Below are 144,179 nucleotides of genomic sequence, written 5' to 3'. Positions count from 1 at the left end.
TAACTGAATTCAATCTCATTAAGCTTTTCCTATGTTTCCTTCTAGAAGTTCTACAGTTTTAGGTTGTATACTTAACTTTTTAAAGTATTTTGATTGATTTTTTGTGTATAGTATAAGATGATAAGGACCCAATTCATTCTCCTACATGTAAATATGCAGTTTTTCGAACACCATTTACAGTCAAGTTTATCTGTTTTTATATGTGGCCCTTACTGTGGCTCACAGTCCTTCTGTCCCTAATTTGTTGAGATTTTAATCGTGAAGGTATGTTGAAGATTGTCATCCTTTGCCTATTGAAATGATCATATGCTCTTTTCTTCTTTATATGAGTGCCATCCACTACATTTGCTGATTTGCATAATTCTGAATTATCTCAGGGCTAAATCCCACCTAATCTTGGTATATGTGCTGTTGAATTCAGTTTGGTAGTGTTTAGCTGATAATTTTTGGATCTATGCTCATGAGGAATATTGGGCTACAATTTTCTTTTCTAATAGTGTCTTTTACAGTTTTTGGTGTCAGGGTAATGGTGACCTTATAAAATGAGTTTCCAAGTGTTTACTCATTTTAAAGTTTTTGGAGAACTTGAGAAGGACTGATGTCAATTTTTTGTTATTATAGCTAGTAAAACTTATTTACCCTTGAAGGAATCTGGTCATGAAATTTTTGTGTGGATGAAGATTTGTTTAAAAAACTGGTTCAATTCCTTTATTCATTACTTGTTCATATTTTATATTTGTTCATGATGCATTCTTGGTAAATTGTATATTTCTAGGAATTTGTCCATTTCTTCTAGGTTATACAATTTGTGGCTGTGTATTGGTTTCTAATAGTTTCATATGATCTCTTATATTTTGGATATCACTTATAGTTCTTCTACAGTTTATAAATTTATTTCTTGGAGTCTTCAGTAGTCAATCTAAGTTATCTATTCAAAAATCAAACTCTTCATTTCTTTGATTTTTTTTTTAACTTGTCATGATCTGGCCTCTCTATTTGATTGATTTTTGTTCTAAGCTTTCTGTTCACCTTCTTTGTCTCTTGTGACAGTGTTTGGCTTAAAGTATTTCGTTTGATATAAGTATAGATGTCCCTGCTCTCTTGTGGTTACCATTTCAATAGAGTTTCTTTTTCTATCCTTTTATTTTCAGCCCATGTGTATCCTTAAAGCTAAAGTGAGTCTTTTGTAGGTCTTGTCAGATTTATTAGCCATTCAGTCAATCTATACCTTTCATTTGGGGAATTTAATACATTTACATTTGAAGTAAATTAAATGTAAATTTAAAGTAAAGTAATTTTAAATTAATAGGGAAGGACTTATTACTACCATTATCCTAGTTTTTTTTTTTATTCTGATTGTTTTGTAATCCATTTGTTTTTGTTTTTTATTGCTGTCTTAATGTGTTCCTTTTTTGGGGAGAGGTTTTTTTTTTTGTCTTTTCTTTTTTGGTGCTGGGATTGAATCCAGGGCCTCACGCATGCTAGGCAAGCGCTGTACCACCGAGCTACATCCCAGCCAATGTGTCCCTTTTTTATTGATATTTTTCCATAGTGGTATGTTTTTATTATTTTATTTTTCTTTTTTCTATTGCTTTCTTGTGGTGCTGGGGTTTTAACTCAGGGCCTCACATTTGTTTGGTAGGCCCTGTACCACTTAAATCATACCCTCAGCTCTTTTTGCTTTGGTTATTTTTGAGATAGGGTCTTATATTTTTGTTCAGGCCAGTCTGTAGTACAGTTTTCCTATTTTTTATGTGTAATTCCCACATAGCTGGAATTACTGGTTTGAACCACCACACTCAGCCTTTTTTTTTTTTTTTTTTTTGGTATGGTGGTCTTGCTAACTTTTTGTCTCCACTGGTCTCAAACTGGGATGCTCTTGATGTCTGCCTCCTAAGTAGCTGGGATTACAAGTGTAATATTGTGCTTATCCTTTCCTTTTTCTTTTTGTACCAGCCAGAAGTTTTAAATTTTTTAAATTTAAAAGCTCACATAAAGCATCTTATGGTTATAAGATGTGTAGGAGAATTCACTTCCACCTTTCTTCTTTAAACATTTTGAATACGGCATCTCATCCTTGTAGCTGTCAAGGGTTTTTGCTGTTAATTTCTTTATGCTGCATTGTAGTAAAGACCACTTTCTATTTTACATATCTGGAGTTCTTTGGATTCATGAACCTGATTGTGCTTTTCCCTCTGCCAAGTTGAGTCATTTCTTTCCATCCATTCTTTAAATAATACTATTATACCATCTCCTTTTCTATTATTTTTTGAGACTCTCATAATGCATATCTATGTTCACTTGATCTTGTCTCATACGTCCTTCAGATTATCTTTTCTTTTTTCTTCTTTCGCTTATTTTTCTTTGTGTTCCTCTTACTGGGTAATTTCAAATGTGCTTTCTGTGAGTTTGTACATTCTTGTCATGCTTTATTGAGTCTGATGTTGAAACTATGGGATCTTTTTGTTCACTTATTTGTTGTTCTACTCCAGAATGTCTGTCTGCTTCTATTTGTTTCCATCATTGTTAAACTTTTCATTTTGTTGTTTCCTGATAGCATCTAATTTTCCATCTGTCTTCTTTTTTTGCTCATTCTTTAAGAAAATTATTTTTAATAAATTTCTGCTGTCAAGCAGTTCCTAGACCTCCATTTCTTTATGGGCCATTACTGTTATTTTGTCCCTTGGATAGTATCATGTTTCACTGATTATTCATGACCTTGTGGCTTTGCATTTGTTTCTGCGTTAGTCATCTTCTCCAATCTACACAGACTAAATTTGAGCAGGAAAGCCCTCCACCAGTCAGTTCATCCACAGCTTGTGGGACAGCCATCTGGTAAGGTCCACAGAGGACTTCTTGGAATCCTTGAGCAAGCTACGCTAGTGCTGGTATCATCAGGTAGGTGGGCCTGGTGCCTGGATCTACCTGGGAAGGCCTATACTCAAGGTTTCCTGGAATGGTCCCAGGAATTCAATACAGTGTGGAACAGTGGGTGGCATTGAGCATGGGTTTTTGCAGAAAGCTAGTTTTGAGTTGACCTTGAGCCTGGAGATGTAGGGCTGGTCTGGATCATTGGAGCTTTGGTGTTGGTCTGGTATCTGAGGCCACAGGGACCAGTCTGGTACTGGGACTATGGCAGAAAGCCTGTCCTTGAGGCTCTCTGGAGGGTCCATTTGGGACAATCTGCCCCTTGGGTGATCTTGGAGCCTGGATGTATAGGGGACATCCTGTAGTTGGAATCCACAGGGGCTGGTGAGATGGCAGAGAACCCTCAGTCAAGCTGGATGCTGGGGTTCATTGTCAAATCAGATATTCACTTTTCTCCCCTTCCTCATATGGAGGTAACATTTTATGCACTCTGCTGCCAGGCTTGGTGGACAGGTGATGCAGGTGAAGTGAGACTGTACTTTCTGCTTTTTTCAATGCATCTTATTTATATGCTCCATCTAGGCACTGTCATCTCATCCCAGGATTCTTACCTCTTGTGAAGATATTTTTGCTTGTGGATAACTTTTGGAATTGATATTTCTGTGAGGGGAAAACCACTAGAAAGTACTATTTTGTTGCTTTGCTGACTTTATCCTTAGAGCTGAGATTTTATAATTGTGTGCTGTTTCTATTACATTACTGTATTTCTTTTAAAATATAGTCATAGAGTAACAGTTTAAAATGTTTAAATTTTCAAGAAGCCTTTCAAATGCACCAATTTTAATAAGGATTATTAAAAGATCTTTTAGATCTTCTGGACCTTTTAAATTGTTTCTGGTTCAAATCCTAGGAAGTCCCTGATTTCCTAGGCAGAGACCGAAAAGAGAAATCAATGAGGCATGAAATGGTATCCCTTATACTTCCCATTAGGCTAACAAATGAGGTGAATGTAAAATAGCACCTTACAAATTGCCACTTTTTTATTTGTGTATCTGTATTGGATAGGCAGGTAAAGATATATAGATGGACCATGTTTTATGATGTAGACATGAAAATGACCATTTCCTTTTGTTTTAGGGGTTAATCATCACTTTGACATCCTAGTGAAGGAGTCCCAGTAGACTCCAGGAAGCAGAGGTGGTACTCTACGGTGTCTCCTCACTCAGTGTTTGAGAAATAAGGAGCATTCTATCAACACTTAACTGAGTGGAACCATGTGATCTGAAAGCTAAAAGCATTACAATATTTTTTTCATATTAGGCACTTCTTTTTTACTGCTGATTATTTTCCCAAAGAAAATGTATTCTTGTGAAGGGACTAAGAGTCAAGATTTTATTCCCATCTCTGACACAGACTCAGTTGATCATATAAAAGTGGTATCATATATAAAAGCAAAATATGGATATACAATTCCTTTGAAAATTATTGTGGCATGACACCAACATGAACAACTGTATTACAGCATCAGAATTGTATATTTCCTGTGATTACACCAGAGATACTCTAAAATGTATGTTCCAAATACTCAAAACTATAAAACTAAAAGAAGTTTGTTCATTCAATGCCAAGAATATTCTTTATTATCCAGAAACCTTAAATATCAAGTAAAGAAGTTAGTTATAAGTTAGTTAAATAACAAAGGGGGTAGCTATGTAAATGACTCTTCTAATTATGAGATACAATCACTAAAGAACCATTGGATCCCCACACATCCATACATGAAAGAAAGAAATCCTTCTTTTGGCTTAGAATTAATAAAATACTTCAAAATACTTCCCTTGGACAATAAGAGTGGAAAGGTTAGGGACCAATATAAAAAAAGAGGTCAACTACAAAGTCAAAAATAATTTTTAAAAGCTTAAAAATTTTTTCATTCTGAGTTATAAATATGTTGATCACTAAAAGCTTTTGATGGCAGGCAATTCTCATACCAAAGCTGGAACTAAGTCATCTGAAAATAATGGAATAAAATAAAGTGAAAATGATTGTCTCATCTCTCAGAAAAATACAATAAGCAATATTGGAAGTTAAGGATTGGTGAGGAAGTAAATTATATGCAGGTGCTTTCATTTGACATCCTGAATTATATTTACCAAGTATAGAATCACCTAAAGTGCTAATAAATAATTTAAATTTTTAAATTTAATATGGAACTATTTTCATACAAAACTCTAAATTACAAGCATGTAAAGTGTATTATTTACAATGGTTGTATAAATGTTTTGTAATATTGTCACAATCATAAATGTTTTAACTAGAAGTAGTTATTCAAATAGTAAACACTAAGCATCCAAAAGAATTTTTTAAAAACACAGTGGAAGATATAAAGGCAAACATATGGACAAGTAGCAAAATATGAAAACAATCTATTTATTCTTTGAATCCAGGTTTATCTACATTGTATTTAAGTAGGAAACCTTTACTAAGGGCACATTTTATTGATATAGCCAAGTCAACTAGTCGCTCCCAGTTCTACTTCTTGTCACTCTGTTACTGACCTTTGATGCCTCCTGACTCAGATTAGGATACATTTCTAGAAAGAATTACAAAGAAATACCTGGAGTAATGCTACTTCTACAAAGCTCCCAGTTAGTTTCTCATCCTTTAAGGAGAAATAGACCACTTGGCACATGAGATGCATGTGCCTCATTAATGTTAACTTTCAAGAAAGCATTTCATCTCATTCCCCTAAAAAGTGAGAGTAGTAACCATGTCAACAACGAGCCTCTTGCTTCCTTTCCTTCCTTATACTTTATCTCCTCAGTTCTGAAGTTGAAACACTCTAGTACCTGCATTCTTGAGGAGGAGAATACTGTATGTCAAGGGGTGAAATTATTTCTTTAGTGGGGAAGGATCTTTAAAAGGAGCCACAGTACATAAATAGATACATCAGTGGTATTAAAATTACATAGAAGTGGAATAATAAAGGAAAAAACTGTCTAAAAGGCACTTTTTTTTCCCAAATAATGAATAAAAGGTTGAGAAACACTGCTGCAGTATAATAGGGAAAAACTGACCAAACATTTATTCATCTTGTTCCAATTTTAAAATTAAATAAAATGCAATTTAAAAATATAAATGGCTAATGTAGTCTGAAGGTCACTAGGTAGGTAATAAATGGGAAAAATTATGTGCTGGAGGAAAAATAATTGCCATTTGTTAAAAACGATGGAAAACTGACTATTCATCAGAACCTACAAATTGCTTAAAATTGGGCACATTCAGGGGTGGAGTATGCATAGGGACTATGGAACTCTTTCTCAAAAACCCAAAGGGAAGATTGTTGTGCCTAATATGGCCAATGACTAAGTTGGTGTTTGAATCTTTCAGGAGATGGATCAGGATAGAAGAAACTAGAGCTGTCTTCGACGCACAAATTCTGCTTACTCAATGTCTCATAGAGAGGAACAGTAAGGGCATTCCCTTTAGAATGTCCCATGGCCTTGCTTCAACTTGTAATGGAATTAGAACTGTTAAATGAAAGCATAAATCCAGACATCTATTTGGCTTCACTTTCTTACTCAGCAAATCATAACCTTTGCAAGTGAAGCTTGAAAGATAAAAATCATTGCACTAACGTATGGACTGTGATATAATACTAAAATCGTAAAGCTAATACAACACAGAACTAAAAGTAGCCTTTGAAATTCCACCTCAATAAACAGCCATTTCAAGAAAGTATGAGCATTTCTGTGCCCTAAGCATTTCATTACCTTCTACCACGTTGCAAGTTGTTGTCCTGCACTGATTAAGAGCCATTCATAATGACAAAAACTTGGAAGAGATGGAACTTCTGATCCTACTTCATGTTTTCCTTTCCCTTTGAAAGGGTATGAGTAAAACTATTAAAACTAGAGGACTGTGATACCCAAATGCCTACTCGACTTGACTGTTTGGATCTTGAGTGAACATGAAACTGAGCTCCTAGTGTCTGCTTCCTATATTTAATTGTTTTTCCATCTTTCACTGACCTATTAAAAATTCTTAGCTGATTAGGTCAAAATCCTGTCTGTTAGTCTTGACTTTTTTCATATTGTGTATTAAGTTTATTATAAAACTCATAGGTTTTACCTTCAAAATATATCTGGGATTTACCTCTTGCTAACAACCCACTGTCACTCTCTGGTCCAAGCCACCATCAACTCCCACCTGGGTTCAAGTATTAGTCTCCTGTCCAGTCTCCTTGTTTCTACCTTTGCTCCCTAAAATCTATTTTCAACAGATGACCTGTTAAAATATGTCAGATTATGCTTTTTTTCTCTGCTCAAAACTCATGGATGGCTCTCATTTGAGAGTAAAAATGAAAGCCCTTACTATGCCCTTAAACACAACATAATCCCTGCCCCCCCCAAAAAAAACTCATCGTAATTCTCTACCTTCAGCCCACTGTACTCTACCCCCCCCACCCTCCCCCACCCCGGCTTCCTTGCTGCTTCTCAAACCTTCCCAGGAAGGGTTCTGCCTCAGCACCTTTGCATTCACTGTTGCTGCTTCCTGGAATGATCTATCCTCACATACCTTTATGGTTAGATCCCTTGCTTCTTCATGCTTTTACTGAAAAGTCACCTTCCTGTCTATGCTACTTAACATTTTATACCAACACCATCCCTAGCACCACTGTACTCAGAATTTTCTACCCTTTTCTGTACTTTAATCTCTAACAGCTATATGTTTTACCTACTTGTCTTGTTTTTGCCAGTTTTCTACCATTAATTTAAGGAACAGAGATTTAATCTTTTTTATTCACTTTTATATTCCTATCATCTACAACTGTGCCTGACACATAAGAGACACTCTCTCAATAATTGTTAAATAAATGAATAGATTTATAAGGATATTCCTTATTGGACCTGATTTCAAAGCTTTCCCTGTTGATCTAGCAGAGAAAAGTACAGCATTTGGAGTCAATTTTGAAAACAGTCTTATGATCTTTGATCTTCCTTATGTATGTTCTATCTCTCTGTAGGGAGACCTCAATATGCATTAATTTAGGACTTCTTCCAGTCAGGCATCTACTGTATTTTAATCAGAGTGGGCTCTGACTCCTTCCTGATCTGAATTGTCTTGCTCAATCAGATTCTACTTCACCTGCATGATTCAGAAAAACTGGGGTCATTTCTGTCTTCTTACACAAATTTCCCCCAAAGCATCAGTAAAGGAGTCCCCCTGGTCTTAGAAGAGGACTAAGATCAATTGTGGTGCCCAGCTTTCCAAGGCCACACAGCTTAGCTTCATTAGCAGATACCTTCATTTCCGAATGCTCTTTGTCTTTAGCTGGGGAGAAATTATGCCTTTGGGTTTTGAAAATGGCTGACATAGCTAAAGTTTTCTACCTGATCTCTCATCTCCATCAACTACTGCATGTACAAGACATAGAATCATCAGGCAAGTAAGCCCCTGGCTTAAAGAGCTCCCTCTGTGTGTGGTGATGAGAGCATATGAACACTGCATTTGGATGCTAGAAGAAACAGGAAGAAGGAGCAAGAAGAATAGAATGCGGACGTTATGGAGAAATAAAACTGGTAGCTATGTTGGTTTTGAAAGGGGGAAGAAAACTACTGAGCTAAGAAAGTCAGGATGTGAGTCACATTAAGCTGACTGTTTATTTAGAATTACCTGGGATGACATAGCAAGGTATTTAAATCTGAATTGTGATCACAGAGAACAGCTATTACCACAGCTAGGAAAACACTGCTAAATTTTAATTCTTTTGAGTTAGGTTAAAAATGGAAACCCAAGGAGGAGTCAAATAGGGAATGGTGCACAGAAAAGATAGAGCAAGCAGCTCATCGTTGACAACATAAATGATGAGTAGGTGCTTGGGACCTCTTTTTACAAATACCAAGATCAGGAGACTTATTTGCCCTTTTAATAATGACAGAGATAACAGTAATGTCTTCCTGTAGAAGATGCCACTATTTCTAAAAACAAACAACAACAAATATAACCCTTCATGCCAATAATGACAGCAAAGCAGTTGACATCCAGCAGCCACAGGAAGTACAAATCCACTCCAATTTTGGTAGAAAGCCTTTTGAAGAAGATGCATGATTTCATATGAGGAAAGACATACATGTCTTCTATACCAGGGAGGTTAACAAAAGGTCCCATAATTCTGCTTCCTAAAAACCAGGCAACTTGATTGACCAAAGTAGTTTGTACATGTAAAGCAAGGGATGTACCATGAAAGATAGCAGAAGCGTATGTATGGCAGGAATTAGAGCAACACGATGAGATTTTCACCCTATGCCTCACAGTCAGTCGTGTGATCCATGCTTTCAGTTGACCGGAGTGTCTTTGCCTAGGATTTCAGTAGTCAAGTGTAAGAATTAGAGCACTTCTTGGCATTTTGGGTTTGGCAAAAAGAAACTCTAGGATCCAAAGCAGAATAGGTAATGTGATTTGAATGCATGTTGGCCATAGGATAACATACATAGCACTCAAGTACAGAGTCAACATCACAGTAGCGGGCAATGGTCAACAGAGCAAGTCTGGCTCAGATGATGTGCTTCAAACTCCAGCTCTGCCATTCAGTCACTACTTGACCATAGTTAAGTCACCGTTATTATTGTTGTTGTTGTTGCTGCTGCTCTTGCTACTGTTGTTATAAAACAGACTTCAAGCATCAAATATGAATTTCACATGTAAATTAGGAAAACTAGGAACATGTTCAGAAGCCAAAGAGTGAACATGTGGGAGACGTTTGAGGTAGGGTACAAGGTTAAATAGCACACATGTGAGATTAAAGGTGTTATTTCTATACCACTAGGAAAGTTATGGCAGCTTCTTTCCTTCCTTCCTCTTTCCTTTCTCCTTCCTTCTTCCTCTCTCTCTCTTTCTCTCTTTTTCTTTCTTACAGCTCAGTGTCTCCTGCTTGTTAGGTAGATGCTCTACCACTTGAGCCATATCTCCCTCCCTTTTATGCTTTTTAGTTATATTTTCTGATATATCTCACATTTTTTGCTGGAATCTGATATCAGAATGTGATCCTCCTACCTATGTCTCTGTGGAGCTGGGAACACAAGCAGGTACCACTTAACCTGGCCAGTTTGTTGAGATGGAGTCTCTAACTTTTGCCAAGTCTTACCTCAAACTGCTATATTCCTGATCTCTGCCTCCCAAGGAACTGAGATTACAGGCAGAAGCCATTGTGCCTGGACTAATATATAGCAGTTTAATGAGTCCAGAAAGAATTTGGAGTTAAGTATGTAAAACTGGTAATACATTCTAACATCCATGGAGCATTGACATAAGTATCAGCACCTATGCTAAACTACACCAATTCTATGAGATAAATGCTATTATTCTCATTCTATGAATAATTGATGTTTAAAATGTTAAGTAATTTGCCTAAGGCCTGCAAATAGCTGTGAAAGAACAAGGGAAAACATGAGCCTTTCTGTCTCAAAAGCCCATATCCATTGTCTAAAACATGCCATATTGCCACATGACACAGAAGTCAAGCCACTATTGTTAGGCATTGTTAGGCAGAAATACCTCTTATGCTTTTAGCTGAGAAAGAGTGATTATGACATGAGCTTTGTGTCCCAAATGTCTATTGATTTCTTCCTATAAGCCAATCAGAAACCAGGGCATTATTTGTCAGATAGGTAATGAAAGTAACCTCATTACATCTTCTGCATTTCTCATCTGCAAATGAATACAAAAACTCATTTTTAGTAATTGTTATTCCTTCTAATATTTCTTTTAAACAAGAGTTTAGGCAGGTATTATAATACAGAAACCAAGAATATAGAGTAAAAAAGTTAAAAGCTTTCTGAAAGGGCAGAAACATAAAGAAGATTCCCTAGGAAAAGTAACAAAAACAAAGATCTAGAGGTCTTGTCCCAGTGCAGGAAAAAAGATGTTCTGCCCAAGTGTACATCCTTCAATGGGAGGAGAAAATGAGAGAAGAAAACTGAACAGCCAGGCTGAATCCTTGAAAAGCAATTATTTCAATTACCTGAATATTATAGTGACTAAGAACATGATCTTTGATGTCAGATATACTTCTTCATATTTCTTGCTGAATTGCTCCTAAGGCTACAAATGTTCCTAAATAATTTTATTATGACATGTAAGATTTTATGCTCACTGAGGAAAGATTATAACATTATTTTCCTACAATATATGCATTCACTAAATCATAAATATCTTTGTAATAACTGTCAATATCAACATTTTAGTCATGCAAGTTGTTGATTTCTTTTTAGTTATAACTAAAAATGTGTTTTTAGTTAATCTGGTGAACTTATAAAGGTGATATTCATCTTTATCCATACAGTCGAGCATTTCAACAAATACTTGTCTTTTTAAAAGTGAGGCAAACATAAATTAACTCTTATCCCACTCAGCTGTCTGTCAGAAAGAGCTCTGGCTGTGCTGGAGAAGCAAGTGTTACCCCACTGCCAGACATTGTTTCCAACACTGCCAACCCTCCTACGTATACTCATCATGTCTCCAATCCAGGAACTTGCCCTTCCCACAACTCTGCGTTCATCCTAAATGTTCTTTCTTCCTTTTGTTCTCATCCACCCTCAGTACTGGGTATTGAACTCAGGGCTTCACCTGAACTTTCAGCTCTTATACATGGATTAAATTCTTAACTTCATTGCTTATTCTTTTACATTTACTTCCTGATAGCAACCAGTTTTCTACGTAATGCCTAGCCTTCTCTTCCCACATTTATCTTAGTAATTGCTTCACTCATTTTTTATTCAAATCAAGGTCTATGCTAGGCTCTCCTTCATCCCAGTATCCATTCATTTGATTCTGTATTGATTTCTATAAGCTCTTTCATTTCCACCCCGTTCATACTCTCAGCTTTATCACTAGGCTGCATGTTTTCACTGCCTGCTATCACTTTAAGGAAAATATCTATAATATAATATAATATAAAGTATGGATATATGCATATATACTTCTCCAATTGCTATCAATACATGTACTTGTGATAAAGGAAATATTAGAATGTATCAGTCCACCTAAAGAATTTTATATTTGAGTAGTTGATCATATATTCTACATCTCTGAGAAACCACTTTCTTCATCTTATCAAGCCTCTATTAGCAGCAGCAATATATCATTCGTTGCATTTGCTCAGTAAACATTGTGAAGTACCTTCTATGAGCCCAATCTTTTGAGAGGTTGCTGTGTGCCTAGTAGAATGAGCAACCTTTCTCCTTCTGTCAGAGAAGCATGACATACTATTGTAGAAGAAATCAAGAAGCAATACAAACATTGCAGAAAGATTCCAATTTGAATGGCTTATCCTCCATAAATATTACTGTGATTTCTGAGATTCTTCTAAGTAGGATTGTTTTCTCCTGAGAGCAGAATTCACTTTACACACTAGCTATTTATTTTGGGTTCCCTTCATTAGGATAACTATGGTAGATGATTTAAAATATTGAAGATCTTCTGTCTGTTGTGATGCAGTTTGATAGACAAGTCATGGATCACATTTTTTTGTTTTTAGTCAAAACTTACATGATAGATGTTAAATTATACATTCTAGAGTCAAGTGCATTGACTCAAATGGTGATCAGCTCCCCGTTTGTTATTTGTGTGACTTTATGTGCCTTAATGTCCTTAGTGGGCAACACTAGACAAATCATAATGCTTACCAGTAGGTTGTCATGAGAAATAGGCGAGTTAACATATGTACAGTGTCTTGTACATTGTCTTGCACATAGCAGATGCTAATCTGTTTGCTGTAGAGTAACCTACTGAAGAGTACATTTCACGATGTAAATCCCTTAGTGACCTCTATTAGCAAATTAGAAGTATGTTTTTTCATGAAAAACCATAATCCTGGAGATATGACAAAAAGACATTTTAAAATTCAGCAATCTTTTAAAAATTGCATGTGTAAAGGAGAAAGAGAATGATATTTTTCTGATGAAATATTAAAACAATACTCAAATCAAATCATTGAATATGAATGTGAAAGTAGCCGGGATTGTTTTTAATGTTTGACAAACAAATAAGACTAGATGGGAAAAAAATAGCAAAACCCATCACAGCTCTATGTACTGAGAAGTAACTCATTATACGTCCTTCCCAACATCTCTCTGCAGAATGACAACAGAGAACTCAGATTCTGCATCTTGCCAATGTCTAGAAAAACAAAGTGGTCTGGGTTGAAGGAAAAACATTGAAGCAGAAATACTACTGAGGTAAAGAATTAATAGCAAGATAGCAAAGGGACACAATTGCAATAAAGAGCAAGTTAATTCTTACAAGGCTTTCCCAGTGTTTTGGCAGCATCCATAGCCTTTGATGAGAATGACAACAGATTTATCTATCTCTAACATATCATTCACCTGGTTTCCTGCATTGCAGTTGCTCCTTTGTGTTAGTACATAGATTCTGCTAAAACATGCTTACTAAAATGTGCCTTTCCTGCAGGAGCAAGAATGCCAGGTTCCCCTTTAAGTCCTGCTACTGCTGAAAACCACTTGGGTTTTCCTGACAACATGAACTCTAAGATGGGGGCTCTACCTTTTTATCCATTCCATACCTGCTTATTCTCACCATTATTTTCCTTAATTAGTAATCACAAAGTCTCAAGAACAGGTGATTAACTGACTTATTTCCTTCCTAATAGATATTTTGTCTCAGAGAATAAAAGGATGTGGGAGCCCCAATGAGTGTGAGGCATACTTGGGGAGGACAAGCTGTCATGGAGGGAGGATACTGCAAAGGGGCAGAGGCTGCTAAGGAAACAGAGACTACACTCCAGTACTGACCCTGCCAGTGGTGCCATGAAGTTGGTTCCTACCAGCCCTCAGGAACCAACTGGGAACATCTCTTCCCACTGCATGTTATTTACATCCTGGAGATAGTCTGAAGTTATACAGATTTATAGCATGGAAATTGGCAATTGCTATGAATCAGGACTTCTTTTTTCTTCAAGAGAGCCAAGGATGATACAACCTCAGAGCTGCAGTACAGCAGGATATCATGTGATTGCTCAGGGTAAATCTTTACAAGTACAAAACTTGTTATAATAAATTACAAATAATATTCTTAGAAACAATCACAAACACCCTAAACTGCGTTAGTGTATTTTGAGAAAATGGAAATCATAAATATTGAATTAGCCGCAGATTATTTAGAAATGACAATATTTGCTATTTTTTGAAGGGAAATTTCTGTTTTATATTTTTTAAATCCTTATACTTGTCTCTATTGAGCACTCTATCATGTATTATAGTCTTTTCACCTATGTCTATCTTGTTCTTTCAGGTAGGACCATAAATTCATCTTTATTTATCGAGTGTTTAAGTGGTTTAATAGACTTCTAAAGTTTTCCAGACTTGAAACTTGCTTATCTCTTTACTCCTAACATCATGGAAATGTTATCTGTCCCAAGAGTGTCTTGAAGTTATTATAAGAATCGTACCACAGAAAGAAATGCCAGTCACTGTCCTAAGTAAGAACCTCAGATATGATTTTTAAGTGTGTTATGAAACACGTTTATTAGTTGTTCTTAGGAACAGACAGACAGTATAAAGAATCAGGAGGATCTTGGTCAAAACAATGATTTGTGACTTCCTTATTGTATAACCATTAGGAAAATCACTGAACCATTTTGAGCCTATTTCTGTATTTTACAAACATGATAAATAAAATGTAGTTGACAGGATGAACATGAAAATTACAATGAAATATTTATAACCAACAGTTGCTGGCATACAGTTGATATTTGACAAATGTTCATTCCTTTTCCTATTCCTGTTTGTAAAAGAACATTTACACAGCATATGCAAAACTGTCTGGTGATGGTTATCCCAGTAAACTCAATGATACTGATCACATTTGTCATCAAAACTGCATCATCTATGGGCAACAAGCTTTCCAATGTATTTATCAACCAGTCTATCAAAATTAATCTTTTAGGGAAGGTCCAAATCCAGACCACCTTAAATGTATTTCTGTTCTGTAAAGAAGAAACAAAATTCCAGTCAATCAGTTACCACTGTCAACACTCCCACAGATGGATGTCTTGCAGCAAAAGCCTTTGGGGAGTTTTAGGCTGAGCAGAACTTACTTAGTGGTACTGCTGTTCAAAGTCCCCCAGCTATCCTCTTTCACAACATTTAGTAGAATGTGATGCCCATGGAATTAAAGGTTGTTGCCTTTAAGTTTGCATAATGCAGAAAAGATGCCTTTTGAAGTGGGTTCGGGTAAGAGATAGATTGGTTTTCTTCTTTTACATCTAATGTGTGTATGGAGCCAAGTAAGCCAAAGCTGTCCTCTTTTCAAAACAAGTATATGAGAGTGAGGCTGTAGCAGAGGAAGAGAAGCTTTGCCAGACATCTCTATCTGCATTATTTTTTGGCTTTGCTTTACTTGTGGAGTTATTCACTATATTCGCTATATTCACTCTAAATCGTCAAACTGCACCACTATTAAACTGTGCATGTGGAATTAGGTCTGATGACTCCTTTTTGGTGAACATTTTCTAGACCCTAAAATTCAGTGGAAACTTGCTTTGAATAAACTTCTGAATTAGGAAAAAAATCTAATATACCATAAGCTATGTGAGAAGAGAGCTTCATTAAATTTCACAATAAGGTGCTAGTAGAGTCACTCAGATTAAATGTTTGTAAACAAACTTTTGGAGTTTGAAAGCAAGCACAAACTTCTCTGAAAGAAAAGAGGCTATGTTCATTAGCCCATTCCTTGAGTAGCAACCAGAGTTTATCAGTCATTTATTTATTTGTATTTTATTTTCTTATTTAGTTCTTATTAGTATTTTAATTCTTGCGTTAATATGCTTGGATGCATCTTGGCTGCTCTGGGCTCCTAAACTGCTCGTGCACACAACAATGTGTTTGCGTACCTGTTTCCTTCACCAATCTGTACTTCTTCTAGTATAGGAGGTATAGTGGTCTCACTTCCCTACTGACTACACCTAGCGTGGTGACTGGTACACGGTAGATGCTCAAAAATTGCATTAGTTTGCTCTTCCTTTTAAACCCAAATCCAAAAGGAAGGTCCTGGAGAAAAGGCGATGCTCAACAATAATTGTGTACAAATCTTATTCGGTAGGTGAGTGAAGATGTGATCACTTGTATCTGTAATTTCTCCTAGTCGATAGTCACCTCCCAGGGCACCTCTGGACTAATTAGATTAACTGTTACTGTCAGGACTATCTAATTGCTTGTACTGAAGAAAGCAAATTGCAGACAGTAGATATCAGTGTAAAATCAAACAGAAAACAGGTGTTTGCTAATTAAAACTGAGATTTTAATGAATGACCTGTGCAGTTTTGGTGAATAAATACTACTCCAGCATCTGTTGTATAATTACCTTCTCTGTCTCTCATCTCTGTGTGTATGTCTCTCTATCCTTCTCTCTTTCTTCTTGTCTCTCTGTCTCTTTCTCTGTCTCTGTCTGTCTCTCTCAAAATAACCTAATAATCTTTACTATTTGCAAAGGGGGCAAAGGCAGATGTTTCTGTCCAAGTAACCATAAGCAAATCAATCAAAAGAACTGAAAAAGCACTGCCAATTCATATATATATATATATATATATATATATATATATATATATATATATACATATATGCATTTATCTAATAGCTCATAGATTAAAGACAATAATATATTGGTAAAAGAGGTGATAGAATTGAAAAGGATGGGAAAAATCACATTAAAACATTTTAATGCACAAGGCAGTCACAGTACCCTGGGGAGGCTTATTATGAGTTCTGGTCCATCTACCATTTGAGACTTTGAGTTAATTGGGCTTCCTGCTGAGCTGACCTCATCTGATGGATGCTGCTTTTTGTTTTTTGATCCATTTGAAAGTGAAAGAGGAGAAGCTAATTTTAAAATATAATAATAAGTCTGCAGAATGTGCCTGATAAGCAGGTTTTACTATATAGAAATGTTTCATTTTTAGGAAAGTCGAAATGAGAGAACTAAGAATGGCTTAGCAGAAAGGACACAAACAAATGTCAGGGTATTTTGTTGAAATCATCATCGCAGAAACATTTTCTCACCATTAGTCTTTGTGTGTTTGAGTGCTGTAGTGAGTGGGTTTCTACTTGTAGCTATTTTCTACAATTAAACTGGATTGCAGTATGTCAGTTGCAAGAGCTGTGAGGACTTTGGCAAAGCTGTGGAGTGCTGTGTTGACTAATAAATAGTTGAATGTGTTGAAATCTAAAAAAACCTAATTGACTTCTAGAAAAGTCTCCTAATTCTCAGGTACTAGATCAGAAGCCTATAGGTTAAGATCATAGTAAGTTTGCCTTGCAGGTCAGCAGCTATGGAGCAGGGCACCATTTTCAATCAGCAATGGAACCTGGGTGGGAATATGGTTCAATAGTAGAGCACATGCCTAACATATGCAAAGCACTGGGTTCCATCCACTGTTTGCGATACCTCTGTGGGAGGTTCACACTGGTGGGGACACTGACAGTGTCCCCAAGAAGGAGCAAGTGTCTAAGCCAGTATACCCACTGTCCCCAGCCTTCTAGGATGTCAGAAGGAAGCCATGCTGGAAACCAAATATGGGAGAATGGTTCTTTCCATTTCTGGGACTTACACTGTCACCTGGGACCTGAAGCAGTGTATTTTCTTATGCTTAAAAGTTGCCTAAAATCCTTTATGCAAACAATTCAGCAGTAATGATCCTCAAATTCCTGACTCTAGGAGCTATAATCCAGTGGCTATGATGGGTGGAAGGGGCTCTGTGTTCCCTCTTTACCCCTCAGAACTTCCCTTCTACTCTCTTTACCTGGCAGCACTCCACCTAGTCAAGCTCATTTCACTCTTATGCACCTGTATTTCAATTTTGAAAATATCATTTGTATACAAAAGGTCATTTACACTGATATGTAAGTTACAAAGTACAACAACAACTGAAAGATGTGGTGATATGTAGCACTAATCTTAAGAAAGAGCATATTAACAATCCTTTTGAAGCTGCTCATTTTAGAAAAAACCATTTCCCTGAATTTTGTTCTTATCATCTCCTTGCTTGCATCTTAATAGTTTAAATACATATGCATATAGCCTTTAAGTGCATATGTATATATACCTTAAAAAGTACACTTATTAATTTGTATATTTCAAACTATATATCAATGTCTTATTACAAAAGCTCTTCTATGACTTTATTTTATTTATCATTTTGTTTTGAAATCCATCACTTGATTTCAGTGTTGAATTTTGTTATTACCAAATGGTGAACTGACTTCGCATACCTGGGAAAACTAACATAGTCACTGCATATTATCCTTCTTATATATTGTTGAATTTGATTTGCCAACATATTTTTAAAGATCTATTCATCTATATTCTTAAGTGACATTGTGGTTTGGTTTTCATACTACATAGCTTTTGTTTTGTTTTGGAATCAGTCTCCTTTTCACTCCTAAAGTTTCCTCTTTCTGATTTTAGCTTATTTTTACTAACAAATGATATTACAAAAATACAATGTACCATTTTTTATTTACCCATTTTAGTCTATTGGAGGTGATCTTGATGTTTCTAAGTTTGAGCAGTTATGAAGCCGTTATAAACATCCATGCAAAGGTTTTTGTGAGGAAATAAATTCTCAACTCCTTTGGGCAAATATCAGGGGACAGAACTCCTGGACTTTATGGTAAGAGTATGTTCAGTGATGTAAGAAACTACCAACTATCTTCTGAAGTGGTTGTGCCATTTTGTATCCCCCCCATACATACACAATGAAGGATAGCTCTCATGTCCCTATATCCTTGTCAGCATTTGGTGTGGTCAGTGTTCTGAATTTTGACAATGCTAATAGGTGTGTACTCTGTAGTTCCTTATACTTATAAAAAGAAGATTCCTTCTCCCAGTCCTCATGGATAATAATAATAGCTATGAACAGATATTGTGGTAGAGAGGAGAGTGATGTTGCGTTACTAGCAATGTTTCAGCTTCAACCAAGTCATTCAAACTGTGTTCCTACCTATACACAAATCCATATTTGTCATTTTATCCTTAGAACTGTGGAGTGGATTAATACGATGATAACTCTGCCTGGTGTTCCTGTGAGTAAATTGTGGCATGCCATGAAAGCAGAAAGTGCTCCAGAAATGTTGAAAGATTATAATGATCTTACTTACATCATTGGGCTGAATAAGGTGATGATGAAATCTTGTTGAAAAATGTAACAAATGGTGTAAATACAAATGTCTGTGTGTGGAGATGATTCATGCTTGAAAAGATACTCAAGGAGCAATACCAGTTACTGCCTTACTCAAAAATATTCAAGCCTAATGGGAGCAATAAAATAATTTAAAATGTACTTTAAACATTATTTATAACCCACTTTGCTCCAAAATGTATTTTAGTTGGGACGCTCATAATTTTTCCCTTACCTAGAGATGGTCTGGCTAAATGGGTCCAGATAAAAGCCTCAGAGCTGTAAGGCCAAATCAAAATATCAAATGCTGTGATTTTTCATTGCTCAAAAAGCACATTTGCTTCTGTTGGCTTTTTAGCCCAAAACACAATCTGCTTATTTCACAAAGGTGGAAGTCTGTCCCTATTCTGACAATGTCCACTTTCAAAAAGACTTTCCTGATATTCTTGACCTTACTTAGTGAGTTACTGTCATAAAAGATTCAGACTCATTAAGCCACCATAAGAGATTCTGATTAGTTTTAAGGAAATAACTCCCTTTGATGATGATGCTTACATGCACGTGGGAATCACTCTGGACGATTGCTCATCAAGCCACAATCTTGCTTTGTTTTGCTCATGTAATATGCAGAAGACATACCACATGTAATGAGCAGATCTAATCTTAAGAAGTGTGCTAACAGGCTTGCATACTAACAATAAGATTTATCTCCGGGCTGACAGCTTCCAGGTAGTCTTTTATTTTCCAAGGCAAGTGTGAAAATTAGCAAATTAAATCATAACGTTTACACAGTACAGAAGTACCTAGTTTGGGGTGTTGTTCTTTTTCCTTTTATACATAAGAATATTTTAATACCTAGAAGAGGACAAAAACCTGCTATTTCTCTGCTTCTGGCAGCTCGCCAGCTCTTCCATCTAAAGTGATCAAAGACTGTAAACACCATGGGATGGAGTGTGAGATTTTTTTTTAAGTAGAAGGGCTTGATTGTAGTTTTATAAAGCAGTAAAACTCTGCAGGCTTCATAGGTGAGATTTCGGGAGTACAGGGGTCATTTTTATCTTTCAGGTTCTAAATGACAGGATCAAAAAGGAGTTACATCATACAAATTCCAATTTCCTTTCCCTGAGCACACCAGTATCATAGGAGGATTTAGCCATCCTAATGGTGAGATTCTCACCATGAACCCTTTCTACTCATCATTCAGCTGGGAAAGGTCCTTGTTATTACAAAATCTGGCCTTCTGGAGGTTAAAATAACATGTTCATTATTGCCAAAAATGGACTTACATGAGCCTTACAGGAGGTTACTGTGTTGTGAAAGATCTCAAGTAAAGGGAGATAGGTGTAAACCACGAAAATAATTAATATGTTATATTCACTTTTCATGCTGTGTTTATGGAACTCAAAATATCTTCACTGACTATGCTTCATATACAGTAAATTAGCTCTATTTCACACATTTTGTTTTTGGCACTGGGGTTTGAACTCCAGGCCTTGCAATTTCTCAGCAGGCACTCTACCACTTGAAGCGTATCTTCAGTCTTTCATTTTCTTCTCAATATATTTTTAAATACACAGGTTCAAGCTTAGAAAGATTTTCACTATAGTCAGAAAATATCTCTGGGGTATTAAAAGATTAGTTAATCTGTAGTGAGAATAGAAATAAAAATTATAATAAAGGAAGGTATTTAGGTACATCTATAACTTATAGTTTAATAGTTCTTTCTATTTCTTCTAGCTAATGAATTTGGTATCTTGATTCATGATTTACCTTAGAATTTATATCGCAAATTGTTTATGCCAATAGGCTGAAACAAAAATCATATAGACCTTGTCAGTTTTGGCTGCTATAAAAAAATATCATTAACTGTGTGGCTGAATATTAAGAAACCCAAGATTAAGATACAGGCAAATCCGGTGACCCACTTCTTGGTTTGCATCTGCTGTCTTTTCCTTATAGCCTCACATGGTAGAAATGAGAGATGACAGAGAAGGGAGGGGTGGGGAAAGAAGAGTCCCAAAGACTCCACTGCCAAGTATTAATTAGGAATTAGGTTCCAACATATTAATTATCAATTTTGGGAGAACACAGTCAGTTCATTGCACATATCACATCTTTTTAACAGATCCTATTAACAGGATGTGGTTAACACATCCTATTAACCAATTAACAAATTGGTTTGTATTTGTAATTATGTGTTCCAAAAATTCTGAAGAGCTGTGGAAAATAAGGTTTTGGTTTAAATTCCAATTCCCCACTTCTCATGATTCAGAATTTCTACCTACAGAGTAAGTTCGTATGATCTTATACACTTTCCACACTCATGTGCTCCCACTCTCACTTGCAACCTGTAGAAGATTTGCCAGTCTCCCTAATAGCCCCATTCAGCATGCCTTCAACACTTTACATTTGCTCAAAATTTAACCCTCTAATACTCTACCTAATTGCTTTCTCTACCTTCATGTGTACATACTTCACAATTTTCTCTAGTCCTTCAAAATAAGATCATCCTACCCATTTCACATGGGAACCCGAAAATAAGCCTATCCTATACATCTACTCTTACCCCATCTACTGCCATCCTAGAAAAAAAAAATCAATAGCCCATTTCTCACATTCAGCTACCTGAGGGAGAAAATAAAATACATGTTTATTGATATAGCTTCAATTAAATACTACTTCAGTCACCCAGGGCCACTAATGCTGATCATCAATCTAACTAAACGTCTTATACTCTGTTTAATACACTAATTATTAAAGGTGAGTATTTAGCTCCTCTTCACTTTTTCAAAATCTCACTCCATCCCCCTGTTCTCCTCATGTTTAGTAGTTTTCCTCAACTTGGTTTTCCTCAGTTTTCTTCTACTTCAGCACTCTTTGATTTCTGCATCTTGAACTTATTCTTTCCTAGTTTCTTTTCTTAAACTTGAGAAAGAAGTTACATACTGTTCTTAAGCTAAGCATAACTGGTGCTCTTATCAATTATTACTTTTGTTTATTAAATCTCCGGTTATAAAATTGTAAACGTGGCTACCACTCATTACCTATGCACATATGCAAGAGTATTTTATTTAAATAAATTTCTTTCTTGAATTTCTGTCTCTATAGGCTTACCTTTCCGTCACCTAGTCCCTTCACTTCTAAACTCCTGGTTCAACTACTTCAAACAAGTATTGTGTCATTCTTTCACAATCGTGTTCACATACTATTTACTCATACTCTCTGACTTTTCTCAAAATAAAAAAAGAATCCATGCTCCTAGCTCATGTGACCTCTTCTATATTTTTTCCGGAACTCTACTCTCCTACCAAAGACCAAAATTCAAAAATTATTATCTTTTGCAGCATTAACATTGTACCTGTCAACTGGATTATTCTCCAAAGCACAGAATCATGAATACATAACCCATATTGAGTACACAATGATTTCCCTTTCCCATATAACCTGTCCGGCTATCAGTCAATTTCTCTGCACCTCTACCTAGCAAAATTAGGAAGAATTATCTAATCTGTGTCATCATTAGTTTACCACCTCCTCTTTCTTCTGCCTATTCTAATCAGAATCCTGTCCTTTGTACTTGTACTGGTCTACTGGGGCTGCCGTAATGAAATGCCACAGACTGGGTGTCTTAAATAACTGACATTTATTCAGTTATTTACTCAGAGTACTAGAAGTTCATGTTCAAGGGCCCAGCAAATTCAGCTTGTAGTCCTTACATGGCCACTTTTTTGTATGTGCAAGGAGAGAGAGAAAGGGAGAGGGAGCAAAGGAGAGAGAGAGAGAAAACATACTTTCTAGCTCTGGTGTCCATTCTTCCTTTTATAAGGACACCAGCTCTACCAGATAGGGCTCCACCTTTATTTAACCTTAAATAAATCTTAAATATCTCTATAGAGACCTTATCTCTAAATACAGTCACAATGCTGGTTGCAGTCGCAATCTATGAATTTGGAGTTGGGTTGGGCACAATTCTATCCTTAGCACTTCACTGGAACAGCTCTTCTAGCAATTACTTACACCTTCCATTTTTATGTTCCCGTGTTTGGTTCTCTGTCTTTTCCTTATTCCCCGTGTTTACATCACTTCATATAGTTGATTACTTTGTCCTTCCTGACACACTTTATTGTCTTGTATTTAATTTTACTAAGATGTTTTATTTATAAGATCTCACCTGTGACTCTATCATTATAGTAAGCCAAATTGAGTCAAAGTTACCTAATAATTACTTGGCAACATTTTTGCATTGTTTTCACATTTGAGCAATTTGTTTTATTGGTAGCATTGATCCTCTTGTTCAGAAGTTGACTAAGTAGGAAGCTGAATGGTACTTATCATGACCCATGGGTGTAAGGAGAATACAGAAAACTTTGATTTACATTGATATTATATAGAAATTAACCATTAAAAATCAATTATATAAGCTGGACATGTTGCACACCTATATAATAGAAGCTTCTCTGAAGACAGAGGCAGGAAGATCACAAGTTCAAGGCCAGCCTGGGCAAAAACAGCAAGACCCTGTCTTGAAAACAAAAGGGCTGGGGGCACAGTTCAAGTGATAGAGTGCTTGCTAGTACCTCAAAAAAAATTTAAAAATCAATTACATGGAAATACCAGGCATACCAGACATACCAGAGCCCCACTCATGAACTTTTGGTTTGTCTGTACAATGATGTAGTTACTTTATAAAACACTGTGGTAGTTCCTCACAGTGTTAATCATGGAGTTACTACGTGATCCACAGAAAGAGGCATACATGTATACTCTAGAGAAAAGAAACATTTGCACACATGAAAACTTGTACACAAAATTTCACAGCAATACTACTCGTGTGAGTTAAACAGTAGCCGGACCTCAGTGGTGCACATCTATAATTCTAGCTACTTGGGAAGCTGAGGTCGAGATCATAGTTCAAGGCCAGTCTGAGCAGATAGTTTGTAAGACTCCATCTCCAAAATAACCAGAGCAAAAATGGACTGGGGTGTGGCTCAAGGAGTGTCTGCTTTGCAGACTCAAAGCCTTGAGTTCAAATGTCAGTCCCACCAAAACAGACAAATAAAAAAACACTAAAAGTAGAAGCAATCTAAATGTCTGCAAACTGATTAAATAATGAATAAAATATAGGATAAGCATCAAATGGAATATTATTGGACAATAAAAAGGTATGAACTACCGATATTTGCTTCACATGCTTGAAACTTAAATGCTTAGAATAGACAAATCTACAGAGACAAAAAAGTAGATTAATGTTTGTCTCAGGAGCGTTGGTGAAGCAAAGGGGATTTCTTTTAGGGAGAGAAGGAATATTCTAACTTTCAGTTGTGGTGATGATTGTACAACCATGCGAATATACTACAAGTCACGGAGTTGTTCCCCCTATGTGATTATTTCATAACTTCTGAATTAAAGCTCAATGAGTTGTTTTTGAAAAAAACTAGAATCAAACTTTAAAATTAGATATTTTAAATGTATCAAATTATTGTAGTCAAAAATTGTCATATAAAAATGAGCACATATTTTCATTACTAAACAACATAAAATTAACAACTAAATTATATCTATTTTATGCTTATCTCACCATTTTTGAAGCTCTTTTAAACTGAAGAATTGAATAACAAACAAAGCATGTTAAACATTAAGACACATGCTCAAGTTTTCTTGAATAAAAAAATTTGTAAAATAGTGTTCAAGACTATTATCTCTTGTTAAATGTCTTATTTTCTTGATTATTAGAAAGGACATTTCTATTCTGATTCATTCATTCATTCATTCTCCATTCTCCATATTTCACCAATATGCTTACTCTCTTACCCTACCTCTGCACTCTGCATTTTACCAGGGAAGAGAAGAAAATTATCTTCTAGGAAAGTCTGGAGAAGGACTGATAGGCATGACCAAATTTCTACTGAATGCCTCCTCCAGGTTTTCTTATCTGTGGAGGAAGAGTGAATTCTGGTTTGCTCTCTGTCAAACGATTTGGTGCTGATACAAGAGCTGCGGGAAATTAGGTTAAGTTCACAAAATACTGGGAAATATGCTGGAGTGAACTACTAGAAAGCACTTTGTGAGCATGTATGGAAAATACATTTGCCAATCTAGTTTTTATCTATTCCAAGGCATTTTTAACTCTTAGATCTATATTTACATTTTTTCTGACATTGATGGGGAATAGGAGGTATTATTTTTCATCAAAATTCAATAGCAATCAACAAATGTTTTGTTTTTGCTGCAGAAAAAGCATAATTTCTTCAAAGAATGAATTAGAATAGCTCATTTTGGACCTGGCTTTGTCATAGGAGAATGGTAGTGTGAAGGGCAGTCAATTGTTGGCAGAAGAAGAAAACTGAAACTACTAGTGTTAAGACTGAAGAGGGGCATGGGAGGATAGGTGGGAGACAGCTGAACATCAGCACAGGCTTTATTTGGGAAAGAGAGCCTTCAGAGGTGGGTCTGTAGCAGAAGCTAGAGCCTAGATGCATGAGAGACTGAGGGCATGTATGTAAGACTGAGGGTTTGGGTCTGTAACACCATGATCATGTGGTGTCTTGGTCAGGAGAGCAGATGGACCTGCCCAGGGTCACCTCCTACAGCAATCTGGATATGATCTGTTCCCTCTCCTGGTCTTGACATGTTTGCAATAGGAAAATGGCCCATCTTGAAACCAATACTCAAAAAGAAAACTGTAAGTAGAGTGTTTAGGCAGATTTATTTATAGGCTTAGTATTAGGTGGGGAAAATACCCCAGGAGGTGGGGGCAGAGAAGTAACTCCAATCCTCAGCCACACGTCATTTATATTTTTAATTGATTTTATGTTTGTAATCCTGGAACTGTGTGAATCACTCAAGAGGCTGAGAAAACTGACAATGCAACTTGGGTTTCTCCCTTTTTTCCCCCTCTTTCTCTCTGTTTTTCCTCCTTGGCCATCTCTGTCTCTGTTGTCCTCATTCAGATGGCCAGTCTGAGAAGAGAAAAGACCAGGCTATGGAGTAGGAGGAATGAAAGAAATCTCTGTCATGGCTGAGAGATTTAGAGAGAATAATTTTAAAGTTAAATCTTTTCCACTTAGGAAATGAGATGAGAAATGAGGAAAGGATGACATAGAGCTGGGTTGAAGTCAGAGGAGGAAGGGTTGTTTTTTTTTTTTTTTCTTTTTTTTTTTCCTTTTTCTTTTATTATTCATATGTGCATACAAGGCTTGGTTCATTTCTCCCCCCTGCCCCCACCCCCTCCCTTACCACCCACTCTACCCCTCCCTCTCCCTCCCCTCCCCAATACACAGCAGAAACTATTTTGCCCTTATCTCTAATTTTGTTGAAGAGAGAGTATAAGCAATAATAGGAAGGAACAAGAGTTTTTGCTGGTTGAGATAAGGATAGCTATACAGGGCATTGACTCACATTGATTTCCTGTGCGTGTGTGTTACCTTCTAGGTTAATTCTTTTTGATCTGACCTTTTCTCTAGTCCCTGGTCCCCTTTTCCTATTGGCCTCAGTTGCTTTTAAGGTATCTGCATTGTTGCCCTTAACGCAGAGAAACTAAAAAAGGAAGAGGGTTTTTAAGGGAAGACAGAGAAACCTGAGGGAGATTTTTCTTTAGGAGAAGAATATGATAAGGCAAACAATATTAACAGAAAGTCTAGAACAGAGATAAGCAAAGACCTAGATATAAGAGGACCTCACTCCATGTCCCGTAGCATTGGAAAAAGTTTTTTTTTTGGATTACCCTGAATTTAGAAATCAAAAATGTCCTGTTCTTGTCAGTGATTATTATTGTCCAATTCATATTGGGCCAGACTGTTGTAGTTCAAAATCAGCTGTCTAGTCTTAGTGGTTTTTGTGAGACCCAGGGTCTGGAGGTTTTGGAGGAGACATCCCAGTAGACCGTCCCTCCAGAGTTTCTGGCCCACTTTTGTGGAAAATGTGGTGAGTAATCCCGACAGTGGTCCTACCTGGTAGGACAGACATATCAGAAGGTCAGAGCATCCTCCTAACTAACTGATAGTCTATGATATACCCATAAGGCAGTGCACCTGAATTTTCTAAATGTTCCCAAAAACTAACATATGAATCCACCCAGTTGGTGGATGAGGGGAGTCTCTTGCCTGATGCTGGGCTTCTGTGATAGAGTCCTTGTCTCATCAGTCCGTGTGAGAGAAACTGGGAAAACTTACCAAAACTGAAGACTGGTGTTGGATGGGGGTCCAGTGACAGGGTGTGGTCCTCATGGAGCTGCCAAGAGGAAGAAAAGGGTGAGAGAAATCAAGTGGTGCAAAGGAGGGCAAGGCAGCAGGGGATGGGGGAGGATGACTATTGCCTCTGCTCAGGGTCTGGGAGTTAGCCTGGGACAAGCTACTGCTGCCACTGCCCACTGCTTCCCAGGTTGCAAGAGTGGAGACCTGAGAGTGGAACATATAAACAGTGTCCTGGTTTTGGCACCAAATGTTATATTGAAGAGAGGCAGGAAATGGCTCAACACCAGCACAGGCTTTATTCAAGAAAGAGAGCCAGTGGAGGGGGTCTCCAGCAAGAGTGCTAGATAGTCCAATGCCACATACAAGTTTGGGGTAGATACAGGGGGAGCTGTTGGAAAAGTAACAAGAAGGTTGCTGGGTTGGAAAAAATTTTTGTGGGTCACAAAGGAATTCTGTTGCTGGGCAACCAAGAAAGATAAACTGTGATTAGGTCACTTGCTTGTTCAACTGTCTTTGGTGCCCAGAGAAAGGTTAACAACTATCCCTTTGTCTTTCTTTGAGGTCAGATAGGGAGTTTCCAGTAAGCTGCCTGTGACGGGGAGGGATCTGGTCCTAATATGGCTGCCCTTATTGTTAACCCTAACAACTAGTATTACTAAATATTAGCTGCAGGCATCCAACCGGGAAAAGAGAAGGGAAATGAACACTTAGGAGGACAACTATGGGTTTGAGTGGGGACATATGACAAAAAGCAATATCTTTGCCTCTTTTTGAAACAGGTAGGAAACATGTTATCTTAGTAGGTATATTTTCTGTAAGATGAAAAAGTGTTTTATTTTGGCAGATTGGCTTTGTGGGTAAGAGCTGCAGATAAGATTGATAAAAATTGGCACATGTATTCTTTGGATGGAGTCAGTAATATCAGACTTCCAGTACAGTTGGAGATAAATAAGGCTAACTCCACAGAAATTTAAAGGTGGAGAGTTTCTTTGACTCATGTGATAAGAGCACCTTGGGAGACATTTGTGAAATTCTCCAAGACAGTATTGTTTGGTGCATGAATTTGAGAAACTACTAGAGACCAAGAAAAGAGCCACAGGAAATGATTTGAGGAAACAATCTGTCAGGCTCCATTAGGGGCAGAATATAGACTAGTTCTTGTTCTCACCAGCCAGTCTGAAAAAGCCCATAATTCACAAGCATTCAGGAAATAGAGGACTCTGGCCTCCTAAGGATGAGACATCAACCCTAGACAAAATGCTTTTCTGATCTTGTTACTGGAGGATGGATGAAAGGGCTTCCATAGCTTTCCAGTTTACATGCAAAATCATAGGTCTTTGAGATCCACAGAAATGTAAAGCATTTCAAGATGTCTCACAACAAGGATTATCACAAGGTGGAAGCTTTAGCAAGGATTTATTTTAGTATAATAGAATAAAGTATGGATAAGGTAGGGGGCAGGGAGAAAGAGAGAGAAACATTTCCTCTTCCCCATGCAATCAGTGGGAGCAAAGACTCAAAATGGTACTTCACTATCTGTGGTCTTAAATTTTCCTGGGATGGAAGAATCCTTTCCACCAGAATTCTAGCAACCTTAACCATTAGATAATGGTTCTGAATATCCAAGATGGGTACTGTCTATTATTGCAATATATGGAATTGTTGTTACCAAAACCTACCCAAAACACAGGGACAACAGGGGTGAGCTTTAGGACTTCCTTCTACCAGAGAAGTCTTTTTTTCTACCCATTCAAGGATCCTTGCAGCTTGTTAACATCTCAAAAAGGAAAGCAGAAGCAGATAGCTGCTCCTTTATGTCTCCCTGTTCCCATATAACTTGGCATCTAAAAGGAGATGGGAGGGGCTAGCTGTTCTGGCTCTCCAGCCTTTATTTTCTTGTTCCAATGTCTGAGTCCGGTCCTTTAAATATTTAGTAAAATAATATAATTTCCCTGTCTCCTTATCTATTCCTCCTGCCTCAATATCACCTTACAAACCTTAAAACCAAGATGTGACAGGATCTACCTTGTCTAAGAGAAAAATAGGCTATATATAATTAAGAACAAATTAGGCATTGCAGAAGAAAATATTAAAGAATTTAAAAATATAACAGAAATAGTCAAATGCGAAGTGAAGAGAAGAACACAATAAGAAAAGCATTTGAGTTTTTACCATTTTCATAAATTAACTCAAGAGCAATTATTGTCCTAAAGGCAAACCAAAAACTAAAATTTCTAAAAGAAAAAAAAAGGTGCAAACATTTTTGTCCTTGGATTAAGCATATATTTCTTATAAGGTTCTATCAACAAAAGCATGCTCCTCAAAAGAAAAACTTGATACATACACGAGAATACATGCACATATGTATATGCAGTGTAATAAATGTATATTTACATGATCTGTGCACTCATGCATTAAATATGTCAAATGTACACATGTATTTGTATGTCAAACTCCATGTACTTTATGGGCAGTTTGTGTCAATTATATTTCATTAAAGGTATACTTAAAAAATCCCACAGGATTTTGCAATGGCAGCATCAACAAAAGATTTGATACCACTGTGAAGATTAAAGCTTGACTGGAGTAATTTCAAAATAGAATAAGAAGAGAGACACTAGACAGAGACAGTACCTGTGAATGATTAAATAATACCAGGCTTTCCTCTCTTCTGGGCACAAAAGAAGACTGTGACTCTTTGCCCCCTTAGACATACCTCTGTGACACGATTTGTTAAAGGAACCGTGTGCCGTTATCAGGCATCATTTCTTAGGAAAGACACTCTATGCTGATTCTTGAACTTCTTTCTGCTCATTCTTCTCCCTCCTCGATGAAAGTGGAAGCACAAACTGTATAAAGGTATAAAAGATCAAAATATCTTTGCTTACTTGGTCAGCATTCAGAGCCTCTTTGTAGTCTTGCCCAGACCTATCTACAGCAGATTTTTTCTGAATCATTGCATAAAAGTTCTTGGGTAGGTGAAAAATTATCAAATTTAGGTATTGTTATTAATATACCCTATAGCAATGATTCAGAAAAAAATACTGCTCTTTGGGCTTTCAGTTCCCATTTCCCCTCACCCAGCACTTCTGTGCAATGAACGAATTATGTAACCATACATGGTGCCCTGTATGGAGATCAGAAAAATGAAAGTTGGCTTTAGACAGGACAAAAAAACAGTTTATCCATTGAAATAGAAAGGATCATCCAGTACCTTAGTACAATTATGGGAAGATTGTTAGATACATTGGTGGAATCATTCTTTATTTCACTCTATCAAAGGTTGGGCTGTTTCTACGAGCTGGGGTGTAGATGTGGGCAAAACACAGGAAAGAACTGCCTTCAGTGAGTTTGAATTCTAGTGAAGTGAAGGGGAGGTTGATAAAAGTCAAAGCAAAGTAAAAATTTGATTTTGTGGTGTATTAGAAATTAGAAGTACTATGAAAGAAATGAGAAAAACAGGAAATGTGAAGAAGAGACTTATCCTTCTGGGGATGTCCCTTTTCTCAGTGAAGTTAGAAGCAAGAACATCAACAGAGATTAAGAAGATATATTAAAAGTTGAAATAGGGAAGACATAAAAAAGTGATGTGGGGTGTGGATGAGTGAATTGATGAGGGGAATGCAGTGAGATTTCCAGGCAGCACTGAGAGAACACTTGCAACTCAAGGTAATAATAAAATTGAAATAAATCCAAGCAATATGATACATGCTTTTCTCCAGGCATCTTCAGCTGAATGGCTACAGACAGTGAACATGTAGAGAATAGGTTGGATTTGATCTGTATTTATTGTCAGGCAAATATTCTCCCAATCACCTAGACTATAAACCTCAAAAACATTTAACCCCAGTTTTTCTCATTTTTTCTTTTCTGCTTTAATAGTCAATGACTCGCTAAGTTATTCAATTATTTATTCATTCATTTAACTAATGCATAATTGTCCCTAAATATCTATGAGGGATTAGTTCTAGGAACACTGCAAATACCAAACATCCACAGTTGCCCAATCAATTCTTTTATAGAAAATGATGTAGAATTGCAAAAGAAAAACCCTATATACATTCTTCCTATATATTTTAAATTATTTCTAGAATAGTTATAATCTCCAATAAAACATAAATTCTATGTAAATTTTTGTCACACTTTTTTAGGAAGTAATGATAAGAAAAATCCTGTACATGTTCGTCACAGATTATTTTTTCAAATATTTTCATTCCACAATTGCTCAAACCCTTGAATGAGGAACCCATGGACACAGAAGGTGACTGGATGAAGATCACTCATATTGTTCATGATAATGAAGGCAAATATGCAAATAATTTTTTCATTTCTGAAATATATAACATCATAAATATAATATGATATGATACATCTAATGTAATATAACTCAGCACAATATAATATCACAGCTTAACAAAACATAATATTGAACACTGTTGTAGAAGTCCTTATGCACCATGCTGTTTAAGCAATGTGATAGAGGAACACACAGAAAAGACCAAAAAGGGTTGGTGTTGGAGAGTTAAGTGTAAAAGAGTTAAGTGGTAAAAGAAAACCTCCCAAGAAGAGATTCTTAAGATGCATCATGTAGGAATTTAGTGTATTAGCTCAGAGGGAGCATTAAAGGCAAAGTTAGGTGCCTGTAAAAGCAAATATCAGATAGAAGGAAAAGAATATAGCATGTTTATGGAATGAATATAGTTTCTACTTTAAAAGATTAAGATTTCTGTGTAGGGGATAGCAACCAATATGGCAAGAAGAGTTACAATTGACTTGGTCATTACTTTAAGTTTTTCAAGAGCTTGTCTTTTATTTACAGACTAGTTCCCAACCTCTCAGCTTGATCTACACATCCCACAATGTTTTTGCTTTCTAGTTTATACCCTCGAACTTAGGCATTTTTTATTGTTTGTTTTGCTGTATCAGTATTGACTCCTCGGTTTTAATGTATACTTCATTTTATGGTTATATTCTTTATTCTCATGTTCTGCACGAGGTTGTCCTAGAAACCTGAACTAGGGGCAATGGGAGATGCCAGAAAAGACAGACAGAAGACCAAACATACATGAAGCTGGGGCCAGGTACACTGGGTGCTCTGATGGAGACACACCAGTCATCTCTACCTCCAGTGAATTCATTATATACAGTAGCAACACAAGGCGGAGAGGCATTTCTTGGGGGAGCAGAGTATGGCATTGTAATCCTTGGGAACAGAAGAAACCTATGACAGCTTCTCTCTGAATGTAAACATCTTAGGAAAAACAGCTGTACTGCATCTTGCCCACTTCTGCTGCTGAGGCTGTGCCAATTCAAGCATGCATTTACTGGGCATAACTATACTTGCTCCCTTCTGCAGTTTGGGGCTGTGCCAAACTCAAACACACAGTTTATTCTATACACCTGTTGGCTCCCAACACTTTATTCTGAGTTTAATTTGCTTTTCCATCTTGTAATACATCCTTGAACTTACTCATATAGTGCCTCTTCTAGACCAACCTGGGGCTTTCTCCTTTTGGAGCTTATATCATAGATGAGACTGAACTAAAAACAAAAAGAATGATAACAAAAATTAAGTTAAAGGTCATCTTTCTGTAATTTTAAGAGACATAATTATTATTAATTATACAAGATATGGAATTATTATCTGGTATATCATGATACCAGATTATCATGAGAAAACAGAATAAAGACTATTTTCAAAATTCAGTTTCAGTAAGTAAATGTATAATAACACTAGCATCGACATGTGGAATATCAAGAGGCAGGAGAAAGTTTTCAGAGGGAGATGATTGCCAGTAAATATCTTTCTCACAGTATGCTTAGTAAATAGATGAAGGCAAGTTAAGCTCAGGAGGAAAATATGACTGCAAAACAAAAATGTATGTGCTACATGTGTTCCTCGATGTTTCTTGTTTCCATTCCTATTATCTCCCACTTTATTAACTCAACTGATTGCGATTATTTCTCCCTCAACTTGTAAGTGCTTTCCTATTTGTAGTTACCAGAGCTATCACCTGAACTAATCAGTTCATGTTGTGATTCTTCCTACCCTAATACCTAAAACCTCAATCATGCTCTAGCTCTTAGCCAAGTGTTTTAAGTTCCTTGTGTGATTGTCCCAACCAACCTTTCTAACCTCATTTTCCCTAGAATCTTCTTTAATCCTTTTGCTCTATTCACAGTGGACCACTACCACACATGAACTGGACAGGCATTTTCATGCTTCTCTAACGTTTCACATAACTTGGAATTACCTTCATCCTAGTATTTCTAAAATTTCCCTTATGCCCCTCCAGAATTCCTTCTTTCATTCAAGTTCTAACACAAATGTTCACTCCTTATAATACTCTGAGCCTATTGCTTATAAATAATTATTTTCATGGAATGTGTACATCTTGTGTATGTATATCCATGCTTATTTTATTCCATTTTCTTTATAGAAAGTTTCACACACATTTTTTAAAATTAGTGATCCCATCTTTCATATCCTGAAATTTTCTACCCCAATAGACACGAACTTCCAAATATTTGAGTTCCTCTATCTATTTAAATAGTTAATTCTTGAGCTGTCATTGAACAGAAGAGTTTTCTCTCAGTGTGTTTGTATGTATGCATGTTTGTGTGTATGCTCACACATGCTTACAAGAGAATACAGATCAATAACACCTTTCTCATCTCCCCCCAAAATTACTTGTAAATTTTAAGCAATTTATCTTACAGAATCAAGAGGGTTTCAAATGTTAAATATAACATTTGATACTCAATATTGAGAACACAGATGCTAACTGAAATTCTTCTTCTACTAAAGAAAAGCTGAGACCCAAAGAGATGCAATAATTTACCCCTGACAATACAAATTCCAGCTGTGCATGCTGGAAACTTTCCAAATAAGTCAGTACTGTTTCTGATTTGATTCAGTTAAGCAGAGTTTTGCATTTGTGGCTTTAAAGAATGTCAGAGCATGGAGATGCTTAAAGACAATCTAATAAAAATAACTACCTTTATAGAGTTTCCACTTGACACCATGTTAGGCACTTAAGGAATACTATGGTTAATACTCACAGTGACTTTGTGAAGTAGATGTTCTTATTCCCACTTTCTGAGAAATTTAATCTTGCAAGATTAAGTAACTTGTCTGCAATCATTGCTAGCAAATTGCAGGGCTAAATTTTTAGTGTCAGTTTGTCTGGCTTCACATACCATAAAAAATCTTATATCTGTATAATAGTTGACTCTTTTGTAGAAGATGGAAAGAGTGATATTAAAATTTTCAAAAATTGTAGAAATTTCATCAGAAATGGGTAAAACAAGTTTTAAAAATTAACCTATCAGAATGACGTTTAACCTTAGTCTCTTTTATCTAACCAAGTATTTAGTCAGTTTTGTTATCAATTTCCCACTTATTTACTCACAAAATTTATGAGTCAGCCACTATTCTAGGCACCTCTGAGATACTTTTGTGCACAAGACAAGAAAGAGCCCCTCTTTTAGAGTAAAGGTAAGACAAATTAAACACTAATCATGAGATTATTGAAGAGTATTTTAGACAATGATAAGTACTTGGAAGCTTATTAAAAATAGAAAGTAGATAATAATGGGGGAATGGAAGAGGATGTGTGCTAGAAATCTGAATGATGAATTCAGTGGAAGAGTACTCCTGGCAAAAGAAGCAGCAGGTGCAAAAGTATGGCTGCATATTGAAGGAACACAGGAGCAGGGTGCTTAGGTAGAGTATGTGAGAAGAAAACTTGGAGAGAGGAAATCTGAGGGACAGCGAGGGGGAGATTCTGAATCTCTGCTGGACAAGGACGCATGTTGTGTATGTATCCTGTACTCCTCTTTTGTCATAGATGAGCACCCTTTGTTTTTGCCCTTTCACAACATTGGCTCAGGAAATATCATTTTATATCATGTTTTTATTACTTGTAAGTAAAAACTTCACTTTTACAAATATTAATTATTAAAGTGAAATTCAAGTAAAATGTAAATTCTGCCTCTCCAAGGTGTCAGGACCAAAACATAAGAGGAAATTGCTATGCTCAAATTAGACCTTGGAGTCCCTTTTTCTTGGTATATCACTAGACTTTGCATCTTCTTTGGGGTGGTGTTAAATCCCAAAGGGCCGAGTTTCTCTAGTGACGCTTATGGCTCTTTATCTCAGAAACCAATGAAAATCCTGAGCCCCATAGTTACTCCATTTTCTAAAATTTCTCCCGAATTATTATAGAACCCACTCTACCCATGATCTAAACAGCAGTCAAATACTTGGCAATTTAGTAATTTACAGTAAAATCTTGAAACTTAAGTTCTTAAATTCTAAGTTTAAAGCTTATAAACCCTTAGTCTTGAAGGGGATAAAGACCTGTTGCTCTGCCCTTGAGTTTTCACTCCAATTAAGCAATGCTTTTGCAAAAAGTGCATCTTTACTACATATGAGGATTCATTTTTAAATTTTTTTCTTTATTTTTCCCTTTAACAAAAAGCATGATGATTTCTCCCTTGTGAAAGTTGCCAATCAGAGTCTCAAATGTACTCTATTGATTAGCATCTCCAAGTAAAAAAGAGATTTTAAATCCTGGCTAAGCTTTCCTCCTGATTATCTCTGGGCAAAAGAAAACACTAAACACCCAGAGGAAAGATTTTTAAGTTCATTCTCTCTTTTTGTATTTATAATAAAGACCTTTCATTCCAAGCCAATCAGCAGCCTATTGGCCAGAACCCAGGGCTGGCTCATAAGAAATTCAAGCTTCAAATGGACAGCGGGAAGCTGTCTTTTTTGTGCAATATCTCGAGAAAAATAAAACAAATTTGATCATTATGAAGCTTGTGTACTATGTCAGTACAGTGCACTTCTTGACATCTGTGCCATTTTATGAAAAGCTAGAGTTCTTAGCATCGATGGCCCGCCTTGTCCTAACTTGCCATTAGCTTCAGTCACTCTAGATAAATGCTTAGAAATTTTGAAAGTACTCTATTTTTTTCTGGAAAGAGAACAGGAAAGCATTTGGTTTTAACTAACATATTCTTGGTCCTCATTCTGTGCCATATTCCATGCTGGATACTTTTAGGCCAAATATTGAAGATGGGGCAGAACAAAAAGCTACCCAGAATATAGCCAGAGCAGAATGAATTTTCCCTAGTGAAAAAAAATGCAATTAGAAATCAAGACCTTCAAAATATTGCACACATTTATGCTGACAAAATATTCAAAGAGCCAGCATGAACATTTGCTGTAGTGGAAGGGACAAAAATAAAACTTAATAAAATCCGTTTCAAATATCTGATTAAGCTAAAATGGGAGATGAAGTTGATTGTTTTATTTGGCATCTAGTGTGTGGATTTTTTTTTCTTCTTTGCCAAGTAGTATGCGTGGCAGGACCATGAGGAGTATCTGGTAGATGAGCATTTCACCACTAACTTGATTTGAGGGGTGACAGACAAACAAAAGACAGAGGTGGGATTATGTAGGGGACCTAAATAGCATCAGATACCAGCAGAATAATTAAGCTTTGGCTAATGATATTTAAGTGAAGGATTTCTAAGGCAGGCATCTGAAGTCAGTAGAAAGATTTACCCCAAGTGTAGCAGTAGTCTTTAATTGCATACTTTTACCCCCTTTATCCTTTCATAGGAGGCATTCCTAAAGGATCTAGGCATCCAACATACCATGCTGAATGGGGAGCATAAAGCCTGGGGCTTTGGAAACAGCAGCAGGTGGACACAATCTACATTTGGGGGCCAATTTTTATATCCATCAAAGCATTTCATTTACTCCATGTGTGCCCTGCATGCTGCAGGTCAAACATTTTACATGGCATGACAAAGTGAATTCTGTAACTGGGTCTAGAGAATGCCATTAAAAACACTCCAGCAATTTCTATGGTTATTAGAATAACATCTAAATCTAAAAACATGACCTATTTACCTCACCTTCCATTCTGTGTAGTCCTGAATTTCACTTCCTTGAATCTCTCTCTCTCTCCAAGCTTCCAAGCTGCTTTCACCCCTTTGTTGTACCAGACAAGAAAAGACAGAGCAGGGTTAAAGAACTGTTAATTCACACTCAGCTCACACCGTGGCTTAAGTTTTCCCTTATCCCCATCCCACCATCAACCCTCGCCTCAGCTATTCTAACACAGCTCACTGAACTTAATTGCCTTTTTCCTTCCTTTCTTGCTCACTTTGGCCTAGTGCCTAGTGCAGCACCTGGCTCAATGAAATCACTAATTCACCAGGTATTTGTTTAATTGAATTGAATTGACAGGGAAACAGGAGAACTTCATGCTAATGTCAACTCTGGCATTATAACTCAAATTAATTTTTCTGAGCCTCAATATCATAAACTATAACTGAGAAATTCAAGTATGATTCATCTAATGGGATACTTTAGTTACTAAAAATATTTTTTCAAAAATGAAGTAGCATCCATAGAAAAGAGTGTAGACATTTCCTTAATACTAATATCCAGAAATTATAGACTTTGGTCCCATTACAGCATTAACAAGAACTGAAAGAGAATATGAATTGATACCTCAAGAAATGGTCATATAATTTTGTCTCCTGATTTTTAGAAAATGCCCACATTATCATAATAATGACTAAATTCTCATTTTCATGATGACTCTGTTCACATTTCACAGTCTTGCTGCATAACTCCATCAATCCTCGTACAACACACAATTTATTGTATGCTTGCATTAGCTGTAGGAGGACTGTCTTTTTTGTCAATTTGAAAGTTGATTTGGTAAATCCTCCTCAGATGACTTCTGAGTCGAACTAGTGGGAAGAAAAATGAGAGGAAGAAAAAGTAGACATTTTTATTGTTAAAAGAGAGAATAAATCTATCCTACATGGAGATGCTATTAATATTCTGAACCACATGGTCAAACAAAGTTATGTTTCCTGTACAGGATAAGAAACTGTAGGGTAATAAACAAGACTTTCTGTGGCTTCATTTCTCCAGCTGTTTGTAGAAATACTTGACATTTAACAACATGCACTCGGCTGCTCGACAAAAAATGGAATTATCACATGTTTTCAGCAACTGTCCACAAGGCAAATCTCTCTCCACACTGCTGCCAGATGTCTTCTTGAGCCTAGAGTAGAATTCCCTGCAGAGGAAATTTCAAATGCAGTGAAAATAAAGGAGGGTGGGGAGAGGGGACATTTAAAGCAATGACAAGAAATAACTCTTAAGTGCAGCAGTTTTCTAGGCTGTGTCTTATTTTCCTGATGAGAATGAACAACAACAAAAAGATCAATGTGTAATCTGACACCTCTGTCATCTCTCCTACCCTCAGTCTCACAAAAAGAACAGTCTTTAAAAAACAAGGATGGTATTGTGTCACTGTCATCTTTGTGAACCCCTGCACTCTCCTCATGTTAGGGAGATTAGAAATGTTCAATTAGAGGAAGCCAAAAAAAAATGAGATGTGGGGACTGTATTTAGAAATTGAACCCCCTCTTTTTTTTCTCCACTGAAATTCCAAGACTACTGAACAATGCCATTGCTAAGCAACAGATCAGATATTTCTGTTCAAGATACGGGTGGAGAGGAAGGAATAATGTGTATTCAATCAGAACCCTCAAGAATGCATCCACTCTCTGCACATCTGGAGATGAGGTATGGAAGGTTCTTTACTTGTGCTCTGCACTCTTCATGGTAACGTGAAGGGGTACAGAAGATGTCCTTCAGAATTCACTGTGCATCTTAAAATGTGAGTAGCATTGTATTATAGTAAGTAACTATAGTGCTAAAGGCCTCTGCTTTTATATATAGCCTTTTTTTTGTCAACTTGCAAGGCTTTTTTGTTTTTGTTTTTGTTTTCTTACCTCTGATCTGTCTGCTGAAGCCATTTTCTACAAGTGACGTTGAGCATAACTTTAGTGACTATAAGAACACAAATTTACTACCAACTTGCAAATGTTTGACATTACATTTTAAGTTCCAGAAATTAACAAACCCTATACCCTCTGCTTGCATTGTATCTAAAAGAACTCATTGCTGGTCATCTCTTGGCCAAGCTCTCCTAAAAGCAGTCAAGATATTATAGAGTACTGTTCCCTGTACATAAATCTAAATCTACTTTTCCCTACATCTTTGAAGATCTTATTAGAATTCACATTTGCTAGGATATCCTAATTCAAACAAAGCAAAATTGATTTCAAAGCATTTCTAACTCCTCAGAGGCTATTTTTCAAGTGTGATCATAGATGTGTTTGAATACATTTGTGAAAAGTCTCACACATAGGTAATACTCAGAATTGTAGATAGGAAAGCAACTTTTAATTCTGGTCTTATCTAGTTGAATGTGATACCATAAGAGCGATCTGGTGTCAAGTGTACTCCACAAAATGTTGAAAACACAATTCTTATAGAAATAAGTAGTGATCATGTGTCACATTTTTATTTAACTCATTAATGAGAGAGCCAAATGATTTGAGAAAACTAATTCAAAAAGATATAAAAGAAACATAAACAAATTGTGCATATGTAGTGAATAGCATAGCTTGCATAGTGTCCCATTAATATATATAATTTTTATGTTTTTGTGTATTACATTAAAAAATAAATTTAGTCTAAAAACTAAAAATAAATGGAATTAAAAATAATTAATGAAATTGAAGGAATGCTAATGTCAAATTCTCACATTAAATTTAAAATAAACTGGTTCATATCTTAAATTGCAATAATATAAATGTAAGTTATCTTTCTCAGTTACAAGAAATATAGTCATTTTACTTTGTTGTTTTTAAAAGCTAATCTATAGTTTTATGAGTTGTAAAATATCTGTGCCTTATCGATTGTCCATACTATGTTGAGCATATTTAGAATCCCCAAGAGATCATTTGGCCCTTAAGTAAAATGACAGAAAATGCTCCATCACAGTATTAAACTTTTACATAGTCAATACTTTGCTTTATTTTTAATTTTTGAATTATTTGAGTATATTCTTATTTCGTGAATCCTTTGCGCATTCAGGAGATCAACTCATTTGAGTAGACCACAGTTATTTTTAGTGGTAGAGTCAGAGTAATGGGACAGACCTTTCCTCCAGGAAAAATCATTGTACATCAGGTGAGATTACATCAGAGCAGGTGAGACTGAAGCCCATGAGGCTATGAGGGAAGCTACTGTAATATTTCCAAGAGTAAATGTTAGGCCAGGAAATGCTAAGTGTTCATCTAGCATTTATTTCCTGGTTTGTTCTTAAGTCCATAATAATGTAAGTCCACAAGAAGTTCTTAAATGAGGAAAGGCAGTACTGGTACATAGGAGTTGGTGCATAACTATTAATTGAGTAAATATGTCTAAAGATAATGTTAAACAATTGACCCCAACAGTGAGCTAATCTGGTCTAAATTCGTGTCCCCTTAAAATCAGTATGTTGAAATCTAATCACTACTGTGATGGTGTCAGGAATTGGGAACTTTTGGGAGATTATTACGTCATGAAGGTAGAATCCTCATGAATGAGAATAGTGCTCTCATAGAAGAGGCCCCATTAGCCAACCTCCATCTATAAAATTATCAAAATCTAGTTAAAAAGGAGTAATAAGTTCTAGCATTCCACAGCATAGCAGGGCAGCTAGAGTTGGCAACCGTTTTTTCAGTATTTTATAAAGACATAGAAAAGAGGCATTAGTAGGTTGCCAACACAATAAAATGACAAGTCCGTAAAGAGGTAAAAATACTAACTACACTGATTTCATCATTTAAGATTATCATATGTATATGTATGAAATTATCAAACTTTCCCCCATAAATATGTCCAATTACTATATTAATTACATTTTTTCAGAAAGAGGGAAGACACTTTAAGCCACCTTCATTTTCCCACTGTGTGAGCACAGAAGGAGAAGCCACCCTAATCAGACACCACTCTACCAGTGCCTTGATCTTGGTCTTCCTGTCCTGCAGAACTGTGAGAAATAAATGTTGGCTCTTTCAAAGCATCCAGTTTATGGCATTTTTTAATAGCAGCCTGAATGGACTAGCAAAATGCTAATCCAAATGGATTAGCAAAAGTAAACAAATACATGAATAAAAGATTGACTGAATGTTTTAAAAATATTCCGTGCTTTGGGAACATGTTTTGTGACATGTTTAATTACCTGTCATTATCACATCTACTGTTCTGTTAGTGACATTAAATCAAAGTCTAATAATTCCTTTACCATTTTTTTGGCTTTATCATACTTGCTGTTCCCTCTGCCTGGAATATTCTTCCACTAGTATCCACACCTCTCACTGTCCCTCTGCTTATATAGCATCCCCTCTTAGGTAGTTTCCTGACCACCTTCTCTGAAATAGCAAACTCATACTAGGTCTTCTTTACCTTGCTTTGCTTTTCTTCATAGTAATTTACACATGATATCAGCATCTACTTTTTTTTTTTAACAAACTTTATTTTCTAGCATTTTAGTCACAACAAATTGTATATGAAGTATTATCTTCAGCTCTCTGCTCCCATGCACACACATAGATTTCACCACTATCAACATCCCCCATCAAAGCAGCATTTTTATTAAAATCATTGATATGTCTCTGTTATCACCCAAAGACCGTGTTTGACATTAGAGCTCACTCTTGGTATTGTATTGTGAGTGTTAACAAATGTATCATGACATGTATCTATCACTCTAGTATTCAGAATCGTGTATGCAGAATAGTTTAACTATCTTAAAAATCTTCTGTGGTCTACCTAGATATCCTTCACTTCTGCATAACCCCTAGATCAGATGCCACTGATCTTTTCATTGTTGTGGGAATCAAAAGAAGATTGCAACGGCCTATATGTCTCTCTCAATGGATAAAAAAATCTTTAGGGTATAGGAACTGTATCGCATACATGCCTTTAACCTCCAGACACCTAATTTAAAAAATGCTCTTATCGTAGAATTACAAGACCTTCTGACCAATCAATTGATTGACTTTGGGAAGTGGAAAAAGAAAAGGAGCTGGTACACAGTAGTTGGGAATAGCATAGAAAAGGGCAGTGGATTTCTGACCAGTAATTGTTTGTTTTCTTATTCGTAAGTGTTTTATTTACTTCATCCAACCCTTGCTGTTTTTGAATGAAATGAAACTAAATCTGTATTATGACTGACAGGCTATGTGTTCAGAGGATTCATAGTACAATGTTCTCTAATGTCAGGAAATAACTTAAGAGTCCAATCTGTACGATCAGTACACACCTGCAGAGGCAAGCCTGTCTGAGTTGTTTCTGCTAATGTTTCCAGGAAACTAACTACCATGTCATGTACATGACTTGTTGCCTGGCAACCTCAGGAACCAAGCTTCAGCTCAGTTCTACAAGCACTTCTTTGATGCATCCATGCTTATTTTGGGAACTTACCTCAGAACACTATGACCTGGTGTCTACAGTCAAAGCAAAGTCAAAGAAGATGACAAATTTTCAGAAAATTCATTAAATAATCCTATTTCTCTAATTAGTCCCAAGTCATTAAACTTTTAAAATAGAAATCCTCAGATTTTGATTCATTCCATAATCATCAAAGTCATGATTACTAAATGGGTGTGAAGAATGTACTTCTCTTTTCATGCCAACCTAGAGTACTAATATTTAAGGTATGGTTCTGAGACAACAACAATTTTTAGGAATAAAAAGCTTGCCTCTTTCAATAGCTGGGGTTACTTACCCTCAACTGTATGCAAAATCTAATTGTAGCAACAATTTTTGCAACGTGTAGGTGAGCTGGCAGTATGGTAAGCTTTTCACATAGAATAATTCATTTAATCATCACCAAGATCAGATGAAGTGGGTACTATTGTTTCACTGCATAAATGAGGAAACTGAGCTATAGAGAGATTAAGTAATGTTAAGAAATTTCAAAAGGTCACAATTAGTGGTTAGATATTATGTGGGCCTTTTTTATGCTGACTCCAGTTTTTGTTTCTCTACAGCCCTGGAGCCAATTCTGACTTCATGAGGGATTTAAGAAATTCTAAACTAACACATCAATGACTTCAACAACTTTACTTGTGTTTAGCTAACCTCTAACCTGAAGGCCTAACTCTGACAATTGGATTTTGCATTATTCTCAAGGCCAAACCCTACCTCCTAGGAACATTTTATTTCCCAAATCCTGACTCTTCCTCAGTCTGAAGGATGCATTTCCGCCAGCAACCTCACAAGTAAGGAAAGAAACATTATTTCGAAGGTTTGGTTCACTTATTTGCTTATTCATCAACTATTATGAACCAGCAATACAATTTTGCTAAAACTACCAAAAAATTCCATGAGGCATGATTTCCAATAATTAAAAACATGGTCTAAGTGTCATAGGTCATAGTGTCTTGTCTTTAACCCAGTTTTTTTTTCATATAATTTTAGCAACAATAACAGAGCTGCTAGTTAAATGGGTTGTTCTGAGGATTAAATGAGATAATGAAGGCAACATTCACAATTCCTAGCAAAGAGTGTTTACTTACTAGAGACACATGGGTTTCCACACTTAAAATACAAAGATATCTTGGAGCAGTAAGCACACAGAATATCATACTCCTCTGTGTTGAAGGTTATGTCAAAGATGAACACAAACATAAAGAGAAGTAGTTGGTGGTCACCAAACTATATTCTCTTAGGACCAGAGAAGGCAATATTTGAGCTTCTAATTAAAAGGTAATAAACGAGGTAGCTATTAGAGGGAAGGAAGTCAGGAAAGGTTACTGTACCAGCAACAGTAACTGGTGTTTATTGAGTGTCTATGCTGTGCTGGGCATTGTATTAGGTGCAGGGTATTATTCTAGGTCATCAAAACAAAGTCCCTGCGGCCATGGAATTCATACTCCAGCAAAGGAAGAACTGATCTTGACATTATATGTCACAGGACAGGGCAGATATGTCATGTGAAAGTTCAAAAAGTGTCATGGAACAAAATAAATAAGGGTAAAGAGAACAACAATAATAAAAGGTTAATAATTTAATTAAGGTCAGGAACGTCTTCCTAAGGAGATAAACTTTGAACCGAAAATAGAAAGCCAGACAAAATGGCCATGCAAATAGCCCAGGAGTGAGCATTGTGTGGAAGGGAAGAGCAGCTGGACAAGCCCTGAGACAGAAGCTAGCTAGTCACAAGGAAGTGACTGTTTGAAGAGAGGGACTTAGCATGAAAGTAGTAGAAGATGAAGCTAGAAAGATACGAGGGCATGAATTGCACAGAAATGTGAAAGTCATGTAAAAATTTGGTGAGGCTATATTAAAAATGGGACATGCTGAAAATGTAGCTCTGTGATAGAGTGATTGCCTAGCAAGCACAAGGCCCTGGGTTCAATCACCAGCACTGCAAAAAGAGTGGGACACAGATTGTTGACTTTACTGTTGTTATTTTAAGGTTCATAAATTAGAACATTTGAGTATTATCAAAATCTCATTTATTCTTACAAAATCACAGAATACTAAAGATGGAAATGATACTCACATTATCCATTGGCCATAAATCTTATACTTGATTCTCTTATATAATGTCAAAACAATAGGAATGATAATGATTTAAGTGTTTTTTTGAGCTTACATGTTACTCTGTGCAAAAGACTTTCTGTACTTTTTTTTTCATTTCAGTTTCAGAAAGAGACGATAAAAATAGTGTTATGGATTAAAGTGACATCATTATAGGGTACTACCTAGTTCTGCTTTAATAATACCAGGGAGAAGGAACTCACCACATTAGGATAGGGAGAACATGCTTTGTGATGATACGGGCCATTATGCCTTTATCTTTCCTTGGCACTTGGCCTTGCATTTTTCTTGATTGTAAAGTTTTAAGAGCGTGTGTGTGTGTGTGTGTGTGTGTTCCCAAAATAGATGTAACTGATGTGGCCATTTGTGTAATTTGAATAGAAAAGATGAATGTGACATGTGCCACAATGAAGTTAGAGAGACTGGCAGTATCCAAAGAGCCCTCATGGGGCCAACTAAAAACTTTCGAAGGTCAAGTGTAAATTGCTTAGTTTTATAAGATCAGAAACCTTAGGATACATTGTTCAATCAAAGGCAGATTCACATCAACTGAGGTCACAGACACTGAAGTACACTGGCATCAGAAAATCCATTTATTATTATGCAATAGAAATTACAAATACTACAAGGACTGGAAACTTTAGGTCTTCATCCAATGTATTATTTTTCTTTGGGCATGCAACATGAAAAAGTGGAATATAATGAGAAGACTGCATGGAACCAGAACAAAATCGATTGTTTAAATTTCCGCTAACACCAAGCTATTTTTTTTTCTTTTCAGTGCTGGGGATCAAACCAAGGGCTTCACTCTGAGAAGTTCTCTACCACTAAACTACACTTCCAGCTCAGGCTCAGATTCTTAATATCAATAATACAGGTAGCTTGAGTCTTTAGGCTGGCCAGTCTACCAGACAAGAGTCAGAGAAACACTGTAAATACTCTCCATAGTATTTTCCCATTGTCCATGGCTTTATGGTTGAATTACTTTCCCCATTTTTTAAAAATGTAGTGCAATGACAAACAGGGGTCCCACATGGCCCTTTTGTACATAGTAACACTTTAAAGATAACAAGAGTGATTAAAAAACAATTCTCTCACCTTTACTTGTAGCTTTCAATGAACATTAATGAGGATTCAGTTCTTAACCCACAGCAGGAACCCACAAGAAGAATTCCTTTTCTCCTCCACAATTCATTCACAAACTGCAGGTGACTTGAGCCTCCCATTAGGTAATTATTTTTCAGCTCTTCCCCTGAAACACCTCGAGAATTCTACCTGTGTGGAATCCTGGCTTTCCTCCTTCCTTGATGTCCTGCCCAAGAGTGGCTGTTAAAATTGCAAGTTGTGCTCAACAGCTGTGCCAAGTTGCTTTCTGGGGCCTAGAGGAGCCAGCAACCCCTCCACCCATACCACCCCCATGCCTCAGTTGTGCCTTGGGAATTGCATTTCTTTTTATTGTCAACCTGATTGTCTCAGGAGAAATTTTAATAAACAGTCTCCAGGATGAATCCAAGTAAATAAAATTCTTCCCTTTATCATTTAACACTTTCAATAAAGTAACTCACTGAGGATCAAGTCAAGGTCACTTCAAGATGACCTTTCTATCTCCAGTTTGAGCCACTATCAGCAGACACTATCTAAGGAAGGATACTGTTTTCTTCATGTTCCATCCAGCTCTTGAGTGGCATCTCACTGTAGCCCCTGGACCTTGGAACTCCCTAATTATCCAAAAGATCAGTTAATATTTTCACAACATTCATGTCCACATCTAACCCAGACTCCACTTACATTGCATCTCCATTAAAACAACAAAGAGAGTATCTTTAATCATAGCTGCTTGATTTTTTTTTTTTTGGCAGTATTGGGGTTTGAACTCAAGGCTTCCCACTAGCTAGGCAAGCATTCTTCCACTTGAGCCACACCAGCACCTCTTTTCTCCCCAAGTTATTTTGCAGGCCTGGCCTGGACCACGATTCTCCTAGTTAGGCTTCCTGCCATAACTGGGACTAGAGGCTCTTGCCATCATGCCCAACTTTTTCTGTTGAAATGGGGACTCAGGAACTTTCTTGCCCAAGGTTAGCCTGGAACCACAGTCCTCCTGATCTCAGCCTCCCAGTGTAGCTTGAGATGAGATGGGCATATGCCACTCTGCCCAATTATTGATTAACACAGGAGTTTTTCAAACTATTGGCCTGGGCTGGCTTCAAAATGCCATCCTCCTGATACCAACTTCCTAAGTAACTGGAATTGTAGTCATGAGTCACCTGCACCTAGCTCTGAAATCTTTCTTGAAAGAACTGAAATGGCATATAAATGAACTACATAAACTTTTGTTTAGCTTCTATTCCTATCTAAACATGTATCATCATGCTTGTGGCCAAAATGGGAATTATACCAGTTTGGAATCATGAAACTGGATATGAAGAGACCACAATCTTACAGGCAACAGGTCATGAACTGGGACCATTTCTGTGGACGATATTTAAGTATTGAGGTTTTTGTAGAAATTAAGTCTAACAGTGGCATTTCAATCACTCAAAAACACGTTGTTTCACCTCATGGTTGAGGAGCTCACCAAGAAAACTTCATTTACATAAATAAGAACATTTTATCATACATTGTGCAAGCAAATAGACATTTAGACTGATTATAAGAAAGAAAGGAATTACTATTGAAACAAGTACAGTAAGATAGAAAACATGCCTGTTACATTTAGGTGAAAGCTTTAGAACCTAATTAATTGGCTTTAATTTCTATGGAACTTCAAAATGTGTAAGGTCGTTAGACATCATCTTGTCAAATGTTTTGCTTATGCATAAAGTTCCACATATAAATTCCCAACAAATATCTCCTTTTTTCTGAATTCTTCTCAATGGCTTTTAGCTATGAAGAAGCAATTTTGCACTCAAAAAAATTATAGTCATATTAATAAAGATATTAACTTGAACGAATGATTGCTAGGGAAATGGTGGTTTTCATCACACATGATTCCCATTTAACTAGTAAACATTACTCTCTTTGGACAATGCAGGCACCAGAGGGGGTGGACAGTTATTTTAGAATTACGGACATGAAATATGATATTTAGGAGCTTTCAGATAGCATTCATTATTAAAAACCAATAGCCTCAGCAGGTAAACACACATAATAACCAAACTCCCTTTTACCTGGATAGCTTAAAATGCTGGTTCATATGAATAATCATTGTTTTAGCCATTAACATTGCTATCCAAATTGTCCTATCATTTCTAAACCCTCAATTGCTATTCAATCATTATAAAATTCTTTGCAATTTAGAAATAACCAGAGAGGAATATTATTTTTCCCTAACAGAAGTGGATTAAATGAAGCAGTAATAGATTCAAGCTAGAAAGACAGAGCACTACTCCCCAAAACAGATTAAGCAATGCAATGATGATCCAGAGAGTCCTACACACAAACACACACACACACACACACACATTATTTTTCCACATCTAAACAGCTTTTCAGTTACTTAAAGAAGTCTGAAAAGTGTATGTATAGATGAAAAGCTGAACTTTACTGACTGCTTTAAAAGTCTAGACCTGCTTCCTAAATTTCTTCATCCTCATTGAAATAGGGCTATGATTAAAGATTTGAGTTCTCTTCCTTGTTGGAGGGAGTGCTCCCCAACTTCAAAATTGTTAAAAGGAACCTAGGATACAGGTACAGAGGCCCATGAACCAGCTGTTGAGTAGTCTCTGGGCTGTCTTTTAGAGAAATTATGACCCACAACATCAGAAGAATGATGGGAGCTCAACTGAAGGTTTGCAAAATGGAACATTAGCACGATTTAATACTTAAAGCAGGATAACTAAGGAAAAATTCTCTCCAAGCTGTGTGACAGCATTACGCATATGCAGACAAGAAACCAAAGACTTCCAGTGATCTGTAGAAAATACATCCACAGAAATGTGCAGCCAAAGCAGAGGATTTAAGTCCACACACTGTTCTTTTCTAAGTACAACACTTAGAGGGAACGTTTTATTATAAGGCAATGAATCCACTGAGCACTCAAATCAGTTGATAGCACTTTTAAATCACAGTTATTTTGGCATTTCTTATTGAAAGCAATAGAAGAACAACAGGAAGTAACAAATTTGTCTGTGAAAAGCAGGCTTGCTCATGATGGTTGTACATTGTAGTAACTAGGACAAAATTATGCAATAAGTTTACAGATGTATTGCCTTTATTGTCAGCAATGACCAGCTTTTCCCTGTTTTTTAAGCATGTTTATACATGGAATTGCTCATATTTTAATCCTCACTGCACAGGAATATACTTTAGCTACTTTAGCCAAACTATATCTACTACAGGACAAGGCTTAGACTATTTGATGAATGGCACACTTATAAGTATTCTAGATTTTCAACAGATACTTAGTTCAATGTTTTAACAAACAACTTTCAGGAAACTGTTAATTTAAAATTCTAATCTCTGAATAACTCCCTCAATTACTCTGGAATCTCTAAATAGCACCAGGAGGGAAGAAGGCAGGGAAGTGTTGTCTCAGTTATTACTGACAAATAAGGTTAGATATTTATCTTAAATTTCTTTTTTATTTGTTGAGAGGGAAGGAAGGTTTCTGTCTTAGGATTGGATTTAATGGGTTTGACTAACACATTCATAACCATCTTGCTGTTCAGGAGGCATTTGATTCCCTATCTTCTTACCAAATTATATGTTGTATATTCTGTCACTTGTATAACCCATACAGAATGATCATTTCTATATCTTTAAACATGAAATACATTTGAAGATTTTATGAAATGAAAGAAAAAAACCACCTATTTTTAAGGAGACAAAAACAAGAATAGAGGTTTATGTATTTGAATTTGCAGGAAAAAGGAATTGGTTGGGCAGTTTATCACTTTGTTTAGGCAAGGAAAAAGAAACAGAATGAAGTGAATAGATGACTGAAGCCCTGAAGATGTATTTGGTTATTGAGGCAGAAGATGTCTTGAATTTATAGAGGTCTTTTGGGCTTGCATTGCTGAAACATGTTGTAAGACATCATTTAACACTGATTCAATTCCTGGACAGAAGATACTATAGAACACAGCCAGAAAATAGAACTTTAAAACAAAGACTAGACATTTCTTTGAAGAAAATTGAAAAAAAAAAATATCCTCTCACATTCAACAAACTTTCATGTCAGTATCTATTTCCTCACGATGATGCAGCAGTTTTGAAATCCAGTTAATCAAACAAGTGACAGAACAGTAGCTCAGTGTGGGCTAGAAAAAGTAAAAGACCAGAAAGGACATCTTTTCCCCAACCATGTAGTCCAACTTCTCCTTATTGCTTGAGAAATAAAGTTTGATTTGCCTCCAAGACTACAGAATTCCCAACTGTACTTAGTACCCACTTCTGCTGCCACAGGAGCCATGTTTGTGCCAAGCTAGTTAATCACCTGTCTTCATCAGGTACTGGGCACCTATCAGCAGCTCCCCTCTACCCAATTCTCTCTTCAGGTCATCTCCAGTATTTTCCATCTTCATTAATGGCTTCTGTTATGGATTGTACATGACATGTCCCCCACAGTCTCATTGTAGATTTGGTCACCAGCTGGTGGTACACTTTCGGAAGTTTTCTGGAAACTTTAGAATATGGAGCCTAGCTTGAGGAAGTAGATCACTGGAGGCATGTGTGTGAAGGGGTGTGTCTTTGTCCTGGGCTCTGTTCTTCCTCTTTTTGTCTCTCTCTACTTCCTCTCCACTACAAGTTGAGTATCCCTTTGCCAAATGCTACTGTTGCTATGATGTTATGTCTCACCATGGACCTAGAATCAACAGAGCAAAGGATTATGAAACAATGGACCAAAAGAAATAATTCCTTTGTTTTTCTCAGGTAGGTATTTGTCACAGTGACAAAAAAAAGTGACTAACAAAAAAATGGTACTAAAAGTGGGATCTTTGCTTATTATTCATGATGATGTGATTAAGAAGCCATTGGAATTGTCTTGTGGGAGGAATTTGGGGAAGTTTGTGGGCATGGGCTGACAGAAGCTTATAAGTAGAGCATACTGGGTAGGAAATTCTGGTAGGAGCTCAGAAGACCAGACGCTGATAGGAATGCAGAGAGTAATGACTGCTTATGAGGTCTCAGATGGGAATGAAGACTCTTGAGAATTAGACTAAAAATCATGTGTGTTACAGTCCAACAAAGAGCTTGTCCACATTTTGTTTACATTTCATCTCTGGACATTGGTTCAGAGATTCTGCATAAAGCTGAATTTGAAGGTGACAGACTAACAAAGATGGTGAAAGAAATTTCAGCATTTAAGCTGTGGCATGGTCACTGCTAGCTGCTTTTAGCCAGATTTACAGTGAAAACTGTGAGAAAAAAGATGAACCAAAAGGTTTTAAGAACTTGCAGTTTGGTAAGAAAATTATGTGTAAAATTGAGGCCAAGGAATTTATGACCTGTATGAGATTAGGGCCATTTAGAAGAAACTAAGTACTTTGAATTGAGACATATGAAGGATGCTAGGACATGTCAGGAATTGGATGGCATAGGCAAGCCTCAAGCCTGTAGTGATTGTAAATCACTTGAAACAATTTGCTTTAAGAAGAGAACTCTGGGTACCCTGCTCATACAGGACTGCTTAAGAAAGTGTTTCCTCAGTTTGGCCACTCAGGCACTCAGAGATAGCTACAGCCAAGATCCAAACTACTGCTTGAGCTGGTGGTAGACTTTAGCATTGTAAATATGGTATTAGCTTTGCAGGCCTACAGAAATCACGAAGACTTCCACCCAGTTTTCAAAAGGAAACCTTGGAAGGCAGGCAACGTGTGGCAGAGTCAGAATTCCTACAGGCAGCTCTGAGTGGGTGATACGTGAAAGTGTGAGAGTGAAACTGAAGATGAAAAGGAAACTCCAAAAAGGTAGAGATCACAGGAATGTGGAATATCTGCCAAGGAAAAGCATAGGTAATGAGTGGTACCAATCCAAGAAAAAAGCTGTGTAAGCTTCAGCTAGCAAGGTCATAGGCGCAGGGCTTCCCAAGCCCTTTGGAATATTCATCATAACACTGCATGCTCTGGATGCTGGAAAGTTCCAAAGGTATAACATAGTTTGCCCTGCTTGATTTCAGTCTTGCTTTGATCCCATTCCTCCTATGCCACAGCTCCCTCCTACTGGAATGGTAATGTTTATGTCCTTGTATATCAGAAGTATGTAACTTTTTGATTCTCCAGAGGCTCACAGCTAAAAATTTTCCTTGACCCTCAGAAGACTTGAACTTTTGAGCAATGCTGGAACTGTTAAACTATGGGAACTCTTGGATATGACCTGAATCCATTCTGCATTGAGATGGACACAAGCCTTTTGGGGATACATGTTTGAATGTATGGTTTAAGGTGTGTTTAGGTGCCAGTTTAACAAAGGGTGGACTTCTGATGGCTAATTTGTCAATTTGATTGAATTGAGAGGGGACTGGGAGATTTGTAAGGCACAATTCTGTGTTATGAGGGTATTTCTAGCAAGAAGTAACTAAGTGGGAAGACCTGTACCAAGTGTGGGAAGTACCATTCCATAGGTGGGGGGCCCAGATGAAGTAAAAAGGAGAAAAGGAGACAGCCAGTGAAAGGAAACTTTTACTCCCGCTCCAGCTCTCACTGACTTGCTCTCTCCTTCTGGCCACCAGGAAGTAAGCTGCTCTACTCCGCCACTCCCCCACCTGCCATGATGGACTGAATACTCTGAAACTATGAGCCAAATCAAATCTTTCCTCTCTTATGTTGTTTTCTAGGCTGTTTATCACACCAATGAAAAGCTGGCTAACAGTTTCATTACCTCATCCTGCCATACAAGCTTGAAATCCGGAGTCTTCTTTGTCCTTGCCCAATAATACAACTAGGAGAAAAGTCTATACTAATAAAAAATTTTAGTATAGACTTTTCTTCAGGGATGTGAATCCAGTCTAGGAATATGATCCTACACTTTGACAATGCTCCTATATGGGAAAATATAGTCACCTTTACGCAAAATAGAAATTGTTAGTGATGAAAACTTCAAAATAATTTCCATTGATGATATACAATCTAGAAACCATCCTCAAAAGTTTGCATAGCTAACTAAGCCTGTTTGCTCCATTCTTATTGTTATAAGAATCACTTTGGACGATGTTGACCTCCCCATGGTTCTTAGAGTGTAGCTCTGTGTAGCATCTGAGCACCCTGTTCTCTTCTGCAATGATGATGATTAGGTTGGCGTTCCTTCCATGATACTGACTTCTCTCTGGTGTCTAAGGCACAATTCTGTGTGTTCTTCTGAGTACTTGCTCTCTTGGGTGGTGATGATGATAAATAAGTTCATTTTTTTCTGGTGATATTGACTCACCCCCCCCCCCCCCCCGGTGTCTAGGGGAAAAACTCTGTATGTTCTTCTGAAAACTTTGTTCTTCTGGGTACTGATGACAATTAAGTTCATGCTTTGCCTGCCCCTGGTGTCTAGGGGTCAATTCTGTGTATTCTTCTGAGCACCTTGATCTCTTAGGAATTAATTATGAGTAAGTTAATTTACTACCGGTGACTTTGGTCTCTTCCTGGGGACTGGGGAACCACTTTCGTGGTTGTCATAGCACCCTGTTCTTTTGGGTGCTAACAACGATTAAATGCATGTTTTCCTTGTAATTTTGATCGCCTTCTGGTGCCTTGTGGACTGCTCTGTCTGATTTTCTGAGCATTCTGTTCTTTTTGGCACTGTTGGCAATTAATTTCATCTTCTACCTCTGATCTTGGCCTTCCCAGGAATAAGGTTTGATAGAGAGGATCCTTCTTCAACTCCTGGTTCAGCTTTTTATAGTGACTTCTTTTATACTCCACTTTGTGGAAGTCCTTAGTTAATTTATTTAATTTCTTTCTTAATTGCTCATTCTCCATGGTAACACTAGGGCGTGACTGAAGATGGGCAGCCCTGATAGACAGCTCAGAAGGCTGAGCCCTGTCCCTCAGCTGCAGAGTTTTGCTGTCAAGTTGGTCCAGCTCATTCATTTTTGTCTCTAGTAATGTCTTTTGTTGCACGAACTGGCAATGTGCCTTCCAGTCCTTGGCAACTTTATCCTTCTTCTGTAGTAGCTCCAGTTTAGTCTCATGCCTCTCTTTTAATACTACAGTGTGCTTTGTTGATGGCTTCACTTCCTGGGAGATTTTCTTACCTTGCAAGAACTGTGTTGTAAGGTCTTCAGCTTGGGGTTTGATGTATCTGGCCGTTAATAGTATTTGTCTCTTTTGTTCTTTCTCTCTACGGTCTTGGATGTTCTCCTTTGGCGGGTCCTTGGGTTTCTTCTTACACTGCTCATTTTTTTTCTTGAGATATTCCAAGAAGGATTTATTCTCACCCTTAATATACAAGGACTGTTCCTGTAGCCTCCTGATGTTCAGCAGGTATTCTTGCCGGATTTGAGCTTCGTGTGTAAGCTTGTTTACCTTCTCTTGCTTCCCAGTTAACATGCTCTCCAACTGCGCTAGCTTGCCTGGGTCAGAGCACTGGCGTTCAACACTAAGATATGGTGACGTTGGAGTGTTACTTCTGAGGTGCTCGAAAAACACATCCCCTGAAGCCAAGTACTCAATGGGGCATGAATGGAGTTCACTGAATGCAACTGCAGCGGAGAAGGGGCAGCGGTGAAATATCTGCAGCTCGGGGATGCCGCGCTCAAGTGGAGGCGATTCCCCATGTTTCTCCATGTGGCGGTCAAAGTAGAGCGGATCCACCTTCCTAACCGACAGGTCGTAGAGAGTCTTGGCCTTGGTCGAGGCACCAGTGTGCAGCAGGACCGCATCACTTGACGAAGTGCTCTTAACAGCTGGCTGTCTAACACATCGGCGCCCCACGATGTGGGGGCTCAAAGTGAGGTTCACTACCCTGGTCTTTAAAATTCGGGAATTCTGACCTGGAGACCCCACGTCGCCTCTCCTCCTGGGGACAGGGCTCTGCGCCCCTCCCCCAGGGCCTGCGCTCCTCCGATAGCCACGCCCTCTTTGGCTATGACACTCTGCTGCCTTTAGCTAAAATCAAAATGGCTCTCCTTTTTAGTCAGTCTTCCTAGTTTTCCTCGGCCCCAGGCTCTGCCCGCCGCCTTCGCACTAGGGTTTGAGACTGAATGCCAAATGGATTCTTTGCACAATCGGAGCCCAGAACCAGAACGTCCAGGACGCCTCTCGGGCGCCGCTCTCTATGGTGCGCTGGGCGGGGCTGGAGAAGAAATGGCGGCACCCAGGGCGCTGACGGATCGCCGGCTCCTACTGGACTTCCGTCACTGTGTGTCTGCTGCTGTTGGAATGGGGCATCCAGGAAAGCCACCTATGCGCACATGACTACTGGCATGGAGAAGCAGGGCACATGAGCGGTTGCCCGTGGTGGGAGGAAGGCCGAGAAAACGGAGGGAGGGCTCTGGGGAGTTGGATGTCCTGTGCTAGGCCTGTGGGCTATTGGCTCAACTCCATTGGGATCCGTTAAGGCCATCTCCTGCACCCTCTCTGCACACGTGGTACAGCTGACCACGGGGTCCTGAAATTGGCTACAATAGGCCGAGGCATAGGACCGGCAGCACAAGCACACAGGCTTTCTGTGAAGAGCTGCCCAAGAACTATTTCTTCCTGTGCACCCACAATGTTCTCAGCACTGGGAACATAGTTGACAAGGTACCTGTTTTCATAGAGTAAATGTTTTAGTGAAGGAGATAAAGAAAAAAACCCATACATGTACATACAAAGTGAGCAAAGTGATCTTGAGAAAAGGGGAGGTTCTTATAGATGGGCAATTGTGTTAGCTTTCTCAAGACTATGGAGAGAGAAAGAGAGCGAGGAAGAGAAAGAAAGAGAACCTGTGCTATGACAGCTCTTTCCTTTTTTTAGGACCCAAGTTTAAACTGATACCACTTAAGGAAGTGCAGAACTAGAGTAATTGGCTCCATAGACTGGACTCTCATTAAGTCATGTTGTAATGCAACTTTGACCTCTCTTTCCTTTAGTTTCCTTCTCTTTAAAATAGAGATAATAATACTGAGGCAGAATAGATAGATGACGAGACAGGGAAATTATATTATTTTAATAAAATTTAAAGGGTCAGACTCTGACATTGGAACAAGGAAATAAATGCTGGAGAGCCAGAGCAGGTAGACTCCTCCCATCTCCTTTTAGATGCTAAGTTAGACAAACAGGGAGATAGAGATGAGCTACCTGCTTTTGTTTTCCTTTTTGAGATGTTACCAAGCTGCAGGATCCTTGGATGAATAAAGAGTAAAGCACACCCATTGTCTCTGTAATTTGGGTGGACCAGGATGGACTCCTCCTTGTTTTAACAGCCATCTCAGCCACCCAGACCCATTATCTTTGACCACAGGTATTTCCCCCAGCTCTTGAGAGTAAGATTAAGAAATGGGAGTCACCATTTTGAGTTTTTGCTCTCATTTGCTTGATAAGGGCAGGAAATGTTTTTCTCTCTCTCTCCATCCATCCCCCCTTGTCTATAATTTACCCTGTTATTCTAAAATAAATCCTTGCTAAAACTTCCACCTTGTGAGACTCCTTGTTTGAGACACCTTGAAATAGTTTCATATTTGTGGATCTCAAGGACCTGAGATTTTGTATGGGAACTGGGAAGCTGTGAGAGTCCTTTCATCCATCCTCTGGTGACATAAATTGGTGAGCTTGAGCCAGGAGTTGAATTTCACAAGGTGTGGAAAGTGTTTAGCTTTGTAACTTTTCTCTCTAATCTGTTTTAGCCATCGTAGAGGTTTCTATCACCTCTCCTACTCCTCTCCTGGATTGGCCACCTGAATGAGAACAGCAGAAGCAAAGATGGAGGACAAGAAAAGGGAAGGGAGAGAAGTCTTGCTCAAGTCCCACTGTCAGTTTTCTCAGACTCCTGAATGACTCACAGGGCCCCAGGGGTAAAAACTTAAAATAATTTGGGAACCTAAATGGCATGTGGCTGAGATTTGGTGCTTCTCTCCTGGATTTTTTTCTAAGTTTCTAAATCTGCCTAAACTCTCTACTAACACTTAACCCCTTTAAGTCCTGCTTTCAAGATGGGATGTTTTATCCGTCACAGACATGTCAAGACCAGGGGAGGGAACAGATCATGTCCAGATCAAAGCAGGCAGCAACCCATCTGCTCTTCTGGCCAAGGCACGTTGTGGTTAGGGTTACATGCCCATGCTCTCATCTGCCTCATGTGTGCATAGGTTTGAGAGATCAAAGAGGGAATTTAAATTTTCTGTCTAGACTTTTCTTTATAGATGTCCCATGAATTTAAAATTGAGACTTTAGTATTTCAGGTTAGTACATTAACTAAAGGGGAACAAAACACCCCCCTTCTTGGGTTCTGTTGTGGATTCAATAGACATTTGGGTTTTTTATAATTTTGAGGGGCTCCTTCCCTAAAAATTAAATTTTGAGGGGCTAATTCATTTTATCTTTTCCATACTTAACTACAACAGCCAGATAACACCAGTTTCATTGCAGATGTAATCCTTTTTTCCTTGTCTGACATGTAAATTCTGATATTAAAAACTAATTTTTGGCATAAATTAAGAGGGTGGACTCGTGCATCCTGTATTCTTTTGCTGGAGGAGGATATAGGATGTTAGCTCTGTACCCAAAACCAGGCTCCCAAACCTGTTAAAAGGTTTGGCTAATAACAAAATTGCTGTAGCCCAAGGTCTATTTTTAGAGATTACTTAAAAAGCACCCTCTAGGGGTAAATCTGAAGTTTTTTGGTATTAAAAGAGGCCATTATAAATTAAGATCCTGCTCCTTGATCCAATTGTGTGTCTCAATATGCCTAGTAAAGGGACTTCCTAATGGATGGGGAAGTCCAGGACCCAGCAGTTAAGGACTGGGAAGGTGCAATGATTAGGATGGTATGCTTCCATAAAAAAATCATTGCAGGCTTATTAATAATACTCATTAAGGTGTAAAGAGATATCCGTCCTTAAGGGTGTAGATTAATTGTTTTGAGAGAACAGGATACATAAGAAGCTGGTGAGGGGAAGGGGAGTTTGCCAATCCCCTGGCAAATTATTCCAAATAAAGGGATAGGGTATTTCAGAAGTGGGTGGGGGGCAGGGGGATCTTTCCCAATCCCACAGCTAATGATACAGGTATGCACGGCTACATTTCTTTCTTTTCTTCTTTTTACCACAAATTGAGATTGTATAGGAGAAAGCATAGTCCTGGCGATTCTCCCTTAAGATATGAGCGCTGCTTACTACACTAAGGGTATTACTAAATGTGTAAAATTTTAAAGGAGGGATTAAGAAAAATGTGGTCAAACCTAACATTAAGATGCCTTAAAATTGGGCCTGAAAAGACTCCAACTGCAACTTTCTTATTTTGAGCCATTTGTGTTACTATAAACTGATTTTGAGTTTCTGTATTTTGTCTAACAGGGAAATTTGGGTTCTATTTTGGTCTTCAGCAGGGAAGGGATGGTACATATTAAAACAGGAGGTTTAAAAAGCTCTGTTGTGAATTGCATAAAAATTAAAGACCCTGAGCTTAACTTGTTGCTGCCCTGAACCTGTCTTGTTACTATCCTAAGGAAAATTCTAACTTACACCTATGGTTTAAAAGGTTCTTCTTATTTTTATGTGTCTTTTTCTGTATGTCTAACTTGTGTTTATGATTAACTTAATGGAGGCTAAGATTCTAAAGGTTGTAACAACAGTCTTGTTAGAGATTTTCTTTTGCTTCAGCCACCAGGATAAACATTTAACAAAGTGAGTTCTAAAACAGCATTGAACACAACTTAATTTGCTTCTGGAATTCCAGCTCATCTTATGCATGCTTAAATTGACATTTTTTTAGGCATGCCTAATTTATAAAGCTTGTTTATGTATGTGTGTGCTTGTTGTGTAAACATCTTAAATGGTTCTTAAACTGCTGTTATAAGGTTTATGTGATATTCAAGGTTAACAAATACAGTTATTCAAGAGGTAACTTTTAAGTATTTGGGATTAAAGTAATTATTTTTAAAGGAAGCTATATAAAACTGCTAAAATATATGTGAACAAGTGATCTTAATGTGTTTCATTCTATTGAAATTATAATTATAATTCAGGTCTTACTCAATATTTTCATCAACTAACAAATGTATTTTTATAAATTGTCATTTAAAGAAACGAGTGCTTTTTAACAGATCTTTATTACATTATAAGATTAAAAATACTTTATTTTATTGGAAAGCAATAATTTTATTTAAATTTTTAAACATTTAATAGAACTTAAGATTTCTGCAAGTAAAAAAAAAATTAAACCTTTGGGTGTGTTTGAAAAAAAATGGTTAAAGGTGGAAGAAAATGACTTTCAAATAAAATATTTTATAGGATAAGGTTTTTCCTAAAGGCTTGTTACAAAATAAAAATAAAGTCTCAATGTTCAAAAGGTAGCCAAATATATGATATAATTAATATAGCTATAATTTAAAGGGTTATTTAAATGATTTCCTGAAATCAAAATTTAGTAAACTAATATAAAGCTAGCATCTAATTTTATCTTAAAAATAGTCTGCTCTTAGTAATATTTGCTAAAAACTGGCTTATAGGAGAGATTTAATATTTTTGTCAAGATAATTAATTGCTTATAGAATTTGTCAGGCTTTTGACTCTTGAGGAAACTGAGTCTTAACTAAATCAGCTTATTTAAGTATCTCTCTTTTCAGAGATTTTAATACATTAACACCCTAAGTCTGTGGGCTATATGTTTAGACTTCATTTAAATGCTATATAAAAGTCTACAGGGTTAAAGTCATGTAAGTTTAATACAAAGGGACTGTCAATTTTTTCAATTGAAGACAAGTCTATTTGGGGGTATTGGCACTGCCCCCGTAAGCTCGTAAGAGGTCTAAAAGCTTCACTAAATCCTGCTCTAAAGATAAAAATTTAACATATATATAACATCTGAGAAGCTGTGATGCTAGTTATTACTGTCTTTAAATGTTAAATGTAAGTTTAATTTAAGTTTTCTAAGTATATGTTTCCTAAAACTAAAAGCAGTACAATTTAACTGAGGAATGGACATTGGTCACTCATAAAGTACATCTGTAGTAGAAAAACATATGTAATTTATTTAAAATTCATTGACTGTAAAGGCATAATTGAAAGGAGGACTTACTCTATTAGTAAGGTGTATTGTACATCATTTTTAACAATAAAATAGGAGTTTTAAACATATACATAAGAGATAGGAGAGCTTAATGGTACTAATTAATGCTATCCAGCAACATTTAGCATAATGCTAAAATGTTATAGCAATAAAAAGTACTTTATCAATTGCTAAACATTTTTAAACATTCTAACAATAATTCTTTAAGTTTTTGTCATCTACAGTTTGAATCATTCTCTAAGACATTTAGAACCAAACTCGAAAACATCTCTAGCAAGTATCTCTCAAACATTTGTCTATTTAAATATTTCTTCTCATTTATTTCATTTTCTATTTTCCTTGTGAAACTTTAACTGTTCTCTGTTGACATTTTGCAAAAGTAGTATTTAAAAAACAACAACCACATATTACCTAAAGAGCCAAATAATTTAACTTAAAAATGGGTACCCTGTAAGCTGCACCTAAGGCTCACTTCTAAATTTCTCAGTTTGCTTAAATTGGTTGCAATAAAGGTTTTATCTGCACTGATTCTCAAACCTCTCTGACACTTGTCCCCCAACGTGATCACTTCCAGAACATCCAGGGCATCTCATCCCAGCAATGAGAGACAATTAAAACCAGACCAGAGTGATTGGTCAATGAATACCTCCAAGAAGAAACTGTTCAGAAACACGGGGAAAGTTGTCAAAACAAAAGTAAAGATATGCTGGGCATGGTGGTGCATACCTGTAATCCCAGTGGCTGGGAGGCTAAAACAGGAGGATCCTGAGTTAAGGCCAGCCTGGACTACATAGTGAGTTCCCAGCAAACCTAAACTATCTGAGACCAACAGCAAAACACACTCAGCCCACTAGCCCTTCCAAAGTAAAGCCAAAAGTTTAAAAAGAATGGGTCCTTATGTGGGGGTATTTTAAATAGGCAATTAAAGGTTTTATTCTTAGCAATTACATCTATTCCATCATGATATTTATCATTATTTTGGTTTTATTTATTTATTTTGCAAGGGGTAACATTAACTCTAATGCTGAAGAATAGTATGTCAGATTCTAAATTTGTTTAAGGTTATTTTCAAACTGTGGAACCTTACTACAGTATTCAAAGGATCTGAAATTCTTGGCATTTGCCGAGTACTGGGCCTCTCCACAAAAGGGCATAGATCTCCCAAATAAAGATAAATTATCTAGCCACATTATAACTTTGGGGAACTAACTCTTGCTCCTAGGAAGATAGGCCTTAAAATTAGAGCCACCTGAATTAACAATGATAATTAGCTTAACTTATCTGTAATGGCTGGGTTCTGTAGGATTTGGATTCCTGGCTTTCTGGGTAATAACAAAGTCCCTTTATGAGGCAACCCAGAATCTGATTATAAATATCTGGAGTAGAGTGGACAACAACAAAAAGGCCCTCAAAGGTTTACTGGTATCTAGTTTTACTCTAGTAGTCCTAAATTTAAATACGCCTTTGAAACTAAAAGACAGGATAATATATTCAAAGAGGGGGAAGTTGTGTAGCCTATGGCTTATTTTTCAAAGCTATCAAATGATGTCACATCCAAAGAGACTAACAAAACATTTTGTCTCCTACAGCCTACAGGGTATCAGCTTTTAAACTTACTGCTTTAAAGAAAAGGCTAACTGGAAATCCTATTAAATGTTGGGACCATTGCTATGATGAACCCCACCAAAATTATTTCCCTATGACCATGGGGGAGCAAATGTGATGTGTTATAGGATAGAAGGCACTGTGGCTGTGGAGGCACTCCTTTGACCCCTGAAGACCTACAAGTTTATCCCAACTGTAAGACAGAAAAAATATTTAGGGAAGCCTTAATTCAAGGAGCATCATTTGTTTTCAGTAAAGATAGAAGTTTCTTTATATTGGATCATGAGGCTAATAACTATAACTTTACAATATAACTTTTGTTTATGGGCAGATTATAACTGTGGCAGGCACTGTAAACAACTTTACCCTTGTACAGGAACACCAAGTGACTCTACAGGTAATTTAAATATGACCTAGGGTCTAATGTAAATTACTCAATCCAGAACCACTCCCTAACAAAAATCATATTAAGATTTTTCATAACAACCTACTTATTGACTTAACCATTACCATCTAACATAAACAACAGGTGGATAGAAAGTCATTGAGCTAATATACTGATTCTGTGGATGGCAGGTGTTTTCAGTATGTTAAAGCTATACATTTTATACATTTCCTTAATGTTTTTATGATTCTTCTTAAAAATCCTATTAGCTTTATCCACATAAACAGCAGTTTTTTAAAGAATGGTTTTCACTAATTTCTCTTTTAGTAAAACAATAATTTGATGTCTCCCAGTCCTGGTCCTGACAGCCTTTCAACTAAATTTTCTGCCAACTAAATTTCCCTTTTCACCTTCTAAATTATAAGATAGGAAAACGACTTTTTGTTTCCCTCTCTAGGCAGGGCCAACGCCCAAACTCAGCTGGAAGTAGCTACAGAACATTTGGACTGTCGCCCCTCTGCACCCCTGTTAAGATTAACAGGGACCAAAGTCGTTTAGGGGAGAAATGAGGCAGGAATAGATAGATGAGGAGACGGGGAACTAATTTTAATAAATATTTAAAGGGTCGGACTCTGACCTTGGAAGGAAATACAGGCTGGAGAGCCAAAGCAGGTGGCTCTATTCCATCTCCCTTTAGATGCTAAATTACAGAAACAGGGAGACGGAGACAAAGAAGAGATATCTGCTTCTGCTTTCCTCTTTGAGATGTAAACAAGCTGTAAGGATTCTTGGATGGGTGGAGAGTAATGAACAGGAAGTTCTAAAGCACACCTATTTTCTCTAAGATTTGTGTGGGCCAGAATGGACTCCTCCTTAACAGCCATGTCGGCCACCCAGACCCATTATTTTTGACCATGTGTATTTCCCCAACTCTTGAGAAAAAGATTAAGAGACGAGGGCTACCATTTTGGGTCTTCGCTCCCATGTCTTGCATTAGGGCAGGAAATATTTCTCTCCTCTCTTTCTCTCTCAATTCTTGTTTTACTTTGCCCTGTTATTCTAAAATAAATCCTTTCTAAAACTTCCACCTTGTGAGACTCCTTGTTGTGAGGCACCTTGACATGCTTTTTGTGTTTGTGGATCTCAAGGACCTGAGATTTTGCATGGAAACTGGGAAGCTGTGGGAGCCCCCTCATCTGTTCTCCACTGACAATACCACATCATTGAATTGTTATGAATGTCAAATACTTTGGTGCCTTTCTACTCCATTAGTGATCCCCAGACCAGTACATGGTGGCATCAACCGGAAGTTAATGAAAACACAGAATGATGGATCTACCCCTATGTTTACTGCATCAGAATCTGCCTTGAAACAAACTTCTCAAGTTATTAATATACATTTTAATGTTCAAATAGCAAATTAATAAATGTGAGAAATTTAGAGCTGACTGTGATGTAATTTAATGTAAATTGTCACCATTATCATCATCATTGTTTTTATTCCCAATCCTTAACATATCCAGTGTTTCCTCTTGTATACTCTCATCAGCCCTGTATGTCCAGTTTTATTATGTGCCTGACATTCTGAGTAAATGTTTATTTAAAATATGTATCTGCTATCAGGTTATATGCTGTGTCTTAGAGATCACATTTCCACTGCCATATTTCTAAGACCTGGGGTTGTACCTAGTAAATAGTAAGTGCTCACTAAATCTCAAATGAGTAACTCCCACATTTGACTCATTTGTCATCACTGACAGAATGTTGATCTAAGCTAGCACCTTTTTTATTTGAATACCTCCCTAGCCAAGTTTTCTGCTTTTGGTCTCAATCTATTCTATTTCAGTTCAAGCATTTCCCTCTTGGTTAGACAATTAAACGGCAGTCCCATCAACATGAGCAACACTGAAACACAGGGAAATATCTTACATGGAAGTGACATAGTTGTTCTGCTGTATGGGCAGAGCTAAATCTACCCCTTGCCTTTCTCTCAGTAACAACATGGCTGATAACTGCATTAGTAAAGTCCTATAAGCTCTGAATTAGAGTTCCAGAGAGCAAATGACAATGGAATTATGTATACTAGTCAGGGACTGCTGCCTTGTAAGACAAAAGAACTTAGTCCACTTGCATAAAGTATGAATGATAAAGTCATCTCACTGTCAAGCAGAAGCTCTGCTCTAAATTTTCACAGGATTCTGGGAACCTACAGGGATGCATAGGTGTACCTGCTCTGGATGGTTCTTCATGCTCTTTGACTGCTCATGCAAAGTCTGATGGGCTTTTCAAGAGTGATGACCAAGAATTTGGTGGACCACAAACTATTATCTCCAAGTATGATCAGTCTTGTAAGATGGCAACTCCACCTCCCACCAGAGTTAAAACATGAAGAAAAAGTAAGGCACACATCCATTTTCCAAGCAGGGTCTTGCTGCTGGTTTGTAGCTGGTCTTTATTAGTTCCCAGCATTGACAGTGATGAAGGTTAATAAGATGGAAATGGAATTGAATATTTTTACCCTTAAATTAAGTGGCATTAAACACATTGCTCTACAAATCACTGGATTTGACTAAATATCTTAGAGGGTACAAACATTAATAATGGGGAATTTTAACAGTCATTTCTATTGTTTCTTCCCTCTATCCCATCTCCTGTGCCCTAGAGTTTGGAAGTGTAGGGAAGTGACAGAACTACATTGATGACAATTTGTTTATTGAGTCACAATCTTACCATGTTGCTCAGGCTGTCCTTGAAACTCCAGGGCACAAGCAGTCATCCTGCCTCATCCTCCCAAGTAGCTGAGACTATAGGCATGTACCACCAGGCCTGTCTTGAAAGTTAGTGTTTTTTAAATTAGAAAGCATTGTGTTTGTACATTACTGTGGTGAGGGTCTTCAATCAAATCAATAATAGAATTGTGAAAGAAAGGGTATGGAAGATGAGTTCTTTTTCCTAAATTAATCTAATAACTTCTTATTTCATTCTTTCTCCTGAATATGAATTGGATTTTCATAATATATGCCATTTAGAGACATTCTAAAGAAGGATTTTTGATATTCCTCTTTACTATCTTTACCAGAAAGTGATTTGATTCTTCATAAGTCTGATACATTCTTTAATATCTACTTTCCTTTCCCCACAAAAATTGATGAACTGGTATTATGCATTAATAGAAATCCATTATATTAATAACTCTTTTAACTTAAGCACTTCACTACCCATCATTATATTTGAGTCTTACAACTTCCCTTTAGGATCATTATTTCACTTCCACTTTCTTATGGGAAATTGGGATTCAGTAAGTTCTACAATGTTTGCCCAGTTAATCCATGGAACAAAGAAAGCTAGAAGTCAATTTTAGGCACACAGGAGATAGTGGCATGTACATAATGATGAAAAATGAAATGCAGTTGTGGCTGAAACACTACAACAGCCACCACCATACAAGAAAACACTTTCTCTAGACCCTCTGCACCAATTAGTTGCCACCAATGGATGTGGAGAAAGGATGATGCCACTTGAGATCCTCCACTTATTTGCTCATAGCCGATCAGATACGTAGAGGATAAATGCAGGGAGGGTTTTCAAAGCTTTGGAGAATTGTGTCAGCATAAAATGGAAAGCAGTCTGGATTGTAGTTTCCACCTTAGAGAAGAGCTTCTTGGAGATTGTCTTGACGGCAAGCATCTCCACTGGACTTAGTGTCAAAACATATTTTTATTCATCCACTGAGCTTATAAGGTTGTTTATTAGAGATGTTAGCAAATGCATGGCTAATAGAGATATCAAACCAAAAGTAATGACATCTATGAATTTCTAGTAAGGACAGAATTCTAGTTTCCTCCCACATTCACATTATTATTTTCTGATTTATTGAAGTACCTTTCCTATGATACGCAGTGAGGTAATGAACTCTGAACAATAATACATCGAGATCCAAGTAGTGCTTATGGCTTGCTTGGGTTCCTTTTTTTTAGTTCTTTTCTCTTTGTTTTTGTTCAAAAAACCTATCTGAGAAAAGAGTAACAGGAAAACCCTCCCTTGGTTGCAGACAGCAGTATATAATTTATTGCACAGAAAGAGGAAGGTGAATCTAGGGTTCTTTCTAAGCCTGTTAGAACAGAAATTAATAGTACATATGGCACAGATACATGAGGTATAAATACCAAAGGCAGGGATTAATTACGTCTGAGAGATATTCCTGGAAAGCTGTTAATCCACTGTTGTTCACTTGTTGTCAGAGAAACCACTAGAGATGAGTGGCTTGCCAATAATAATCAGAGGAGAGTCGAGTTGGGTCATGAACTCCTACAATTGACAAATGTAAAACCTCCTAAAGGGAAGAAAAAAAGTTCATTGGTGCTGAGACCAGCAAGGGGCTTAAGTGAGGAGAGCAGGTCTCATTGACAGAAAGCAGCTGGCAAGATGTCATCAAATGCAAGACCTGGTCACTTCTCTTTTCTCAGGAGCTGTGCTGGATAATCACATTATTGTAAATGTTATTGTTTCAGAAGCCACAGAAATTGCTTTGTGATCTTGTGATAATAAAAATGATCATTTAATAGTCTGATTAAAAGTAAATGTGTAGCCAGATGCTGGTGGCTCACGCCTGTAATCCTAGCTAATCAGGAGGCAGAGATCAGGAGGGTCACAGTTTGAAGCCAGCCCCAGGCAAATAGTACTTGAGACCCTATCTCGAAAAAGTCAAACACAAAAGTGCTGGTGAAGTGTCTGGAGCAGTAAGAAAGGGGGCCTAGCAAATGTGAGGCTCTGAGATCAAGGCCCAGTAGAAAAAGCAAAAAGTCAATGTGTATAACTGGACACTAATTATTAAGTATCTATTTAATTGTGATTTAAAAAAAAATAATGGACTTCTGTAGACCAATATATAAGAAGCAATGCCAGGAACACAGATGGTGTATGGGAGACTGGGTGCAGCACAGCCCTTAGGAGAAAGTGTATGTTGGGATCTCTCGCAACAATTGGAAGCCAATGTCAAAGCAAAGTAACAAAGAGGGCAGTATTGCTAAAACAGATAAAATAGGTAGAAACAGACTTATGAAAATGATCTATCAGAGAGGAAAGTCCATGGAAGAGAATGAACAGATAGGTGAATTATCTCAGCTATAACTGTGAAAGGCCAAGGGTTTTCTTGTTATAGTTGGTTAATATGAGTGGAAGTCAGGAAGCAGAACCAAAGGGCACATGCAGACGTGCATCCATACATTCACACATGCACGGAAAAGACTGAATCAAACAAATGGTTCGCAACTATTGAATGTAGTTCAAAACTATATTCAATCTTTAGCTATTTTCTTCTTTAAAAATACCACTCAATAACAAAGCATGTAAAAAGAGGGCTCTTACTACTATTGTTTTAAATTTATAGAGAAATACATGCATTAAAAATGTTCACAGTGTTATCTAACATAATTTGATGTTTAGACTCATAAAAGACTACAAGACCATAAAAATAATGTATTCTAAGTGTTATATAATTAAAAATTACATGTACTCATCTGTAATCCCAGCTACTTGGGAGGTGGAGATGAAGAGGATCACCACTCAAGGCCAGCCTGGGGAAAATGTTATCAATACCCCATCTCAACAAAGAAGCCAGATGTGGTGGTTCATGCCTGTAATCCTAGCTACACAGAAAGCATAGATAAGTAGATCATGGTCCAAAGCTAGCCCAGGCAAAAACATAAGACACTATCTGAAAAATAACCTAAACAGCAAAAAGGACCAGAGCTATGGCTCAAATGATACAGTGCTTGCCTAGCAAGTGCTATTCAGATCCCAGCATCAATGAAAAACACCCCCATGTATTATGTATTATACAGTATTTGTTACATATAATGTGTCAAGACTATAAGTTATCTATAATATATAATATTTGTAATATATTTTCCATAACAACTATAGCATACTTATAATTTCTCATGTAATATGTGTGACTTGCATAAATTTAATGCATAATGTGTACTATTTATTATATAATGTATTTCTTATATACAATAATACATTTATAATGAATTACAATTAAATATATAATATATTTATAACATTTACACATGATATATAATTTATATATGTAAAGAATATATTAAATGCATTATATTCTACATAATATAGTTATATATAAATACATCTAAATGGTTATGTAGAAGACGTAATATTTGTCTTTTATACACTATGTATCATAAGGAATGTATATATAAAATTCATAATACCTATTCTATACATAGATATTATATATATGATGTGAATTGTCTAGATTTAGAGAGTTTAATGCCCTGTCAAGTTCTCACAGTAACCTGTGGAATTTGGATGAAATTTAGACATCTAATTCTAACTTGATGCTGTTTCTACCATAGCATTCTAAGAAGATGGTTGTCAGGGTTTTCTTTCTGTTGTTCAATTGTAAAAATTCCTTTGCTCATTAACTTTCCATTAGGGAAGTGAGACTAATAACACCAAACTCAGGAATGCCCATCTTCACTATCATAAATACAGAGTTGCTCAGCCCCCCAAAGTAAGCAGGGAAGAAAGTTCTCGTTGCTGGATTCCATGTTTTGAAGTTTGCTCAGCACTGCTCACCTGAGAACCTGGCACTGTTAATGTAGTCCCCGTGGAAGGGACCTGAGAAGTGTCTATTAAACACCCAGGGTCATTTTTATGATCATGGAAGTTTTAGAAATGCTAATTAAACCCTTGCCTTTTCAGAGAATCTACAAATGTTCAGAACAATGAAAAGATGTGATTTATAATGATCCTAGAATTTTTACCCTGAAATGATTAGAGAGTATAACATTTTTGACTTCATGACTGGAATGAGAAATGAGAGCTCATTATAAATATATAAAATCCAGATATGCCTACACAATTTTCCATATTAAGAATGTTTCATGATGCTTTCTTTCAAAAGCTTTTTTTCCCTATTGACATCTCTAACATCTTTACTTATATCTGAATCTCATTTCTCCTTTCTTGTGTTATCTTCAAAGGAAACAGAATCACAGTGAGATCTTAGATTAAGTTCACTTTATGTGAATAAAATTTTACCTATCTCGACTGCTCACTTGATAGAAGAGATTCTCTTTTAGGAAAATTAATATTACCTTTTAATAAAGTGCACCAAAAGAAATCTCTCCCTTTGCTGTAGGAGGAATTCAAACTCATTGTCATGATTGCTGTATTGCATGTGACCCGACAACTTTGAGGTCACCATGGTGGTACTGGACCTCCACTAATAAAACATTTGCTTGTCATCTCCAGCAATCTGACACTATCAAGTCCCTCAAAGTCTGCACTATTCTTCCTCTGTTCTGTGGGTAAGGGAAACAGCAGCATGACTTGGATTCTTTTTTGTTTTCTTTTTACTACTTGATGGAAGTCCAACTGAAGTATAATAATAACAATAATTGTAATCGCACACATGAATGTATATAATTCAATGATCTTTGAATATATCTATTCATAAAACTATCACCACAATCAAGATTACACATTTTCATTGCCTGCAGAAGTTTCTTCATGCCCTTTGTAATCTTGCCTTCTCACCGCCTCCATTTCTAAGGAAGCACAGACCTGCTGTCTTTCACTGCAGATGTGTTTTCAGTTGCTAGAATTAATTATACATTACATTTTGCTCCTGTTTTCTGTTGTCTTGACCCTTTCACTCACAATAATAATTTAGGAGTTAATTGTAATGTTGTGTATGGCAATTGTCAAGCAATAGACAAGTATGTGATATTTGGATTATTTCCAGTTAGGGTTTATAAAAAATAAAGCTGCAATATGCATTTGTGAACATATCCATATGGGGAAATGTGCTTTTATTTATCATGGGTTACCACCTAGGGATAGAAGGACCTGCTCATTTATTACGCATTTTTTAATTTACTAAGAAATGGGCAAACTGTCTTCTACACTAACTGACATTTCCACTGGAGCATTAGTTAAGGACTCCCACATCCCCCAGTATCCTAAGCATGATGCGTGAACATAAACAACTGCACAGGAGGTTTGTCACTTGCCTCAAGCTGTTTGCCCAGACTAACTTTGAGCCAGTCTTTGATCCTCCTGATTTCTGCCTCCTGAGTAGCTAGGATTACAGGCATGAGCCACTGGCTCCAAGAGTATACTTTTTATGATTTAACACTTTAAAATTTATAGAGACATCTCTGTTTTACATTTTTATTAGCATATATTAGTTGGACAGAGGAGTTCATTTTGACATTTATATATGTGCTGACACTATATCATGATTAGATTCACAAGCTCCATCATTCTCTCCCATCCCCATCCCTGTTTTCAGAATAATTTCAGCAGGTTTCATTGTCTTAGGCACATATACAAAATACATTCGTCATATTCACCCTCTTTCACCCTCTCCATTACCCTCCCCTCCCACTGGTACCCACTCCTGACAGAACCTGTTTCATCTTCCTGTCTTTCATTTTTAAAGTATATGTTGATTGTCCAAGGCGGGGGTTACCATGGTATTTCACATATGTATGTATTGTATGTTAATCAGATTAACCCCCTCTATTACTTACTCTTCCTCTATCACCCTACTCACCTATTAGTGAACAACTTTCAGTGCATTTTTTATACTCTCTTTGTACACAGATGCAATGTATCTTGACATTATTCACTGTAATGTTCTCTTTTCCTCTCCTGCCTCCCCCTAGTGATCTCTCGGTAGATGAGAGATAGATAGATAGATAGATAGATAGATAGATAGATAGATAGATATGTATATACATATATAAGATAATATATGTTTATGTACACATTTATCTTTCAGGTCTAGCTTCCACATATAAAAGAAAACAAGTGACCTTTGTCCTTCTGAGCCTGGTTTAGCTCACTTAACATGATGCTCTCCAGGTCTACACATTTATCTGCAAACAACAAATTTCATTCTTCTTCATGGCTGATTAATAATTCATTATGTATGTATACCACATTTTCTTAATCCATTTATCTGTTTTAGGGCACCTGGGTGCTTTCAAACCTTGGCTATTGTGAATAGTGCTGCAGTAAATATGGGTGTGCCAGTGGCTTTATTGTATCCTGGCTTACATTCCTTCAGAAATATGCCCAGGAGTGTTTGGTTCTATTTTTAGTCTTTTGAGGAACCTCCATACTGTTTTCCATAGTGGTTATACTACATTCCCACTGTCAGTGGATAAGGGTTCCTTTCCCCCCATCATCCCCAGAATTTGTCATTATTTGTGTTATTGATAGTAGCCATTCTGACTGGAGTGAGGTGAAATCTCAATGTTGTTTTGATTTGTATTTCTTTTATGGCTGATGATGTCAAGCATTTCTTCATGAACTTATTGGCCGTTTGTTGATTCTTTGCAAGGCTAGTTTTTTGAGCTAATTGCATATTTTGGTAATTAATCTCTTGTCAGATGTATAGCTGGCAAAGATTTTCTCCCATTCTGTGGGCTGATAGGGACATGTTTTATGTCTTCATATATGATTTACTTTGGTAAATTTGCAAAATAAAAGTGCATTCTGCTGAGGTTCGATAAATTATTCAATAAATGTCAATTAGGTTAAGTTGGTTTGGAGTATTTTATCAATTACTGAGAAAGGGGTGTGGCTCTTCATCTATTTTCCTTCATATCCTATCAGACATTGCACCGCATATCCTGAAATCATGTTAGCAAAAGCAGAAACATTTATGATTAAATGTTATTGATGAATTAATCCCAGGATTATTTAATGACTCAGTATTCCCATTAAGATTCCTTATGGTAAAGTGTAGTTTTTCTAATATTAATAAATACACCCAAATTTTCTTTGATAATTATAAGCATAATATATCTTCTTACAATCTTTCCTTTTCCATCTGTCTGTGACTTTATAATTAAAGTTGCCTTCTTGTTGACAGTGCATACTTGAGTGTTGTTTTACATTCAATCTGATAATTTTGTCTTTTAATTGATATACAAAGTTAACTTATTTTTAATGTTTACATCTCCTAAATTTTCCTTTTATTAGTAACAGGTGTTTTTTGTTTCCTTTACTGTTTTTCTTTTTCTTGTTTTGGAATGATGTTATTTTTTCCATTGCATCATTACTATTTAATTATAATCTCTACTGTATTTTTCCTTAGTGATTGGTCTAAATGGTTAGAGTATAAAGCTTAACTATATTGCTATCTATCTTCAAATTCTGTTATACCACTATACCTATGGATTGAAGATTTTGTAGTAGTGTATTTCCATTCCCCCTTCCCAATTATTGTTATTATTTTATTTCTCTATATGTTATTATGTAATAGTATTATTTTTCCCAAAAATGCTAAATTACTTCTTTCAAAACATTTACATATTAAGAAAATATTTTAGCTGAGTGCTGGTGCTCATGCCTAGCTACTCAGGAGGCAGAGATTAGGATGATCATGGTTCAAAGTCAGCCCTGAGCAAAGAGTTCAAGGGACCTTCTCTTGAAAAACCCATCACAAAAAAAGGGCTGGTGGACTACTGACGCGAGTGGTAAGAGCTTCTGCTTAGCAAGTATGCCAGGACCTAAGTTCAAATCCTAGTGTCCCCAAAACACAAAATGTATATATATATACACATTATATACATATATATAACTACATGTTAATATATATATATAGCTACATATATGTATATATACATCTATCATTTGACATGTCATTCAGTTTATATTTCCTGGAACTCAGATCTTGGCTTTTAGAATATCACACTGTCTTATTTCCATGATTTTACTGGCAGGTCATTCTTAATCTTATTTGACTAACCTCCTCTTTATCTTTACCTCAGTGTTTGAGAGTCCCAAGTTTCAGTCTTCAGTTTTCTTCATTTCTCTTTCTAAGTAATCTCATTCAACCTGATATTCATAAATATCAGCTGTCTGAGTATGGTGTGCATATATATATCCCTCCTCACTTCTCCAAACTCTGTACTATTCTGTCAACTCTCTGGTCAGCAACTTCACTTGAAGACCAAATAAACAAATCCAGGTTTTCAGGTCATGAAAGGAACTCCTGATTTTGCTAACATGTACATACTCCTCTCTCACCTTATTTCTATTACAATGTTTTGTTTATTCCCTGATATGCTCAGACCACAAGCTCTTGACTTGTCAATTTCTGAGAGCCCTTGAGGTGTGAGTTTCCCAGGTCAAGAAGGAGGCATTAGCTACTGTACTTATTACTAAGTGCTTTTCCATTCTTCAGTCTTCTATAAGTCATGTCTCTTCTCCCAGTTGATTCTCATCATGGTGTAGATTAGTCTTCTTTCTTTTTTTTTTTTTTTTGTCAGTACTGGGGCTTGAACTCAGGGCTTCATGTTTGCCAGGCAGGCACATTACCACCTGAGCCACTCTGCCAGCCTTTTTTTGTCTGCATATGTGTTGGACATTTTTGAGATAGGGTCTCACAATCTACTTGCCTAGCCTGGCTTCAAACTGCAGTCTTCCTCCCAAGTAGCTAGATTAGTCTTCTCAAGCCACCAAGTATCTTCGGAAATTTAATGGTTCTCTGTTACATGTAGGAGAAAATTCCAAATCATTGAAGATCTTACACCATCTCACTCTGATCTTCTCTATGAAGTTCATTTCCTACTAGTATGTTTTAGAAGATTAGTATTCCTACCAAATATTAATACATGAATGCTTTTAGCTTTTCTGATATTCTGCCCTATCCACTTCCTTTTCTTCCTAACAATACCATCTTTCAAAATCTCTCCAATTATTCTCTGAATTTCCCTTTTAAATATACCTTTAAGTCTGAACTACTATTATTTATTCTTCATTAAAATTCTTCAGATGTTTCATTTCTAAAGAAAATAATTTCCTTCCTCTGAGTTTCCTTAAAATTTACTCTGTATAGTACTAATAAAAAATTAATGTTATAGCAATTACATACATGCCTAAATACTTACAGATGAAGTTATAGGTAATACTTCTCTGAGTTTCTTGCAGTGCTTAGCACAATGCATTCACATTTAGTAGATACAAAATTAATATTTTGAAAAATATGTACTAGCATTAAATAGCAATTCAATCTCTAAATGAGAAGGTTTTACTCCATAAGTGGTGCAATTGTTCTGTTTGGAAATAAAGTACATAAACTACAGTATAGTCAGAGTAAGAAAACACACCAGTTATTTTAGCAGTGATCATTTAATAAATAAAGAATTTTTCACCAGATACTAAAATTGAAAATTCAAAAGAGACATTAAGGTATCACACATTTGACAACTACAGGAAGCAGCTATAATCCTTTATATTACAAGTAAAAGGAAAGTGTTGGAATTATTAAAGTGTAGGACATTGGCAGAGAATTTCTTACCCTAATAGATCTGTTGGGAGGAGGCACTGGGAGTTCAGATAGGAGCCACATGGGGCTAAGAATTGACCTCTGAAGAGGGACCATGAGCTGGCTGGCACTAATTTCCTGGAGGGGTCATGATGAAGCTGGCTCTACAAATATTATTTTTAAAAATATACAAACACACATATAAGCTATAATTCATTATTGCTATTGAACAAATCGTCCCTGTTGGAGATAAGAAGTATTATTGGAATGCACTAGAAAAAAACTGGGAGCTTCCAAAGGAAGAAAAAGTAGTGAATGGAAAAAAGTATATCTTCCCTTCTCTTACTTTTGAGCCTATTTCTAGTGTCTTTATTGGCAGTGTCTAAAACACAGCAGCTGGAAAAACTGATACATGGTTGACAGAATCGTAACCCCAGCATTATAAAGAAGAATATAGAAGAATGAGTTTGGAACAGAAAAAATAGCTCAATTACTCATATACAGAGACATCCTTTTAGCTCCAAAAGCTGACTACTCTCATCAACTATAGAGTGAGGAATATAAACTGAGCAAAGGTAAATCCTTAAAATACGTAGATATCTTGTGGCATTGAGTGACATTTTAAAGAAACAACTATTACTTTGTAATACCAAAAGTACAGATAAGGAAAATCTTGGTTTCTTAGAGAACTCTTTTAAATAAAATTAATAGCCAATGTATAGACTCAACCTAAATGTCTATGGACTTATGAGTGGACTTAGAAAAGGCAGTGCTTATACACAATAGAGCACTAGTCACACATGAAAAGGAGCTCCTGTCATTGCAGCCCACAGATGAGCCTGGATGACATTCATTTTAAATTTTATTTTGGCTATTTTCAGTTCTTTTTTTTAATATGAATTTTAGAATGGTCATATCAATTTATGCTAATAATTCTGCTGAGATTTTGATTAAGATTGTATCAAATGTATAGATAAATTTAGAGAGACGTGGTATTATAATAATATGGCTTATTTTGGTCCATGAAGACAAAGTGCAGGTTGGATTTTTTTATTGCACATTTATAAATTATTTCACAAACATTTTGAAACAGTTTTGGTGTATAAGTTTTACACATATTTATACCTATGTATTTCATATATTTCCTAGTGTATTTGGTGTTTTTAATTTTGATCTCAAACTGCTTATTGTAAGTATATAGTGATAGAATTGAGTTTTGTGCATTTATTTTGTATCTTACAAACTTGTTACACTCACTAGTTTCATGAGCTTATTTATATATTCCATACTATTGCCACATAGTCAATTATGTCACCTGTGAATAAAGATGGTTTTACAACTTTCTTTCCAACTGGGATGCTTTCATTTATTTTACTTGCCTTTATTTACTGAGGAGAACTCAGTAAAGTAATGAATAGAATTTGCAAAATAAAGCATCCCTGCCATATTGCTGGTCTTAGGGGGGACATATCACCTTTCATCATTAAGTTTAATGTTCTCCGTAAGCTTTCTGCAGATGTTCTTTATCAGATTGAGATACCTTTCTATTCTTAGTTGGCTAAGGGTTTGTTTTTCTTTTTAATGAGAAATAAATGTGGGACTTTGTCACATGCATTCTCAATGTGTACTAACATGGTCACATGGTTTAGGTTTTCAAATTGGTAATATGAAACAATGTTACACTGGATGATTTTCAAATATTAAACTATTACACTCTGAAATAAATTTCACTTTATTAGTTTCCTATTGTTGCTATAACAATTACAAAATACTTGACAACACAAATAAAATATTTTGTAGTGTGTAAGTCACAAGTCCTAGAATCAGTGTCCTGCAGGACTGCATTTCTTCTTGATGACCTAGGAAAATATCAACGTTCTTCTCCTTTCCAAATTTGAGACTGCCTTGGCTCATGCCAATTCCTTTGTCTTCAAATTCAGCAACATAGCACCTTTATGTCTCTTCTTGTTCTGCCTGAAGGATGACCTTTCATATTTATTGTAGTGCACATCTGCCACTGAATTATTTTGTCTTCTATATGCTTGAAGAAGTCTTCCTTTTCACTTAATTTTTCCAAAATGTTTCTTCTGAGTATAGTAGTAATTATAGGCTAATTATTGCTTTTGTTTTTAGTACTTTAAAAATATTGTATTGCTGTCTTCTGACCTTTTTTTTGATGAGAAATCTTCAGTCATCTTTGTCTTTCATTGGGTGTCATTATGTCCTTTTACCTATAGATGTCTTTCAGATTTTATTTGTCATAGTCCTGAGTAATAATTGACGTGCGTTGGTATAGATTTTCTCACGTTTCTTGTGCCAGGGTATCTTTGAGCTCCTTGAATCTACTGATTGATACTTTTAATAAAATTTGGAAAACAGTTGACAATTATTTCTCAAACATTTTTGTGTTTTTTATGTGGAATCCCAACAGTGATCCTAATTACATATATATCAATGGTTGAAGTTGCCCCACATTAACTGATAACCTTTGCATTTTCTTAAGTTCTTCTCTTATTCTGTGTTTCATTAGCCATTTTATATTAAATTGTCTTCAATTTCATTAATCATTTAATCTATACTAATCATTTAAAATTCCATTTAGTGTATTTTTCATCTCTCAAGTTCAATTTGGGTCATTTCAAATTATCTTCTATGCCTTTAGTTAAATAGAATAAAATTGTTTTAATGTCTTCTATACTTATTCTACCATCAGCAAGAGTTCTGGATTAGTTTGATTGACTGATTTTTCTCTTACTTGTAAGTTGTAGTTTCTTCTCTTGTTTTGGATTTCTTATAATTTTTATTGAGGCAAACTGTATGGATTTTATCTGCTTAGATATTTCTTTTGTATTGTTTTTTGGAGGTCCTGAGAATTGATCTCAGTGCCTTTGCACTTGCTAGAGAAGTACTCTATCATTTGACCCAAACCTTCAGTCCAGATCTTTTATATTTTTTTAATAATTCTTTAATTTTGTACTTAAATTACTTGGAGTTTGATTCATTCATAACTGAGAAACTAGGCATTACTTCTGCTCAAATTTTGCCTCAGTACTAAAGTAATATCCTGAGTGTTCTACCCAGTGCTCCATAAATGTTGATGTTTCTCATTTTGGCTGGTAGGAACAGCCAGAATTCCTTATTTAGTGTGAGCACCAAGATCTGATTCCTTCTAATCATTTTGATGATTCTTTCCCTGACCTGGAATAATTTTCTCATTTATATACATAAATTCTGGTTAATATTTTGCTGCATACCCAAATGGGACCTTAAGCATGCCTCCAGAGTTTTCTATGTAGCCTTTAGTTCATAAGTACGTTATCCTGGAAACTAAGTATTTTTTTCTCAGTAGGTTTTCACTTTGTCTCTACTTAATAAATGGACTAGGCTCTACCTGACTTGCCCTTCTTTGGGCTACAATCTGGCAACTGTATGAAATCAGTAAGATGGGATCATTACAGTGTACACTTAATTTCTTTCTTCTTTTCTACTCTCTTTTTCTCTCTCCCTCTTTGTCTCTCACTCTTTCTCTGTCTCATTCCTCTCTCTTCTATTCTCTTTCTTCTCTCTGCTCCTCTGTCCTCTCATCTGTCTCTTACCTCCCACTCTCCTCTCCCTTCTTTCCTGTCTTTTCCCCTCTCCCCCACCCCGTCTTCCTTCTCTCCTCTCCCTTCCCCAACTCCTCCCTCTCCTTCTCTTCCTCCTCTTCTCTTCTTCCTCTTTCCTCTTCTCCCCCTCTCTCTCCACCTCCCCCTCTCACTCCCTCCCCCTCTCCCCCTTACCTTCTCTCCCTCTCTCCCCAGTCCTCATAAAATCTCATGTTTTAGGAATGTCATTTTACATAGGGAGTAACCTAAACTCAGAATAATTTATTTCTCTCTTATTATCCAATTTTACCTTACAGAATATATGTGACAGAATTGTCCCTAACCCTAACTAATTTTCCTATCTCAGGAACTATTAAGATAGTTCCTCTTTGAACTAGTGTGGTAGAACAAGATCTATTTCTAGTTTTATATATGCAATTCTAATCTGCAAGTTCATACCAATTAGTAGCATAAAAATTTTCCAAACTTTCACCTCATAATATTTTATGTTTAACAGTGCTTTGTAATTATAAATATGGAATCTTGTTTCATGGTTCACTACATGTATGCATTGTATATTGATCAAATTTGAGTAACGAGCATATCCATCACTTCCTAGATCTATCATTTCTTTATGATGAGTACATTCAAAAACATCTCTTTTACTTATTTTGAAGTATACATTATCTTACAGTTAACTAATCATCACACTATGCAATAGAACACCAGAAAGTATAAGAATTTGCTGTTGTAGTTGAAAAGAAAACTTATGTTACAGTCTCTAAAGCTTGATATACAATCTTGTAACCTATTATCTAAAACAAACACAAGAACAATAATGCAGAAACATGCCACTCACTTTTCTAGCCAACTGTACTCAACCTCCAAAATTTCTGGGTCTTAGAAAGATACTGTTGAGGCATTAGTCCATGTGAACCTATATAACAGCATGCCTCTCCAAGTAATTGTAATTAGTTTCAGCTAACAACTCTAGAAAAGATCAAGAAACAAACCTAGAATTTTCCTTATACTTTTAAATTTAAAATAATTGTTATAGAATCTAAGAGGAAAACATGCATAGTGGACACTAATAAATCCAAGTACCCAGATGAGCATACCAGAGCCCAGGTCCACTGCAACTCCAGGAAATTAACATTTCATGAAGGATCTGGGGCAGTGTACAATTTCTGAAGGTCAGGTACCATTTGGAATGTGTAAACAGTGAAGTGCAAACTTTAGCTTCATTAGTTCTTCATTGAGGATCTTTATTTCCAATCCCCAAAGAAAATGTACTTTTTAATAATTGTAATATTACTGACCTTTTCCAGCAGTCTGTTGATTGATTGTATAACCTTTCAGTCTTCTGTAGCATTGTGTGCTGTCAGCCTGTGTCCTGGACACCAATTTAACACAATGAGAGGAAAGCATAGAGGTTGACCTATGCAATAAGAATTATAAAACATTTTGGCTAGAGGGAATGCCTGTGCTCCAGAAATGATAAAAAAATAATTAACTATTGATCAAGGAGAAGAATAAAGAACATAGAGGCAAAAGAATAGGTTTTACTTTCCCTGTGGAACTTTAGTTATCCCAGGAACCATGTCCTGATTTTGACTTATAGATTCCCAGATCTGAGTTTGGAAAATTGAGAAATTTTCTTTTTAAAAAAATCTATTTTTTTTATTTGTAAGGAAATTATCACTGAACACAGAAATCATTTGGAGGACAGAAAAGAATCAAGTATAAAACACATAGTAGCTGCATAATGCAAAAGGTTTCCTAGAATGACAATTGTTGCTACAGAAAAGGACTGATTAGAATAATTGTAAGAAATGTTTAAGTCACACTATGAAAAGTTAGAAGAGCCATTTCCACCAAGGCATTTAGAGTATGATATTCTCTAATATTGAAAAACAACAACGAGATGAACAAGATAAGGAAAGCAGTATTTTATTCTATACCTTAAAAGCTTTTAAAATTCTTTCTCTTATATTTTCCTTATCTTCTAGAAATCATTGAAGAAACTGATTACTTCTGTCCTTGCAGAGATAATTTTGAATATGAATATCAAACATACGCATCATTTTATTAGTAGGACAGAGTTTTTCTCTTGCACCTATGCTACCCTAAAGAGCACCTCTGCCCCTCAGTCATAGCAATTGGGATTATAGGAAGAAATTTTTAGGGAAAGTGTAGGGAGAACAAGCAGTTATATGTGTTTTTGGTGAACCACATCTTTCTCTAACGTCTGAAGTCATTCCATGTTTCAGAATCAATACTTTTATTTGAAATGAAGCATTTAAAGAATTCAGGAGAATTTATAGCATTAATCTGATGATCTGTTTCAGCATTTCTTATGACGTTTGTATAATTTTCCTCACCCCAATTCTGAGAATAACCAATTGGGAAATCAGGAAGTGGGGAAATATAATCTTTCTATGAGAATTAAAACTAGACTATCAATAGCAATTTTAAGGCTTTGAAAGCATCCACTCATGTTAAATTGAAACCAGAGAGGAAAATGGTGACAGGTGAAGCAGCTTATAGTCAACATTTGTAGAAACAAGGATGGGAGCATGTAGGAGAAAAGAGATCACAATGTTATCAGCCAGTCTCTTTTTGTATCCATTATTATATATTATAGTTATTTCTGCTATAAAACTGTGACTCATTCACTCTTGCAAATAAAATATTTATGGTGTAACTTTATACTAATTCTATAAATGGTGTTCCAATAATTAATAAATTTGAAAGCAAAATAAGTTCTTAAATTGACAGATGACTATGGGTAATGCTGTTACCTTTGCAAAGAATTACTAAGGTCATATTAGTAATCCCACCCAAAATTGTTCACTGGAATTTTTCAGTTTGAAGCTTTGCTATAGGCTATTGATTGGTTGATGTTTATTTTGTGGGGTTGTTTCATTGTTGCTGTTTTGTTATGTTTTGTAGGTTTGAGAATATGGTTCTTTTTGAATATATTAACAGAAGAAATAACAAAGAACACATGTGGACATGATTGATACAAAATCTGTATTAGCAAAAACTAACACTGATATGAAGGTAAAACTAAAACCTAGACATTCAAAATATTTTAATAATTAAGTTACAACTTCTACTAACATCCAACATGAAGGTACTTTTGGGTAACTCAGTAACTCAACCAATTCCATTATAAAATGGAAGACCATTTTCTACATCTAGAATTCTTGTCAATCTCAAAGCTATAAGATAGATCATCAATGTCTTAAATGTTTTAAAATTTCATTTTTAAGAATGATCATTTTGTGACATTACCTTTTGATTTTTAAAATTATTTTTAGTTGGCACTTTAAAATCATGTTCCTTTCAACAATTTCTTCTATAAATATCAATCTCAGGACAGATATGGGGGGGGAGTTGTGAAGTTTCCATTTATTCATGTTATACCGCAGTTTGGTTCATCCCCTCTATTATTCACCATTTTCTCCCAATCCCCTTCTCAAAATGACTTTGACAGGTTTTAATGTTCCATATTCATACATGTATAGAAGAACATCAGCCATGTTCACCCTACTTTGTCCTCTTCATTTACCTTTTCCCTCCCACTATTACCCTCTCCTTAACATGACCTGTTTTACATTCCTGTCCTTCATTGTTTAAGTGTGTTCAGTGAGATTCGCCTTGGTATTTTACCTGTAAATATGTTGTACTTTAATCAGTCTAACCCCCTCTATTGCTCTTCGTTATCCTTTTTTTCCCCTACCCTGTACTCTTCAACAGATTTCAGTGTATTTCATTGTGTCATGTTCCTATACAGATGTGAGGTATTTCAATATTATTCACTCTCTATCATTATCTTCTTCTTTCCCTCCTCCTTTAGTGTCCTCTAACAGTCTCACTTTTGGAAACATGTTCTGTACGTATTTATTTGTATATATGATACTGCTTGTATTTGTATTGGATCTATCTTTCGCATAGATGCAAGACATGTTATCTTTTTCTGAACCTGGCTTATTTCACATAAGATAATGTTCTCCAATTACATTCACTTACCTGCAAATGACAAAATTTCATTTTTTTTATGGCTGAATAAAATTCCATTGTACATAAATACCACATTTTCTTAATCCATTCATTAATTGTAGGACATCTGGGCTATTCCCATAGCTTGGCTAGTTTGAAGACTCTTATAATAAACACAGACGTGCAAGTGTCTTTATTGCAACCTGACTTACATTCCTTCAGCTGGTATTGCCTGAGAGTGGTATTGCTGGATCACATGGTAGTCCTAGTTTTAGCTTTGAGCAGCCTCCATTCTGTTTTCCATAGTGGTTGTACTGATTTACATTCCCACCCACAAGGCATGAGGATTCCTTTTTCTCCACATTCTTGCCAACATTTGTTGTTGTTTGTATTCTTAATGCTAGCCATTCTAACAGGAATGAGGTGAACCTTAATATGGTTTGCTTTGCCTTTCCATTATGGCAAGGAATGTTGAGCTGCTCTTCTTGTGTTTTCTGGCCATTATACTTCTTGCTTTGAAAAAAGCTCTGTTCAGTTAATTTGCCCCATTTCTCGATTAAGTTATTGATTTTGCAGGAGTTTAGTTTATTGACCTCCCTGTAGATTCTAGTTATTAATCCTTTGTCAGATATTGTCTGACAGATTTTCTCTGTGAGCTGCTTCTTCAGTCTGGTAGACCATTTCCTTTACTGTGTAGAAACTTTTTGGTTCCATGTAATCCCATTTGTCAATTCTTTTTCTTAGTTATTGAGCCATTAGAGTTGTATTTAGGAACTTATGGCCTATGCTTTGTTCCAGTATATTCCTTCCATTCCTAGTTTCATCAGAGCTTTTATTAAGAAAAGATGTTATATTTTGTCAAAAGAGTTTTCTGTATCTATTGACATAATCGTGTGGCTTTTGTCCTAGCTTATGCTACATTACATTTAATGATTTGCATATGTTGAACTGTTCCTGCATCCCTGGAGTGAAACTGACTTGATAATGGTATATAATATGTTGTTCAATTCAGTTTGCCAGTATTTTATTAATTTATTTATTTATGCTCTGTGCTTATTATTTTAACTATAATATGCCATGGAGAAGTTATATTTTGGCCATGTCTGTTTGGCGTCCTAGAGGCTTCCTACACACAGATGGGCATCACTTTCTTGAAGTTTAGGAAGTTGGATTGGTTATTAGCAAGGTTTTTGTATCATCTCTGTTCACTGATCTAGGGGTATAATTTAGCAATGAGAAATTCATGAATTCAAAGCCAAACCAGTCATTTACATAAAATATAAAATTCTTGGCTGTGTTATCTATAAATAGAGGTGTGTTGGGGAAATAAAAGTTGTTTGCATAGAGATTAAAATTTAGGGAAAAAAAAGAATGGGATCGGAAAAGCAGATTAGGAAGGAGGATAGGGGACAGGGAGAAGAGCTGTGAGGTGTGGAAAGAGGGTAATAATCCCTAATGTGTAGAGAGGTGTAGGTCAGTCATTGTGGAGGAGCGTACTATTGTCAGGGATTGCAGAATAGAGAAGGTGGTAGGACAAACCACTTGTTGAGTGATTTGTAAAGAAGAGATAGGGAGAGTGGGGGGGAAGGAGGAGAAAAAGGAAAAGAAATTAAGGAAAAAGAAAGAAAGGAAAGAAGGAAGGGAAGGAAGAAAAAAGAGGAGAAGGAGAAGGAGGAGGAGGAGGCAAAGGAAGAGGAAGAGGAGGAGGAGGAGGAGGAGGAGGAGGAGGAGGAGGAGGAGGAGGAAGAAGAAGAAAGAAGAAGAAGAAGAAGAAGAAGAAGAAGAAGAAGAAGAAGAAGAAGAAGAAGAAGAAGAAGAAGAAGAAGAAGAAAGAAAAAGAAGACCTGAAATAAAAGGACAGACAAATTGAAACTTCAACAAAATGGAAAAGGGGGAAAAAAGGATAAAAAATAATTTTTAAGTCTGAATTTCTTCCTTCTTGTGGAGAGAAACTGTTTCCTCTATGTTCAGCATGTATACTGATGCACCCCTCCAATTTCTGGTCTTCAGGTTTCAGCCTGCAGTTCTAACATGTCCCCTTATGGTACTGTCCCTCTCCTGCCATGCAAACCTGTGTGTGTGTGTGCGCGCGAGTGTGTGTGTGCGTGCGTGCGTGTGTGTGTGTGTGTGTGCGTGTGCGTGTGTGTGTGTGTGTGTGTGTGTGTGTCCCGCTTCCTCCCCACCTCCAGTCAGTCTGTTTAGCCACAGGCTTCCCTTACAGGAGGCAATTAGGTTCAACTTGCTTGATTAAGAGGGTTCTCTGAGGTGGTTGCAGGGGGTCTGGACTATGAGGTATCCCCAAGGACTGAAAGCAGAAGCTCACCAGAATGGATTGTAGGCACCTTTCTCTGGTATCAGGGGACTCAATTTGGCAGGTGAAGATTATTCCCTTTATCTGTAAGCTCTTGGAGGGTTCACAGCCCTGTGTGCCAGTTATTAGTGCTGTGGGTGGTCTTTCAGTGGACTGGCGGCTACTCTGGTTCAGCAGAAAAAAAAATTGTAGAAATAAAAACCGCACTCAAGCGATGCGGGCGGCATGGTGTGTTGCTGGTGATACCTGGGGCCATATTGCACTTTTAAAGGCTTATTTAGAGGTTGATCATTGTAGATACGGTCTGCCTATGTATCTGTGACCTCTTATTTAACAAACTAGCCAGATCACCTATCCTTGCTGTCGGGAACCCAAGGTTATCTTTCAGGCTTTGAGAGTTCGGTGTTCTGGGGTCCATAATGTTGGCAATATAGGAAACGCCGCTTTTATTGCGAAATTTTGTTCAGATTTTAATTGAACAAAATCAACACTGATTTTGGGTATTGGACAGAAAAAAATTGACATATTCTATAATTACACGTGTTTGGTGCATAGCACTCTGTTGTACATGCACTGTATTTGACATGTCCAATCTCCTGATGACAGCTAGATTTCCTTACAAAGGCTAACCACTACACTTGTAACACTTTTATGAACATTCTCAAATTTTTCCCTGTATAGGTCTATGAGAAACTTTTTGGATGATTTATATTCAGGAACACATGGCTGATTTCTGGTTCCATGTAGCTAGCTCAAGAATGTACCCAGGCTGTCTGATAGATGCTGCCCCAAATCACACATCACTGTCAACACTATCAAAATAAATATATTTGTTTCTGAGATTTCCATTTTCCTACTTATCCATTTATTTCCTAGAATTACAGTGACTTCATTACTAATGCATTTCAGTGAATACTAATATTTTCATGGCCATTTACTCTTCCTTATTATTCTTTTTCAGGGATAATTTGGTTAATTATGAATCCTTTATTCTTTGATATTTATTTTAGAGTAAGTTTACCATGTTCTTAAAAAAAAGTTTTATTGGAATTCTAATTTGCGGTACATTCATATTTTTAGATTAAGTTGAGAAAAATCATCATCTCCAAATATTCTTCTCACATAAGAACATGTACATTATTTATATCATTTTCTATGTCTTTTGTCAATGTTTTAAGATTATATATATAAGAGACTTTTTAAAGCTTTCTTAGACATTTTGTAGGATTTGCTACTATTACAAATGATATTTTATATTTTGTGGTCTATCTGTTGAGGTAAAATTCTGTAAGTTGTGTCATTTTTTGATGCTTCATCTTATTGTCCTAATATTTTCTGGTCTTTCTCTTCATTTTCAATATATACACTTATTGTTTCTTTTTATTTGATGATGATGTTTGTCACTCCACCTGTGTTTCAGAATCAAACTTTCTATTTGAGATGAGTTCTGTCAGGACTTCCAGAGCTGTGTTAAACAGTTGTGAAGAATTATTGCACATATATTTTCCCCTGGTTTAAAGGAAATGCATCAAGATTTTGTGTAAGTATAAATTTTGGAATGTAGCTTTAATATGGAGAGCAAGAACTTCTTATTCTTCCTCACTGAAAGTTATTTCAGAAACCTTTAGACATGTAATAGTGTCATTTTTTTCACAAAAATTAGACTTTTTAAAATTTCTTTTATTCATATGTGCATACAATGTTTGGGTCATTTGTCCCCCCTTTCCCCCACCCCCTCCCTTTCCTTCCACCCCCTCTCTCTCCCCCACCCCCTCCCTTTCCCACCACCCCCTCCTTCTCCCCCCTACCCCCTCGCTACCAGCAGAAACTATTTTGTCCTTATCTCTAATTTTGTTGAAGAGAGAGTATAAGCAATAATAGGAAGGACCAAGGCTTTTTGCTAGTTGAGATAAGGATAGCTATACAGGGAGTTTACTCGCGTTGCTTTCCTGTACATATGTGTTACATTCTAGATTAATTCTTCTCGAATTAAAGTTTTATCTAGTTCCTGGTCCTCTTCTCCTATTGGCCTCTGTCACTTTAAAGTTTTTGCATTAGTTCCTTTGCATTGAGGACGTCAAATGCTATCTTGTTTTTTTGGGGGTTTCTTGCCTATCCTCATACCTCCCTTGTGTGCTCTTGCCTAATCATGTGACCAAAGTCCAATCCCCTTGTTGTGCTTGCCCTTGATCTAAATTCTGCATATGAGGGAGAACATACGATTTTTGGTCTTCTGGGCCTGGCTAACCTCGCTCAAGATGATGTTCTCCAGTTTCATTCATTTACCAGCAAATGATAAGATTTCATTCTTCTTCATAGCTGAGTAGTATTCAATTGTGTATAAATACCACATTTACTTAATCCATTCATCAATGGTGGGGCATCTTGGTTGTTTCCATAACTTGGCTATTGTGAATAGTGCTGCAATAAACATGGGTGTGCAAGTGCCCTTGGAGTAACCTGTGTCGCATTCCTTTGGGTATATCCCCAAGAATGGTATTACTGGATCTTATGGCAGATCTATGTTTAGATTTTTAAGAAGCCTCCATTATGTTTCCAGAGTGGTTGTACTAGTTTGCATTCCCACCAGCAGTGTACAAGTGTTCCTTTTTCCCCACATCATTGCCAACACCTGCTGTTGGTGGTGTTTTTGATGACAGCTATTCTAACAGGGGTGAGGTGGAATCTTAGTGTGGATTTGATTTGCATTTCCTTCATGGCTAGAGATGGTCAGCATTTTTTCAGGTGTTTTTTGGCCATTTGAATTTCTTCTTTTGAGAAAGTTCTGTTTAGTTTGCTTGCCCATTTCTTTATTGGTTCATTGATTTGGGGGGTATTTTAATTTTTTGAGCTCCCTTTATATTCTGGTTATCAGTCCTTTGTCTGATGTATAGCTGGCAAATATTTTCTCCCACTCTGTGGGTGGTCTCTTCAGTTTAGAGACCATTTCTTTTGTTAAGCAGAAGCTTTTTAGTTTTATGAAGCCCCATTTATCTATTCTATCTCTTAGTGGCTGAGCTGCTGGTGTTCTACTGACAAAATCTTTGCCTATACCTATTAGTTCCAAAGTATTTGTATTTCCTACTCTTTCCTGTACCAACTTTAGAGTTTGGGGTCTGATATTAAGTTCCTTGATCCGTTTTGAGTTAATACTGGTATAGGGTGATAAACATGGATTTAGTTTCAGTTTTTTGCAGACTGCTAACCAGTTTTCCCAGCAGTTTTTGTTGAAGAGGCTGTCTTTTCTACATCGTTTATATTTAGCACCTTTGTCAAAGATAAGTTGGTTATAGTTGTATGGCTTCATATCCGGGTCCTCTATTCTGTTCCACTGGTCTTCATGTCTGTTTTTGTGCTACTAACATGCTGTTTTTATTGTTATTGCTTTGTAATATAGTTTGAAGTCAGGTATTATGATACCTCCAGCATTGTTCTTTTTGCTGTGTCTTGCCTTGGCTATTCTTGGTCTCTTGTGTTTCCAAATAAATTTAACGGTAGATTTTTCAATCTCTTTGATGAATGTCATAGGGATTTTGATGGGAATTGCATTAAACATGTAGATTACTTTTGGAAGTATAGACATTTTTACTAGGTTGATTCTACCAATCCATGAGCATGGGAGATCTCTCCACTTTCTATAATTTTCCTCAATCCCTTTGTTCAGGAGTTTATAGTTTTCCTTGTAGAGGTCGTTCACATCCTTTGTCAAATTTATTCCTAGGTATTTGATTTTTTTTGAGGCTATTGTAAATGGAATTGTTTTCATATATTCTTCCTCAGTTTGTTCATTATTAGTGTATAGAAATGCTAATGATTTTTCTATGTTGATTTTATATCCTGCTACCTTGCTACAGCTATTGATGGTGTCTAGGAGCTTTTGAGTAGAGTTTTTTAGGTCTTTAAGGTACAGGATCATATCATCTGCAAATAGGGATATTTTGACAGTTTCTTTACTTATTTGTATTCCTTTTATTCCTTCTTCTTGCCTAATTGCTCTGGCTAGGAATTCCAGTACTATGTTGAATAGGAGTGGAGATAGTGGGCATCCTTGTCTGGTTCCTGATTTTAGAGGGAATGGTTTCAGTTTTTCTCCATTAAGTATAATGCTGGCTGTAGGTTTGTCATATATAGTTTTTATAATGTTGAGGTACTTTCCTTCTATTCCTAGTTTTCTTAGAGTTTTTATCATGAAATGGTGTTGGATCTTATCAAAGGCTTTTTCTGCATCTATTGAGATGATCAAGTGATTTTTGTCTTTGCTTCTGTTAATGTGATGTATTACATTTATAGATTTTCGTATGTTGAACCACCCCTGCATTCCTGGGATTAAGCCTGCTTGGTCGTAGTGAGTGATCTTTTTGATGTATTGTTGAATTCAGTTTGCCATTATTTTACTGAGGATTTTTGCATAAATGTTCATTGAGGAGATTGACCTATAGTTCTTTTTTGGAGATGTCTTTGCCTGGTTTTGGGATAAGTGTAATCCTGGCTTCATAAAATGTGTTAGGCAGTTTTCCTTCTCTTTCTATTTTGTGGAACAGTTTAAGGAGGGTTGGTATTAGGTGTTCTTTAAAGGTCTGATAGAGTTCAGGAGAGAATCAATCAGGTCAAGGACTTTTCTTTTTTGGGAGACTCTTGATTACTGCTTCAATTTCATTTTGAGTTATAGATCTATTCAGGTGATTAATGTCCTCTTGGTTCAGTTTCAGATGATCATAAATATCTAGAATTCTGTCCATTTCTTCAAGATTTTCAAATTTTTTGAATATAGGTTCTCAAAGTAGTCTCTGACGATTTCCTGGACTTCCATGATGTTTGTTGTTATATTTGCATTCCTGATTTTACTGATTTGGGTTTTTTCTCACCTAATTTTAGTCAGGTTTGCCAGGAGTGTATCGATCTTGTTTATTTTTTCAAAGAACCAACTTTTTGTTTCATTAATTCTTTGTATGGTTTTTTGGTTTCTATTTCATTGATTTCAGCTCTTATTTTTATTATTTCTCTCCTATTTGTTTTGGGATTTGCTTGTTCTTATTTTTCTAGGAATTTGAGATGTATCATTAGGTCACTGATTTGAGATCTTTCAGTCTTTTTTATTATATGCACTCATGGCTATAAACTTTCCTCTCAGGACTGCCTTTGCTGTGTCCCATAGGTTCAGTAGGTTGTGTTTTCATTTTCATTGACTTCCAGGAAACTTTTAATTTCTCTTTTATTTCATCAATGACCCAATGTTCATTAAGCAATGAGTTATTCAGTTTCCAGCTGTTTGCATGTTTTTTGTCTTTACTTTTGTTGTTGAGTTCTAGTTTTAATGCATTGTGATCAGACAGAATGCATGGTATGATTTCTATTTTCGTATATTTGCTGAGGCTTGCTTTGTGCCCAAGGACATGATCTATTTTGGAGAAGGTTCTGTGGGCTGCTGAGAAAAATGTATATTGTGTAGAAGTTGGATGAAATGTTCTGCAGACATCAACTAGGTCCATTTTATCTATGATATATTTTAGATCTAGGATTTCTTTATTGAATTTTTGTTTGGATAACCTATCTATTAATGATAGTGGGGTGTTAAAGTCTCCCACTACCACTGTGTTGGAGATAATATATGCTTTTATGTCCTTAGGGTATGTTTGATGAAATTGGTTGCATTGACATTGGGAGCATATAGGTTGATTATTGTTATTTCTTTTTGGTCTATTTCCCATTTTATTAGTATGGAATGTCCTTCTCTGTCTTGTTTGATCAATGTAGATTTGAAGTCTAGTTTGTCAGAGATAAGTATTGCTACTCCTGCCTGTTTTCAGGGGCCATTGGCTTGGTAAATCTTCTTCCAACCTTTCATCCTAAGCCTATGCTAATTTCTATCAATGAGATGGGTCTCCTGTAATCAATAAATTGTTGGATCTTCCTTTTTTAATCCAGTTTGTCAAATGGTGTCTTTTGATCAGGGAGTTAAGTCCATTAACATTAAGTGTTAGTATTGATAGGTATGAGGTGATTCCTGTCATTTAGTTGTCTTAGTTGTTTGAGGGTTTGATTGTGTGTAGCTAAATCGATGTTACTCTCTACTTTCTTGCTTTTTCTTTTCCTGTAGTTTGGTACTGCCTGTCCTTTCCTGGTTATGTTGGGTTTCACTTTCTGTGTGCAGAATCCCTTGAAGAATCTTTTGCAGTGGTAGCTTTGTGGTCATATATTGTTTTAGTTTCTGCTGATCATGGAAGACTTTTATTGCTCCATATATTTTGAATGATAGTTTTGCTGGGTAGAGTATCTTAGGGTTGAAGTTAATTTCATTCAGTGCCTGGAAGACCTTACCCCAAGCTCTTGTTGCTTTTAATGTTTCTGTTTAGAAGTTTGTTGTGATTTTGATGGGTTTACCTTTGTATGTTATTTGTTTTTTCTCTCTTACAGCCTTCAATATTCTTTCTCTAGTTTCTGTACTTGTTTATGATAATATGTCATGGGGTAGTTCTATTTTGGTCCAGTCTATTTGGTGCTCTGGAGGCTTCCTTTACGTGTATGGGCATAGTTTTCTCTAGATTTGGGAAATTTTCCATTATTACTTTGTTGAATATATTACGTATTCCTTTTGTTTGCACCTATTCTCCTTCTTCAATGCCCATGATTCTCAGGTTTGGTCTTTTGATGGAGTTAGTAAGTTCTTGTATTTTCTTTTCACAGGTCTTGAGTTGTTTAACTAGTAGTTATTTGGCTTTTCTTTTAATTACCATTTCTTCTTCGAGATCTGAGATTCTGTCACCTGCTTGTTCTAGTCTGCTGGACTGGCCTTCCATTTTGTTTTGCATTTCTGTTTCATTCTTTTTTCTGAGATTTTCCATATCCTGAGTCCCTTCCTCTTTAATATTGTCTATTTTCATCTTGAGTTCATTTATCTCTTTATTTATCATGTTCTTTTTTCCATTTGTGTTTATACAGTGCTTCTATTATTTCCTTTTTTTGTGTGTGTTTTCTCAAATTCTCTATTTTTCGTTGTCTTGGTATTTCTTGAGTGTCTCCTGTACATTTTGCTTGATTATATCCAGTATCATCTCTATAAAATTCTCATTGATTACTTGCAGGATTTCTTCTTTCAGATTATTTTTGTGGGCTTCATTGGGTTTTTGGCACAGTTTGTCTTTGTTTTGTTGGAGTCTACATCTGGGCATCTGCTTTCTTCATTTCCCTCTGGTTTCTGTACTAATTCATTATTGGGGGAAAAATGGTTTCCCTCTTTTTTCTGTCTTCCCATCGTTCCCCTTGCTTCTGTTACTATCCCTGTACTGTGTGTAATTCAGTATTGTCTAGCTTGTAATAGTAACAATGATAATATCTAGAATGGAAGGGTGAGAGGAGAGGGAAAGCAAGGAAAAAAAAGGAAAAGGGAAAAAACAAAACAAAACAAAAAACAGAGCCAAGAAATAAACAGAGAGAGATAGTGTACTAATCTACAGTGTGTTAAACAGGCATTAGAGAGACAGAGAGAGGATAAAAAATAAATAAATAAAATTTAAAAATAAAAATAAAAAAAAGATAAACTTTCCCAAGTTCAAATGCAATAAAGTTTCAGTCTTAATAGATTGGGTGTTAGTCCTTCAGCATCCAGTCCTGGTGTTGTTGTCTGAGTAGTAGTTCTGCTAGTCTCCCAAGCAGGTTAGGAGCTAGCATCTGGTGGCATAGGAGCCCTCCTGGTTTCTCCATTTAACGTGGTGTGGGAATACTATGCATGGGCTGAGGGTGTGGAGGTGTTGGAGTTTTGCCTCTTCTTTGTGGTTTTTCCTGCCTGGTGTATCTCCAGCATCTCTCCAAGAGTTTACTTTAGGAAGCACGCTTTCTGTTTCCTCCCTCTACTCGCCATCTTGGATCCCTCCTAGACTTTCTTTAATATGGTTAATTATGATGATTGCTTTTCTGATCTATCCTTGTATTTTACATAATTGGATAAGTCAATAATGATTTTTTTTTGGCAGTACTGAGGTTTTAACTCAGGACTTCATGCTTGCTAGCAGGCAGTCTGCCACTTTAGCCATGCTCTTGTTATTTTGGAGATAAGGGTTTGTTTTTCACCCAGGCCAGCCTGGACCTGTTTCACAGGTAGATTGAAAGGCTCTTGCCAACACACTGAGATTTATTCCACTGATAAGGAAAAACTGGCCTGGCCTGGCCTGGATCTGCAATCCTCCCGATCTTATCATCTCCAGCTGTTAGGATTATAGATGAGTGACCAGGGTCCATATGATTTTTTATAAATACTGTTTTAAAAATACAATTATAGTTTTGTGTAATGGTTTTGTATCTACTTCAAAATGCAATTAACTCTCAATATTTCATTGTCCTACATATTTTTGTAATCTACATCATACTAGTCTCATAGAATGAGCTAAGAAATCTATATTCTTTTCCTGTAGAATATTTTTGGAAAATGTGTGTTAATGAACTGTGTTCTTTGAAATTTATTTACATCAGTACTATTTTGTGTATATTGTTGCACATACTGTTGTAGCTTTGGAAATTGAGGAACTTTTCATTTGGTGTCTATGGTTTTGACATACCTCATTTTAAAAACATGTGTGTGTTGAGTATTCCTATATATTCCAGCACTTAGAAGAGGTCCATACTAATATTATATAATCTCTGCCTGAGTCCTGGAATCAACCATTTCTCAAAAAAGACCTTGATTTGTTTTTAACATAGAACAGTATTAGAAATCAAGATAGAATGTGCCCATTTTGATTGGAATATTGTTCCTTCCAGGTCCTCTCAGCTGAGCAAACAAGAAATAATATTTTGTACATTAATGTATACACATGTGCATACATAGTTCTACATGTAGTCATCTGAATCCATAATAAACAGGTTATATTGATTTCTCTGACTCCAAATGGACTATTTCACCCTTCTTGCCTATTAAAAATTATTAGAATATGCTAATTGTACAAAGGGGCTACATTATGCTATTGTATATATGTATATAATGTGTTTTGATCAAATACACTCTATATGTATTACACTTTCTCAACCCTCATCCCTTGCCCTTCTTTTTAACAGGTTCTAGTGGGTTTCATTATACTATTCTTAAGTATACTTAAAATGTACTTCTATCTCATTAACTCTGTCACCCTCTCCTTTCTCCCTTCCCCTTGAGTGATACCCTCAACAGTTACCCTTTTACAACCATGTCATATTACAATTTTTAATGTTCTGCATATGCTTAAAAACATGCCATATTTGTCTTTCTGAGCTTAACTTACCTTGCTTAACATGATGATCTCCAGTTCCATCCATTTTCCTACAAACAACATAGTTTTATTCTTTCTTATTTCTAAATAATACTCTCTTGTATATGTGTACCATATTTTGTTCATCCAGTCATCAGTTGTTGGGCACCGAGGCTGATTCCATGGCTTGGTTTTTATAAATAGTACTGCTATAAGCATGGGTGTGCAGGTATATGTATTGTATGTTGATTTACATTCCCTTGGATATACACCCAAGAGTGGTTTAGCAGGATATGATAGTTCTATCTTTAGCTTCTTGAGGAAACACCATACTAATTTCCACAGGGGAGGGACTAATATGCATTCTCAAAACAGTTTATAAGGATTCTTTTTACTCCACATCCTTGCCAGCATTTATTGTTGTTTTCTTGATGATAGTTCTTCTGAATGGGGTTTGATGGAATCTCAGATGTTGTTTTGATTTGCGTTTCCTTTAAGCCTAAGGATGTTGAAGATTTCTTCATGTATGCAAATTTGCCATTTGCATTTCATCATTTGAGAACTGTTCAATTTATTCACCTATTTATTAATTCAATTATTTGTTCTTTTGAGTTCATTATATATTTTGGATATTAATCCTTTGTCCAATGAATACCTAGCAAAGATTTTCTCCCATTCTGTGGGTTCTATCTTAATTCTAATAATTGTTTCCTTTGACATTAAGTGCTTTTAAATTTGATGCAAATCCCAAAGAATTTGCAAATTCTTACTCTTATTTCCTGAGTAATTGGAGTCCTATTCAGAAAGCAGTTACCTATGACTATATCTTCACATGTTTTCATTTTGCTTCCCTGTTGTAGTTTCAAAGTTTCTGGTCTTATATTAAGACCTTTGATTCATTTGGAATTGATTTTTGTGCAGGGTGAGAGATAGGGATCTAATTTCAGTCTTCTATATGTGGCTATCCAGTTTGCCTAGCATCATTTGTATGATTTTGGCTCATTTGTCTACAATCAGGTGACTGTAGCTATGTGGCTTTATTTATCAATCTTTTCTATTCCATTGGTATGTGTGTCTGTTTTTGTGGCAGTACCATACTGTCTTTGTTACTATGGTTCTATAGTATTATTTGAGGTCAAGTATTGCAATGTTGACAGCATTGCTCTTTTTTCTGAAAATTGCCTTGACTCTTCAGGGTCTTTTATGCTTCTGTATGAATTCTTCAGATTTATTTTTCTGTTTCTATGAAAAATGACATTAAAATTTTGATGAGGATTGCACTGAATCTATACATTACTTTCAGTAGTATAGCCATTTTTACAATATTAATTCTGCTAATCCATGAAACCTGGTATTGTGATACCACCAGCATTGCTCTTTTTTATTCAGGATTATTTTTGCTATTTGTCATCATTTAGTCTTGATTTTTCTACTTCTGCAAAGAATGACATTGGAATTTTGATGGGCATTGCACTGAATCTCTAGATTGCTTTTGAAGTATAGCCACTTTCACAATATTCTGCCAATCCATGAGCATGGGAGGTCTTTACATCTTCTGGTGTCATCTTCATCTTTTTTCTTCAAGGTCTTGTAGTTTTCATTTCTAGATGTCTTTAACCTCCTTGATTAGATGTACACCTAGGTATTTTGTTTTGAAGCTTTTGTGAATAGAATTGTTTTCCTGATTTCTTTCTTGGCCTGCTCATTGTTGGTATATAGAAAAGCTACTAATTTTTGTTTATCTCTATCCTGCTACATTTCCAAAAATGTTTATCATATTTAGAAGGGTTTTTTATGGAGTCTTCAGGGACTTTTAAGTATAGAATCATATCATCTGCAAGTAGGGATAATTTGACTTTTTCCCTGTTTGAATCCCATTTATTTGTTTCTTTTGCCTTACTGCTCTGGCAAGGAATTCTAGTACTGTATCGAATAAGAGTGGGCAGAGTAAACACCCTTATCTCATTCCTGACTAGAGGAAATTATTTCAGTTATTACCCATTTAGTATGATGTTGGCTATAGGTTTGAAATATACAGCCTTTATCATGTTGAGCTACTTTTTCTTCTGTCCCTAGTTTCTTCAGAACTTTTATCATAAAAGCATGTTTTGTTTTGTCAAAGCCTTTTTTGTATCAATTGAAATGATTTTTTCCCTTGATTTACTCTCTTTTTTTTGTTGATGTGTCCTTGTCCAGTTTTGAAATGAGTATAATACTGACTTCATAGAATGTGTTTGATAGTGTTCCCTCTTTGTGTTTCATGAAAAAGTTTGAGAAGTATCATTACCAGTTCTTCTTTAAAGATCTGGTAGAACTCAGCAGTGAATACATTGGATCTTGGGTTCTTTTTTGATGGTAGGATTATTACTGTTTCTGTCTCATTGCTTGTTATAGAGCTATTAAAGTGTTTTATATATTCTCTTGGTTCAATTTTGGTTGGTCAAATCCATCTAGAAATATATCCATTTCTTCTAGATTTTCCAGTTTGTTTAAGTATGGTTTTCAAAGTATTCTCGTGATCCTCTGAATTTCATTAGTATTTGTTATTTCATTTGGCTTATTTTTGTCTCTCATTTTATTAACTTTGGGTGTTTTCCCTCCTGCCAGATTCCTGGTCAGATTCACTAAGAGTTTATCAATCTTACTTCCAAGTTTTTTTTAAAAATCAGCTTTTTGTTTCATTGATTCTTTGTATAGTTTTTTTTATCTCTAGTTCATGAATGTCTATTTTTTTTTACTTCTGCTAAGTTTGAATTTAGCTTATTTTTGCTTTTCTAGAACTTGAGATGAAGGATTAGGATATTTATTTGAGATCTGGGGTTTTCTTTTTTAATGTAGACATCCTTAATTATAAACTTTCCCCTTAGTATTACCTTTGCCATGTTTCATAGGTTCTGGTAGATTATGTTTTCATTTTCATTATATTCTAGAAAATTTTGGATTTCCTTCCTTATTTCTTCAGTGAGTCATTGAGCAATATGTTGTTCAGTCTCCATGTGTTTGAATATTTTCTGTAGTTTCTCTTGGTGTTTATTTCTAGTTTAATTTCATTGTGGTCCTACAGAATACAGGGAATTATTTTAGCTTTCTTATATCTCCTAAGATTTGCTTTGTGTCCTAAAATATGATCTATATTGGAGAAAGTTCCATGCACTGTTGAGAAGAATGTGTAAGTCCACTTGCTCTGTAGTGTCATTTGATTCTATGGGGGTTTTATTGTGGTTTTTTTGGTCTGAATTATGACACCTAATCATATGAATTATGAATTATTATGATTTGTCTGAATTATGACACTATGATCACCTATATGATCACGATAGGTGATCATAGTGTATTGAAGTCTCCCACTATCATTTTACTGGGGTCTACCTGGGTTTTAAGTCTAGTTTGTTTAATTATGTTGGGTGTACCAACATTTGGCATATATGTGTTAACAATTGTTATTTCCACTTGCTGTATTTTTACCTTTGTTAATATGAAGTGACCTTCTTTGTCTTTTCTGACTAATTTTCGTTTGAAGTCTATTTCATGAAGTATAAGTATAGCTACTCCTGTCTGTCTGTAGGGTCCTTGAAAAGTCTTTATCCACCCTTTCATGCTAAGTCAATATTGGTTTGTCACTAAGATGTGTTTCTTTTAGGGAAGAAATCATTGGATCATGCTTTTGTAATTCAATTCACCATTCTGTGTCCTGATTAGGAAATTTGAGACCATTAGCATTCAGGGTTAATATTGAATGGTATGTAGCAATTCCTGCCTTTTTTTTGTTTTGTTTTCTTTTTTAGTATTTGATTCTTTCCTTGCCTTCATTTGCTTATCTACTTTTTTGGTGAGATTTAATTAGCCCCATTTTTCCTGGCTACATTTGACTTTCTTCTTGAGTGGTGGTTTAGTTGGTCATAAATTGCTTTAGTTTTTGATTATTATGGAATATTTTTGTTTCTCCTTAAGTATGAATGACAGCTTTTCTGGGTAGAGTATTCTAGATTTGCAATTATTTTCTTCAGCACTTGAAATACCTCATTCCATGCTTCTTGCTTTTAACGTTTCTCTGTTGAAAAATCTTGTGTTATTCCAATGGGTTTGTCTTTTTAGATAACTTGGTGCTTCTTTCAATATTACTTCCTTGTTTTCTGTAGTTGATGTTTTAACTTTAATATGATGTGGGAGGTTCTATTTTGATCTTATCTGTTTGGAATCCTAGATGTTTGGTTTTTTAATGGAGTCACAGAGTTCTTGCATATTACATTCATATTTCTTTATTCTCTTTTCTATGTATTCATTTGATTTTTCCATTATGTCCTCTGTATTTCCAAGCCCTGATATTCTGTCTTCAACAGGATTCAGTCTTCTAGAGAGGCTTTCAACTGAATTTTTTATTTGACTTAAGGAGCTTTTCATTTTGAGAGCTTCAATTTGATTTTTTTTTCCCAAGCTTTCTACATTTTTGTTGAATTCCTCTTTCATGTCTTGCATTTTCTCCTTTATTTCCTTTAGCTGTTTATTTGTATCCTTCTTGACTTCATTCAGCTGTTTATTTTTATCCTTTTTTCAATTAATTTAGTTACTTATTTGTATTCACTTTGAATTCATTTAGCTGTTTATTTGTATTCTCTTTGATTTCATTGATGTGTATGTCTCCTTTCATCTCATTAATCATTCTTATTATCCACTTAAGCTCAAAAATTGAGATTTTATCCACTTCCTATCAATCAGATACTTTGTGTGTGTATTGTTGACCTTTTGAAGTGTCTTTTTTTTTTTTTGCTTTTTCATATTTCTTGTGCTTCTGTTTTGAGATTTGCTGATCTATTTTAATTGGTTGGGAGTTTTACTCTTAAAGCTTTTCCCTTGAATTAGTCTGTTGTTTTGAAGGGTGGATTATTGGTAAGATTTATGTCCCCTTTCTGACCACTGGCCTGGAGGTATAACTCATTAATAACAAATTCACCAATTCAATATCTAACCAGACATTTACATAAATAAAATACCATTGGAAGCATTATTTATATTATCAGTCATATTATATATGAAGGGTACTAGCATTCTTATATGGTACACTATGGAAAAAAAATAAAACTTGTTTGCATATGAGTTAAAATTTAAGTAGAAAAAATAAGGGGGGTGAAGGAGGAAACAAGGAAGAAGGAAGATGAGAAGGGGAATGAAGCATCAGGGAAGCAGGTAAGCAAAGTAGTAGTGTGTTGGGGTTTACTTCAGTTATTGTGGAGAAGGGTGTTATTGTCAGGGATTTCAAAAAGACAGGAAGGCTAAGAATAGTAAAAGGAGGTGGAATAAACCACCAGTAGAACCATTTGTAAGCAAGAGATAGGAAAAATGAAAAAGTGAGAAGAAAAAGATGACAATATAAAAGAAAGAAATTAAAAATGTTCTTAAACAATCAAAAAGTAGGTATTTCTTCCTTGTTCAGAAGAGTGAATATGTGCTGGGCTTTATTGGTACACTGGATGCTTTTATCCAATCTCATCCTTAGTTTTTTGTTTGCAATTCTCCTGTTGTGTTTATTCACACATCCCCTCAGAGCCATGGATTGACCTAGTAGTGGGAGAGGCTCTTGATTAGAGCAGCTTCTGGAATGAGGCAGGACATTTTCAGGTATATAACTTAACAATTGAGGATGTGTGGTATGATCTCCAGGCACAGCTATTGGATCAGAAAGCACTGTCCCACTCATGAAACCCACACTTTTCCTGTTCAGGGAGTCTAGTGGCTGCTCTGGCTTGTCCACAAGGAGTTTTGCCTCTCTTTTCCACCTAGATCTCCAATTTAAAATTTTGTCTGGGAAGTTAGAGGTAAATAGCTTCTGTCACTTGTGTATGTGCATGCATTGGTGGTTTGGGCAGTGGGTTAAGACCTCTAGTTAACTGGTTAGCTCAATTCTGCATCTCCTTGTTTTGAGGTAGAGATTCAGATGTTGAGCTCTAGCCATCTATTCTCTCTTTCATGCCCTTCCTTTGGATAAAGACCCTGAGTCAAGTGACTTCATCCCTCACAATTGGTACTGGGCCATGTGTAGGAGCCTTTAATCAATGTGATTAGTCAAAATTTTTCTCCAGGACCAGATGTGTTTGCATCTGCATGCTAAACTGACTTGTGTAGTAGTCCACAGACTGAAACAAGTTTTCTCCACTGGCTCATTTCTATGTTGGCCTTTCTGACATAGGTGGTGGGGGAGTGGATGCCAGTTGGCTTCTGTCCAGTGGCTGGGGCAGGGCTTGTCAATCTGCTCTTAGCCCTCAGTGTAGTTGTTTTGTTTTGTTCACAGGGCATCCCTCACAAGTGGCTCTTGAAGCAAACAATTCAAGTTGGGACAGGAAAACAACAAAAACCTGGACTAGGAGAGACACATGATGGAGAAAGTCCTGGTCCACACTTGTTGCAGATTTATACTTTTGGAGGTTTTATTAGCTATCAATAACTTCAGTTACTCCCTGCCTTACACCAGGACCATCCTTTGCCTTGACAACTTGCCCACCTCTCCTTGTTGGGATGTACCTGAGGAGATCCATGGAGACATGGGAAACTGGTGCCTGTCACCAACCTGCCACCTTGGAACTCTTCTAGTGTAGATCTTTTGTCTTTCAATAACAACTTTAGAATCCATTTGTCAAAATCTGAAAAATAAATGAAATTTTTATTGAGATTGCATTTAATACATATATATCAGTTTTATTATAGCATCTAACCAATATTGAGTCTTCCAGTCCATGAAAACACAATACTACTCCACTTATATAGATCTTTGATTTATTTCACTGGAGTTTTATAATTTTCACATATGAAATATACATATATGTATATGTCACACTTTTATTTCTTACTTTTCAATATATATATACATTTTATTTTCTTTTTATACTAGTTAAGATGTACTAAATTGTGGTAAGAGAGAACATCTTTGTTCACAACCTTAAAGGAAAAGCATTCCATTTCTCACTATTAAGTTTAATGTTAGCTGTTGGCGTTTTGTAGTTATTCTCCATCAAGTTGAAGAATTTCTCCTCTATTCCTAGTTTGATGAAAGTTTTCATCATGAATGAGTATCAGGTTCCTTCAGTTTTATTTGAGCATCTATTAATATGACCATTATTTATCTTTATTTGGCCAGTAGATGCCAAAGAAATCCACATAATTGTGGTTCACCCAATATAAAAAAAAATCAGGGTATATTATATTGATTTTCTAGTGCTGACCTAGCCTTGCATGCTTGCCACCTATTCCATTTTGATTGTGGTGCTTAATTCTTTTTATATATTGTTGGACTCCTTTTACTAATTTTTTGCAGATTTTTTAATGAATGTTCATGAATATAATATTCCATAGTTTTCCTTTCTTGTATCAACTTTATATCAGGTTTGTATCAGGACAATGTTTGCTTTGTAGTATGATTTAGAAAGTCTTTCCTCTTCTGTTTTCTGGGAAAGACAGTGAAGAACTGGTGTCATAGCTAGTGTGAATATTTGGAAGAATTTAGCAGTGAAACCATCTTGGCTAGGTCATTTTATTTTGGGGAGGATATTAATTATTGATTCAATTTCTTTCAGTGATATTAGACTTAATTATATTCTATTTGTCCTGGTTGAGTTTTGGTTTGGTTTTCTTTTTGTGTGTCTTACATGAAATTGTCTATTTCTTTTAAATTATCACATTTGGAAATATGGAATTGTTAATAATATTCTTTACTATCTTTTTAATGTCCATAAAATCAGTAGTATTTACCTTTCTTTCATTTATAATATTGGTAATTCATATCTTAACTCTTTTTTTCTGGTTAGTCTAATTTTTTCAGTGATAGTGATCTTTTCAGAGAAGTGCAAGGGTCATATCTCTGAGACACAGGTCCAACGTTTTGTTTTTATTGATTTCTCTCTATTATTTTCTTGTTTTCAGTTTCATTGATTTCTGCCTTAAGTTTTAATATTTCTTTCCTCCTATTCACTTTGGTTTAAATAGTTCTTCTTTCTATAGATTCTAAAATGGGAGCTTAGGGTATTGATTTTTAGATATTTCTTTTTATTCTGATATACACATTTAATTCTATGAAACCTCACAGAATATGTGTTTTCATTGCACTCCACAAATCATAAAGTTTATTTTTATTTTAATTAAAAAAATGAGAACTCTTGCCCCATGTACTATTTAGAAGTATTTTGCCTAGTTTCCAATTATTTGTGCTTATTTTTTCTGTTTCTCTAGTTGAACTCCATTATGATCTGGATACATTTAATATGATATCTGTGATGGTTAATTTTTGCGTGTCAATTTGGATGAAGGAATGTCCAGATATTGGGTTAAATGCCACTTCTTGGCATATCTGTGAAGATGATACTTGAAAAGAGTAGCATTTGAATTGGTTGTTTGAGTCAAGCAGATGTCCCTCACCAATGTAGGTACATAACATCCAATCCACTGAGGGCTTGAATAGAATGAAAACACAAAGGAAGGTTACATTTGATGACTGATTGACATCAGTTTTCTTCTGTCCTCCGAACTTCAAATTCAAACTGGAGGGGCTCTTCAGGTCTCAAGTCTTTGAACTACACTACCAGGTTTCCTATGTCTCCAGCTTCTAGTTGTCAGATCAGTGCTCATAAATCACATGAACCAACACCTTATCATAAATCTAATAAATGCCTCTCTATATTGATAGAAAAATAGATTGAGATAGACAGATAATAGATAGACAGGTAGATTTTCTGTTGGTTCTGTTCCTCTAGAGAATATTGATTAGTACAAATTTTAGTATGAATAATATCTTTAGAGGATCAGAATTTTAGGAATGAATTGAATTAGTAATAGAAGTTTCTGGAATTGGCTCTTTATCTGATTAGTTTTAAAGACACTAATAAATCTATTCTGGTACTAAAGAAAGCACTGATATTTCATAGCAATAGAGATATGCAAAATATCAGCATTAGAGACTCCTTTCTAATCAACCATTTACTAGAAGCAAGGACTGGGTAACTGTGTATATTTTTTTGAACATTTTTAGTACACTAACAAATACTATAAAGTGGGTTAGTTGCTCCAATTGTAGCAAAGAGGTGAATAGCTTTAGGAGATATTCAGATTCCTCCAAGACTGCAGACCCAAAGGAGTTTCTCATTGTTTTGAAAGTCTATGCCTTACCCCCAGCAATTTATCAATTTATCATTGAAGTGTACCTACCACTTATGACTTCAGTAGCTTTTGCTCCAGGTGCACTGATCCCAGCTATAACTTTAGATTTACATAGCTCTTGAGATTTTGTGGTAATTCATCCCCTAGACTCCATTCTCTGAAGAGTCTGAGAAAAGTCATTGACTTTTAGTTTGTTCTACTTTTTCATGTTATAAGAATGGGAATGACAGCTTTCATACTGTTTACAGGTGGGAGCTGAAACTAGAAGTCTCTTCTATACTTCCCACTTTCATTCTTCTTGTTCTACTGGCATCTTGGAAATATATATTAATGTTTTACACTAAAAATGCGAATCTATAAATTTTCTGTAGTATCATTCAATATATTTTGAAACTGCATCTGAGATTATATTTAAAGTATTAGACTTTTTAGCAATATATTACAACAGTCATTGCCTCTTATTATATTTTTGGTTCTTGATTTTATATATTTTGGCAGAATATATGATTTCTAACACTTTGTATCCCTCCCCCCATATTGGTCTGGTTCATCATTTTATCTTTCACATTTTTGTTGCTTCTTAAATACCTCCCTTTCAAAGAGAACATATTAATTGCATTTTTAGCTTAATGTGAGAAATGTTACTTTTAATTGATTCCACTTGCCTTGTTTCTAATTTCTGTATTAGGACATATTCCTGCCATCATTTTTTCATAATTTCTATTTACTTTCTTCATTTCCATTAGCAGATACAGTTTATTTGTCCTGGAAGATAGTTTCAAAATTGTTTCTTTGGAAGCAGCTTTATTGAGACATAATTCTTATGCCATACAATTCACCAATTTATTGTGCTGGGTGGGGGTACATTGAAGTATTTACAAAAGTTCTTACAATATATCAAATATATTGTACTTGAATTTACTCCCCTCTTCCCCCACCTTTCTCCTTTACCTCCCCTGCTCGCATTCCTGGAACAGTTTCAACAGGTACCATTTTTTTTGTGGTTTATATGTATGTGTACAGTATTTGCACCATATTGACCCTCCTACACCCTTTCCCCACCTCCTCCTCCTTCCCATTGGTACCAACCCACCCCCAAGGCAGGGAAAGTTCTGCCATCCTGTTCTCTGATTTTGTAAAAGAAAATAAATGACATTTTTGTTTGTTTAAAATAGCTACACAGGGAGTTTCCTTGTGGCACTTCCATGTATATATGTATTATAGCCTGAATTACTTATCTCCTCTATTTTTCTTCTTTCTGCCTTAGTGCTTTTCTTATGGTGGTTTCAACCAGTTAAAAAATTCTACGATCATTCTTGCATAGAGAGTACATCAACCATGTTTCCCTTTTTAGCTTTCCACGTTTACCCTCTTGCTTTCTTGTGACCTGTATTTCATAATATTTCTGTATTTGTATTAAGTGTTATATTCCATATATGGGAGAAAACATGTGGCTTTTGGTCTTCTGAACCTGGAAAATTTCACTTAAGATGATGTTCTTCTGTTCCATCCATTTACCAACAAACAACAAAATTTCATTCTTCTTTGTGGCAAAATAAAATTCCATTGTGTGGCATCTTTACTGTTTCCATAGCTTAGCTATTGGCTACAATAAACATGGGTGTGCAGATGTCTTTATTGTAACCTGACTTTTACATTCCTTCAGGTATATCCCTAGGAAAGGAATTGCTGGATTATATGGCAGCTCTATTTTTAGTTTTTTGAGGAGCCTCCATACTGCTTTTCATAATGGTTGTACTAATTTACATTCCCACCAGCAGTGTAGGAGGGTTCATTTTTCCCCACATCCTTACCAATATTTGTCATTTTTTGTGTTCTTGATGGTAGCCACTCTAACAGGAGTGACATAGAATCTTAACATGGTTTTTATTTGCATTTCCTTTATGGCCAGAAATGTTGACTGGTTTTCATGTGACTTTTTTAGCCATTTGGACTTCTTCCTTTGAAAAAGTTGTGTTCAGTTCATTTGCCCATTTCATCATTGGGTCATTGGTTTTTGGGGAGTTTAGTTTTTTGAGCTGTCTTTATATTCCGGTTATCGTTCCCTTGTCTGATGTATAACTAATGAAGATTTTCTCCCATTCTGTGGGCTGCCTCTTCAATTTAGATACCATGTCTTTTGTAGTGCAGAAGCTTTTTAATTTTATGTAGTCCCATTTGTCAATCCTTTCTCTTAGTTTCTGAACCATTTAAGTTCTACTGAGGAAGCCATTGCCTATGTCTATTAATTCCAGTGTATTCTCTGCTCTTTCATGCACTAGCTTAAAAGTTTCAGGTCTTTTATTAAGGTTCTTAATTCACATTGAGTTGAAAGACATGGATCAAGTTTTAGCTTTCTGCATATCCAGTTTTTATTGCTATGGCTCTGTAGTATAATTTGAAGTCAGGTATTGTGATACCTCCACAATTGTTCTTCTTGGTCAGCATTGCCTTAGCTATTCATGGTCTTTTGTGCTTCCAAATGAACTTTAGGGTTGATTTTTCAATCTCTGTGATGAATATCATTGGATTTTTTAATGGGAATTGCATTTATCATTTAGATTGCTGTTGGTAATACAGTCATTTTTTACTACATTGATTCTACCAATCCATGAGAATGGGCGATCTTTCCATCTTCTGTAGTCCTCTTTGATTTCTTTCTTCAATGGTTTATAGTGTTCCTTGTAGAGGTATTTCACATCCTTTGCTAAGTTTATTCCTGGGTATTTTTTTTTTTGAGGCTATGTAAATAAAATTATTTTCCTGTAGTCTTTCTCCATCTGTCAATATTGGTATATAGAAAGGCTACTGATTTTTCTAAATTGATTTTGTATCCTGATACTTTGCTGAAGCTGTTTATGATTCCTAGGAGTTTTTTGGTAGCATTTTTCAAGTCTTTTAGGTGTAAGATCATGTCATCTGCAAATAGGGATAGTTTGACTACGTCCTTTCCAATTTGCATTCCTTTTATTTTTTCTTCCTGTCTTATTGCTCTGGTATTCCCATTGCTTTTTAGGAATTCCAAGACTGTTGAAAAAGAGTGGAGAAAATGGACATCTTTGTCTCATTCCTGACTTTACAGGAAATGGTTTTAGTTTTTCCCCATTGTCCATTTCTTTTAGATTTCCCAATTTGTTTGAATATACATTTTCAAAGTAGTTCTTGATGAGTCCCTGGATGTCCTTAGTGTTTGTTGTTATCTCCTCTTTTTCATTTCTAATTTTATTAATTTGGGTCTTTTCCCTTCTCATTTTAGACAAATTTGCCAGGGGTTAGGACACATTTTCATCATTGCATGGTGGCATTTGACCTAAGTATCATTAATAATTTCAAAATCCATGAAAAGTTGTTATACCCCATCAGCAGAATATTATGTTTTTCATGCTGTCCTGCCACCAATATTTTAAGTAAGTTTTTGCTAATAATAAAGATGACAAGTAATAAATTTGTAATTGTAGTAATTATTACTCTAATTTATAGTAAATTAGAAAATTTAAGATATTTCATCTTTTTAGAATTGACTATTAAATTTTCCTGATTTATCCTTTGCTGATTCTATATTTTTGTTATTCAATTTGACTTTTTAAAAATTAAGTATTTTTAATTTTTGTTTTATGTGTATGAAATATTTCTTTACATTTTGTTAATTTCTTATTTTGATTTTTGTGTAACTGAAAAATTTTAACCAAATTAATTTTTTGGTTTTTTCTCATTTTGTTTCAACTGCCATATGTGCATAACAAACAATGCAAAAAATGTATGAAGACAACACATATTTTTTTTCTGTTAACATCTTCTTGTGTCTTATTTTTTGCATGGTTTTCTTTCTGCTGACATACAGACAGACAAGCATGTACACACATGCAGGGCATTAGCTTGAGTGATTTAAACAAAATTGAATAGGGCTATTTGCCCCTACTTCTGTTTTTCCCAACATCAAATACTTCTTTTTTTTTTTTTATTCATATGTGCATACAAGGCTTGGGTCATTTCTCCCCCCTGCCCCCACCCCCTCCCTTACCACCCACTTCGCCCCCTCCCGCTCCCCCCCAATACCCAGCAGAAACTATTTTGCCCTTATTTCTAATTTTGTTGTAGAGAGAGTATAAGCAATAACAGGAAGGGACAAGGGTTTTTGCTGGTTGAGATAAGGATAGCTATACAGGGCATTGACTCACATTGATTTCCTGTGCGTGGGTGTTACCTTCTAGGTTAATTCTTTTTGATCTAACCTTTTCTCTAGTACCTGTTCCCCTTTTCCCTATTGGCCTCAGTTGCTTTAAGGTATCTGCTTTAGTTTCTCTGCATTAAGGGCAACAAATGCTAGCTAGTTTTTTAGGTGTCTTACCTATCCTCACCCCTTCCTTGTGTGCTCTCGCTTTTATCATGTGCTCATGGTCCAATCCCCTTCTTGTGTTTGCCCTTGATCTAATATCCACATATGAGGGAGAACATACGATTTTTGGTCTTTTGGGCCAGGCTAACCTCACTCAGAATGATGTTCTCCAATTCCATCCATTTACCAGCGAATGATAACATTTCGTTCTTCTTCATGGCTGCATAAAATTCCATTGTGTATAGATACCACATTTTCTTAATCCATTCGTCAGTGCTGGGGCATCTTGGCTGTTTCAATACCTTGGCTATTGTGAATAGTGCCACAATAACATGGATGTGCAGGTGCCTCTGGAGTAACAGTCTTTTGGGTATATCCCCAAGAGTGGTATTGCTGGATCAAATGGTAGATCGATGTCCAGCTTTTTAAGTAGCCTCCAAATTTTTTTCCAGAGTGTTTGTACTAGTCTACATTCCCACCAACAGTGTAAGAGGGTTCCTTTTTCCCCGCATCCTCGCCAACACCTGTTGTTGGTGGTGTTGCTGATGATGGCTATTCTAACAGGGGTGAGGTGGAATCTTAGCGTGGTTTTAATTTGCATTTCCTTTATTGCTAGAGATGGTGAGCATTTTTTCATGTGTTTTCTGGCCATTTGAATTTCTTCTTTTGAGAAAGTTCTGTTTAGTTCACGTGCCCATTTCTTTATTGGTTCATTAGTTTTGGGAGAATTTAGTTTTTTAAGTTCTCTGTATATTCTAGTTATCAGTCCTTTGTCTGATGTATAGTTGGCAAATATTTTCTCCCACTCTGTGGGTGTTCTCTTCAGTTTAGAGACCATTTCTTTTGATGAACAGAATCTTTGTAGTTTTATGAGGTCCCATTTATCTATGCTATTTCTTAGTTGCTGTGCTGCTGGGGTTTCATTGAGAAAGTTCTTACCTATACCTACTAACTCCAGAGTAGCTCCTACTCTTTCTTGTATCCACTTAAGAGTTTGGGGTCTGATATTAAGATCCTTGATCCATTTTGACTTAATATTGGTATGGGGTGATATACATGGATCTAGTTTCAGTTTTTTGCAGACTGCTATCCAGTTTTCCCAGCAGTTTTTGTTGAAGAGGCTGCTATTTCTCCATTGTATATTTTTAGCTCCTTTGTCAAAGATAAGTTGCTTATAGTTGTGTGGCTTCATATCTGGGTCCTCTGTTCTGTTCCACTGGTCTTCATGTCTGTTTTTGTGCCAGTACCATGCTGTTTTTATTGTTATTGCTTTGTAATATAGTTTGAAGTCAGGTATTGTGATACCTCCTGCATTGTTCTTTTGACTGAGTATTGCCTTGGCTATTCGTGGCCTCTTGTGTTTCCATATAAATTTAACAGTAGATTTTTCCATCTCTTTAATGAATGTCATTGGAATTTTGATGGGAATTGCATTAAACATGTAGATTGCTTTTGGGAGTATCGACATTTTTACTATGTTGATTCTACCAATCCATGAGCATGGGAGATCTCTCCACTTTGTATAGTTTTCCTCAATCTCTTTCTTAAGTGTATAGTTTTCCTTGTAGAGGTCTTTCACATCTTTTGTTAGGTTTACACCTAGGTATTTGATTTTGTTTGAGGCTATTGTAAATGGAATTGTTTTCATACATTCTTTTTCCATTTGCTCATTGTTAGTGCATAGAAATGCTAATGATTTTTCTATGTTGATTTTATATCCTGCTACCTTGCTATAGCTATTGATGATGTCTAGAAGCTTCTGAGTAGAGTTTTTTGGGTCTTTAAGGTATAGGATCATGTCATCTGCAAATAGGGTTATTTTGACAGTTTCTTTACCTATTTGTATTCCTTTTATTCCTTCTTCTTGCCTAATTGCTCTGGCTAGGAATTCCAGTACTATGTTGAATAGGAGTGGAGATAGTGGGCATCCTTGTCTGGTTCCTGATTTTAGAGGGAATGGTTTCAGTTTTTCTCCATTAAGTATAATGCTGGCTGTAGGTTTGTCATATATAGCTTTTATAATGTTGAGGAACTTTCCTTCTATTCCTAGTTTTCTTAGAGCTTTTATCATGAAATGATGTTGGATCTTATCAAAGGCTTTTTCTGCATCTATTGAGATGATCAAGTGGTTTTTGTCTTTGCTTCTGTTAATATGGTTTATTACGTTTATTGATTTTCGTATGTTGAACCACCCCTGCATCCCTGGGATGAAGCCTACTTGGTCGTGGTGAATAATCTTTTTGATGTGTTGCTGAATTCGGTTTGCCATTATTTTGTTGAGGATTTTTGCATCAATGTTCATTAAGGAGATTGGCCTATAGTTCTCCTTTTTGGAGGTGTCTTTGCCTGGTTTTGGGATAAGTGTAATACTGGCTTCATAAAATGTGTTTGGCAGTTTTCCTTCCCTTTCTATTTCGTGGAACAGTTTAAGGAGGGTTGGTATCAGGTCTTCTTTAAAGGTCTGATAGAATTCAGCAGAGAATCCATCAGGTCCTGGACTTTTCTTTTTGGGGAGATTCTTGATTGCTGCTTCAATTTCATTTTGTGTTATAGGTCTATTCAGGTGATTAATTTCCTCTTGGTTCAGTTTTGGATGATCATATGTATCTAGAAATCTGTCCATTTCTTTTAGATTTTCAAATTTAGTTGAATATAGGTTCTCAAAGTAGTCTCTGATGATTTCCTGGACTTCCATGGTGTTTGTTGTTATCTCCCCTTTTGCATTTCTAATTCTACTAATTTGAGTTTTTTCTCTCCTCATTTTAGTCAGGTTTGCCAGGGGTCTATCGATCTTGTTTATTTTTTCAAAGAACCAACTTTTTGTTTCATTAATTCTTTGTATGGTTTTTTTGGTTTCTATTTTGTTGATTTCAGCTCTTATTTTTCTTCTTTTTCTCCTTCTATTTGTTTTGGGATTTGCTTGTTCTTGTTTTTCTAGGAGTTTGAGATGTATCATTAGGTCATTGATTTGGGATCTTTCAATCTTTTTAATATATGCACTCATGGCTATAAACTTTCCTCTCAAGACTGCCTTAGCTGTGTCCCATAGGTTCCGGTAGGTTGTGTTTTCATTTTCATTGACTTCCAGGAACTTTTTAATTTCCTCTTTTATTGCATCGATGATCCATTCTTCATTAAGTAATGAGTTATTTAGTTTCCAGCTGTTTGCATGTGTTTTGTCTTTACTTTTGTTGTTGAGTTCTACTTTTACTGCAAGGTGCTCATATAGTATGCACGGTATTATTTCTATTTTCTTATATTTGCTGAGGCTTGCTTTGTGCCCTAGGATATGATCTATTTTGGAGAAGGTTCTATGGGCTGTTGAAAAGAATGTATATTGTGTAGAGGTTGGATGAAATGTTCTGTAGACATCTACTAGGTCCATTCGTCAAATACTTCTTAAATGGCTCCTTAAACCACTATTACATTTCCCTGTCTCTCAAATAGTAATGTGTAAGTACAATTTCTAAAAAGATGGTGGCAATGTATTATGTAAAATCACTTCATTCCATCATCAAGATCCATTATATTTGATAAAAATGACTGCATAGCTATATGTAATAGAAATATTTCACAATTTATTAAATCACCTTCCCTATGTGAATGAACATTGACAATTCCAGTGTTTGTTGTTTTAAAAAATGGTTGAATGAAATATCTTTTCATATACAAGAGATTTTATGTCTAGGAGATACATTAAAAAAAGTGTTATTTCTGAGTCAAGAATACATGTCTATTTTTTTCTTTTAAAAAAAATTTTTTTCTAGGTGGGTAGTTTCAGTGAGTCAATTGCACTTCCCCCTTTCTCTATTTAAAAATCTTGTTAACTTTCAAATATCTTCTTCCCAAGTATTGCTCATTTCTCTGTTAGATTATTTTGTTTCAGTAATATGAAGTTCCTTGTGTATCTATTGTAGTATATATATATATATTACAAATATTAACATTTTTATCAACCATGAGCTGAGCAAATATTGTCTTTCTAAATATTTATTTTCTGACTTATTTCAAGGGTTTCTTGCTGAACCAAAGTTTTTGTTTGTTTATATTAAATTTTCACATCCTCAAATATGTCAATATTGTCTTTGGTACTGTTATTATTGTCATGTATCTTTCAAGATCTTTGATTTTAAAATGGACTGCACAATTTCCTTATTTTAGGAATTTTAAAACTGTTCCAATCTTTATTATATCTATGTTTAATTTTTGAAATAGGTTTGATAAGGAGTCTTAATTTTATTTTCTCCAGATCAGAGTCTGCTGAGCCAGTAATTTACCTTTCATCTCTGAGTCCAATTTGGACTTGGCCATATATTAATTTTTTATATATTCTGGATCTATTTCAGATTGATGTACTATAAAAATGACCTATGTCATAATGACAATTATTTTGCATTGATTTAATGACAACTACTTTATAATACTTAAGAGCTGATAAAGTATATGCTTTTTCATACTACTTTTTCACAACTCTATTCTTGGGAATTTATTTCATTTTCACATAAGATTTAAGACCATTTTTTACTTCATAAATTACCACAGATTTGGTGGCTTAAAACAATAGAAATTTATTCTCTTATGCTTTTGGAGGCCAGAATTCTAAAATCCACTTGTTTTCAAGGTTGTTTCCTTTGTAAATTCTAAGAGAAAATCCATTCCATACTTTTCTCCTAGCTTTTGGTGGCTCCAGCAATCTTTGGCTGGGTTTGTAGAAATGTCACGCCAGTCTCTTCTCTGTCTTCAGTTGACTTTTTCTCTGTTGTTTCTTTATGTCTGTGTTAGTCAAATTTCTCTGTTCTTATATAAGAACACAACTCAGCTTTATGACCATTCAAAATCCAGGATAATCTCATCTTGAGATTTTTATTTTAATTACATCTGTAGAGACTTTATATACAAATGAGGTCACATTCATAGGTAGCAATGATTAGGACCAGAGCATATATTTTTGGTGGACACAATTCAACACACTACAATTATACTTATTTAAATTCCAATTTTGGATGATTTGAAGTTAATTCATCTAGAATATAGTACAGATTTCTACTAGTTTAAATAATTTTATACCTTGATGAGTTTTTGTTATTTTCTTTAAATAGGATATCTGTCTTGCTAATTTTGTCTTGAATATTTTATAAAATGTTTTATTGTGGTAAAACATAGTATAATCACATTGTTACATATGTTCTTACTTTTAAAGAGAGAATTTTTCCATATATATGTGATTGTTATTCCCAAAATAAAAATAAATTTTTGTTTTCATATCAATTTTTTTATAGACTGAATTATATCACTCCTAAATTCATGTGATGAAATGTGTTGGATCAGAACAGAGATATTAGTATAAGTTCTTGTTTTTATTAATATACAGACAGAAAACTCCATATGTTTTCAGCAGTTTGCATACATATTCCATACATATACATATGTATTCATTTCTATCTCTGTTTTCTGAGATGTCCTAAAAGCAGTGACACCCCGTAGCCATGAGCATTTTCAGTGCCCTGAGTTTTTTGGAGAAACTGATATACTCCAGGCTTGGGACAAGAAAAATTCAAGATAAGCCAATAGCATTGTGTAGTGCCAGAAAGTAAGTGCTAACAGTTAATGTGGAGGTCATGTCAAGAGGGTAACAAGTTGAGTAGGAAGGGCCATCAATGGCCAAAGCAAGAATGATTTGAACAACAAAATGAAGCTAGTATTGGCTAAAACTCAAAGAATAAAATAAATGTCCATGAGTACATACCTAAATAAGTAAATGACTATACAGATAAGCAAGTGGAGGAGAAGGAGCAAATCTTTCTTAAGATTTCAAAATAATAAATGTAGCAATAATCAAAATAGATGGTCACCATCAGAACACCAATTATAGTTGCCTTAGGTAAGGTCTACAAGTGAATGCTAAAATTACTGGGTAAAACTTTAAAGAGAACAGAATATTTGACTAACCCCACAGTATCTCCCTAAATTATTCATTATTGTGACATATTATCATATGTCCACAAAGTCTTTAATATTCTTGCCTTCTGAAGGAGAAGCTTAATTTCCTCCTTCCAGAATGTGAACCACACTTGGTGATGATGTAGTTTGAGTGAATACTATGTGGAAAGAGAAAAATAGGAAATTTTCCAGAGAAGGAAATCAGGCAGATGCCACCTTACCCAAGTGATCACGATTAACATCATCAGTGGCAAATCATGTGAATGTCATAAGCCTCCTGATATGATGTGATGAGAAGGGCACTTCAACTCTGTGGTATTCTTTCTAAAAATCAGCAAGTCTACTCTAATCAGGGGAATATATCTGACACACCCAAACTGAAGGATAGTCTATAAAATACATGGGCAGCACTCATCATAGCAGTCAAGGTCATGAGAGATAGGAAGACTAAGAAACTGCCACAGACTACAGAAGAATATGTTTACATGGTTACTAAATGCAATGTGGTATTCTGGATTACATCCTGTAACAAGAAAATAATCCATACTCAAAAATCACTCAGATGAGATTAAATATTGCAATGAAGCTATTATCCAATAAAACACAGCAGTATTTCCAAAGAATATAAAACACTTAAACTTGTTTGCATAAGATCACATAGAAACTAAAAATACAAGTTTTAAAGTTAATAGAAATACAGGCAGAATGTGATGGGTTACCTGTTGGTAACTAACTCACTCTCTATAAATATGACTTAATTACAGAATTTTTAGTGTGTGAACTGATTTCTAAGAAACAGAAGAGTTTGAAAAAGAGAGGCTGGAGGCTTACTGTTTTTCCTCAGGCAGCAGCACAGTCTGGAGATTTTCCTGTGGCCTTGTTCGTTTTCCTGGGAAAGACCTGCTTTGGTTCTGCAGGCAGGTATGGTCAGCACCAAGGGAGATTGAGGTTCTAGCAGCTTCCTGATGTCTGTAAATCAGCATCAGATGAAGAAGTGCTAAGGGATCCTTGGTCTTTGTTTTCCCAGGCTTTCTGATGGTTCTGTCAGTATGATTCTTCTTATTCAATTTTTCTCTGCTTGAAATTTCTGATGTTTCTGCTTTTCTCAGTGAACACACTAGATTCAAAGATCTTCATAAACATACAGTTATATTGGCAAAGTTTATCTTTCAAAATTGACAGGTCTAAGCAAAATAAATTAGCAATAACAAAAGGAAATCTATAAACTGAATTAAAGTATAAGCAAATTAAATTTAATGGTACAGAGGGTTTATATATTTTGAATATGTATTTCTGGAAATACATAAAAATCATTCCCTGAGTTGACAAAAAAGTACATTGTGTTAGTTAGCCTCTCATTGCAGCGTCAAAATACCTGACATAAACAACTTAAGAGATGGATTATTTTGGTTTCAGAGATTTCAGTCCATGGTCAACCAGCTCCATTGATTTTAGGCCTGTGTCAATATAAAAACATCATGGCAGAAGGATATGGTAGAGGAAAGCTGCTCACCTGATGGTAGCCAGGAAATAGAGACGGTAAGGGGTTGGGGACAAGATATAGCCTTTGAATGTACCCTTTCCCCTAAGGATTAACCCATTCATAAAGTCAGCACTCTCATGATTCAATCACATTTCAATGCCACCAGCTGGGGACCAAGCCTTTAACACATCAGCCCTTTGGGGGGTAGGGGACACTTCATATCCAAATCACAACATAAACTAACAAATTTTCAGAAGTAGAGTTTTATAGCCATATTACTTGATCAGTATACTAATATTGAAAATAAATTATAAAACAACCCTCTAAAATATTAACTAGTGAAGAAATACTAACTAGTGTGGGTATAACCATGAAAAATCCTAAATCAAATCTTCACTTAGAAAATATCAAAGGGCTGGCAGAGTGGTTCACGTGGTAGAATGCCTGCCTAGCAAGCATGAGGCCTTGAGTTCAAATTCCAGTCCTACCAAAAGAAAAGAAAAGCAAAAGAAAATATCAAAAAATCATTTAAATGATAAATTTATATGACATCTAAGGAACCCAGCAAAGCTTTTTTGCAGAATGCAAATTAAAGCATTAAATGCATTTAGAAGACAGGAAATCAGTTCTCCACTTAGGATACTGAGAAAAAACCCATAGAAACCAGTAAAAAGGTAATAGTAATATTATTGTTATGTAATAAATATAAAACCTAACATTAATAAGAGATAAGAGAAAAATAGAAATAATAAACCCAAAAGGTTAGCTTCCAAAAAAAAGTTTTAATTAATACTTTGTGATACTGACATAGAGAAAAGAATTAGAAGTTTAGGTAGAAGAATAGGAAAAAAAACAGCATATATTAGTGGATTAAGAAATTATAAAAATAATGCTTTTACTAGACAGTAAATCCCATTGCTTTTGTGCTGAAAAGGTTTCTTTTTCTGCTTAGAAATTCATTAGCTGATGATGGATGAATAAAATGTGATGCGTTTACACGGTGGAATCTTGTCCTTTGTGACAAAGTGGATGGAACTGGAGACCATTATGTTAAGTGAAATAAACCAGGCACAAAAAGTCAAGTGCCGTGTGATCTCACTCACATTGTAAAAATCTAAAAAAGCTGATCTTATACACATTGAGAGTTGAATGGTGATTCACATACCTAGGAAGGAAGGAATAGGAAGAGGTTGATTGATGGATACTAATTTATGGATAGATAGGTGGAATAAGTTCTGCTGTGCTATTGTGTAGCAGAGTGACTATTGATAACAATTAAGTACTAAGCATTTCAAAATGTAGGGAAGAATAATTTTGAATGTTATCCCCATAACATCTGGCACCCCATTTATATGGACAATTTCTATTTCTTATGTGTCAGTTAAAAAAATTTAATTAAAATAAATAAATGCCAAAAATTAAAAAATAAGGACCAATGTGCATTTCATGTAGTTCTTTTAAAAAGTGTGTGTGTGTGTGTGTGTGTGTGAGAGAGAGAGAGAGAGAGAGAGAGATTGAGAGGGAGAGGGAGAGAGAGAGAGAGAGAGAGAGAGAGAGAAGGAGAGAAAATATTTCTAACTTGTGGAAAACTTAAAAACATATTTTGATAGTGTGTGGTAGAGACTGCTGTTTGTGTACCCAAATCCATTGTCTGTTCTATTGTAATGGAATTGTAGCTGACCATGGCTATTTAACCAGAGAACTCCTTTCCAGCCTGCTTTGCATCTTGATTTGTCCAGTTTGTTAAATCATCACTAGTGGAGGTGAGTTCCACATCCAATTTCCCTATAACTGAGGTTCTGCCATCCTCCCCTTTCCACAGCTGGCACAAGGATGTGTTTACACTCCCAACACTCAAGGGATCAATTGGGAACAAGGCCCCAAGGGATGCACAGGGGACAGTGGAAAGATACAGGTCCCTAATTCTGTACCACTGGTATTAGTTTTAGGGTGTTTTTTTTTTTTTTTAATTTTCTTCTTTTTTTTTTTGGTTGGGCTGGAAGTCATTCTTACAGCAACTTATTCTTTACTCCAATTACCTATATCATATAAAGTTAACATTTTTCTCCAGAATACCAAATAAATTGCTCAACTTTATACATTGCCTTCCTTTGCGTTTCCAGCTTTGAGATATTAAAATCTTACATGTTTTTTTTTTCTGAGTCATCTGTGTTACCCTTACCTGTTTGATTTATTTTTGTTTTCTTAAGCGCAAGAAAAATATGTGATCAAAGAGTCAGAAAATCTTACAGCTCAATGAAACTTAGTGGTCATTTGGTCCATCTTTTCCAAGCTGTTTTTAAAAAAGGTTCTAAGAACGTGAATAGATTTTTTTTAAACCAAAAAATAAATCCAAGAGTTTTATGATTATTTAAGTTTAGAAAACATGTATACAGATTTTCTCTTACAAAGATTTATAGAATATCTTAGACATTTGGGCTTTGTAATATCTTGCAGGAACTAAGGATTTCTAAAACATATGATCAGTATACTTATTTATTTTTGAAACAGTGTCTCTTTATGTAGCCCAGGCTGGTCTGGAACACTCTGTGTAGCCCAGGCTGGTGGTAAGCTTGAAATTCCCTGCCTTCCAAGTGCTGGGATTACAGGTGTGCATCACCATGCCTGGCAAGGGCTAGGGTTGCACTGAACACTGCAAACACAGATAGGATCTCAGCCCATCTTTTGCACTATGCATTGCTCTAACTCAGAGATGTTTAACAATGAGGCACCCCAGGGGATTTTGCTTTCCATTATTCCTTTACTAGATTATCCTAACTATTTTACAAGTTCAATGATGTTGGCACATTATAAATGTTCTCACACAAGCGTAATCTCTCTTAGATGATCAGTGGGGAAAATGCTGAGGTTTTTCATGGCAGAGAGTGCTGCCACAATAAGGGCAAATTAAGAAAAGTCTCTGGAACAGGTGGGTTGTAATGTTTAATCACAAGAAGACTAAAAAATGGGTGGTTCTGAAATCTGTTCCCACTTGACATTCCAGCTGTGGCAATGAGTAGCCCTCATTTATTTGACTGATAGGAAGTCTCTGTGTGCTGATTCTCTCTCCCTTCTTTGTCCCCTTGAACCAGCCCCAGTAGTCTCAATTGTTCATTTTATAAGTTATTTTTTCTTCAATCTGAAAAATTATTTGTTGTCTTAGAAGCAATCTCTTTTTGGGTTGGGCATAGTAGTACATGTTTGTAATAACAGCTACTTGGGAGGTAGAGGTCAGGAGGATTGTGGTTTAAGGCCAGCTCAGGGGGAAAAATTAGTGAAACCCCATAGCTCAACAAAAAAGCTGGGCATGGTGCTACATAGAAGACATAGGTAGGAGGATCACAATCCAAGGTTAGCTTGAGGCAAGAATGAGGGACCCTATCTGAAAATAACCAAAGCAAAATAGGGGGCATGGCTCAGGTGGTAGAGCAGTAGCCTAACAAGCATGAGACCCTGAGTTGAAAGCCCCAGTACCACCAAAAAGGGGTGGGAGAAGAAGTAATACCCTTTATCCTAATCAATCAGACCCTCCAGTTTGTTAGCTCCTTGGAGCATCATATTTTTTTAATCACATATTGTTTCCTGCATGGTTCATCTCCTCCGTCAGGGTCCACAGGATTCTAAGAAGTCATAGGACTGTACGGTTGCTTCAAATGTGTGGAAAGGGACTGTAGTGCATGGGGGAAAAGGCTGTGCTCCCCTATGCTACTTGCCCCACCTCCTGGGGCATCCACATTTGAGAACCATTAGATTTGAAGTTTAGAAACTTTTGCCCCAGTTGTTTTTGCTTCATTTTCAAAACTTCAAGTGAGCATTTTGTATACTAGTTGTCTTTTCATCCTCTATCAACCTTTGTGTCTGGAATACAGTTTCAAATACCAACAAGCTCTCTTAGTAGAAAGACAGGTCACATAATCAGAGGATGAGTGTGCATATTGGTGGGGGTAGTGGCAGAGAGAACTTTGCTGACTAATTTACCTAAATATTCTTATTCCAATGACACCTAAATATGACTTGTAAAGTCAAAAATTACTGTATTTCACCCATGTCACTTTTCTTGGGAGTCAGAAGTGCTTGACTATTGAACCACATTGTCTTCCTCTTGAAAATGTTTCCTTTTGATTATTCTTGATGTGTGACCATTTCTACATTCTTACTCTTTTCCCGGTTTCCTCCTTACATTCCTAGCCTATGTACTACATGCATCTTTTTAGGACATACTCTTCCATAAATTCTATCATCAGCAAATACAGACTTTACTATAAAAATAGAGCTGGAGAATTGCCAAAATTCTGTGCCTCACCATTTACCATAAACAAGGGTTAACCATAAGTGATTTTTCTTCTTTTGGATATGCTTCCTCCTTCCAGTCAGTTTTCCTATTAACTATATGGACTATAATGGCAGGCATAATATTAATTTTTAATAATTTATTGTAGAGGAAATTTTCAGGGATTTTCCTCCTCTTCTTTATTTCTTTATTTTCTGATGTGGCCTGTGACCTGGGTTTGATCCCTGGCACTGCAATTAAATAAATAAATAAAATAAGCATGCTGATAATAGAATTAGTTTTCTCTGACAGTCATAATGATTCACCACAAATTAGGCAGCCTAAAGCAAATCAAATATGTCATTTTATAGTTCTACAGGTCGAAATTAAATGCAGTACTTACTGGACAACAATCCAAGGTGTCAGTAAGCTGTGTCTGTGTGTTTGTTGCTGGAGGCTTTTTCAGGATATAGGGAAAATTCAGTTTCTTACATTTGTAGGACAAAAGTCCCCAAATCTTTTCTGGCTGAGAGCTATTGGCAACTTCTAGAGGCTGCCTGCCTGCCTTGGCTAAAAGCCCCTTCCTGATTATTTCAAAGTCAGGAGTGGTGGATTCAGGTCCTATCACCCTGTGAATTTCTCTAACCCCTTCTTCCACTGTCACATCTCTGACCAACATTTTTGCCTTCATCTTACTTTTAGAGGTCCATGTGGTTGCAGTAGACCCAGCCAGATAATCCAGGATAAGTTCCCTATTTTAATGTGAAGTAATTATTTTAATTCCATCTAAAAACTTAACTTCTTTTTGGCATGGGAAACAACATATTCACAGGTCCCAAGGATTCCAGGGAATCCTTTATTCTGTCTATCATAAGGTAGAAATGTATACTACAGATTAATCAAGTTGACTATCCATTTCCTAGGACTGAAATATACTCAAAACCAAGGTGAAAACTCTTATAGATGTTCAATAATGCTACCTCAATGTCTACATTTTTGCTTTATCCAGAGAACCAATGAACAAAACATAAGCTATGCTTTACTTGTCCATCTCAAAGGCAGACAGAATGCTGTGTAGTCATTGAATCATTTCATTTCACTTCACTTAGGAGTAGACAGAAAAACTATGTTTTCCAGTCTCCCTTGTATAGTTTAGACCATATGACTTGCTGCTGAACAACATGTTGGTAAATATGTTGTATGCCACTTCCTGACTTGGTCTGCTAAGCAATTAAACTGTCATTAGTGTTCTTTCTCTTTCTCCCCCTTTTGTCGTGTCAAGGAGGAAAGGTGGTATGGATGGTGACATAGAAGGCTTGAGTTCCTTGGTAACCAAACGAGCATGTCACCATCTCATCCTCACTCATGGAAGGATATTATATAATCAAGAAGGATACCCATTTTATTAAACCTCTGGAATTCAAGGACACTTTATCACAACTCTTATCAGATACTAATATCATCTGTTAACTACTTGCTAAGCATTTACTTTCTCAAGAACTTGAATAATAAGTCATGTCCTGGACTTGACTGCATTACAAGCAGTTGTATCCCATCCTTGGATTTATGAATCCAAATCTTCAATGACTTCAGAAGATATAAGCTCCAACTTTCATTTTATCAAGATGACAAATCTAGGATTCAAATTCCTTAAGTGATTGACCCCTGGTCTCTAGTCAGCACTAGAACCCACATTTCTTGATTCTTTGCCCAAGTAATACTTTCTTTCTTCCATATTCTCTTTCTTTCTTGTTTTATTTTTTGGCAGTACTGGGGTTTGACTCAAGACTTGTGCTTGCTGGCACTCTTCCACTTGAATCATGTCTCTTGCCCTTTTGCTTTGCTCTGGTGACTATAAGCTTCCCACCATCACTGTGATGATAGATGCACTCCACCACATGCAACTATTTGTTGAGATGGGGTCTTTTAGACCCTCCTGATCTCAGCCTCCAAGGTAGCTAAGATTACAGGTGTGAGCCACTGATGCTTGGCTATTTCTTCCTTATTCTTAATATAAATCATAAGAATTGCTGAAATGAGAATGGAAATAATGTGTAAACTAAGTAAGTAATTAGAAATGAAAGTAGTAAAACTTACGTTTTCAAACTTCAAAATTGTCCAAAAATTAAATTTTAACTCCCCAATTTTATAACACCTCTACCTCAACCCAAACATGAATGTCTATTTTGAGACAATTTCATGTCATGAAATAGATTGTGTAGGTGATAACAAAGTCCTCAACTATTATGAGCATAGCTCATTAAGTCTCAATTTCAACTCATAACATTTTGTGACTAATTGTTTTTCTTAGATACTCTTCAACCTCCACCTGCAACATTTAAATTTTGCTTACCCATAGAATTTTATCAAATATTTGAAAGGTGACTGGAGAGGAACATGCTGATTTTAGAAAAGTCACACTTGGATTAATTGGAAACTGAAAAATCTCAACAGTTGTAGACTAGCTGTTGCGTAAGTGACAAGACCAGTGGAGGAGAGAGTCAGTATGAGCATTCCAGCTATCCCACCTGTTCCCACCAGGAACACTTGCAATGATTTGTTTTTCAAACATAAGTATTCTTGACCATGGTCCCAAGTAATTTTACAAATTCTATTTCCAGTAATGGATGTTTCTTATGAAAAAGATTTTTCCATCTATTACCAAACACATGTGACTTGGTACCTTTAAATAAACAATTGTTTAGCACAAATTTATACATTTATATATATATATATATATGTGCCCCCCAATACACCCAGCAATCCACTTAAGCCTTGATGCCAACATTCCCCTTTCATTCCTCGTCAGTGTACAGCTATGAAAGCTACTTATATTAGTAGTCATCTTAAAATTTTATTTCCCCCTTTTACCTATGCTTACTAAATTATGTGAGTGGGTGGTATTTAAGTAATTGCATTGTTCCCAATTGAGAAAACGAGAATGCGATATGGGTTGGGGGTGAGGAGAGCAGTAAATTATTATATAAAATTACAGTTCTTCTGTGTTCCTGACTGCTGGTCACAGCAAGAATTTGTCTAGAGAGAGGTATCACTTGTGAAACTAGCCAGGTGGAAAATGACTGGTTTCATTAAAATAACAGTAATGAAAAAGTACCTATCTCCTATCAAATATACTTTAATTCCACCATAAACTGTGAGCATGGCCCTGGTGCTATAACCATCACAAGTTAAGAATTGAAGCATGTTTTGTGCAAACTGACTTAGTTTCTAGGCAAAGCACTAAGTATCAAAAATTTTTTTAAAAAGTGATCTCTATTATCCCCCCCACCCAAACCATTATTTAAGTCATGCGAAGGTTTTGGGAAAGAATTGAACAGGTATGTGTTGGTAGTCTGTGAAAAAGTTTCTCACCAGATGGAGACTTCTGCTCTGGAAACTTGCCTCTCCATAGTTCAGGTAATATTTTGTAGCCACAGCTGCCATCACTTGCATGGGTCACACATAATGTTGTCTGAGTCAGCAAATTGCCAGGAGTTAGAGATGATTCCACTGATCTTCAAAGGTTTGTGTATAGGCAGCTTCCTTTAAATCATCCAAGTTAAGAGCTGTATCTCAGGCTCGTACTCTGGTATTTTGAATTGCACTATCTGTTCCTGAACCAAGTTTGAAGTTCATTCTTCACAGTTATTCTGCTGTGTTCCTCTTAATTCTGTCCCTGGGGTTAGCTTCAGTTTTGCTGGAGAGAAAGGTCAGAGCTGATCTTTATCTGTAAAACCATAATTTTCTATTAAGCCTTTAGCTTTTTTTTTTTTTTCTTTTGAAAAGAAAAAGGGTTATGCCAAACCAGAACTTCAACCGATTGATTCTGTCCTCCTGGGAACTACGATGGTGAGGTGAGGGTTCAATGGTTGAGAGGGCCTCAATCAAGAAAATTTATCCTTCATTTATCATGAAATACGGCATATGTTTGTCATCCCTATACTGCACCTTCTTTTGAGCCTCTACCGAAATAATGTGTTCCTGTTCTGGCTAAGCAAAATGCATTCAGGCATAGCTGCCCATTTTCAAGGTATTGCCACATGGGGGAAAAAAATGACAAAAGCAATGTTAACAAGTGTAGGACTTTGGTGATATGAAATTATTAATTGAAAATTAATTTTCCAAGACAATTATTTTCTAAGACACTCTTAAATCCATTTATTCTGATACCACCATCACAGGGTTGCACTTGCCTTGCCAATCCGTCTACTCTGGTCACTAACCTACTTTAGTGGTCTTTACCTAATAACTGGTCTTTTTTGTTGTGGCTTTTTTTTTTTTTTGAAGTTTTCTTTAGCACACGCACCCATACCCTTACCCATACCCCTTTTGTTTTTTGTGGTACTGAGTTTCAAACCCAATACTTTTTACATACTAGACAATCACCATACCACAAGACTACATCCCCAGCCCTTAGTTTTGAGACAAGGCTAATTGTGTAGCTCAGGTTGACCTTGAACTTGTGATTCTCCTGCTTCTGACTCCTCAGTGCTGGGATTACAGGTGTATATGACCACACTCAGCTTATAACTGGTCTTTAATACATTTACATGGATTTTCTTTAAATCAAACAATCAAACAAGAACTGGAATGTCAATTTACTCTAGTAACATCACTTGCCATATTATCATGGAGTCAACATGCTCTAACTACTAAGTGTATATGTGTATATATATATATGTGTGTGTATATATATGTATGTAAATTTGGGTGTATGTATATTTACAAACATACATATACATATATATCAGTGGTTAATATAGTCAAAATAAATATGGTAATTTCATACAAATAAAAATGGTGTTGATATTTGTCAATTAGCAGATATTGTATGGCAAAAGGATAAAAATATAATATTGTATATATTTACTCAGTTACTCTGCTTTGGTTAGCATTTATTCTGGAGTATGCAATATCAAGTTCATTTATATAATTAAGTTCATTCTAAAACTTTTATCCAAAAGCCTCAACTGTTATAGAATGGGATATCAATGGATTCCACTTCAAGAGAATACAAAGTATGTAATAGATCAATGTAACAAAGAACTGATTTAAGAAAAATACTCAAAATAAAATGAAATCCTGAGCAGAATCCTCAGAATACACTAATGGCAACCATCTTCCATTTTAACAAGGAAAACGTACCAATAAAAATGTCAGTTTTTTAAAAATAGTACTGGGGTTTGAACTCAGGGCCTATACCTTGAACCACTCTGCCAGCCCTTTTTTTTTTGGTAGGTTTTTTCAAGATAGGGTCTCCCAAACTACTTGCTTGGGCTGACTTTGAACCACAATTTTCCTGATCTCTGCCTCCAGAGTATCTAGGATTACTGGTGTGAGCTATTAGCACCCAGCCAAATGTAAGGTTTTGATCATCTGTATGTGTAGACAACTAGCTCATTTCTTATAACTTAATATCTTTGTTATGTTTTTATATTAAGAAAGAGAACGTCAGAATTTCTTTTATATACTTAATGAACAAAATTGATTTATGTTGTACAACATAGTTTTGCTGTATGTATAAATTGTAGAATGACTAAAGCATGCTAATTAATATATGTACTACCTTACTTCATTGTTTTTTGTGTGTGTAACAGTTTAGAACATTTAAAATCCATCTCTTAGCAATTTTTCGGTACACAATATAGTTAATAACTATCATCATCATAATGTACAATAGGACTCTTAAACCTATTCTTGCCAAGTAAAATATTGAATTGTTTGACCAACATCTACTCAATTCCCTACCCTCAGCCTCTCATCGCCACCTTTCTACTCTCTGCTTCTATTAGCTCAACTTTTTAGATATCTCATATAAGTGTTAACACATGGTATTTGTCATTCTGTGCCTAACTTATATCACTTAACACTGTGACTTCCAGATTCATCCACATTGTTGCAGATAGCAAGATCTCAGTACCGTGTATGCTAGAACAATACTCCATTGTGTATATACACTATGCTTTTCTATATCTGTTTATCTATAGATGGACCCTCATGCTGATTCAGTATTGTAGCTATTATGAACAATTAATCAATGATCATGGGAGTGCAGTTATGTGTTGGACATAATGCTTGTTTACTTTTTCCTCACAACTGTTTCTTGGAATCTTTGGTGGTCCAATACAAATTTTCAATTTTTTTTATTTTTGTAAAAAATGTCATTGGAAGCTCACACCAGTAATCCTACCTACTTGGGAGGCTGAGATTGAGAGGATTGCAATATGAGGCCAGCCCAGGCAAATAGTTCATGAGACCTCTCCCCTCTCTAAAATAACCACAGCAAAATGGACTGGAGTTGTAGCTCAAGGAGGAGAATGCATTTAAAATCCCAATCCCACGAAAAAGAAAATGCCACTGGAATTTTGATAGAGATTGTTTTGGTAGTATGGACATTTTAACAATATTAATTCCTCCAATTCATGACCACTTGTGTCTTCTTAATTTCTTTCATAAATATTTTATAGTTTTCTATGTACAGTTCTTTTACCTCCTTGGTTTGATTTATTCCTAATATTCCTAAGTATATATATTTTTAATCTTTCAAAAATAGAATTGTTTTCTTGGTTTCTTTTTCGAATTGTTGTTAGTGTGTAGAAATGCTACTGATATTTCTATGTTTATTTTATGTTTTATAATTTTACTAAATTTATTAGTTTAACAGTTTTGGGGATCTCTAATTTTCTATGTGTAGGACCATATCATATGCAAGCAAAGATAATTTAATGCCTTCCTTTCTTATTTGAATGCTTTTATTTCATTCTCTTTCCTAATTGCTCTGGCTAGGACTACTATGTTGAATAATGTTGGTGGGAGTGGGCACTTTTGTAATTCCTTATCTTAGAGAAAAAGTTTGCAAACATGCCGCAGTTGAGTATGATGATAGCTGTGTCCTTGCCATGTGGTTTTTATTTTTATTTATTTTATTTTATTTATTTTGTCTCATTTCATTAACATATAATTTCTAATACTTTGGTGTTATGCCTTCTGATATACTAACATTATTATTATTCTCAGAAGAACATGATATGATGCACTGTAAAAAGAAAACAAGGCTAGAGGGCAGGAGTATGATGGTTGTGATAGGGATTATGCAGTAAAATGTTAACCGTAGAATCAAATTGTTAAGAATATGGGATTTTCGCTATCGTTCATTCAATTTTTCTCTATAGTTCATTCAATTTTCAGTGCTTTAAGTTCTCCGTTGGTACAAATTTTTCCTAATTGTTAGAAAAAATACAAGAAATTTTTGCTTTTTGCTCTATATTTGTCTGTTCAAAACATAACACATACTTAATCTGATTAAGCACAATGAGTAAAGAAAATCTTTTACTTGTCACCTAGTTCATGGGAACCATGTTCTTACATTAGTATCTATTAATTTTGGAAATTTAGACTCCACTTTAAAAGTTGTAGTATTTCATATGAGATTCAGCAACCCTGAAGTTTTTCTTTTCTTTTTCTATAAATTATGACATTATGAGAAACTCATTAATATACAAATTCATGCACTTATTTAATATGCATTGAATGTCTGCAATGTGCCAGACACTGAAAAACACCACTAAGGTTGTATTACTAAATACTCCAGAGAAAATCCCAATCTCCTGAACAAGGAGCTAAAATGCCCATAAAATGATTTAAGTGTTCTGGCAGCCAAAACTCCCAATACCAGGGAACTGCACTGCAGATTATGTGTCAGTTCTGTCAACAACTTTATCTCTGTGTCTGAGTAATAATGGAGCATATTCTGAGGAAGAGTACATTGCATGCCATCAAAGCAGTGGGTCACAAAGGAATGTGACACAAGTTACTCCAGAGGCACCTGCATACCCATGTTTATTGCAGCACTATTTCACAATAGCCAAGTTATGGAAACAGCCAAGATGCCCCACCACTGACAAATGGATTAAGAAAATGTGGTATTTATACACAATGGAATACTACTCAGCCATGAAGAAGAATGAAATCTTATCATTTGCAGGTAAATGGATGGAACTGGAGAACATCATCCTGAGCGAGGTTAGCCAGGCCCAGAAGACCAAAAATCGTATGTTCTCTCTCATATGCAGAATTTAGATCTAAGGCAAACACAACAAGGGGATTGGACTTTGATCACATGATGAGGCAAGAGCATACAAAGGAGGTATGTGGATAGGTAAGGAACTCAAGAAAACAAGATAGCATTTGATGTCCTCAATGCAAAGGAACTAATGCAGAAACTTTAAAGCGACAGAGGCCAATAGGAGAAGGGTACCAGGAACTAGAGAAAAGGTTAGTTCTAGAAGAATTAACATAGAAGGTAACACACATGCACAGGAAATCAATGTGAGTCAACTCCCTGTATAGCTATCCTTATCTCAACTAGCAAAAACCCTTGTTCCTTCCTATTATTGCTCATACTCTCTCTACAACAAAATCAGAGATAAGGGCAAAATAGTTTCTGCCTGATAGCGAGGGGGTGGGGGAGAGAGGGAGGGGCTGGGGAAAGAGAGAGAGGGGGTGGAGGAAAGGGGGGAGAAATGACCCAAACATTGTATGCACATATGAAAAAAAGAAATTTTTAAAAAATCAGTGGGTCAGCTATGGGTGAACACTAGTGAATCTTCTTGCTAAGAGGTCAGCTAACGTGTTGGAAGCAATGCCGCACATTCATTAAAATGATTCAAGATGGCCTTGCTCTAGCATTTGCTAAGGTAACCGCACTTGTCAAGATATTAAAACTCTTCGTGTTTCTGTTACCTTCTTTGTAAATTAAGAATTATAATAGTGTCTACCACATATGAAAATTTGACAGAAGTGGACAGAATTCTTGTGATAGGCTTAGAGAGGCCCTGGTGCAATGAATGTTCCTTGTTATCTTTACTATGTAGCCACTGACTCTTTGATAAGATTCCTTTCTACAGCTAGGAAGGTTAAAATTTTTTCTTTTTCAGTGAACTGTTTTCTCCACACATAATTAGGAAAGTAACATATTTGTTAGTAACCTATCAGAAAACATGATTCTACTGGCAGTGTTCAAATGCAGAGACCTGAGTGAAAGCAGTATTTTATGAGAAATAAAAAGAGATTGTTTAGGCACCCAAAGACTAGCAATAACAGGAAGCCTTCACCAGTTCTAAGCCTGTAGGAGAAAGTAAAGAAATAATATTTCTGCTGCCCTGGAGGAGAGACTGCCTGGCAGTAACTATAGATGCAAAGTGATGCTATCAAGGCTAGGGTTTTAGTGTCAGCAAGGAAGAAACAGGGATGAAAACACATCTGGAGTCTAGGGGAAAAAAGAACAAAAACCATATAAAAGTGGAAGGGGATTATTAGGGAAGAGGAAGCGGAGTGATGGAGACCAGAAGAGGAGGGGATGGGTGAATACAATCAAAGATTAAAGTACCTTATATGCACGTATGAAAATGCCACAACAAAATCCATTGCACAATTAATTCATGCTAATAAAAGTGTTTAAAAGAACACACATATGTTTGCCCCCTAGTGCCTTCCCTTGGCTACAGCTGAAAAAGAAGTCTGTTAATGAGGTAGTTTAGAGGTCAGTGAATTCAGCTTCCTAGGCTCAGAGCAAGGAAGGTAAAGATGGAGACCTGGTCTGAGGAAAACCAGCACAGTAACTAACTTTCTAGATAGGGACAATTCGGACATATGACAAGTGGATCACATGAAAAAAAATTATGGTTTTGGTTGTCATATTAAGCACTGCAGTAATAGCTGGAGGTAGGCTCCTCAAAAAGTCCACCTTGGAAAATTCAACAGCATGTTCAGATCTGGCTGTGACCTTGATGCAGAATTACTACACCTGAGCACCTACATGTTCTAGAATTGGCTTCAAATCTGTACAAGTCCACTCACTCTTCCTATAAAAAACGTATTTACTGTAGTTTTTTAAATGAAATGTTTTGCAATTAACACATTTCTGCAAACAAAATAACATTTAGAAATGGAGTGAAGACAGACCAATAAAATTATCCAATCATAACATTGCTAGCTGTAATATAAATATTTCAGTTAACTCTATTTTTACTATTTAGGTGCATTGGAACAAGTTATTTTATCTCTGATTCTATAAGCCTATCTTTTGGGAATAAGGACATGATCTTTGTCTCTCATTTTGTTCTCTAAAATCAGGAACTAGACAAGGATGCCCACTATCTCCACTCCTATTCAACATAGTACTGGAATTCCTAGCCAGAGCAATTAGGCAAGAAGAAGGAATAAAAGGAATACAAATAGGTAAAGAAACTGTCAAAATATCCCTATTTGCAGACGACATGATCCTATACCTTAAAGACCCAAAAAACTCTACTCAGAAGCTTCTAGACATCATCAATAGCTATAGCAAAGTAGCAGGATATAAAATCAACATAGAAAAATCATTAGCATTTCTATACACTAACAATGAGCAAACGGAAAAAGAATGTATGAAAACAATTCCATTTACAATAGCCTCAAAAAAAATCAAATACCTAGGTGTAAACCTAACAAAAGATGTGAAAGACCTCTACAAGGAAAACTATACACTTCTGAAGAAAGAGATTGAGGAAGACTATAGAAAGTGGAGAGATCTCCCATGCTCATGGATTGGTAGAATCAACATAGTAAAAATGTCGATACTCCCCAAAGTAATCTACATGTTTAATGCAATTCCCATCAAAATTCCAATGACATTCATTAAAGAGATTGAAAAATCTACTGTGAAATTTATATGGAAACACAAGAGGCCACGAATAGCCAAGGCAATACTCAGTCAAAAGAACAATGCAGGAGGTATCACAATACCTGACTTCAAACTATATTACAAAGCAATAACAATAAAAACAGCATGGTACTGGCACAAAAACAGACATGAAGACCAGTGGAACAGAATAGAGGATCCAGATATGAAGCCACACAACTATGAGCAACTTATCTTTGACAAAGGAGCTAAAAATATACGATGGAGAAATAGCAGCCTCTTCAACAAAAACTGCTGGGAAAACTGGTTAGCAGTCTGCAAAAAACTGAAACTAGATCCATGTATATCACCCTATACCAAGATTAACTCAAAATGGATCAAGGATCTTAATATCAGACCCCAAACTCTTAAGTTGATACAAGAAAGAGTAGGAAATACTCTGGAGTTAGTAGGTATAGGTAAAAACTTTCTCAATGAAACCCCAGCAGCACAGCAACTAAGAGATAGCATAGATAAATGGGACCTCATAAAACTAAAAAGCTTCTGTTCATCAAAAGAAATGGTCTCTAAACTGAAGAGAACACCCACAGAGTGGGAGAAAATATTTGCCAATTATACATCAGACAAAGGACTGATAACCAGAATATACAGGGAACTTAAAAAACTAAATTCTCCCAAAACTAATGAACCAATAAAGAAATGGGCATGTGAACTAAACAGAACTTTCTGGCTTTCTTTCTTAACTCAAAAATAAATTTGAGTGTTGTAAAATCCACAGGCTGGCTGTACTAGGGCAGTGGGGTTAGGTTGCTAAGAGACAAAAGACGTTACCTGGAGGTGGTGTGTAAGATACAAGGTTTATTGAAACTTACTAACTGGGAAGATAAGCTTAAGATCAGGGTTGAGTGTCCAGCAGCAGTCCTACTAACAGCGAGGATCCGGAGGAGCATCAACAAACCAAGATCCAGTGGTGCCAGTTGGACAAAGAGCACTCGTCCTCTCCATGATGCTCCTTTACCACAGTGCTTACTGCAGGGAGTTTATGAGTTAGATGACATCAGCAATGGTATCAGTAACGTGCTAGCTTGCTTTGTCCTTGCAAGAGCAGCATTCCAAGGGATGACCGAATGACCGACAGCTGGTGCACAAGAAAGAGGTTCTCTTCTAGATAGCAGAAGCTTGCCAGCACTTCCTGCTCAACATGAAGGGGAGTCAGTGGCCCTCCAATGGCCCTTATTTGAACTTTCTGGTTTTCATGAGCTTTCATTGTCCCCTGGATTTGATAGGAGTTTTGGGAGCCAAAAAATGTGTATCTCAAAGACATGATGTTAAATGTCCTTTTCTTAATGGTCTTACAGGTGTCTTGTTAAAATCATTTATAAATTTTCAATTTTCTTCAAGTACGCAAACTTCACCTTTCAAGGCAAACTTAAAACCTGAAACCTCAAAGGAATTTCAAACACTTTTGTATTTGCTTATTGACTTTTGCTTTTCATTCTATTATACCTAGGCTAGGGTTTTCATTTTTATTTACAAGCAGCTGGCAATTTTCTTCCATGACTTTTATTTTGCTTTTCAAATGTCTCTGCAAGTGTCCTTGTCTCACCCTGAATTATTACTTAGGGTTTATTACTAAGAGGCTTAGATTCATTTCCATATTAATGAGAAAAATCACATTTTGTATAAGTATTTAAGTACAACTTGCAATTATTTGATTAACTGCACCTATTTGCAAACAACAGTAAATAGACTCCTATCACCTTCTCTGCTGAAAGATTTATTATTTAGTTTCCTAGGAAAAAATCTTTTTAGCCTCTAGTTAACTTTATATTGTTTAAATTTTTTCATTATTTTTATTGGCTTAAATTTTTTATACTTCAAATTTGATATTTATATCCAAAATATGTTTGTTACAGAAAATGTAGAAATTGATACATTTGAAAAAATGTGAAAGAAGGAAAACACTGAAGCCATACTTATACGTACAACACAGATTTCACTGTCAATAACCTAACACATTTGCCAATAATCTCATATTTTAGAAAGTGCATTTTGGCTAGAAACTTGCATAATTTACATCCCAGTGTATGTCCATGTTCATTTCTGTCTTTCCTTCTGGACTGTAAGGGTAATGTTGTATAACTCTTAGTTACCAATGTACTCCCACCCACTAGCACCTTCACTGATACAAAATAGGCACTGAGTAAACATTTTTACAAATGGAAGTGCACAATATCACAAATAACAATAGGTGATTACATTTTGGTTTTCTCTGGGCTGTTGGTACTCCAGGAGATAATTCTTTGACTTAACATTATATATGCAAAGCTATCGATAACAAATATCTAAATAAATGAATGCTAAATATGAATCAAATTCCTAGATGGCTGAACATTAGAATATCCATATAGATGATATATTAATGGAAATCTCAAAACTTGTTTCATCAATTAATTAGAATGATTTTTAATTGTGCCATCATTTTATAGGCAAAGAATGTTTTTGAGTATATTAAAATACTTGAAAGTAGTATTCTATTAGGTAATTTACCCATTGCATTAACAATCTTGCTTATGCAAATTATTTCCTTAAGAAGCAAAATATATTTACCATTAAAAAAGAGAACTTAACTTTAAACAAAGCAGTTTGCCACATACCATTCCAAATTTAACGTAACCCCTCTGTAACTTAAGTCACTTTTCATAATTAATAAAACAATTCTGCTTTCTCACTTTCTGGTATTTTTGGTGACATAGAAGAAGCTATAATTTTAAAACAATCTTTTAAAGAAGTAGGAAGCTTTGTAAATTCTTGGCTTATTTTAAATAATGGAAAAGACTTTAAAAAAACTATCATGTTTTTCTTAAAGTACTGGCTCAATGCACTTTAAAGCTTTCATTTTTCTACCTTGATTTGGCACATTTAGTTTAATCTCTTAAGTGAAAGAGAACAAATCATAATTAAAAAAGAGGTGGGAAGGGTTTGTTCAAAAGGATATTTCTTGCATACAGATGAGTAATTAGAGTGACCTCAATATGATGGCTTTTCTTTGTTGCTGAGAGATAAACATCTTTATGCAGCAGATAAACAATCTTAGCTCTGCAAACCCTTACTATGAACTGTTTCCCTGGAAGCCAGAAGTCGTCTTTGGTGTCTTTGCAGTTAGATGAAAGGAGAAGATCCTGCAGTGAAATCAGAGTGGGGAAGTTTAAAGTTTGACATTGGTGTTACCTTCCCATGTAAAGTTAGCTCATTAGGGATTTGCCCTTGGTAGAAACCAACAGTCAAGATTCTAACCATACTTGCTTTATACACACACACATACACACACACACACACACACACACACACACACACGTACATATACACATACATGTATACACATACACACAGAGAGAAGGAGAAAAATAAAAGCAAGGTATGATTGATTTCATTTTAGGAAGTCTCATTTTAAAAACAAATTTTTCTCACAGTGGGCATTAGGAGAAATTAGAATTTGATCTTCTTTAATATCCACAGGGATGACCAATAAATAAGGACCATTTATAACTAGAATGATACCTAATCATAGAAAATGTATAAAAAGTGAGCAGACCAGTCTCTGGTCTTTTGTCTCCGTGTGGATGAAACACATAGTGCACTTATTTCAGAAATAATAGCAATCCATTTGATAAATGAATAGACTTATTGGGAAATATGGACATACCCACAAATAATTTTAATATATAATTAATGTTTCTTTCTTTAAATTACTGGGAAATGATGCTTATAATCATGGAATAATGGTGGTGCAATATTATTTTTTAGGATTTCACAAAATGGAAATTAATCTGTTCATTCTTCTTATTCATGATTCACTTTAAGAAAAGAGGCTCCAAAATTCCCCCTGGCAGCCTATTCCTTTGTCATTGTACACATATATTTTTTCCCAGCTATCCCTTGCCACCAATAACTTTCTTCATCTGTACCTTTCTTTGTGAGAAATTTCTTCATGTGAAAACTATGCCTTCCAACAGATAAAGTATACATTCAGGTGCCACTGACTCTGGGTTTAACACAGGTGATTTACTTTGACCAATAGAATATATTTGGAAGTAGCTGTGTGTCAGCTTGGAGTGGAAGAGGTGTCGCATGTTTCTGATTCTATTTCTGCAATTCTGCCCTCCAAGATAAGAAAGGCCATACCCTCTTTAGAATTTAACTCTTCATTCTGTGTCCTCAAAGACACGGAGAGCAACCCTCAGCCCAGAACTGAGCCCAGCAGGATCTGTGGGCAGCTGTAGAACCATCCCACAACCTCGTAGCAGTAGATAGGAGAACCTGGCTTTGGAATCAAGCAGCCTTTTTCTCAAAATTTGTCTGTGCTGTTATGACCTTAACCTTTGAACAGGGTACTTGAACTCTGATGTTCCATTGTTGCCATCGGCATATTCAATTTGATAATGTCTTACAAGTTCTGAGATTTGTGCATCTCTGTCTAGCCAGAGTGAGGTTCCAGATAATTGCTCAGAAATTTTTTTCCTTTTTCTTTTGACAAGTATCTTGTATCTCTAAGTCCAGGCTAGGAACGTGACCAAAGCTAACCAAGAAGCTAACTGAGATAAAAATCAACCATTAACAATGGCGCTCATGAGTTGTAAAACTATTCATAGTAAGATTTTGACTAGTCAAAGTCTATACCACCTATTGCCTTAAGAGAGCAGTGAAGTACAATTGTCTTTGGTGTACAGTCAGAATGTTAGAGCTTCAAGGAATTTCAGTGATAGCTTTGTCTGATCACTGTCTTACTTGGATAAGAGAATTGAAGCCCAGAATGAAGAACTGTTTTTCCCCAAATCAGTTAATGGCAAATCTGTCACTTAAACCAACAAAATGGTTGTATAAATGCCACTTGGATGTATTCTCTGTCTTATTAAGAGAATACTTCTATCCACTATTCTTTTCTCAGAATACTGAAATGTCTGTGTCCTAAAGGATGTCTTCTTTCTTTTTAAAGAATGGGCCACAAATATCAATTTCCCCAGAAGTAACTGAAATCACGAAAGGGCATTAGTTGCCCGTTGGGAAACATGTATAGAGTACTGTTTACATGCGAAATCTAACTGTATTTCTACTCAAGAGGCTCAATGGATAGTCAGAGCATCCTGCAACCCACATAGCCTTTACATACTGTCATCTATGGATTTGTGTTTGTTGTTATTTTTTAAAGCAACAGATTCACAATTTTCTAAGCATTATGCTTTTAGGAACAAATACTAATACAAGAACAATTATCAAATTTGTTTATAAAAACACTTTTAGTTCTGACCTTGTGCTCTTCAATGATACAAAGGCTCTTGAGACCACCTGCTCTTTGCCATCATCATCAAAAAAAAAAAAATACCCAGTAACAACAATCACCAGCATCATTACAATGTTAAAGAGCTTTTAGGACTCCTGCATGGAGGCTAAAAAGTGTAGAGAAAAAGGAAATAAAAGAAAAATTAAACTTAAATTGGAGAAATAGGAAAAAGAACAATAAATGAAGGAGAGAAATGAAAAGGAAAAAGTAAAAAATATAAAGGAGAAGATAAAAGACTGGCCCTACCTCATCTTTTCATGCCCACAGATGACTCAGACCTGCAATCTAGCTAAACTTTCTTAGGAGGATGAGGAGTCTAGCATGAAAACTTGCCTGTGTGATCCTTTACCCACTCCATGCAGACCTGACCATAAGAAGCAGTGTACAGAGCAAGAAGTGATTCCAGCAATGGGAGCAACCTCTGTACCCCTCCTGCTGCTCTCCTCAGAAGTACAATTCAGCAAGGAGAAAGCTTAGAAGTCTAGGATCTGAGTCAAAGCCTGTCATTCTGAGGGTGGTTCCAGAAAAGGAAGCAATTTAAGCACAGCCATTCTTCCTCTGGGAGATACTGTACCCATAAACCCATCTTGAACTATTAAATCAAGTATACACTCCTCTTGAAACTGGACAAAGTCTCACATCAGATTACATTAAACATATTTTTCTTCTACTTCTAGAAGAGCAGTTGATGAATTCACAGAAAACCCCTTGTACTTGCTGATGTGTAGCAGTGAAGAAAAGGGCAATGTTAGAATTGTACTGAAACTCTTAGCTCAATGGCTGGTAGGCAGTAATTTCCCCAGCCCTGTGAATCCTGGCAATTCATCAAGGAGAATTACTGCTGAAAATGACAAAAAAAAAAAAAAAAGTCATAAACCTTGCCTTCATTTTATTCCTGTGGATGTGAAGACTCATGAAGTTTAAGCAGATTATGCTACTGAACTGGAGCTTGGTTGAATGATTAAAAGATAAAATACTTCCATTTAGATCTTTACCTAAATTTATCAGCTTGGATTTTCTGAATTGTACTGTGAAGTTTTGTCATAAAATGGAAATGTTTGATTCAAAGGTAATAAAAGCTATTGATCTACAGTGAAGCAAAATTAATATTAACATACAGCTTTTATAGTTAATTTGGTACTAGCTAAAAGAAAAAAAAATCAAGATCATTAGCTTTGAGTGATTAAAGGAAGAGTAGGCCATTGAAAATACATTTGTATATATAGCAAGGTGAGCTAGTTTTAGAGGAGGTATACAAAGGGTCAGAGTGTCATGAAACTTCCAAATTAGCAGTGACTTCTCATTTAAGTGAGAAAATACACTTGTACCTACTTTCAGCAAACTCCCACTTAAACATGGTATATGGGAGTATACCTTTTTGTGTACTAGCCAAAGAAGGCACAACTTGATCTAGAAAACATAATGATGGGCTGCTGAATTATGAAACAAAAAATCTGCCACACTCTTACTTTTTTTTTCTTGAAAAATACTGCATTATAGGGTCCTTATACCAAGGCAAAGATATCAACAACAGTTGAGAAGAGATTTTTTTTTTAGTCTGCCCCCCAAATTCTCCATCAGTAACCCTAGATAGTGAACACTGAACAGCACAAGATGACATGATAAATGCTAAGGGAAAGGGCTTCTGCAAATTGTATAGTGTTTTTGAACTTTGAGTTCTTCTCCCGTGAAGTAGACACAATTCTAAAACCTCTGGAGTATCATAAGTTTTAAATTAGGTAAGGCACTTTAGGTCCTAATTACAGTGTCTGGAATAAATTTTAGCTATTATTATCTGGTGATTCAGTAGATGACCTGAAGTAGTCATATGTTTATGGCCAAGGAAACAATTCTAGAGTATTTTAGCCTCAGCCTGGGTTCCCATGCAAACTCATGACCCCAAGGTATTCATCCTTGCCTCCATCATCAGCTTTCCTCATCAGTACAAATACAAAGTTAGTTAAAAAATGGAAAGTACCTTAGTAGGACCAAGGCATATTTCTTCTCTATAGGTTTTTTTTAAAAATCTAATTCTATCTCTCTCTGTTGTTATTTCTTTTCCTCCAAGTATCTTTACATGATTTGGAGGTTGTGGGAATATGAGGAAGGAAGTGAGGGGAGATGTTTGAAAATTACAGAAAGAACTCTTTATAAATTTAAAAACAAGTTGATTTAAAAAAGACTATTAAGCCACCTTTCCACAACAAAGAAAATGTACTGTTCCAATGGCAAAACTCTTTTCAATCCAAATGAATGCTTTCTTCAAGTGATAAAACACAGATTTCTTAAAAATCCATGTTATCTTCCATTTATATAAGAAAAATATAGGATTTTATTTTTACAGCTTGCAACACCATGGGATTTTTTTTAGGATTTTTGTTGTTTTAACTATAGGAACTAAGAATATGACTATTTGCATAGGCACTAAATTTAAAAAATGCAAGCCTATAGAATTCTCATTTGTTTGCAGTTTTGTGATAAGAACAATGCTGTTTCTTCAAGCTATAGATGAGAGAGAGAGAGAGAACTTACTGACAGACACTATAATTAGGACATAAATTGTATCAGCTAATTTAACACAATACTCTTGAAACCTTTGAGAGAGATTTTAAAATTGTGCCTGCTGTCCGCTTTACATGAAAAGAATTCAAAGTTCAGAAATAGTATACAACCTGCTCAAATCCATTCCCTTCCCATTTATCATCCAGGGATTTGACCCTGTTCTTACTAATTACAAAACTTAAATCTAACTCTCTGTACTACCTGAACACCCAAACAGCATAGACTACCAATAAACAATAGTTTTATGAAAGTCATTATAAGAAAAATGGATTTTTGTAGGAAACTTTTTGGCCTTTTGAAATTACTCTTTTTATCAAAACATGAACGTATAAGAAGGGAGAATTTTCTTCCATATGAAAAAATAAGAAACTACAAAATTAGATTTACATCTTATGTTCTGTGTAGAAGTGTTCAACACACTTCTGTAGAGGGAAAAAGGATATTTTCAAAGGTTGCAGAGTTTAAAGAAGGACGTTAAGGTCTGGGAAGTAAATTGCCACCAGACTCACTGCCAAATCAAGAATAAGTAAAAATGTGGTTATGTGGAGGTTAAGCCTTTCTGAGACTGAAGGATTTTACCAGTCAGGAAAGATGAGGTTATGCTTTGTAACAAACAACCCTCAGATTATTAGTAACTTCTAAGACCAAAAGTTTTAACATTGTTCTTATTTTTTTTAATCACTTTTGTTACATGGCTATCAGTGGTCAGCAGGGACCATGTTCTACATCTCCTCATCTGAGATTAGACTGCTAAAGGACACCACCTCGATCTATACCCAGACCACTGTTGGGGCAGAGAAAATCAAATAGAACTGTGATTCAGTAGCAACACTAGCAAGTAAATGCTCCACCCACATTTCATCACTTCTGCTCAAAGTTCATTACTCAGAACTAGATATTTAGCTGTTTGCACCCTCTAAGGAGCCCTCTGATACCCAGAGGTTCAGCATAGTTTAAAGAGAATTCAGCACTGTAGTGCCATGGGCCAGGATGGAGCAGCTGTGTGACCACAAACACTGGAGGATGACACTTGATTGTGTGACATTAATACTAGGATAAGCCATATGGCATCTGGGTTCCAAGGCTTGTGACACCACTGTGTGTGTGTATGTGTGTGTGTGTGTGTGTGTGTGTGTGAGAGAGAGAGAGAGAGAGAGAGAGGAAAGAGATCTGAATAATGCCGGAGTGAGGTAGAAGAGGGGATATCTAAGGACTAGTGGCTAAAGGTGGACTTTGGAAGATAGTAGAAGTTTAAACTTAAATTAAATTTTTGCTCTTTTCTTGACCTCACAGTGATGTTCCTAGCCACACTGGTAGGCTTTACAGCTTTACAGTGCTTGTGGAGCTATGGCACAGTAGTGGCATGATAAATTCTATGTTCAGTTTGGTAATGCTAAGTCAATGCCTATCCTGTCCTTATTCTTCATTTCCAGATTGCAGAAGAGGGGACTGGAGGTATGGCTCACTCAGTAGAGTGCTTGTTTTGCAAGTGTGAAGCCCTAAATTCAAACCTAATCCCACCAAAAAAGAAAAAAAGAAAGCTCATTCTTTCAGATCACAGAAGAGGTTAGTGTAGAGCTGGGCAAAGAGATGTACATAATTACTCAAGTGAAGAAAGTTTCTTCAAGATCCGTACAAACGTTGTGAATGTGGATGAGAGAGACCATTTATCCACATTTTTAACCTGTTCATCTCTTTGTTCCTGAGACTTAGATCATGGCATTCGTTCTAGTGCCTACACAGGGTGCATGTGTTTCATAGGAGGGACAGTGAACATTACAGATATCAATGCAAGTTCTGCTTAGTCAGGTTTGAGAAATTCCATCCTTTGACTTTGCAAACAGAAATACCATTTTGTTCCATAGTGCTTTAAAATATGTATTTCTTTCACTTTTACTATCTCGTTTAATATTAGACTCAACCCTGCAATGTTAATAAGACACAGATTTTCTACTTCTTTTATATATTAGGAGATGGAGGACTAAAGAAACATATCAATAACTCAGCGGCAGAGTCTGATTTGATTCCAGAGGTTCATATGCCATTTAACAGCCAAACCACTACTCGGTTGATTGTATCTGCTGCTCGTCAGAAGCTAAACTCTGACGTAACCATTAAACATAAAAAAAGTTACCTGCTATATTAAATTCAAAATATGCTTGACTTCTGATTATGCTCACACTTCCTTCCTATCTCTTCAACCCTATAGATACCTGTGCTAGGAGCAGTCCTACATGAAATGTTTTCTACCACCCAGGTAGAAACCTAATGAACCAGCATGTTCTCTGTAGTCACTCCACGAGAGGAAGAGTGTTTTACAAACTTGGGACTTTCATTTCTTCTCCTGGTCAGTTTTCTTGACATTGACTTCCTCTTGCCCTAGTGATCATAAAAGTTCATTTAAAAAATCATATATTTTTATTTTCCTATTTCCTTAGATCTCAGTCATTTTTGTAGTTGACTGTAAATGGTTGACAGGTTTTGTTTTGTTTATAAGGAGAACCATAGTTGTTTCTTTGATCCTTCCATTGTACCTTTTCTCCCTCATCATTTATTTCTTCCTTCCAGTATATTATTTCACTGTAAACACTTACACTTTGACCTTTTAGTCATGGATGCTGATGACTTCCAATAGTTTTTTTGTCTTCCTTACCTATCCCTATGTCATAGGGGAAAATATAGTGAGAAGAAGCCAGCCATGGGGGTGGTGACAATTACTATGAGTATAAGATTATAAACTCCATGTCTGCATTACTTTCAAAAGTCTCAGAGTTCTAAGTCAGAATAAGACTAGGTTAAGGCACATGGCACATGGCTCTCTGAAAATAAGGAGAGAGATTCAGACCTTTTAGGCTTCTGAACCCCTAGCCAGACAAGACACATTTGGTAAGGAAACTCCTCCAAATGGAATCAGGATGGAATACTATAGATAAAATTAAAAAGCTATTCACTAAAATCTAATATTCTGACTGGCAAAAACCACCATAGCCCTTTTTTTGCACTTTTATTTCCAAAAATGTTTAAGTATATAAAAATAAATATTCTTCAAATGCAGTTATTAACTTTTAACTGATAATGCCCCTCCCCTAAAGAGAGATGATCCAAACTATCCCCTCCTACTGTTTATAGCTATAAGTCTAAAATCTCTGGAGTCCATTTCTCCGCTAATGTTGCTATTACCTCATTAATAACAATTTTGACTAAATAAGAAAAGTAAACATCACTAACAAATCCTCTTTTCAGTAGGAAGGGAAAGATAGTTTTATAGGACCACATGAATGTATAATACTATCGGGAAAGGGAATAATAGCAATAAACAAGTAACAATGGTGACAATTATCAATTAGAAAATAACATTTTGTAAGAATTAAATTTGTACTTGTTTTTACATTATCTCATGTAATATTAGTAGAAATTTTAAGAGTATGCCATTGTTATCCCCATTCTAAAGCCCACAAAACTGAGGTACAGAGAGGTTAGAAAGTAACAGAATTCATAAGCTGTCCAGAGCCTACCCACCCCTGCTGTGTGATGTTGCTTCCCTTGTTGTTTTGATGCAGTCTGCAGTTCTCAGTTCTATAAAACTGAGAATACATTCCTTAGTTTTATAACCTGGCTCAAGATAGTTGATGATATCCATGACCTCCATTTTTTTATTATACATATGTTAGTCTTTAGTTGGTGTCTCAGATAATCTGGGTCCTTTTTTTGGTTAATTTTATTTTTGTAATTTTTACATCTACTTACGTGTGTATACATTATTTGAGCCACTTCCCCTTTGCCCCCTGCCCATACCTCTGGACAGAACCTGTTCCACCCTCTTGCTCTCTGATTTTGTTGAAGAAAAAACATAAAAGAAAAACAAAGCATTTTTTTCTAGTTTGAAATGAAGATAGCTATACAGGGTTCATCTCTACCAGACCAGGGAGAACATGTGATGTTTGGCCTTCCAAGCCTCACTAACTTCTCTTAAGATGATATTCTCCAGTTCCATCCATTTTCCTGCAAATAAAAAAATTTCATTCTTTGTGGCTGAATAAAACTCCATTGTGTATAAATACCACATTTTCTTAATCCATTCATCTGTAGTGGGGCATTTGGCTGTTTCCATAACTTGGCTATTGTGAATAGTGCTGCAATAAACGTGGATGTTTAAGTGCCTCTGGAGTAACCTGAGTTGCATTCTTTTGGGTATATCCCCAAGAGTGGGATTGCTAGATCATATGGCAGATCTATGTTTAGTTTTTTGAAAAGCTTCCGTATTGTTTTCTAAAGTGGTTGTATTAGCTTACCTTGCCAGCAGCAGTTTGTGAGGGTTCCTTTATCCCCTGCATCCTTGCCAACATTTGTTGTTGGTGTTGGTGTCCTTCATAGTAGCTACTTTAACATGAGTCAGGTGGAATCTTAGCATAGTGTTTATTTGCATTTCCATTATGGCCAGGGATGGTGAGCATTTTTTTCATGTGTTTCTTTTTTTTTTTTTTTTTTTGGCCATTTGGACTTCTTCCTTTGAAAAAATTCTGTTTAGTTTAGTTGTCCACTTCTTTATTGGTTCATTGAGTTTTGGGGACTTTAGTTTTTTGAATTCCCTGTATATTCTGGTTATCAATCCTTTGTTTGATGTATGGCTAGCAAAGATTTTTTCTTCCAATCTGTGGGTGGTCTCTTCAATTTACAGGCCATTTCTTTTAACTTCATGAAATCCCATTTGTCAATACTTTCTCTTAGTTATTAAGCCATTTGAGTTCTACTGAGGAAGTCCTTGCCTATATCTATTACATCCAGTATATTCCTTGCTCTTTCCTGTACTAACATCAGGGTTTCAGATCTGATATTAAGGTCATTAATCCACTTTGAGTTGATACTAGTGACAGGCATGGATCTAGTTTCAGTTTTCTGCAGGCAGATAACCACTTTTCCCAGCAACATTTGTTAAAGAGGCTGTCTTTTCTTCATGATGTATTTTTGGTGCCTTGTCAAAAATTAAGTGGGCGTAGCAGTGTGGATTCATATCTGGGTCCTCTTTTCTTTTCCACTGGTCTTCATATCTGTTTTTGTGCCAGTACCATGCTGCTTTTATTGCTATGGCTCTGTAATATAGTTTGAAGTTGGATATTGTGAAACCTCCAGTGTTGCTCGTTTTGATCTGTATTGCCTTGGCTCTTCACAGTCTCTTGTGTTTCCAAATGAACTTTAAGGTAGATTTTTCAATCTCTGTGATGAAAGTCATTGGGATTTTGATGGGAATTGCATTGAACATGTAGACTGCTTTTGGTAGTATAGACATTTTTACTATGTTGATTCAGCCAATTCATGAGCAAGGGTGATCTTTCCATGTTCTGTAGTCTTCCTCAATCTCTTTCCTCAGTAGTTCATAGTTCTCCTTGTAGAGGTCATTTACATCCTTTGTTAAGTTTATTACTAGGTATTTGATTTTTTTTGAGGTTATTGTAAATGGTATTGTTTTCCTATATTCTTTCTCCATCTGTTCATTGTTGCTGTATAGAAAGGCTACAGTTTTGTAAGTTGATTTTGTATCCTGCTACTTTACTGAAGCTGTTTATAATGTTTAGGAGTTCTTGGGTGGAGTTTTAGGGTCCTTAAGTTATAAGATCCTGTCATCTGCAAATAGAGATAATTTGACTACTTCTTAACCTATTTATTTCTTCTTCTTATCTTATTGCTCTGACTGGGAATTCCAGGACTATGTTGAATAGGAGTAGGGAGAGTGGGAACCCTTCTCTTTTTCCTGATTTTAGGGGAAATGGTTTCAGTTTTTCACTGTTAAGTATGATGTTGACTGTAGGTTTGTTATATATAACCTTTATAATGTTGAGGTACATTCCTTCTATTCCTAGTTTCCTTAGAGTTTTTGTCATAAAATGGTGTTGAATCTTATCGAAGGCTTTTTCTGCATCTATTGAGATTACCAAGTGGTTTTTGTCTTTGCTTCTATTAATGTGATGTATCACATTTAATGATTTGCATGTGTTGAATCATCCCTTCCTCCCTGGGATGAAGCCAATTTGATCATGGTGAATGATCTTTCTGGCATGTTGTTGGATTCGGTTTGCCACTACTTTATTGAGGAGTTTTCCATTGGTGTTTATTAAGGAGATTGGCATATAGTTCTCTTTTTGGAGGTGTCTTTGTCTAGTTTGGGGATGAGTGTAATACTGACTTCATCAAATGAGTTAGGCAGTGTTCCTTCCCTTTCTATTTTGTGGACAAGTTTAAGGAGTGCTGATATTAGTTCTTCTTTAAAGGTGTGGTAGAATTCAGCAGAGAATCTGTCAGGTCCTGGACTTTTCTTTTTTGGGAGACTCTTTATTACTGCTTCAATTTCATTACGTGTTGTAGCTTTATAGTTTGAAGTCTAGTTTGTCCAATATAAGTATTGCTACTCCTGCCTGTTTTGGGGGGCCTTTAGCTTGGCAAATCTTATTCTAGCCTTTCACACTAAGCCAGTGTTTATTTCTGTCAACAAGGTGGGTCTCTTGTACACAACAGATTGTCGGATCTTCTTTTTTAATCTAGTTTGACAAATGACATCTTTTGATGGGTAGTTGAGTCCATTGACATTCAGTGTTAATATTAAAAGGTCTGTGGTGAATCCTGCCATTTAGATGTTTTTTGTTTTTAGGGATTTGAGTGTGTGCAGCCAAATCAATGCTACTCTCTGATTACTTGTCTTTTCTTCTCATGTGGTTTAATACTTAGCATCCTTTCATGGTTTTGTTTGCTTTCATCTTCTATGTACAGAATTTCTTGTAGAATCTTCTGTAGTAGTAGCTTGGTGGTCATATATTGTTTTAGTGTCTGTTTTTCGTGGAAGACTTATTGTTCCATCAATTTTGAATGATAGTTTTGGGTAGACTGTCCTAGGGCTAAAATTATTATCATTCAGTGCCCCATATTCCTGACTCCATGACCTTCTTGCTTTTAAGGTTTCTTTGAGAAATCTGCTGTTATTTTGATGGGTTTGCCTTTATATGTTATTTGTTTTTTCTCTCTTACAGGTTTCAATATGCTTTCTCTGTTCTCTGTGCTACTTGTTTTGATGATAATATGCCATAGAGAGGTTCTATTTTGGTCAAGTCTGTTTGGTGCCCTGGAGGCTTCTTGTAACTGAATGGACA

This window comes from Castor canadensis, chromosome 14 (assembly GCF_047511655.1).
Source record: "Castor canadensis chromosome 14, mCasCan1.hap1v2, whole genome shotgun sequence".
Taxonomy (NCBI): Eukaryota; Metazoa; Chordata; class Mammalia; order Rodentia; family Castoridae; genus Castor; species Castor canadensis.
This window is presented reverse-complemented; position numbering follows the sequence as displayed.